Genomic DNA, 104,069 nt, shown 5'->3' with positions numbered 1-104,069 from the left:
AAAGAAGATGGACCTCTCTCTGTGTCTACATTTTCAAATGAATGGTTGAGTGATGATATAAGTAATCTTCCCACTTGTTTTCTTATGATATGATATTGGTTGCACCTGTCCTGCCTAATTTGATGCCTGTATGCTTAATTATGTCGTTTTTTTTTTTTTCAATTCCTAATTATCTGTCTGATTGTTTGTTTATCTTGGAAAATGGTGAATAATAAATTAAAAAATAAATTTAATTAATAAATTTATTATGTTGGAAATAATGACTAATAAAATTAAAATTAAAATTTAATTAATAAATTTATTATTATCAGATTAAATCGTTAAATATGTGATTGGTTATGATTTGCGATATAAAATAAGTTTGTGGCACACGAATGATTGATGGGGCCCAATTACCATTAAATCATGTCTAATCAACCGAATATGTATATATCATTGGAGTGATGTGTCATTTGGGTGAAATGATGTGTCTATTATGATAGAAGTTGTATGTCATTTTGGTGGAACGGTGCGTGTATTTGGATAAAATGATTTGTCTATTAGGATGAAAGTCATAACCTTTAGTAAGTATCTTTTCTGATTGGACATGTCCGTTCAACCTCAACTTCTATAAATAGGCCTTGGCCTATGTTGTTTCATTTCAATCAATCGGTCAAAAAAGTATTTAAGAGCATTTCAAAGTATTTTTGCAAAAGTCTTTTATTAAGAGTGTTTCAAAATATATTTTGATTCGTTTTTTTTTTTAAACTTTTTGGAAACTTAGAGCTCATATCGTTTAAGTGAAAGGAAAGGGAACGTGAAAAGGCAATGGAGAGGGAAAGAATAATAATTTTCTTTCAAGTTATTGGAGTAAATCTCAAATACTCCACTTTATTTACTACGAAAAAAATAAATTGAGAAGAAAAGACTAATTTTTGTAAATTTACACTTAACCCTATTCTTTTATTTTATATTAAAAATAAGAAAATTAATATTATACTAAAATAATTTTATTATATAAAAAGTTTAAAAATCTTATTAGTAGAAATATTTGTCAAATAATTTTTTTAAATTAAAATAGTCATCAAAATGAGTATTGTGCATTTAATTCTAAATTATTCAGTTTAATAAAATAAAAGTTATTGCAAATGATCGACGATGTAGTAGTTCTTTTGTTATTTGGTTCCCGCGAATATATAAAAAATTATAATGTGACATGAAGTAAAAATAAAATTATAAAAAGACACAAAAAGTAGTAAGTTGATAAAAAGAAAGAAGTATGTGAGAAAAAAATGTGGGGATAGTAAGAAAGAAAAAAAATTATAATTATGGCTTTATAGAAAATATGAAAGTTTGTAAGAAAAAATAAATACGGAGAATGTGAGAGAGAAAAATTAATTGATTTATTAAAATTACAGAAGTTTGTGAGGGCAAAAATATTGGGAACATGAGATAGGGAAATGAAATAATGGGTTGAGTGTAAAAAAATTATAATTATAAAATAATTAAAAATTATTAAAATTACTATTATGGGCAATTTTATTTGAAAGAGTAAAATGAATGAAAAGGTAAAATGAGATAATCAAATATTGGTGCGATCAATATATTTCTTTTTATAATAGTATAATTTATATATCAGTATTATTTAGTAAGAAGATAAAAATAATTGGAGGAAAATTATATATATGGACGATAGAGTAAATAAAAATAAAATATATTAATTTTTGTCTTTTTAGACTTATACTTTCACTTTTTTATCCAATGTTGAGTGAAAATGAAATCGGACTTTAGAGATGTTTTTTATACATTGAGTTATACTTCCCCTCCAACTATTTTACTAACCAAACACCAATTTTTTTTTATACATCTATTTTTCACCCAACCTTTGGTGGGGGGGGCGGGGGGGGGGGGGGCGGTGGGGACTTCGTAGGAGAAAAATGAATAAAAACATATACTTTAAAGAAAATGAGATAAAGGGGATATTTGCAATAGCTTATTTTATCAACTTAGTGTTCCCAACCAACTGCTATAACTTATTGTTAAAATTAGTGTAAATTATATTTTGTTATTCGAACTATGTCTATGTTTACAGTTAAGCATCTAAACGTTTTTTTTGTTAACTTATCATCTCAACTTTGTGAAATTTGCAGTTTACCATACATGTCCTTTTTTTGCTGATTTTTTTGTTTGCAAGACATTACTTGCTCTGCATATGTGAAAAATATCACATCACATAACTATTAAATATCCCATGTGCATTGATTGTAATGTATTTTTGACAAAAAAACACTTGGTAGAAAAATAGTTATAAACGACAAAGCATAAAATTTCATAAAGTTGAGATGGTAAATTGGCACAAAATAAAATTTAGATGCCAAAGTATAAAAACAGTTATAGTTCGAATGGAAAAATATAATTAACTTTTAAAATTATATTGTATTTCTAAGGAATAATTTTTCCGCCCTCTCCTGATATTTAATTTTATTACATATTGCCCCCTAGTTTGAAAAATTACATCTGTACCCTTAATGTTTTTTTCGTCCAATAAATAGATCCATCCTTAATCAAATTTTATAGAATTTGCTGATACTAGCAAAAAAAATTGATTAAAAATCCATATTTATTACTGATTGATTTACTACTAACTTATTGTAAGTCAAACAAATTTTTAATAACCAAACTACCCTTGTGCATCTTCGCACATGCTAATGCATGTAAAAAGGTACTTCCTCACATTTATAAAGATAGTTTGATTATTAAAAAATTTATTTGGCCTACAATAAGTCAATAGTAAGTCAATCTGCTGTAAATATAGGTTTTCATTCTATTTTTGCTAATATCATTAAATTCTGTAAATTTTGACTAGGGATGATTTATTTGTTGGACGAAAATAAATATTAGGGGTATTAGAGGTAATTTTTCAAACAATAGAGGGTAAATATTAAGTTGTTTTTCCTAACTGGTTCAAACTTATATTTTTTTTTTCAACATCTTACTTTTATTTTCAAACTCTTTCAATTTTTTTTACGGAAACGAAACATTTCATTAAGAAATAACATCAGAAGACAATAGAGAGGCAGATGCTGGGGGAATAAAAGAGATACCCTCAACAAAGCCACAAGTTGATTGTGCAAAAATGTGAGCAACAAAATTCCCAAACCTCTTAACAAGGCTAAACAGACGAGACTCAAAACTAGAAGCACAACTGATAATGTCCTAACTATCAGCCTGATTGGTGAGAGATCCCTACTAGGAGCTTGTAGCTTATGGATAAGAGTGGCGCTATCACCTTCAAGCAGGACAGAGGGCCAGCCATGGGGGAGTGCAAACTGGACATCGTCCCTAGTGGCCAACGTCTTAGCCAATTCATCGTCCCTTGGCCTAGCCAACCACCATGAAAACCATGCCAAACATTTGCCGTGACCATCGCAACCCCTCTAACACCTAACTCCTTACAACGATCAAAAGTAGCGCCGTCAAAGTTCACTTTGATAACCTGTAGAGGGGGAACCTGCCAAACTAAGGAGATTCTGGGGACGGACTGGATTGCTACATCAGAATTCTAGGTAACGAAAGACTCCAAATAATGAGAAGCAAATCAGGGTACTTTGATGGGGGCTAAGCATTCACCCGACATTCAATTTTTGTTCTTGCACCACCAGATGGACCATTATAAGCAAAGAAATAGCCCAAGCACCTTGTCATCTAGCTGAGAGGAAGCAACTTGAAGCTACTGTAAAACGTCCAAGGATTTACTGGAGATGAGACTTGATTTAAGGGGGGAAGTCCCCACACCTGGCAAGCAAATGGGCAGTGAACAAAAGTGTGCAAAGTATTCTCATTTTCAACTTGGCAAAACGGACAACCGGCACGAAAGCTCGGGATGCGTTTAATAAGATTCACACTTGTTCGAAGAGTGTTGAGACACATACGCCAAGCGAAAACTTTAACCTTATTGGGAAACTTTGACTACCAAACTCTCCTCCACCAAGGCTGCCCCTGCTCTTCTTATGAACTATAGCTGGGACGATCAACAAGTGAGCAAGTGAGGTGGTAGGCACTTCAAACCGAAAAGATACTGTTTCTTGAGTAGTGCCAGACAAGGAGGTCTTGCTCACCACTCCGACTAAGGGGAATGCTGACAATGAGTGTCCAGAGGCCAAAACAACTCATGCACCTTCCTAGAAATCTAATCCCCGCCAACTGGATCGATCAACTCAAAAACTCGAAGATTGGATAAAGGGGATGGAACAGGCCAAAATAAACAAGGTCTAGGGAGCCAGGGATCAGATTGAATTCTGATTTGAGTGCCAGAGCCTACTCGCTACCTGCAGCCTACACAAAACAAGTAGTGAGCTGCCATCACACTGCGCTAAGTAAAAGAAGGTCGCTTTGTGAAGATTGTAGTTTAATATGATGAACCAGAAAAACAATTGCACAAAGAAAATGAGAGCAGCTGAGACTGTTTCCATTGCTTCAGAAAAATGTTACAGAGGAAATGAAGAATTACAGAGTTTATATAAGAGGGAGGAAGAAATCATTAAAAAATAACAAACCCGCCTAACATAACCAATCTGCAACTGCCTCCAATAAATAAAACGTGAAATGTAAAACACACTTTCTCTAAGATGCGACTATCCTTGGTCCAAGAGGTCTGATGCTACGCCAGCACCTTCAAAGTTCTCATCAACCATGGTAGCAGCAGCAGCAGAACTCATAGCAGTGGATGGAGAAGTTCCAATTCCAACAGCCCCCCCACAAGCGGGATTGGGGGCAAACGACACAAGTCCCAGCATGGACAGAAAAGAACCAAACAGTTTCAACGGGAGAGCCTTAGTAAATGTGTCGGCAAGCTGGGCAAAGCTACGAATCAGAACAGGGGCGATGAAGCCATCTTTGTACGCGTCACGAACGAGATGACAATCGATCTCAATGTGTTTGGTACGCTCGTGAAATACAGGATTTGCAAGAATGTGAAGAGCGGCTTTATTGTCACAGAAAAGGGAAATAGGCAAAGTCACTGATATACCAAAATCAGCCAGCAAATATGAGATCCAACGTAGCTCACATACGGTGGCAGCTAAGCTGCGATATTCGGCCTCCGCACTCGACCGTGACACAGTCGACTGCTTCTTCGTTTTCCACGAAACAAGAGCTGGACCAAGGAAGATGCAAAACCCCGTTAAAGATCGTCTAGAATCAGAGCAAGATGCCCAATCGACAACACAATATCCCTGCACATCCAATGAGTTTATAGCAGGTAGGAACAACCCAAGAGAAGGGCATCCTTTGAGATATTTCACAACGTGAAGAGCTGCATTCCAATGAATATCACAAGGGTGGTTCAGGTACTGACTTAGTTGCTGCACTGAGTGAGATATGTCGGGTCTGGTGAAGCTAAGGTAGAGCAATCTCCCCACTAAGCGCCTATAAGAATCAGGAGCTTGAAGACGAGCCCCTGTGTCCGAACACAACTTTAGACCTGCTGGAAAGGGGGTGGTAACAGATTTTGCATCCAACATATCTGTGTCAAAAATGATGTCTAAAACATATTTTGTTTGTGCCAAATAGATACCATCAGAACTTCTTGCAATCTCTAAACCCAAAAAATACCGGGCATCGCCCATATCTTTGATAGTGAATAATTCATGGAGGTAGTTCTTCACCCTCTGTAATTCATCAATGCACGCGCCGGCAAGAAAAATATCGTCCACGTATACCAACAGTGATATCAAACCGCGATCAGAGTTGAGGAGAAACAGACAATGATCGTGAGCACATTGAGTAAAGTCAAATTCTTGCAATTTCACCGTTAATTCAACGTTCCACTGACGGGAAGCTCGCTTCAATCCATACAAGGAGTGTTCTAATTTGCAAACAAGCCCTGAGCCTACCTCATAACCAGCTTGAGGAAGCATATATATGTCCTCTTCCAAATATCCATGGAGGAACGCGTTATTGACGTGCAATTGTTGGAGAGCCCAACCCTTTGCAGCAGCAAGAGCAAGGAAAAGGCGAACCCTGACTGCCTTCGCTACTGGAGAGAAACTTTTAGTGTAGTCGACGCCCTCAACTTGATTGTACCCTTTTGCGATGAGGGGAGCCTTGTAGCGTTCTATGCTACCATCAGCCCGTAACTTCAACTTGTAAACCCACTTGCTACCAATGGCTCGTTTCCCAGGCGGAAGTGGTGTTAATCTCCATGTGTGATTGTTTTCTAGCGCCTGAATCTCTGCGTTCATTGCTGCCCTCCACTCTGGGCACCGAGATGCCTCTGCAAACGAACGGGGCTCCTGCAAAATTGACAGAGAAGCTACAAAAGTGGTGTATGCAGTGGAGTTAGAATGCAAAACAGTGGAGTTATGTTGGCATACAAAATCATTGAGCCAAAGAGGATGTTGACGCATTCTAGTAGACCTACGAGGAGGAGTGACTGTAATAGAGGTAGAATCAGCAGACACAGTAGTGGGAGTGTGTTATGTGGCTATAGGCTGAACTATAGTGGATGTAGAAGGTGAAGACTGAGAGGTAACACAAGGAGTATTAGTAACACCAACACTGACAGTAGGTAGAGGACAAGAAGGTATGTCTGCGGAATTATTTTGTGCATAAGGAAACACATGTTCATGGAAGATCACATCTCTAGAGGTGAAGAGGGTGTGATATTCCAAGTCAAAAACTTTATACCCTTTCTGAGTCATTGAATAACCGAGAAATACACATTTGTGAGCACGTTTGTGAAACTTTGTTTTATGAGGATCTAAGTTTGTAGCGAAACAAAGGCATCCGAAAGTCTTGAAATGTGAATAGGAAGGTGGATGACCAAACAACATTTGAAAAGGAGTATTCCAGTTGAGAAGTTGTGTCGGTGTCCTATTTATGATGTAAGTAGCAACCAAAATACAATCCCCCTAGAATTTTAGTGGAAGAGAAGCTTGAAATAGAAGTGCACGAGCAACATTAAGAAGGTGTCTATGCTTCCTTTCTATTTTGTTGAGGGGTGTACACACATGAAGTTTGGTGAATTATCCCAAGCTTTTGACATAATGCTTGACAATTGGCATTGATGAATTCCGACCCATTATCCGAACGTAACACTTTAATTTTGGTTTCAAATTGGGTGACAACCATGGCTGTGAATTTGAGTAAAGTGGAATGAACTTGATCTTTGTGTTTAATGAGGTATGTCCATAGAGTTCTATTATAGTCATCCAAAATGGTTAGGACATAATTACACCCGGACAAACTAGATGTTTTATACGGTCCCCAAACATCCAAATGAACTAAAGCAAAAGGTGCAACGGACTGAGAATCACTTGGTTTAAACATGACTCGAGATTGCTTAGCTTTCGGGCAAATATCACATTTCATTTCTAATGAGTTGGTTGAAATATTGTATTCTCGAATGTGTTTAATCGCTGTCATAGAAGCATGCCCTAACCTCTTATGCCATAAGGAGTCATTACATTCATCAATGGCTGAACAAGAATTAGGAACAGATACACTGGAACCAAGTAAGGGACTAAAAACAGAGGACCGTACTACATAAAGCTTTCTGTTCATGACTCCTTTTGCCACCACTTCTTTACTGACCTAGTCCTGCAAGATGCAGCTAAACTGATTGAAAAGAAAGGAGTATATATTGCTGCTACAAAGCTGACTCACTGAGAGGAGATTTACAGAAAATTCTGGAACAAAAAATACTGAGGTAAGGGTCAGTTTGTTTGATATTCTCACAGTGCCGACATAAGTCACGGTTTTCTTAGTTCCATCAGGCAAATGGATGAGATGAGTATGAGAAGAAACAGAATAAGTATCGAAACATGACAAATGTGCGCACACGTGATTTGTAGCTCCAGTGTCAATAATCCAGTCACTCGCATTCGGGGCAAAAGGTTCAAGAATGTTACCTGCAAACTCCTCATCATAGTGTACATAGTTCGCGTAATTTGAGATAGGGTCTGTAGGTGTTTCCTTCTGCTTCATCATTTTGAGTATCTCAGCCATCAAATCTGCTACCTCAGACTTTGCTTCACCACTTGAGCTTTTAACTTTTTTAGCCACTCTGCCTTCTACATTTCCAGAAAAATTATGATTCACTCCCATCCTCTTCTTGTCATTCAGCGTTTTGAACCAATCTGGCATCCCGTGCAATTGGAAGCATGTATCTCTTAGGTGTCTTATCTTATTGCAATGTGTGCAAACCATGGAGCGCTTGTCAATGAATGATCTACGTTTCTGTGTTTGTTTATATCCTCCTTTGTCTTTGTTCTCACTCAAAGTTACTTGGTACGCCGCATTGTTCGTGCTGTCTGTAAGTTGAATTTGTACATTTCTTTGCTGCTCCACAGCAAAGATAATCGAGAAAGCTCTCTCTAGATCGGGTAAGGGATCCATCATTAAAAGCTGGGTTTTCTCCTTGTCGAAATTCTCATGGAGTCCCATGAGGAACTGCATTAGTTGCATCGAAGAATACATCTCCCCAATAGCTGCATTGATTCCACAGGAGCATCCTCCACATGTACACTTGGGCGAAGGAGCTAAACAAAATAGCTCATTCCACAACTTCTTCACTTTCGTTAGGTAGGAAGTCAGTGTCATATCTCCTTGTGAGATTGAAGAAATCTCACGTTGTATTTGATAGATCATAGGCCCGCTGCTGCGTCCATATCTAGACTGAATCTCCAGCCACAACTCCCTCGACGAACTCACATACATGAAGGCCTCTACGATGTCCTTCGAGATCGAATTCCACAACCACGAGGTTACCATAAGATCTGCTCTCCTCCATTACTCAAACAGAGCAGAACCAGCTGGTGGCCGTGGGAATGTTCCGTCAATGAAGGCTAGCTTCATTTTACAGCCTAGAGCGACGTACACCGCTCTACTCCAAGTCAAATAGTTAGATCCAATCAGTGCTGTAGATGTCAGCACAAACCTGGAATTGTTCGAAGGATGTAAGTAAAGCACATCCCTCTCGTATTGTTCCTTTGCCGTTGGTGACGCATCCGTCATGATCACAGCTTGTTACCGTGCCCTTAACAGGTGAATATAAGCACACACGGAGTATCAAGAGACCTTCAATATGAAGGCTCTGATACCATGAGAAGATTGTAGTTTAATATGATGAACCAGAAAAACAATTGCACAAAGAAAATGAGAGCAGTTGAGACCGTTTCCATTGCTTCAGAAAAATGTTACAGAGGAAATGAAGAATTACAGAGTTTATATAAGAGGGAGGAAGAAATCGTTAAAAAATAACAAACCCGCCTAACATAACCAATCTGCAACTGCCTCCAATAAATAAAACGTGAAATGTAAAACACACTTTCTCTAAAATGCGACTATCCTTGGTCCAAGAGGTCTGATGCTACGCCAGCACCTTCAAAGTTCTCATCAACCATGGTAGCAGCAGCAGCAGAACTCATAGCAGTGGATGGAGAAGTTCCAATTCCAACACGCTTCCCCACGGTTGCTGTAAGAACATCGCCTTTTGGGGAAGTACCTTGCATGCAGAACCCGACTAAGGAGTCTCTCTAGATAACATAAAATACACCAAAATTGTTTTGCCAACATTTCCAGGTTGAATAAGTGGAGTTGCCTAAAACCTGAGCACCCCAGTAACTTACTATCACAGAGCCGTTGCCAGGAGACTCAATGAATTTTCTTATAATCCTGGTTGTTCCACCCAAAGTTGGAGATCATGCTTTGGATTTCTTTTAATAGGGAGAGTGGTAGCTTAAAACAAGTCATAGCATAAGATGGGATAGCCTGAAGCACGGACTAGATCAATACCTCTTTATCGTCTTGGGGTAGTAGCTTCTCATTCCATCCTGAGATGTTTCTCCAAATCTTTGTTAGAATAGGTGATTAGAAAGCTAATTAGATTGGGCTTTTGTAAATATTTTCTGACAATTTTGATGTAATATAATATTTACGTTTTGAATAAAAGTAATGTTCAATCTATGGCATGATGCTTTATTGTGTTATTGTGTTAATATTTTCGTACATGCACAACATAGGTATTTCTAGGTGGCTTCCCTTGAGAAGTGATGACTCCATTTGACCTTCACCATAGGTATTTCTTTATTTCTCAATTTCTTTATACTCCGGTCCAGAATTTCAATTGGCTCTTCCACATATGTTTCACGTATCTATGATAATTCTGTTGGTAATGCTAACCGAGAGGCTAGTGGTCCAACTCGCTCCAGAATTTCATATGGCCCAATATATCTCGGATTCAACTTTCCTTGCTTTCCGAATCTCAAGATTCCTCTTCATGGTGATACTTTTAGAAAAACTTTTCTCCCACCTCATATTCCATTTCTCTGCGATGCTTATCTACATAACTCTTCTGCCGATCCTGTGTTGCCTTCAAACACTTTTTAACTGTTTGTATCTTGTCCACTGTTTCTTGAACTAATTTCGGCCCTTCAAGCTGTCTCAATCCCTCAATATTCCAACAGATCGGACTTCGGCATTTTCTTCCGTACAAAGCTTCATATGGAGCCATACCAATACTAGAATGAAAACTGTTGTTATAAGCAAATTCTATCAGTGGTAGATTATCATCCCAATTTTCTCTGAATTCAATTACGCATGCTCTCATATATCCTCTAATGTCTGAATCGTTCTTTCTGACTATCCATCAGTCTGAGGATGAAATGCTGTATTGAAATGTAATTTTGTATCCTAGAGTCGTTTGCCAGCTTCCCTAGAAATGAGAAGTAAATCGAGGATCTCTATTAGAAACTATAGACGTAAGAATGCCATGTAATCTCACAATTTCTGAAACATATAATTCGGCTAGCTTATCCAAAGAATTATTTTGACAGATTGGCAAGAAATGTGCAAATTTAGTCAATCTATCAACAATCACCCAAATAACATCATGCCTTCTGAATGTAGGTGGTAAACCAATGACAAAATCCATAATAATTTTTTCCCACTTCCATTCAGGTAAAAAGGTCTAAACTTACCAGCTGGTGCTTGGTGTTCTGCTTTTACTTGCTGGTGATTTAAACATTTTTCCACAAACTCTGCCACATTTTCTTCATTATTGACCACCAGTAATAGGGTCTTAAATCCCAATACATCTTGGTATTACCAGGATGCATAGCATATGGTGCATAGTGCGCCTCGTCCATAATTTCCATTCTCAACTCTTCTACATTCGGTACGCATATACATTTTTCATTGAACAATATACCATCTTCTTAGATTATAAACTGATCGTTCTTTCTTTTTTGTACCTTAGTCTTTGTTGGATTTTGATCGAGGAAAGAAGGGAGGAAAGGGGAGAAATAAGTATCTGTTAATAATACTATCTTCCTTGTTGTTTCAGTCATCCACTGGCAGCAAAAGGATCTCACTAAGAGAATAGAGAATTCATCGGATTTTGATCCGAGAAAGATGGGAGAAAAGGGGAGGAATAAGCGTCCGTTGTGGGGAGAAGAAAGAGAAAATGGGTGAAAGAGGGGAGAGAGTGGAGATGAGGAGAGAGAGGAGAGAGTCCAAGGGTAAATTAGGCAAAAAAATTAATATTAAGTTGTAGGATTATTTATACCAATTAAATAGGCTTGATTCATAATACCATACATTGTGATTAATAAGATTAGGCCTGATAGTAATACCAAACTCTAATAATACTAACCAAACGTGTGATTAGTCATGATAAATAATTTTATCATGTTTAATCACACGAACCAAACGAGACCTATGATATTGAATTTATCGACCACAAATTTCATACCCAATTCATTATTATTTTTTAACCTTACATTTATATATAATAAAACACAAATATAAAGGTTGTTCAAATAAGTGTTATCTAAATGCATATTTGGACAACTTTTTTATTTTATTTAAATTATATATATATATGATTATTTATTTTTATTTAAAAAATCATCTAGATTTTTTCGATTAGATTTATCAGTAATGCAATTTAAATTTTATATTTTTATATCAAACAATACTTCCAATTTTTCATTTTGCCACTTCAAAAATATATTTTTTATTTTCCATTTAAATTTAGATGAGTGTTGCCGTTGATTATCTTTATCCAAAAGATTCACTCATTTTTCTATACAAATTTTAATTAGTGAAATAATTTAAATTTATTTTTATCTTCATTACACATTTGTAATCTTATACTTATAATTACTTCAATTTGAAATTTTAGATTAGTTATCATTTATTTATTTTTCTATCATAAATTTTAAATAATTTTTAATTTTATTTAGGATAAATTATTATGGACTCCCATGTAATTTGTCATAATTAAAAACATCCTCTCGTAACAATTCATTGTAGGAATTACATACAAAATTAATAAAATTAAAATATTAATTAATTATTAGTATTGATTAATATAAAATAGTAAATAAAAAACAAAAAAAAAATATAAAGTTAGTCGTTTGTCCAGCAAACGACTAGAATAAAAAAAAAAGAAAAAGCAAAAAAAAAAGCTAACGATTTACGCTATTTTTATGACTACACCTCAATTTGCAGCACATGACACATTCAATTCTGTTCAACCAATCAATCAAAAAGGTACGAATTTGACCTATCTATTTCATAAATGCAAATATTTACGGAAATAAGTACCAAATAAAGTTCCAGTGATTTATGAGTACTCTCCTAACCAATAATTTACACAACGGCCAGTTGTAGCAATTCTGAGTTGGATTTGATGTTAAGATTTTTTGAAGTGGGATATCACTACGTCTAGAAGGGTTGTGTTTGGCTACATATATTTAAAAGATCTTATACGTTCAAAAAAATACAAGCAATTTTCTGTAATATTATTGTTAAAAATAGTAATTTGTAATTCCAAAGTGATAATACATGCACATGGCTCCTCAAAATTATCAAGTCAAAATATTTATCCATAGGGAATCGTTATTTTTTCCCTAAGAAATTATCAGTCAAATTCCTATCCCATAGGAAAGTGTTGTTAATTTAATGATTGCTCTCTTATATAAAGGGTTGTAATTTTGAGGTTGAAGTGTGAAAAAAATGAATGAAAAATATTTGTTGTGCAAGAATCCCTCCATTATTTCTATAATTTTTCCTTCTCAAAATCTTTCTCCAAATTCCCAACAATTATAAATGAGCAAATTATCCTCCTACAAAAAATAGTAATTTATCTACCTGTATTTTTTAAAATATAACAATTTACCTCCCTATATTTTTTAAAATGAAGCAATTTACCTTTCTAAAAATGCGCAGGCACGGGGGGAGGAGGGGTTTAAATCGCTATTTTTTTTATATAATATAGAGGAGTAATTTGTTGATTTGCAATATCATAGGGTGTTAACTACATTCACCCTTTTATAAGATGTTTTAGAGCATATAAGATATTACATTCGTAATTAATTTGAAAAAAATTGTTAAAATATTATAAATAAGTTAGCAGCTCATTATTTATTTATTTATTTTTAAAGAGCTTATGTTAGGAGTTTGGAAGTTCTTTTTCTAAAAAGATTACCAGACTTTGCAACATCTAAACTCCAAAACATCTTATAAAATACTTTAAAAAGCATATAAACTTACCCAAACATCCTCTGAATTTAGATCCCACCCAGAAAGAAAAATAAAGTCTAATCATCCATTTTTTAAAATAAAAATTCATATTTTTCGTTCATTTTAGTAAAATTCTGTAGACACCTCTGATATTTGTCAAATATCAGAAAGGATTGAAATATAAATAAGCATGAAGTAATTATTAAATAAAATATAAAATACAATAATGCCGATAGATTTTTAAGATAACACACATATATATATATATACATAAATTACTTTTTTTGAGTTAAAATACAATAATTCTAAACACGTAAGTACTTAGTCTGAAAGATGTCTACATAATTATCATTACTTTTTAAATTAAATATTTTGCTAAGTATAGTTAATGAAATCATTTTTTAAGGTTAATTGTATTTTCCACCCTTGAAGTATGCATATGATCGTATTCATTTCCTAAAATATAAAAGGTAACAAAAACTCCCTCATAACATAGATTAAAAGTTTTAGAACGTAAATGTCCTTATCATCCATACATCCTAAGATAAGTTTATTACAATCATTTCTCTAAAACATATATAATTTGAATTTTTAATAAGATTTTTATTAGTTTAAAGTACCCAAAATTATTATTTTTAATAAAATTAGTGAATACAAATTTATATAAATTTTATAAATTTACAATCCTTATATTATATATATATATATAACTGTACAACAAATACATAATTTTTTCTCTATGTTATTATATATATGTAGTGAACTTTTTTTTTAATACTAGCAATTGTGCATCGCATGTCATTCCTGTATGCATATAATAAACTATCTTTCATATTTTAAAATATATTATAATTGAGAGTAAAGTATATAAACGAAACAATTACATTAAAAAGAGAAACAAATAAAAGAAAATTTATCTGTCAGTTAATATAAAATTTGGAAGGTTGAATAACTATCATACTAATTGAAGGGTATTTTAGGCTTCCTATTTATATAAGTACTAGCTGTTGTGGCACACTATTCATGCATGCATATAATAAATAATTTTTTACGCTTTTAAAATCTATGATAAATAAGAGTACTAAAGTATATAAACCCATGCATTACATTGAAAAAACAAAGAAAGAAAACAAAAGAAAACTATTTATCAATTATTGTAAAATTTACAAAGTTGAATAAATTAGTTGTTTTATTAGTTGAAGGGCATTTTTGACTTTATAAAAAATTGGTGCAATGATGTTATTAATCGTCATTTGTGAGTATGGATGCCCTTTTCTTTTATATTAGATAAATTATCAAAATTTTTAAATATTATATTGAACACACATATATATATATATTAATTGTTAAATATGCAAATCTATACATATAATTAATCTATAATATTCTATAAGTTTGTGAATAATGAAATGATATACCACTACAAAAAAAGACGAGATTTGTAATGATTTTTTTGAAACGGCCAAATATCCGTTCTAATACACATGGCCCTTGTAACGACTTTGTAACGGAATGGACTTGCTGATGTCATTGAGAGGATAATGAAATGGATATTTTTGTAACGGCAAAAAACCGTTACAAATTTTGTGTGTGCTAAAAGTCATTACAATTTGTAGGCCGTTACTATTTTGCTATGATTTTCATAACGATTACCTATTTTTGTAATGAATATTTGGTCAAATGATCAGTTGGTACAACGACAATGGCAAAAATCATTGCAAAGTGTACGATAAGATTGTGTTACAAGAACCGTCATATTAGGAACGATATTTTTTATAAGAGCTGTTACAAAATAACGTCTACATTTTCTAACTGGCTAGTTTTCAACAGCTATCTTGGGCGTTCCAAAGGCCGTTACAAAAGCTGTTAGAAAACAACTTATATATATATATATATATATATGCATTTCATTTCATTTCATTTGTTGTAAAAATTCTTAGATTAACTACAAACACTTTCAACACTGTGATTTTCGTGCATATACATTTGATTAACTTGTAGATTATTACTCGAATTTTGAACCACAACTAGTATTGATCATCACTTAAGTTGGTTGGCCAGGTAACAAAAACTAATTTAATACGTTATTATATTTAATTAAATTAATTGTAGTTTACTTATTTTAGTTTTATAATTTTTTTATTAATCTTATATCATGTTGATTATATATATTCTCCTAAATAATGTATGTAGTGCTGTGATATTTTCAAATATATAGGTCGTCAAATTAGAAAATTAATTACATATATATATATATTTATGTGTGAATATAATGAAATATATCATCATGTTACGAGAATTGAGGAGATGGATGTATAATAAAAACCTCCCAGGGAGGGCAGGTCTGACACTGAAATTTGAGGATGGGCTTAAGTCTTTCGTAAAATGGGCAAAGGGTCAACATAGACATATGGATGGAGATAAAATTAGGTGTCCTTGCTGAAAAGCAAAAACACAAAGTTCAGAAAACCCGACGATGTCAATTATCACATGTATATGCGAGGCTTATGCCAGAATATTATAATTGGACTTCTCATGGCGATGATATGATGCAAGAGTACTTCGACGGTGTGATTGTCCCTTCAGTGCTTGAGGAGCAAACCTCAACTATCCATGTCGAGGGTAATTATGGATTGGGCGCAGGGGATTATTTTTTTATGCAGCCAGATCGAGTTATTTTTCTTCTTATCACGAAGTTGTGCCTGATGATGGTACGAGGTCCTGCCCTGTTGATGCCGGTCCTTCTTCATATTATTATGGACCCCTATGATTATGAGTTAGGGTTGGCAAACTGTTTTGACAATGTAGTGCATGCTGCCGACCAGCCATTGTGGAACGGTTGCACCTATTATCAATTGGCAACTGTTGTTGAGTTGGTGGATATCAAGATGGTCGGCCATATTTCTGAGCGGTCATATGATCGAATATCCTAGAGGGCTAATAAAATATTACCCCCGGGGTCACACCCTGTCGAGAGATTACAACAGCACGACCTGGTTGAGAAGATCTATGCGCTTAAGAATGGTTGCATGTTGTATTAGAAGGACGACTTCAATTTGGAGTACTGCAAGTTTTGAGGGGACACTAGGTATAAGCCGACCCGAGGGGCAGACTACGGTGCAAGAAGTCCCAATATGCCATCCTTAACTACCTGCAGTTTACTCCCCCATCTACAGAGGTTGTATTTTTTGAGGGCAACTACCAAGTACATGACGTGGCATGCCACACATCAGATGGAGGAGGGGCCAATGTGTCATCCATCCGATGCTAAGGCTTAGAAGCATTTTGATCGGACGTATCCTGATTTTGTAGAAGAGGTGTAATATTCGACTGGGCCTTTGCACAGACGGTTTTGCCCCTCATAGTCAGTGTGATCGTACTTATACATATTGGCCCATAATCTTTACACCATACAATCTCCCCCTAGTAGGTGCATGAGTTCTGAGTACATGTTTCTAATGATGGTGATCCCTGACCCTTCTAATCCAAAGCTTCTAATCGATGTGTACTTGGAACCGTTGATCGAAGAACTGCTGCAGTTGTGGCATGTGGGTGTTCGAACGTACGACAATGCCACGGACAACGCATTCATCACGTGGGCGGTGTTTAATTATAAGTAATGTTTATAATTTTAAAATTATATATTTATATAATTGTTTGTCAATTTTTCAAATGTCGTACTGGTGGGACTGTGACAACGAATTGATGTTCAAACTCATCAACTTGCAGGCGGGGAAGTTCCTACGACCACTGTGGTTGGCCGAGGAGATCTGGTGCCAGCTCGTAGAATTCTGGTCGAGCCCAGAATTCCAAGCACAATAGGCCAAGAATAAGGTTAGTCGGGCTGCAAATCCGAAATCAGCTACGACCGTCTACAATGGGGGGTTGTCATCCGTTGGGGCACACAAGCGGAAGATGGTAAGTATTTCAACTCATATTAGTAATTTCATTTAAATTTTTTTATTCCTAACCATTTTTTAAATTGATTTTTGAATAGGAGACACAACTCGAATATCCCGTCACTCAAATGGAGGTGTTCGAAAAGGTCTACAGAAACAAGGAGGACGGCTAGTGGAGCGGCCCGAGGGAAGAGGAGATCGCGGTAAGTACTTCAAAATTTATACGTCATTCATTCTTTTAATTATATATATTAATCTAATTATTTAACATGTTCGCACGAGATGTCTCTAAGGATAATGGATGAAATAAGACAACAGAACAACAATGAAGAGTCTCCATTGTCCTCTTAAGGCTCCATAGCCTCGGACGAGCAGCGGGTCTGGATGTCAGCAACGGATGGCCGAAAGAGTGGCCGTGTATTCGGTCTCGGCTATGAGGAATACTCGGTCCACCACTCGATTGCTGGATCGGTCTCGGCTCTTAGGAATACTCGGTCCACCACTCGATTACTGGACCATCATAGGCAACCAGACAACTACTCCTTGGACCTCGCCACCACAGCTGCAACGCCCCGACATAGATGATCAGGTGTTGGCACTCGAGCGTTACATCGGAAGCGTTGATCCCAACTGGCCTGATTATCTAGCGCCCGAGCCTTCAGCTGGTTCCCAGGCACTTGACGGTGAAGACAATAAACACGCGGTCGCTAGGGATAATAATTTAGATTAGGATTTTTTTTTGTATTTTGTAAAAATAAAATTTTGTAATAATATTTTAGTTTTTGTAATTAAATTATTTTTTTTATATTATATGTATTTTGTATAAATTCATTTACTTAATTTTACAAAAAATTTATAATATATTAAATAAAATAAATATTAAATTATATTAAAGAAAATGAATATTAAAATATATTAAAAATAATAATTTTTGTAACTGCATTTATAACGGCTTTTGTAGTACACCAATAAAAGATCAAATTGTTAGGTCGTTACAAAGAATGTGACAAAAATAATTATTAATTAAAAAACTATTACAAAAGCTATTACAAAAGCAGTGAAAAAAGCAGTTACAAATGCAGTGCCAAAAAGAAATACAAATAAAATATAAAATAGTTACAAAGAGTATTACAAAAGCTATCTTAAATATCTAGCAAAATCATACCTAAATGGCCGATATAATAACAATTATATCAAATCCAACCTAGTCGTACAAAAGCGGTTCTAAATTAACTTTTTTTTTCTATATCACTAGGTTTGTAACGCCTAAAATCAGCAATTATAAAAACTGTTACAAGTTATAAAGGCTTTTTATCAAACCATTACAAATACTTTGTAACACATCGTTTAACGTCTGGTTCGCTCAACTGATAAGGATGTGTCACTTCAACCATTAAATAATTCTGAAATTGATTTCCTCTACCGATATACAGACTGCACCTATAATTAATCTATTAAGTACTCGTACAAACAGTTTGTAGTCCAAAAAAATATATCCTAATTCATGGTAGTGACTGTGATCGAAACAATCTAAAGAAAAAAACTCGATGGAGACTGAGTTCAAGTCCGAATTTGATGAAACTCGCCTGGAAATCCATGAGATGGAAGTCCGAACTTGATAGAATGCCATGCTTCAGTTTAAATAGATACAGAGTGTGAAAAACTGAAGGAGGAAAAATATCCAAAACTAACTAAACTACTCTAACTTCCAGCTAAACTAATCTAACTACCATTGTACACATCAACAGCTGCGTAAGTAAAGAATGCGATATGAAAGAAGTGTAAAACAGAGAAGTACGACTATGACTGCAGTATTGTGTTCTGTTCTGTTTCTTCTTTGTGGCCTATGTCAACAATTTTAGCTCCATTATTGCAGCTGTAACTCTTCATCCCCCCCTCAAGATGGACCTGGGGAAGAGACACCAGACCCATCTTGGACAGAAGAGTCGAGAACTGAGCACCAGAAAGGGACTTGGTGAAAATGTCTGCCAGCTGAAGAGAGCTTGGAATATGGAGAGGAAGAACAAAACCAACCTTGAATTTCTCCCGAACCAGATGGCAATCAATCTCGAGGTGTTTCGTGCGTTCGTGAAACACGGGATTGGCGACAATGTGAAGAGCGGCCTGATTATCACAATACAAGGAGATAGGAGTAGGGACTGAAATGTTGAAATCAGAAAGCAAGTAAGAGATCGATTGTAACTTGCAGACATGGTTCCTAAGCTTCTGTACTCAGCCTCCACCGTGGAACAAGCAACGGTTGTCTGCTTCTTAGTCTTCCAAGAAATCAAAGCCTCACCCAAAAAGACGCAATAACCTGTGAGAGAACAACGAGAATCGACGCAGCTCGCCCAATCTGCATCACATACCCTGTTAGTGACAAATGATTAGAAGTAGGGAAGAATAACCCACGTTCAGGGCAACCCTTTATGTACCGAACCAAATGAAGAGCGGCATCCATATGAACCGAGCAAGGACTATGGACAAATTGGCTCAACTGTTGGGTGCTAAAAGAAATATCTGGACCTGTGAACGATAAGTAAAAGAGCCGCCCAACCAATCGTCTGTAAGGCTCCGAATCGGACAAAGTAGTGGTATCGTGTCCAGATAACTTGAGACCAAGTGGAAATGGCGAAGAAGCAGGTCTAGCTGTTGTGAGACTTGCATCAGCGATGATGTCCCGGATGAACTTATGCTCAGTGATAGAGGTTCCTATAGTGGAGTGAGCAATCTCGACGCCAAGAAAGTATTTGGCAAATCCAAGATCTTTGATAGTAAAAGCATCATGGAGGAATCGTTTGACAACAATTATCCTTAGAGGGACAACTGATTAAAACGTCATCAACATACACTATCAAAGCAATAACCCATCATCCTTGTGTTGTGTAAATAAACAGTGATCATGCGATGACTGAACAAAACTAAAAGATATTAACTTGGCAGTGAACTCCAAATTCCATTGTCGAGACGCTTGTTTTAACCCATAAAGCGAGCGTTTTAATTTGCAAATTTGTTATGTGGGATACCCATCAGGAGCACGCATGTATATATCCTTGTCAAGAAATCCATGGAGAAATGCGTTGTTAATATCAATTTGGTGAATAGGCCAATTATAACTAGAAGCAATAGCTAGAAAAATTCTTACAGTCACTGCCTTCGCCACGGGAGAAAGTCTGTCAATGTAATTGACACCCTCCACCTGATTGTATCCCTTTGCGACCAGTCGTGCTTTGTACCGATCGACGCTCCCATCAGCCTTGAGCTTCACCTTATATACCCATTTTCAGCCTATGGGTCTCTTACCTTTGGGCAAGTCCACCACCTCCCAAGTGTTGTTTTCTTCAAGAGCCTGCAATTCCTTCGCCATAGCATCTTCCCATTCTTTACAACCTTTGGCTTGTGAATAGCGGCTAGGTTCCTTCAAAATAGAAAAAATAGCCAAGAAATCTATGTGTGAAGATGCTAAAGCAGAAGAGGGAATGGTGGAGGTGACTGAGGAGTGACACTGAAAATCTTGAAGCCAAGCAGGTGGTTTGATTGCTCTTTGTGACCTGCAAAGGGGCGGATCAGGTGAGGATACAATCTGATTATCTGGTGGGGAAGTGGAAGTAGATAGATGAGGGTCTGAAGTAGAACTAGGAACAGAATCAGACCAAGGCTGATTAAGGAGATCAGTGTCTACAAGAACATGGCCTGAATTAGCAATAGGAACAGAATTGTGAAAAAGAAAAACATATTCGTGAAATGTAACATCCCTTGATACTAGAGTGGTGTTATTGTCTAAATCATAGAGTTTGAATCCCTTTTGTCCCTGAACATATCCAATAAACACACATTTGAAAGCTCTATGGGAAAATTTCGTTTTGTGAGGAAGGGTGTTGGAGGCAAAACACAAGCACCCAAAAACCTTTAAAGAATCATAGGATGGACTCTTTTTGTAGAGGAGTTCGAATGGAGATTTCCAGCCAAGGATTGCTGAGGGTAGTTTGTTTAGGATGTGTGGTTGTGAGAATAGACTCAGCCCAGAAATGATTAGGCATGTGAGACTCAAACATGAGGGCTCTAGCAATTTCTAAAAGATGTCGATGTTTTCTTTCAACGACACCATTTTGTTGCGGTGTATAAATGCAACTTCTTTCATGGTTTATTCCTAGTTTATGTAACAATTCTTGACAAGAGGCACTAACAAATTCAGAAGCATTATCAGTGCGAATAGATTTGGTTTAGGTTTGGAATTGAGTAAGAATATTGGAAAAAAAATGTAGCTAAGATACTGACAGTTTGTGACTTGTGATGCATTAGATATGTCCAGGTGACCCTTGAAAAATCATCCACAATCGTAAGAACGTAATGACATCCAGAAATCGAAGGTTGTTTATAGGGTCCCCATATGTCTATATGAACTAAATTAAATGGTTTAACACTATGTGTTGTGCTTAATGGAAAAGGTTTCCTTGTTTGTTTGGCTTTGGGACAAATGGAATATGTGTGATTTTTATTGGAATCTGATATATTGTGTGTGTGAATGTGAGATAGTACAAGAGAATTGGCATGCCCCAATCGCTTATGCCAAGTTACATATGGATTAGAAATAGGAGAGTCATTAGCAATAGAATGCAAAGAGTACGAGTGAGTGACAACTGAAATGAATGAATTCTTGTCCAGAAGATATAATTTTCCTACTTATTTTCCTATAGCCAAGAACTCTTTAGTTCTCTGGTCCTGCAAAAGACATGAAGCTGTGAGGAACACAAAGCTAATAGGCATAAATTTACATAGTTGTGAGACTGAGAGAAGGTTGTGCTAAAATTGAGGTATAAGGAGAATATTAACAGTGCCTTGATGTGTAGCTATAGATATTCTTTTGTCAGGAAGATGAATGTTAATAGGCTGTTGGAGTTTTGAAAGGGAATGGAAAAGGGATGCATCTCCACTCATATGATTTGTAGCTCCACTGTCTACAATCCAGTAACTAGCACTATTAACCTTCAAAGTATTGCTTTGTGACAGCGTACCTGCCATCTCACTATCCTGAGCAAACTGAGCAGTGATAGGATTCTGACGAGTTTTGCTCTAAATCAGTTGCAGAGCTTCCGAAAGATCAAATATCAGCTCATCCTTCTGTGCACCTTTATCCACTGCTTCGGAGTTTCAGTTGCAGCATACACTCTGTTACCGGATATTGCTCGTTTTCGTTGATCGTGCAAATCCTTGTACCAATCTGGGAAGCCGTGTAACTTGAAGCAAGCATCTTTGCTATGGCCTGACTTATTACAGTAATCACACGTTATATTTCTTTTGTCAACGGGCCCTTTCTTCTTTACAAAGTTTCTGTGTCCGTTGTTGAATTTATGATCCGTTCCTCGCACATACATGGCTGAATTCTCACCCATATCTGCGTATTCCATATTCACTATTCGATGCCTTTCTACACGCAATACCATAGAGTAGGCTTTGTTGACGCTCAAGAAAGGATCCAACACAAAAATCTGACTTCGAATGTTATCATATGGCTCACCCAATCCCATAAAAAACTGCATTAGCTGATTAGCTTCAATTTGTTCTACCTTTACTCTATTACACCTACAGGTACAATTTCTACACATACACATGGCCGGAGGCATTAAGCATACCAACTCATCCCACAACTGTCTGAGTTTGGTGTAGTATGCTGTAACACTCAGATTTCCTTGTGTTACATAACTTATTTCCCTATGAATTTTGTACAATAGAGGACCATCACATTCGTTGTACTGTGTTTCTAGTTCTATCCATAGTGCTCTCGTTGATGATGCATATAGGAATGCATTCACTATATCCTTTGTCATAGTGCTTAGTATCCAAGTTCTTACTATGGAGTCTGTCATCCGCCATCTCTTCAATTCTACAGATCCTTCATCAGGTTTTATAGAGGATCCATCAATAAAACCTAACCTGTCTTTACCCTCGAAAGCTATTCGAATTGATCTGCTCCACGTTAGCCAATTCGTACCATTGAAAGGAGCAGACACCATTACCAGATTTGAATTTTCCCAGGATTGATTACATGTATTTGGTGGATCATCTCCATATCTTTCTCCACTGATCGGATTATCAAGGACAACATTTGATGTATTCTCCATCAATGTTGCGTTGCGGTCTGTATATGAATCAATGCTTCCAGGAATGAAATAGTATTAATCTGTCTGCGTTCTATAAACATAGACCATTATCTCGATGGCTCTGATACCATGATGAAACTCGCCTGGAAATCCATGAGATTAAACAGAGATGAAAAAATATGTAACTCACAAATCTGAGAAATAATTTCTTCCCATAGATGAGAACAAAAAATCAATCCAAAACAGAATGCCATGCTTCTGCTTAAATAGATACAGAGTGTGAAAAACTGAAGGAGGGAAAATATCCACAACTAACTAAACTACTCTAACTTCCAACTAAACTAATCTAACTACCATTGTACACATCAGCAGCTGCGTAAGTAAAGAATGTGATATGAAAGAAGTGTAAAACAGAGAAGTGCGACTATGACTGCAGTATTGTGTTCTATTCTGTTTCTTCTTCGTGGCCTATGTCTGCAATTTTAGCTCCATTATTGTAGCTGCAACTCTTCAGAACTCATAATTTGGACTCTTTTCAGACAGCACCCAAATTTGACCGGACGACCATTTGCCTCATGATACCAAGTCCACATGCACATGTAGGAAGTTTGTGAACAGAAATCACTTGAAATCACGTACCAACATTGGTGAGAAGCTAAGTAGAAATTGTAGGGAAAAAAGGTCATAAATGTGGGCAGGGGAGTAGTTGTCTGATTTGAAGCATCACTGCTGGCTGTATTGTTGGGAGAATTCAAATGCATTAATTAGTATTACTCACACACAAGATCCATTTCTACAACATGCCATGTGAGGGCCTGTACTGTAAGTTTGATGATAGTTGAGAACAGACTGATGATACAAATAATATATATAATATTAGTATTACGCGTCAAGTTCATATATTTATACGATAAAATGAAATTTAGTGCCGTTGAAACAACGATCACGTTCAAAAAATAAAAAGGATCTTCAAATTGAAATGTGATATCACGCTCTTTTAGAGAATTTCAAGCTCATTGCAGCGAGATATTCTCTATGGTTTATCAGTATTATTCTTGATTTGTTGTATGACTCTAACTTACTCTGAACATGTTGTAGAATCCAAAACCATTAAAAAAGAACACATTCCTTCACTAAAGTAACCGAGGGAGTGATTTTATACATATAGAGGGAAATTATATATCTGTCATTTGTTTACAATTAATGTACTTGTAAGATTCGAATTAATTAATTTCAAATATATGTATATAGAGGTCGTTGGGGTTATATTTGAGTTTCATATTTAAGAAGTGGGAGTCGACACTTTTTTATTTATGCATGTCGTTCTAGATAGGGCCATATTAGTTAATCTTTTATGCATCGTTCCAATTTTATCGGATGTCCGAAGGGACAATAAATGAGAGACTTGACTACGAATGTATGCCTTCACAACTTTCAAGCTAGCTGTAGCTATGTATCATTTGTAGAATAAAAATTTCAATTTTTGCCCAAAAGGAGTTCCAATCCACATTTGTTTATCTTATTTTAAAAAAAAATAAAATAAAATTGACCATCAATGATTCGGGTAATTACATTGGAATCCCCTAATATTTCAAAATATTACAAAGACTTATTCCAAGTCCCTGTGGCCTAGTTACACTCTGTTGCCAACCCATCCCCAGCCCTCATTGTACAATTAGTAACATTAAATAGAGCTGCCCCCCCTCCCCCCCCCATGAGATGCACACACATCACACAAAATTTATTGGGGTGGTGTGTGAAAAGTTTCGTATTCTGCCTCATTGTTGACGATGATCGTAAATATTGATAAATACAAATTAAAGGGCGCCTCTAAATCGAGTAAGTTGGTAGTTGTCTTCCATCCATATATATAGGAGCATGGATATGAGAACAAAATACCCCAATATTCATCCTTCCATGACAACACTCGACACGAAGAAAAAAGTGTAGCCATTTAAGAAAATCCATCGCTAGTTTCAGCTAGAAATCACACTATTTCTTTGCGCTCAATCAAATTTCTGATTTCTTTGCAAGGTAGGAAGTTCATCGACGACCGTCTACACCATGGCTGCGCCTTTGTATGCTTGGCCATGGGAAATCTTGGGGAGTTGCAAGGTACATTCCGTCACTTAATTATGATCATGTTTATATGCTTCTTTTGCGACGGATGAGGTTCAAACTCACGTGGTGTTTTTCCTGTTTTCGCGACAGATTGCTATTTATGGGTTTTTTCTGGCAAAAGCTTTGTACTCAAGATATCAAGAAGAGTCCATGAAAGATGCTTGGTCTCTTCATATCTTCATCGTATGTATGCTCAGACTATTAATGTACCAGGCATGGACCTCGTACAGCAACATGCTCTTTTTTACCCGGAACCGTCAGATTGTCAAGAAAGGAGTTGATTTCAGACAGATTGACAAGGAATGGGACTGGTAAGTAAACCTCTCTCTTGGATTGAACATCATGCAAACCTTATGATCATGATTAGATGACAAGTTAAGCTTGCTGCTGTCTTACATTTGAAAAATAATTGAACCGTGAAGCAAATATGTCGTAGACCATGTCTGGAATTCGTCTGAGATTCTGATTTTGTCCCAATATTCTTGTAATGGGTTAAAAGCAAAAGACATTTGGAAAACAATAATGAAATGAAAACCCTGGGGATGAAAAAAAAGAACACCAGTACAACCTCTTAACCTTTAAAAAACGGGGCAATAAGACACGACACAGGAGTTGTGAGCTTCTTTTTTACAAGTTCGACGTTAAGTTGCTACTCTTTTCTTTTTCGGGAACATTTTGTGTCACATCAGTACTTTTACATGCCGTAAAATACATCTATATCTTATTATAACATAAATATATTTTTTTTCTTACCATTGAAATATTTATATTGACAACAAATTAAATCTTTGCACTAACTAGAAAAAGGGTTTTATCCAAACAATATATATATATATATATATATTGGCGGGAGTTTTTGATGATTGATTGGTGTTGTCCAATATTCAGGGATAATTTTATCTTACTTCAAGCTATTGTGGCTGGTCTGGCGCTGTACATTTTTCCAACGTCTGCAACACTTGCTGTCTGGAACCAAACTGGCATCACAACAGCAATAGCACTTCATGTCGCAATTTCTGAGCCTCTTTTCTACACTATACATAAATCCTTCCATGGCGACTATCTTTTTACCAATTACCATTCACTCCACCATTCATCGCCAGTGCCTCAACCCTATACAGGTAATAATCATTACAGAGTATTAATTATTACTATCTACAAATCTGAAATTCAGGACATAATTTTGGTTCCTGTTTGGTCTTAATTTCGTGTTAGATAGATTTATTACTCAACTGCCTGTTCGTGTTTGATTGTTTGCAGCTGGACATGCTACATTTCTGGAACATCTTTTTTTGACGGTCGTGATTGGAGTACCCATAATCGGTTCATTCGCCGTTGGCCATGGATCAATAATTCTGATCTACGGATACGTTTTGGTATTCGATTTATTGAGATGCTTAGGCCATTCCAACGTCGAAATCGTTCCTCATCAGTTGTTTGATCTCGTCCCGTTTCTCAAATATATAATCTATACTCCGACGTAAGTGGATTTCGTCCCAAAATGTTGTAAATTTTGCATGGAGACCTGGAGGTGTCTTAATTATTTTCACATTAATGTTCATCAATTATAGAGGCAACATTTGATTTAGACAAGTTCATTATGAATAATGTTGGTACATAGTCCTTTGCTATACTTAGACAAACCATAGGAGGAGGCCTATGCTTCACATCTATCAATTTTGCTCTAATTAATGTTTAAGCCGTGTAAGAATCTTGAATCATTTAACATTAATCATTTTCATATATATATATATATATATATACATATATGTACCTAAAATTGTAATCTCTTAGTATTTACAGAAAATTAAATTTTAGGATAAATTACAACGACCTCCCCTGAAGTTTGACATAACTATAAATATTCCTTCGTTGTTTGAAAAATTACTAAAATACTTCCTTAACTTTGACGGTCGGCTAACAATTAGCCGATTCCATTAGTCCCCTTATGTTTTCATCTAATTTTTGTGGGAACTGATCAAAATGCCTTTGTGGATTAAAAATGATAATCTTATGTTTTCTTTTTAAATTTTTTTATTGATCATGTGGATAACTTTTTTTTTATAATTTTTCAAATTTTTTTATTCACTTTTTCAGATTTTTGTTTTACAATTTTTGAACTTTTTTTAAAAAGAATAAATACAGCAAGGGCATAGTTGATTATTTCATACTTCAATCCAAAAATTACATAATTAAAAAATACACGGCATTTAATTAATTTATATCAAATTTCAGAAAAGGAGTTGAATGTAATTTCTATTCAATGGCATAAACTTGAAGAAGATGTAATTTTATGACAATGAATGCATTAGAGGTCCTAATTAATAATATAAATGTTATAGTTATAGGGTGGTACGTCCTTATCCTTACAACTTTATGTAATAATAATGGCAGTAGTTGGCAGTTTCAATTCTATTACATAACCCTAACTGCCCCTTTTAATATTTCTGAATCATTTTTGCTATTGTCTGCAGGTACCACAGCCTGCATCATGCTGAGATGGAGACCAATTATTGCCTGTTCATGCCTCTTTTTGATGCCCTAGGGAACACATTGAACACAAAATCATGGGATATGCACAAAAAAAACAGCTTAGATTCAGGTTTATTACCTATATTCACTGGTCATGTAATTGATAATCATATATAATTCAACTCGTATGAATAATATCTTAAAATTCAAAACGTTCACGTTCTTGACTATGCAGGTAAAAACGGAAGAGTTCCAGATTTCGTGTTCCTAGCCCACGTAGTGGACTTGTCGTCTGCTATGCACGCTCCTTTTGTGATCAGATCAATAGCATCACATCCCTACTACACGAGAATTTACTTGCAGCCGTTTTTGCCTGTATCCTTCGCCATGATGTTGTTGATGTGGGCTAAGTCCAAGACGTTCTTGGTCTCGTCCTACAACCTTAGGGATCGGCTGCACCAGACGTGGACCGTTCCCCGATTCGGTTTCCAGGTTTGGAATTGCTATACTTACAAGTTCTTGTCTGAATGTGAAACTTTGGTCATTGTTCAACATTCCTGATATTGTGCGGGCATTTTGCAGTATTTCTTGCCTTTTGCTGCAGAAGGCATCAACAAGCAGATAGAAGAGGCTATTCTTAGAGCTGACAGATTGGGAGTTAAAGTCATTAGTCTTGCTGCCTTAAACAAGGTTACTTCCCAACCCTCATTGTTTCTGTGTCTGTCCCATTTCTTACAGAAAATGAGAGTTAGTTTTCAATAGTTATTACAATAATTCTTAGTTCACTAAGACTGGCTTGTCCAAGTGATCATATCATGTATGGTATGGGCCCATATTGGGTCCCACACTGTAACTTATGTGTGAGGAGGTTCAGACATAACATTATATGGGCCCACAATAGGGCCCCGCATCATAAATTTTATGGATCACCAAGACCAGTTAGTTCCAGTTGATTGTCTATACACATTATCTGTTGTTATGTGCAGGTGAGGATTATAAAAATATAGCTTTAAAATTATACCACTAGTTCGTTTTTTATTTTTAATCAATTAGTGGTATAATTTGAGCACTATAAATATAATGCTCCCTTATATATGTATATAGTGTACATACTTTTTGTAAACAGACCTTTGATGTTTCTTACAAGCACACAGACACGTTAGTGGTTAGACAAATACTAAAGATTTGATTATGCCAATGTAGAATGAGGCCCTGAATGGAGGTGGGACACTGTTCGTGCAAAAACATCCCAACCTTAAAGTTCGCGTGGTACATGGCAACACCCTAACAGCAGCCGTGATTCTTAATGAGATCAAGGATGTAACCGAAGTATTTTTGACTGGAGCCACTTCCAAACTTGGACGAGCTATTGCTCTTTATCTTTGCAAAAAAGGGGTTCGAGTTCTGGTACGTACACTATATAAATACTTGTCCCGAGTGTCTCCAATAAAAACGTGCATGGTATGGAAATTCTAGTTTCAAATTGCATTCAGTCGGACTCGAACAAATTATACCTTGATACACTTTTCTTGGATGACCAATATACCATTCATGAAAAATGATCAACTACATGTCAAGTGTATCAGACTTGTTCTGTGATTAATTTGATTCGACCAAACCTGATTTCTGTAAAAATAATCCCTAGAATTAACTACTTAGAGCTGAAAAAGTGTGCATGTGATGTTTTATCCATGCAGATGCTAACTCTATCAACCGAAAGATTTAGGATGATTCAGAAAGAAGCACCGGCTGATTGTCAGAAGAATCTCATCCACGTGACAAAGTACCAAGCAGCCCAAAATTGCAAGGTATGGTATTAAAATCTAATCCATATATGTATGTTCTTCTTTTCGAAACGGGGATCAAAACTGGTTTTGCGATTCTATTGGATTCAAACCCGTGACCTATCTTTCGACTAGAATTTATGGAATTCTGATCAAATTGTGGTTGGTGTACATATTGTAGACATGGATAGTAGGCAAGTGGATCACACCAAGAGAGCAAAGTTTTGCTCCGTCTGGAACTCAGTTTCATCAGTTCGTGGTTCCACCGGTGTCGCCGTCCAGAAGAGACTGTACTTATGGTAATCTTGCAGCGATGAAGTTACCTGACGACGCGGAAGGGCTAGGATGTTGCGAGGTAACCACATCTTTGTTGTACTTTCTCTCAACCCTTCAACATCCCATGAGTCTAAACCAGAGAAGTACATATATACCTAATCTTGATAACTTAAATATTATAGCAAACAAATCTTTTGTTACGCCATATTATATAGGTTTAAATGCATTTTTGGTCCGGTAATTAAGTTATTTGATGATTTCGGATTTTAACTTTATAAAATAGCATTTTGATTCCATATCTTTTAAATTTTGCAATTTCAGTTATTTTTTTTGTCGGAGTTCGCACTTCTAGCTTGAGAAATGCATTTGCATTTCATGTGGCCTTTTAAAATTGAGGATATTGTTCCTACTAGCTAATGCTTGTCCTTCAACTTTCTAAAAATAACATTTTGATCTTACATTTTTTTAATTTTCGTTATTTTATCCCTTTTTCCCCATAATTCACCGTTATTGTTGATAGAGATGAACTCCGACGAAAAAAATAACTAAAATTTGAAAAATTAAAAAAATACTGATCAGAATGCTTTCATAGAAAGTTAAAGGATGAAAATTCAAATACCCTAAGTTAGGTAGCAAAAAATACATTTAACCCCACCGTATTATACCATTGTCTTACATGGTAAGAATAAACAAGTACATAGATAGAGAGCCCATAGAAAAGCTTAGGCAAATTACATAAAATTCCTTCAAATATATATGAAAAACACCAATAGAAAGGGTAAGTCATAGATACAAAGTTGTTTTAACGCTATTGCTCCAATTTTTTTGAATCCTATAAATCCCTTCAGCTAATTTCAATTACCTTTGAATTAATATTTTTTAATTTTATTTATAATATATTTGAAAGTATAAAAAATTATTTATTATATACATACAAAAACGACTTAGCACGAAGGCTAGTCCTCTTTGACAACAATTATAACATAGATTTTGTTTTAATCGTTGCAGTACACAATGGAAAGAGGAGTCGTCCATGCTTGTCATGCAGGTGGAATGGTTCACTCCTTGGAAGGATGGACTCACCATGAGGTTGGGGCTATAGAGGTCGACCGAATTGATTTGGTGTGGGAAGCTGCACTAAGACATGGGCTGAAACCAGTCTCAACTATTATTAATTATTAGATAATTAATTCTTGGATAAGACAGAATTAATTAATTAATTTGTATTATTATATATATATACTTTCTTTGTTGACATATTAATTCAATCCATAGATAGTCGTCGGTTCTAACAGTTGAGCAACGACAGAGATTTGGCTATTGCAATATCATGATTTGATGAGTTCAATTAAGTGATATGAGTATTTCTTGCCTCAGAGGTTGCACTAGTTATAATTATTATATGATGTATTCAATATAATTAATTTGTATATTGGTATCTGAAAATATATTGCAAAGATGACAAATTAAAAGAGAAAAATGGTATTCCCATTCTCAACAACAATATGAAGAAATCTAGCATTCATTCATCATCAAGAGAATGATACAATGAGAAGCAAGTATATAAATACAACAAAAAGGAATCTAGCTAACTAACCGAATATAAGAATAATCGAAAAATGTAACAAATAGTATATATGTACATAAAAAAGACAAAAGTGTACAGAAAAAGACAAAAAAGGAGGTCGCTGGTGACCCAGCGATGCAACCTGGATGTACAAGCGATCTCACGACCTGCGATCTTATGGACTTACTTTGTTCAAGCCCACCCTCAAGATGGATTCGAGGAAGAGAGGCCCAGCTTGGGAAGGAAGCGAGCAAAGTTTGCAGCAGTGAGGGATTTAGTGAAGAGATTTGCGACCTAAGCAGAACCCGATATGTGAGAGGGAGCAATGAAGCTAAGTTTGTATTGATCGCGAATGAGATGGCAGTCGATCTCAGATGTTTTGTGCGCTCGTGGAACACAGGGTTAGCGGTGATATGAAGAGCAGCCTTGTTGTCACACCAAAAAGGGATCGGGAGCAAAGCAGGAACATGGAGGTCGCGATGCAAGAAGGAGATCCAACGGAGCTCGCTAACTGCTGATGCCATGCTACGATACTTTGCCTCGGCAGAGGACCTAGAGACCGTGGCTTGCTTCTTAGTCTTCCAAGAGATAAGAGAGGACCCAAGAAAAATGCAAAAATCAGTGATGGAGCTACGAGAGTCGAGGCAGGACGCCCAAGATGCGTCAGACTAGGCACAAAGCTGACCAGACCCGGAGGAAGGGAAGAAGAGCCCGATGGAGGACATACCCTTAAGATACCGGAGAACATGAAGTGCAACTGACCAGTGAGAAGTGCGAGGTGCTTGGAGGAACTGATTGAGCTGCTGAACAGCAAAAGAGATATCAAGGCGAGTGAAGCCCAAATACAAGAGGCGACCTATAAGTCGCCTGTAAGTCCCAGGGTCAGAAAGCAGCAATCCATCTTCAACGACCAGCTTCACCCCAGAAGGTAGAGGAGTGGGAGAGGGCTTGGCATCAAGCATTGAGGAATCAACCAAGATATTGTGAAGATATTTATATTGCGTCACATGAATACCATGGGAGGAGCGAGCTAGTTCAAGGCCGTGGAAGTATTTAGCGTGACCAAGATCGTTAATGGTGAACTGCTGATCTAAATAGGCCTTGACAGATCGAAGAGCAACCTTAGAGGACCCAGTGAGCAGGATGTCGTCAACGTAGACAAAAGGGCAGTGAACTCAGATTTCATGCGTCTGACGAAAAGGCAATGCTCATGGCTGGACTGAGTAAAACCAAAACTTAGTAGTTTGCTGGTGAGCTCAAAGTTCCATTGCCATGAAGCCTGTTTGAGCCTATATAAAGACCTCTGCAATTTGCAGACATAGTAGGGGGGCACATCAAGTAAAGGTGGCACCATGTACACGTCCTCATCCAGGAATCCATGAAGGAATGCATTATTTATATCCAATTGGAACAAGGACCAGGAGCGGGCAGCTGCCAAAGACAAGAAAATCCAAACCGTGACAGATTTAGCAACAGGTGAAAAAGAGTCAAGATAGTCAGCTTCCTCTATCTTATTGTAACCTTTAGCGACAAGGCGCGCCTTGTATAGGTCTATCGACCCATCTGGGTTAAGCTTCAATTTGTACACCCAACGTGACCCGATAGGTCGCTTCCCAGGAAGCAATGGGGTAAGAGTCCATGTGTCATTAGCTACAAGGGCTCCGAGCTCCTGATTAATGGCGTCCACCCAATTTGCATCCTTGCAAGCCTGGTTGTAGAATTTTAGCTCCTGCAAAACAGCTAAGTAGGCAACAAAACGTATAAGTGCAGCACTGAAGGATGCGGGAGTGCAAGTAGTATGAGAGGAAGAACAGTTACACAAATAGTCATTGAGCCAAGAGGGCTTAGAGGTAGTTCTTTGTGACCTACGAAGAGGGATAGGAGGAACAATAGGTGCCGACATAGGTGAATGGGAATGAGAGGAGCCAGATGAGGAAGGATGACCTGGGGTGCGAACCGATGTAGGAGAAGAGGGAGAGTCTGAGTCGGAGAGAGGGAGAGGTAGAGAGATACTAGGCGGGTCGGGTGGAATTGCTTGGAACGGGAATGAGTGCTCATGAAAGACCACGTTTCTGGAAGTGTAAAGTGTTTGTTTAGCGATGTCAAAAACTTTGTATGCCTTTTTCGAATGACAATACCCAAGAAAAACACACTTGGTGTCTCGTTCATCGAATTTATGTTTGTGTGGTCGAATGTTAGTGGCAGCACAGTCACCCGAAAACCTTTAGCCGGGAAAGATCAAGAGGTTTATTATAGAGGACCTCAAATGGGAATTTCCAACGAAGGACTGGTGTAGGTAATCTGTTTATGAGATAGGTCGCTGTGAGGATAGATTCTCCCCAGAAGAGTTTAGGGTGATTTAACTGGAAGAGCAAGACCCGAGCTACTGTGAGGACATGTTTGTGCTTATGTTCTACCACCCCATTTTGTTGTGGTGTGTATGGACAAGAAGTTTGGTGGATTATGCCCGATGACTGAAAAAGGGATTGACACTGAGAGTTCACAAACTCAGTTTTATTGTCCGAACGGATGAACCGAACTGGTTTTTGGAACTGGGCTCGCACCATTGTAAAATTGCATAAGATTTGGGTCGTTTGTGATTTATATTTGAGGAGGAATGTCCATGTTGCTCGACTATAGTCATCCACTAAGATGAGGAAGTAATCACAACCAGTGAGGGAACTAATGTGGTAGGGTCTCCACAGGTCAATGTACAATAGTTCGAAGGTGGATAACGACCTGGTTTTACTATGAGAGAAAGGCAACCTTTGCTGCATGGCTAGAGGACAGACATTGCAATTTTGTCCAAGATAACTAGAATTATGCTTTATTTCTGGAATACAAATATGCTTAATAACAATAGATGAGGGATGACCCAATCTCTTGTGCCATAAATCATTGTCATTGATGCAAAATACAAAGCAAATAGATGTTGATGAACAAATTTGCGAATAACATTTGGATCGAATGAGGTCGCATCTAAGCAGTACAAATTCCTAACTTGCTTGCCAACTGCTATGATGGTTTTATTCTTCTGGTCCTGAAAAAGGCAATGAGAAGGGTGAAAAATAACTTCGACCAACAAGGAAGAGCAGATTTTATGCACTGGTAAAAGATTAAATTTGAATGAATGGACAAATAACACATCAGTGAGAGGAAGATTTTTGTGAAGGTAATCACTCCCTGTATGTGTTACGGATTGTGAGATCCCATCTGCCAGGTGAACAAGGGTCGGATGTGTAAGTGGTGTGATATTGGTAAGAGTGTTAGCGCTGTCATATATATGGTTAGTTGCCCCGATATCTATAATCCAAGAGGACAAAACACTACCCCACAAATAGTGAAAACTCTGTTCATACTTGCAAAATCGTCAACATGAGCTTGGTTGCTTTATGTAGGTGGTTGTATGGTATTTCGTATTAGCGCAATCAGCTCCTGAATCAGTTATTCCTTTACACCAGTTTGCCCTAGGTCGTCCCTCTCAGTTGCGACCTATGCCGCGAACCCCCTGCTGCAACCCCTCTCAATTGCGACCTGTGCCGCGAACCCCTTGCTACTTCCACCATCCTTTTTCCTTTTGTCAGCGAGCTCTTTGTACCAGTCAGGTGGCCCGTGGAGCTTGAAACACATGTTCTGACTGTGCCCAATTTGCTGACAGTGCATGCAATATAAGGATTGCTTATCAATACTGGTTTTCTTCCTCTCAGGTCGCTGTCCACCTTGCACATGTAGGGTTGTGTTATAAGCCTCATTCATCTCCAACTGAACTTTCTTCTGCTTCTCCACCCTCTGTATGATTGAATATGCCTTGTTGATGGAGGGAACTGGCTCCATGACCAGTAATTGATGTCGCACATTCTCAAAGACATTGTTGAGCCCCATTAGAAATTGCATCAGCTGCTTGAACGCGACTGAATCTTCTACTGCTTTCCAGGCTCCACAAGTGCACCCATTGCACGTGCGCTGGGGTGTTGGCTTTAGCTCCGCCATCTCATCCCACAGCCTCTTCATATTTATAAAATAGGATGATAGAGGAAGACTACCTTGTGTCATAGAACAGATTTCTCTTTGGATCTGATACAGCTGGCCCATTGCACTCTCCATATCATTGTTCAAGGTCGACCCAGAGATTTCGTGAGAACTTTGTGAACATGAAGGCCTCCATAATGTCTTTAGATATAGAGTTCAAAATTCAGGTTGTCACCATGCTATCAACCCGAATCTACTGTTCAAAGAAGGGATCTGCTGGGGCTGGTTTCTCTGAGGTTCCGTCAATGAACACTAGTTTCATTTTGGCACGGAGTGCGCGTTTAATTCCAAAACTCCAGTTCAAATAGTTATTTTCAGTGAGTGGTGCACTTACCAATATCATTCCCGGGTGATCGGACCCATGAAGGTGTAGCTTCTTGGGCAAAGGCTTCATTTCGATATTGAGTACTCAGTAATCGCCGGCTATCGCCGTCGCCGTAATGTATAGGTATCGCATACAAAGACCTTCAAGAGAAGGCTCTAATACCATGCAAAGATGACAAATTAAAAGAGAAAAATAGTACTCCCATTCTCAAGAACAATATGGAACCTAATAAAAAAGAGGTTTTGGTAATCGGTACATGTTTTCTTAAACCACCCATAAGACCATATTCTGACTTTTATCCGGAGAATAGCCAACAATAGTTTCCATTAAATGAATAACGGATCCGGACCCTAAAAATAATAATGCTTTGGGAAATCTAGTATTCATTCATCATCAAGAGAATGATACAATGAGAAGCAAGTATATAAATACAACAAAAGGGAATCTAGCTAACAAACTACTAACTAACTGAATATACGAATAACCGAAAAATGTAACAAACAATATATATGTACAGAAAAGACAAAAGAGCAAAACTATACAGAAAAAGAACTGGTGACCCAGCGACGCGACCTGGATGTACAAGCGATCTCACAACCTACGATTTCGCGGACTTACTTTGTTCACATATATACATATATATATATATATTACTATTTCATCTGGATGTTCTTTGACATTCAGCTCTCACAAGAGCAAATATGATTTTTTGCTAAGTACTTATTTCAGTTAAAAGAAAAAATTTGTAGCGCGTTCAGATGAATCACAGCTATACAACGGTCGTTAATTAATTAGCCGTTATTTTTATAAGCGAGACTAAAATATTAGTTATAATTAAAACCACGATAAATGTTTTGGTTATAGCTAAAAATCATGACAAATATTGATTGACCATGGTAAAAATTTAAGTTTTTGTATTGGTTTTGTTTGATTGTGGTTAATAGTATTATTTTCCCATCGTTTCTAAGTCGTAGTCATTTATAGTGTAGCAAAAAACCAAGTCATTATAAGTGCAAAAGTGAAGAAATTATTGGCATGTAATTACCTTCTTTTTTTTTGTATTTCTAGCAGTTGTGGCATGGCGTTCCTGCACGTATATAATAAATAATCTTTCACACTTTAAATATAAGATTTTGAAAGTTAAATGAATTACTTATCTTATCAGTTGAAGGAAAATATATTGGCTCCAAAAAAATTGATACTGTGTTGTCATTAACCACCGCTTTTAAATATAAATGATCTTTTTTTTTTATATTAATATAGATATACATGTATAGACAGATAAGTTTCATTAGTATATACATGTATAAATTTATTTTTAATTTAATTTGTCAAATAAGTAAAAATAAGATAAAATAAGCACCAAGTACTTTAAAATTTTGATAATAAAAATAGTTGGATTAATAAGTGAAACTAGAATTAGAAAAAATTTTGACAAAAAATAATTTTTGCATCTTAGAAATATCTTTAATTTTTTTTTCAAAAAGCTATTTTTGTAAAACAAAACGAACATTTTAAATTTAAAAATCGAAGATTGTTTTTTATTTTAAATTAATACTTTATAAAATAATTGATATGAGTAAATACTTGAGGATCATTAAGATATTTAACCTTATATAAAATTATAAAATAAATTTACAGAAAACACCGCCCGGATCCCTAACAAAATTCTTATGCATCTACCCGAGTGCCTAAGTACGTAGAGTACGAATCTTGCATCTTCATGCTGGACCGCCACTTGTCTTCCCAACAGCACACGTTGCGCCGTCTGCAGCTTCGCACGTACCCACAACCTGTCCACCAACCGCCCAAACCTATCTCGGTTCCTCCCACTGCCGCTGCTCCTCTCACTTTTCCTGCGTCGGTTTGCTCAATCCATCGATCGTTTCGTCCACCAATGGGGAGACCAAAAGCCGTCTCCGACGCACTCCACATCAAGAACAAGCCCATACTCAAACGTCGCAGCAGAAGGAAACAACTGACGACAGCGTTCAAGAAAGTCTTCAACTACATGAAATCAGACACCTACATGTTTGCGCCTCTCGCTTATCCTCAACCTCGTCACACCTCTTCATCTGTTTCTTTTGGTAAGAACCATGTTTTGTTTTTGTTCTGATTTTCGTTGTTGATGAGTGGGATTGTTGATTGGAATCGGGTGTTTTGTGGTAGATGGTGAAGTGGTATCATTTGAACCCATCAAGGGGAAGGAGAAGGAATTGGTGAAGGATGTTGAGGAATATTTGAGATGTGATTGCTACATGTATTCTCCATTGTTTCTGGATTCTGATTCTCGTATTGTCGGTACGAACTTTCATTTGTTTTTTTAGATTTTTTTTTAATTTAGCTTACTCGTTAAATCTTCTAATTTTGTCATATTTGATTGTGACTTTTGTAAGAATTGTATTTTTAAACTATACAATAATGTTAGCAACAAATATTAAGTGTACTAATATTAATTATAATTAATAAGGGAAAATTGTATTTTTCTTATTACCTTGATTTAGATTTCGTACATTTACAGTTACGTACCATTGCTAATAATGGGATTTTCGAAAATAGTTCTATAACTTCGAAAGGTTTCATTTTCAGTTGTCTTTCCAACTTCTACTAGAAAATTGACGGAAAAATCAGGTATAGGTCAGGCATATATATGCTTCATCTTTCTAGAATGGAGGGAAATGTCGGGGTTTTTTCCCTTAATTGTGTAACTGAATTTGAGAGGAGTATTGATAATTTTTTTTTTAAATTATGGGACTATTTTTTATAATCACATACGCAATGGGACTAAAAATGCGTGTGTATATATGAAACCTAAGTTACTGGACAAAAAATCTAATTTCTATTTGTAATGATTTTAATTTTGTTTTAATGTATTTTTCGAGAATTTTATTAGTGATACAAGAAATTTGTTTAAAAATTGTAATGACTAGCTATATATCTATAATCGCAACTTTACAAAAATACAATTGTAGTAGCATATATTAGTTGTCACTAGATTGTCAAGATACATACATCTGTAACTATGCAATTTTATTGTTACAACATAGTAAAATTGTAAAGTTATTACAGCAGTAAAATAATAACTCTTGTCCAAGTTAGATTTTCATGTTCTTAGGGCTTATAAATATTTTTGAACTTATTGTAGGGGTTGGCGGTAGAAGAAAGGGAGACATTGGAACTACTGTCTGTGATGAAATTGAACCGGCAGTGGAGGAAAGAAGAAGACAAGATCAAGACAGCACGAACAGCTTGGGAGAGACTGACGATACCTATAATCCTGTGAGGCGAATTGCTGTTAGACACATCATGCTTCGAAAGGAAAATTTGAAGCATGTGGTTAAACGTAACTGTCGCCCTTCGTCTTCGGCAGGTTATTTTTCTGTTGCTTCTGATTTATCTTCCTTTTGGAAGTTGATGTGTTGTATGTGCATGTTTTTTTATTCAGCATTCAGTGTGTAATTTGACATATTAATAGATAAGAATCGGAGAAATTTATCTGCGGGCGTGTGTGTATATAAAGAAATGATTTCATGATTTCAACTAAGTAAATGTCGTTGGGCGGGCCTAGGTTATGATAATAGACATGTACGATGACATCACATGTTGATATACGCTGCTCAGACGGAATTTCTTGATTGTTGTTGCTGCGATTCACGTATTTGGGTGTATGGGTTTAAGACCATATTGCTTAATGCATTGTGTGGTTGATAATGCAGGAAAGGTGCCATCACAGAAAGACTCCCGTAAAATCACGGTGGAGTAAACTTGCTGATAGCGCGTTGCACAACTAACTTAGGTAATTTACCACTGATCTTATGCTACGATTTAATTTTCGTTGTGTTCAGATTTATGTTTGTGTTGTTTGTTAGGGCGTAGATGTCGATGCTGTAAATAACCGCTGTTTACAATTAGATGCAACTGTAATTGCCACAATCTTGCCATTTATCCTTTCAATCGTTACTAGTTGGGTGCAACTTTTTCGACAATTTAATCAATCATTATTCAATGGTTGAACGAGTTATAAAATAAGAAAGGTCACATGAATGTCGGGTGAGTTCTATTACAGAACTGCATCTCCCTATGGTAGGGTGGTAAATCTTGCCGGTTAATTATATCCATGTCGATACATGAGTATCAACCGGCTGTGATACGCCGGCTTGAATTGCTTGAATCACCAGATGGTCAAGTGTCCTGGTTTGATTTGCTTGTATCGCTATTCGGTTTATGAGTAGTAAATGGCGGGTTTGATTTAGTTGAATCACCATTTGATTGGCAAGATGGTCCTGTCTCGTCGAGAAAATGCATTTGCATTCCTATTCGTGCCATATGGTGACACTTTTGGCCATTTGGATTTCAATTCTGTAATTGATGACAATAATTTAAATATGATCAATGTTTCGGCTTACTTGTATAAATAACGGTTAATGGTTGCTTTACTGCTGTGGTTAATTTGTATTGCTACAACATTTTTTCTTTTAATCATAGTACAATAGAAAATTATAATACATGGAGATGGGATTTGTTTTGACAATCAGATGGAGGTGGTTGGAGAACCTTCGAACTCGTCATCTTCGGGAACTCTTGACGATGGGTTTGTTGTTACCAACGTTCTGTACTTCGTTTGAACTAAGGAATCATAGTCTTGATTCCTTTTCAACCATGGTTGCTTCATGTATTCGATCGGATATTCCATGACACACGGAGTAATCTTTGTTTATATGCACGGTGCTCTTGTGTACGTATAATCGGGCTCATTTATTGATTTTTCTTTTTGTTAATATTGATAATAAGTCAATTGAGGATCAATATAATCTTTTTTAATTGTTTTGTTAATATTAGTAAATTTTGACTATCGAAAAACTTATTTATTAGATGAAAGTAGAGTTCAGTGGATATAATTTTTCAAACTACGAAGGGTCAATATATAATTACACCAAACTTTAGAAAAAAATTATTCCTAAAACTGGCCAAAAAGGAAGTGTACTATGGATGCCACTTGTAAATATACTGGGCAGCATATATGGCGGAAAATTTCGATTCTCCACCATATTAACCTTCTTTTTTGCCTTGACATCTGACAAAGAAACTGCTGTTTTATTCTTACTCATTTTCATCATTTTTTGTGCTTTGTCATAAGTTCAAAACACTACTAGTAAACATAAGATAAAATAATTCTATTTTCTGACAATAAATATGTGACCTAATATACGAAAAACATTAAAATAAATACGTTTTAATCTGTTCTGCACATTGTCATTTATTAATCTATCACACCATAACCCCCCACATTTGGTAAACGAGCGTTTGATGAACTGCTAATGTGGGCGGATCAAGTGTAAAAGTACAATTTTGTTCGCTGTTCGGTATTATGTAAGACAATCTAAGGAAAACAAAAAATTGTCGTAAATTTTATCCCAACTGATTTTAGGAAGTAAACGCGAGATATTAGCGCTAATCCCTTTAAGTTCTCATTCCAGTGAACATGCCATTGAATGTCATAAATTAGTCCACTCTCCATCTTATTTATTTTTATCTCAATTCTTAAAAAGCAAAAGGTGATGACTTGAAGTATTAATAATATGATCAATTATATTTAGATTTCCCTTTAAAAATGGGAAATTATAGTTTTGAAATTACACTTATGATGATCGAAAAGTTATCAGTTTACATCTGCCCGTATTTCGTTAGAATTTGGATAAAAAAATTGTTGATGCTAGCAAAAGAATTGCTGATGAAGTTGTAATTCTGATTAATGGATGAGACGAGAATTTTACCCTTAGCACAACACCACACAAAACACCAGGTGTAATTAAATCTGCATAGAGAATTTTTTAGAGGGGCGTGTTGTTAAATGAATGAATAGTCACTTGGTGTAAAAAGTTAATGTTTTGAGTATTTATAGTGGTGTTATGAGTTTATGTAGTACGGTAGGGTAGTGTATGTATCTATTGTATGACTTATAAATACAAAAATTACTTTTTTAACCCTTATAAATAAATGTGAATTACAAAAATATACATTAATTAAATATATTTCAATCTTTTTTTATTTAATATAATCATGTATATTTATAAAGGGACAAATATAATATGTATATATATATGGAGTAGGGTTAATATCGTTACATTTTTTTCCTTTCAAGTATAAAATTATTACATTGGAATGTCAAATTAGGGGTATGATTGGGAATTTATGTAATTATTCTTATTAGCTTCAATATTTTTTATCCAAATTCTAACAAATGAGAGTCAGGTGTAAATATGAATTTTCAGATGGGGTATAATCGTAATTTTGTTTTTTTAAGAGAAAATTGTAATTTAGGGGGTCTAAGTGTAACTAGTCCTTAATAATAGGAAAAAAGAAATGCAATTTTGGTCCTATAATTTATGGGGATAATATTTTCGGTCCTACACAAATTGATTTTCGCAATTTAGTCCTATAATACCTTCTGTCAATTTCGTCAGAAAATCATATGTGACTTGCAGATAGTTAACTAAATTTTTTGTAATTTTAATTCTGTAACTTACGGGATTGGCATTTTTAGTCCTATAGCTTAGGAGAGTCGACACTCTTTGTCCTATGTGAATTTATTTACAGGACTAGAATTGCAAGTAAATTACAATTTTGACGTAAAATTATCAAAATTATAAAATTTTTTACAAGATTAAATTATACAAATGAATTCGAACAAAATTAAAACTACAACTCCTTTTAAATTATAAAACTAAAATTATATTTTTTTTCTAATAACAATATATAGTTATATATGATAATATGAGGGATGGGAGTGAAGCAATGGAGCTACAAATGAGAAGTAACGTGAGGTGGTAGTATGTAGTTGGGATTGGATGGAAGTAGCTCAATCGGGCAAACGTTCATGTCTGGATAGTGAAAGCGTCCTCTCTGTGGTTTAGATGAGGCACACGTGCACTGCTGCCTCATGCATCAATGTCATTCTTACAACATTATCATCGTATATCTGTCACCTAATTTTCTACTTTTTTTTTATCAATAATTATATAAAAAATATGTAATTTTGGCCTTATAAGTATAAGAGAATGGTAGTTTTGATCTTCTTTGATTTTAAATTTATAATTAAGGATGATAATTTTTTTTTTAAAAAAAAATAGCACATCCAATTCAAATGTCATTAAGAAATGTGAAATTCATAGGAAATTACTGGAACATATTTGGCAAATGACCCTTTAATTTTAAGGATTTTTAATTTTTTCGATCGATTTTGGTGATGTCATAGTTTTGCACAATGTGTTACCAGTCTATATGCCATGTCAGTAAAAGTGGTCAGAAATTAAAAAAGCACCACATATTAACTAAGTCATGCCGGTGGCATGCGTATGATAATTAATTTCAGGCTAATTTAGATTTTCTTTTACCAAGATTTGAACTAAGTATATCATATTATTTCGGAAAAAATACAATTTACCCCCTTGTGATATGAGAAATGAACAAAAAACAAATTATATAAAAAAATGCAACAAATTACCAATTTAAACCATTAATCGGGACGCTACTTGCATCATTTTCGAAGTACAGAGGAGTAATTTGCTAATATTTTTTTAATATAGTTTTTTTTTTTTTCTTATCTCACATGTCACAAAACTCTATGTTTTAGTTGCCGTCATCAATATTTTCAAATAATTAAAAGAAACACTAAAAGTTTCATGCTGTAATTAGTGGATAAAATTTACGTTTTTTGCCAAATTATATCTAAGGGATAGTTACTTAGTTTGAAACTATATTTAGCACTTTTGATATTTGCTTTCATCTAATAAATAAGTCTTTCTATTAGTCAAAATTCACTATATAAATTTGCTGATATTAACAAATATGAATAAACATTGATATTTATATTCGATTGACTTATTAATGACTTATTGCAGGTTAAATAATTTCTTTTTCAAACTAAACTACCTTTGTAACAGTGAAGATATACATCCTCACATGCATTAATACGTGAAAAAGTATGAGGATAATTGGGTCATAAAAAAATTTACTTGACCTATTATAGATTAGTAATAAGTCAATTGGAGGTAAATATAATTTTTTTTTATTTTTTTTCTTAATATCAACAAATTCGGTGAATTTCGATTAATATAGAAATTTATTTGTTAAATTGAAGCAAAACTTAGAAATATCAGATATAATATCCAAATCATGAAGGGTTTACGTTTATAATTAGACCAAATTTTATGAGAAGGGAGTCATGTAATTATCCATATATCTAATTAATGGCAACACTAATCGTGGGTAAACGGCATTTTTGTTTCCTGGCGCTGTACTTCTGTCAAAGTTGAAACCTCCCATTGGCTGAATCTCTAACCAGATTAACTTTCATTCATATGATCAAATTATGTAATTAATATATACGTTGTCTGAGATCAATAATTGTATAAACATTAAAGGTAGTAAATTAATTAATTAAATACTCACACAAATTCCAACACACGATTCATATATATACAATCTAATTAAAATCACAACTCATAAAACGTATTTAAGAATATCCAAAAAGATTTGTTCATTGTATCAATCCATTGCAGCTCTAATGATTGGAGAATATTGAACATTGCTTAGCTTTCTTAGGACAATCCCATGTGTGCACATGTATCTATCTCTGCTCCTATATATATATATTTCTCAATCATATAATTATATTATTTATTTATATAATATATGTTGGTAGATTTTTTGGCAAACATGTACTGAAATGCATGCCTACGTGCGTCCATGTTTCCTTGAAACCAATTCAACGAAGTGCGTATATAACAAATACAATATTTATTTATGATTAATTATTAAGATTTGTGAAGAATATGTAAGTCCTCGAGGTTGCTAGTTCGAACTCGAGGTCGCGTTGCTGCTCCTCATATCGTAGAAAGTCCACCAGATCGCAGGCTGGATCGAGGTCTCATCGTTATCTCACCAGGTTATTGCTATCTCACCAGGTTATCGCTATCTCACCAAGTCATCACCACCTCACCAGATCATCGCTTGTGACCTATGATCTGTTTTTGTCCTTTTCTGTACAGTTTAGCTATTTGTCCTTTTTAATAATTTGTTACGATTTTTGATTATTTCATAGATTTGGTTAGTTAGCAATCGGTTAACTAGATTCCTTCTTGTTGTATTTATACAAGTTTCTCATTGTATTTTCTTCATGATAAATGAATACTAGTTTTTCTCCATATTGATTTGAGAATGGAGGCACTACTCTTCTTCTTCATTTGAGAAGTTTGCATGGTATCAGAGCCTTCTCTTAAAGGACTCTGCATACGGTGTCCATAGATTACGACGATAGCCGGTGATTCGCTGAGAAGTCATACAGAAATGGAGCCTTTGCCCGAGAAGCTATAGCTTCATGGGTCTAATCACCCAGGAATGATATTGGTGAGTACACCACTCACTGGGAACAATTACTTGAACTGGAGTTTTGAAATCAAATGCGCGCTTCGTGCCAAAATGAAATTGGGGTTCATTGATGGAATCTTCGAAAAACCACCGCAAATGACCCCTTCTTTGAACAGTGGATTCAGGTTGACAGTATGGTGACAACTTGGATCTTGAACTCTATATCCAAGGACATCGTGGAGGCCTTCATGTATATGAAGTCCTCCGAAACCTCTGGATCGACCTTGAGCAAGGCTATGGAGAATGCAACGGGCCTCAGTTATACCAAATTCAGAGACAAATCTATTCAATGACACAGGGTCATCTTCCTCTGTCATCCTATTTTACGAATATGAAGAGATTGTGGGACAAAATGGCAGAACTAAAGCCAACACCCCAGTGCACGTGCAGCGGGTGTACCTGTGGGGCATGGAAGGCAGTGAAGGACTTAGCTGCTTTCACGCAACTGATGCAATTTCTGATGGGGCTCAATGATGTTTTTGAGATTGTACTCCATCAATTGCTGGTCATGGAGCCGGTTCCTTCCATTAACAAGGCCTACTCTATCATATAGAGTGTGGAGAAGCAGAAAAAGGTCTAGACGGAGATCGTTGAGATTGAAAGCACAGCCTTACATATAAGGCAAGAAGCGCGACCTGAGAGGAGTGGAGCGCGACCTGAGAGGAGTGGAATACGACCTGAGAGGAAGAGAATTAGTACTGACAAGCGATCACTATACTACACGCATTTTCATTGAACCGGGCACAAGCAGAGCACCTATTTTAAGCTGCATGGGACACCTGACTGGTACAAAGAGCTCGCAAAGAAAAGGAAGGAGGGAAGCGGCAGCAGAGGTTTTGCTGCCTAGGTCGCAAATGAGAAGAGCGATCTGGCACAGACGAGCACGAAAGAATAGCTACTTCAGGAGCTGTTTGCATTGATGCGAAATACCATGCAACTTACTGTACAAGGCAACCTGACACACATTGATGACTTTGCAGGTATAAATCAATAATGTTTCTGCGGATACTTCTTTGTCTTCTTGGATTATAGATACGGGACAACTAATCATATATGTGGCAATACTTGCACTCTTGATAATCTCTCTCCTCTCACTCATCCGACCTTTGTCCACTTACCCGATGGGACTTCTTGATCTATCACTCATACAGGGAGTATTATGTTTCACAAAAATCTACCTCTTACAGATGTTTTCTTGGTGTTATCTTTCCAGTTCAATCTCATGTCCGTTCACAAAATTTGTTCATCTTTACTGATCGAAGTTGTTCTTCACCCATTTTATTTCCTCTTTCAGGACCGGAAGACTAAGCAGGTTAAAGCGGTGGGCAAGCAAGTTAGGAATCTATATCGCTTAGATGCGACCTCCTTCGATCCTAATGTCATTCGTCGTTTTATTCACACCACTTGCTCTGTATTTCACAATAGTGATAGTGTTTTGTGGCACAATAGGTTGGGTCATCCATCACCCATTGTAATCAAACATATCCATTTTCCTGAAATAAAACATAGTTCGGTTCTTTTAATCATGATTGTGGTATTTGTCCTTTGGTAAAGCAACAAAGACTGCGATTTCTGGTTAGCACTACCAGTTCGTCTTCCCCTTTTGAACTATTACACATTGACTTGTAATATAATCTATTACTTAATGTTTATAGCTTATTATATTCGCAGGTTATTACTTAAGACAATATAAACATAAAGGAACAAATGCATTACTAAAGGAACAGAAACATAAAAATCAAATTCATAATCCTTACTAATCTCAACCTTACATAGCAAAACACCATCAATTACATAAACTGAGAAATCCATTTACTCTATTTTTGCACCACTTCCTAGCATCCAAATTAAAATTTTAAAAAAAAACCATGAAAAAGCAAGCAACTTGAAGTAAAATTTTATCTTCTTTTCCATCTTTGTCTTCTCCATTTCTAGTTGATTCATCTTCCTCACTAAGCTAGGAATTACAGACCTTGTTCTTGAGCACATTGGAGGATCTTCGCACTGGAAGAATCTACACCCATTATTACAGTTTTCAGTAAAAAAAAAAAAATTAGAGAGTACGAAAAATGAAAAAACAGAAAGGAAAAACGAACGTTGTCTACATATCTTGTAGTCATGGCATGAATGGAATCGTCTACCTGGGTTTTGGTCAGTCTAAGATGTGCGAATGTAAGCTGGCTTACCACAATAACAATGTGTCCAACTGGGCATGGAAGACATCATGCAATCTGGTTCAATCTTCGCACAGTCGGGCTCGGAGCAAGGGAAAATGGTGGCGAGTTGGGGTCATTCTTCTTCTTCAGGGATGGGGAGTGTTGGGGGTTAGGAATTTTTGTCTGAGAAGGCTTCGGTCGATTTGAGAGGAAAGAGATTTCTTCTTCTTCTTTTTTGGTTTTCATTTTTCTTTTGTGTTTTTTTGGCTTAGTTGGAAATTATTTCCTACACCACAGCCACATCAGCGAAACCCCCAAATTGGAACCTAATTTGTGTCCAGGTAGGAAGATTTCGACGCTTTTGAAAACTCCGGTTGCCGGAGTCCTTAAATAACCAAAAAAAAATTAATTTTGGGATGTCATTTGCTACCCCCCTTAACTAGAGTCCCTGATTTGCTACCCCGTTAACATACGGGGCAGTAAATACAATTTAACCCTTATTTTTAATAGATATTGAAATACCATTTTGTATGATGATATAAAATTTAAATATAAGGTATTGCTTGAGTATAGTTCTAATATATTATTAAATATTTTCTATATTAACTTAGTATACTATTGTATGTGTAGTTAACGGAATAAAAATCCTTTAAAATAAATAAAATTAAAAAAACTCGAATGCCGATCAAATAAGAATATATTTGACTCCAGCTTCAAAATATATATTCAACCTCAAGTTGAGCTTTAGTCAAACTCTCTAGTCAAGCTCGCAAGCAGACTCGGCTCATTTTGCCACTTTTAAATCACTCCACGTCGAACAAGAATATATTGGCTCGGGCTTGTAAAGAGACTCGGCTCATCTGCCACCGCTAGAATCACTCCACGCCTGGGTGGCAATGCATCATAATCGCCTACATCTCACAGCTGTAGAGTTGTAAAAGAACACATGTGGAGAGCATGTGGGCATTTGCTTTCTTCCAAAATCACTGCTGTAAATCAATCCTACTGGGAGTGGGATGGGACCCTTCTCTTCTTTCCCATATCTACTTTTTTTGCATGATTGCTGCTTTGGTTTATTATCCTCATCCATCATCATCACTACCAAAACCCTCACAAATTGGATCATATCACACTATATATTTTTAATAATTTAAGAATCAAAATTGATAAATCATTAATTGCATAATTATTACCTTATTTCAGTCTTAGGATTAGAACAAAAGATTTGACTTAATTATGGATTAGATATGATCTTGTTATGATGTCCAAATGAGACACGTACGTAATGGAAGTGTGTGATTTTTTGTATAGCACATAACTCCATCACAAGATGCACGGTTTAACTTTGTTGTCTAATATATGTATCTCAAGTTCTAGAACAAAAATTTTTTCTATATTATTTGAAAATAACTATATAGGAGAGAGAATTTTCGTTTTATAATTTGTAAATAGTGCATTTGGTCCATTCCGATTTTAGTTTTGCAATTGAGAAAAATAAATTTAAAAAGATAGTATATCTCGTTCAGTTTATGCCAAAAAATGTCAATTTCACCAGAATAGAGGTCTTGTCGTAACATGCCTATAATGTGCCTTTTTCCCAGTAAACTAGGCATTTTTCGACAGAAATTGGACCAAGTATGTTATTGTTTAAAATTGGTGTCATCAACTGTAATATTAAAATTGAAGTGGACAAAAATTGCCATCTCATCATAGTTACAAAACAAAAAATACATTTTCCCTAATTTTCAATGAGTCACACATGTCTTCAGTGTAGATTATCAGCCATCGATGAACTTAATTAATGGAAACGAGAAGAAAGACGTATGAAAGAAAGGAAAAATCTATATCGACTTACTGTTTATCGTCTCTTTCCCTATTCTTTGGTAGACTAATTATATCATCTTGTATTCCACTTTCGTGTTACATAATGAAGTCAAATCAGCACATTTATTTCGTTTTTAAATTAATTTACATAATTGTATATATATATTGAATCTAATTTTCAAGAAGTATATATCAATTATATATTAGTATAACATCAAAATGTGATATAAAATTTTCAGCGGCTTAGGACGATGGGACAAGGTAACTCTCCAGCCTCTTAATTTACTTAATTCCCTGTATTTTCAGTTTTATTACATGTAAACTAAGTAGAATTTTAAGAAATTGTCCTAATTTCTTATCTCTCAATCCTAAAAGTTCTTGCTCTAAATGTGCCTCTTTACTAGCAATATCTACTCCATCCCCAGATCAAGAAAAGTGGGAAAGACATTGATAGTCGATTGAAATATGGTCAACTTTTGGCGACTTTATATAGTTTTATTTCTCGTACATATCTTGGTTGTCAAACTAGCTATAAATGTGGGGAAATTATTGTCTCATAAGTTAGCTTTTTTCAATTTTGCTCCGATTATTTTTAGCTCACGGCATTGAATTTCATTATTTTAAAAATTTGAAATTTTAGTATGAAGATTTAGTCGAGCTCATGTAATGCATGGATGTACTGTTCGAAATTTAACAAAATTAAGGTTTGAGACTAAAATTACAAATTTTTTTGAAATTATGAGATGTAATGTGATGAGTTCAAAAATAATATGGTCAAAATCGCAAAGGGACAAATCTGTGGAACGTAAAGCGCAATTTTCCTCCGAAAAAATTACACTTTTAACCTTTTAGGGTAGGAGGTTCAACACTTGTAGTCTCTGCTTTGCGATATTTTCAAAATAGTCACAGAAAGACTCAACACATTTACTCCTAATATACTTTACCGGATTTTGATCAAAATGATTTTAAAATTGATAAAATTCGTCATATTTAATTCTCTATTTTATGAAATTTGCGGGATTAATATGTCAAATTTTTTTAATCTTTGAATCATTTTGAAAACATTATAAAGTATAAAACTAAATATGCTGAATATTTTTTTTTAATTTTGATATCATTTTAAAAATCTGCGTAAAACAAAAAACTAAAAATATCAAATTTCACCAATTTCCCGCTATAAATGCGGTGAACTTACATTGCATGAAGGGCATAGACTCATAAATGGTAGTCTAAATAACTACACACATATGCAAATATATAAATTGAAATTAATAGTGTGTTTAATTAGGGTTTGGACATGCGGGCCGTCAACTTCCATGTGCCCGCATGTGCTCTGTCTTTATCTTGTTGCCCCACCACTACCCCTTCTTTCTTTCACAAAATAAATATATAATCTTCTTCATCCCCTTTCTTCTCCTTCTCTCTCTCTCTCTCTCTTTTCTGTCTGTCTGAATTTCAAATTGGCTTCTGTCTTACTTTGTCGGATTCCAAGAAACTTTTACATTGTTCTGCAGTGTTCACACCAGGGATTCCGCTGTCAGTTCGATGAAATCAAGGTACTTATTTTCGTTCTTTTTCAGTTCATATTTGATCGTTGAAATCTTCATGCATCATCGTTATTACATAGCATTAAAATCTTATTTTTCTCAAACTTATCATCATCCAGTACAATGTGCAATTCATCAGTAGTCTTGCTCAAACAAGAATTCCTCAAGAAATGGATAAAGGGTCTCCACACCTACAGCAATTTCAACAAGAACATGAGCATCATGGACAGAAAAACAGCCATAAAATTATCAGCAGATGTAGCCATTGCTTCAACCAGAAAGCCCGCAACTCGGTGGAGTCGGGCCCTAATGGCCGACATCCTCGGTACTAACAGAATCCTCGTCGAACAAGTACTAGGCCGCAAACAAGACATGAGAGCCGCATCCGGGTTGATGAAATGCAGCAAGAAGATCTTGAGAAGATCAAGCCTTATTGCAAGAAGAAGGGTTGTACCTCGACGGGTCACGGAACCAAGCTCCATTGCCAGGAAACTGGTGAAGAACAGGACGAGTGTGCTTAAGAGTCTTCTACCCGGAGGAGAAGGAATGGATGAAGTGTCTTTGATTCAAGAAACCCTAGATTATATCGTCTCCCTTCGAGTTCAGGTGGATGTAATGCGACGTCTTGCTGCTGGCAGCTTGGAAGAAAGTCTGTGTGATCATCATCAATTTTAATTATAAATTTCTTCTTCTTCTTCTTTTCTCTTTGTTTGTGTTGATTTTTCTTTTTTCTCCCTGGAAAATTAATTAGTAGGTTATGGAAGATCGAGGAGAGGTAATTAATGCCATAGCAGATCAATGTAGCTATATATATATATATATATATATATATATATGTACATACGGAGTCGTGAGAAGTTTATTACACTTGTCATATAATTGATTTTAATTTATAAAATTGAATCGGAATTCGGGTTTCCATTTGTCCACAATTACTATATTATTAGACCTTAATATCTTATTGCTCTCATTAATCGCTGCAACATATATATTATGTTCATTACTTCAAGAATTTTGGATAGATGAATTTTAAATTTATAGTACTAAATTCATTGAACTTGGTTTGGTTAATTCAATGCTGCAAAGAACTTTAAATTCTTGAATTTGTTTGTAACATAATGATAGACTTTAAATTCATTTAATATGAATCGGCTGAAAATCTTCCTTCAAATTCAATTCTGTGATCCAAATTGTTCTCTATTTCAGTCTTTTCACGGTATGTTTATAGAGAATGGCGGGTGCACTGACTACAAGAAATACGATATTTTACCATGATCTATTATTATATATGATTAAAAATAAAAAATTACGATGAATTTTACATAGTTAACCATGCATGACTTTACAACTAGCTAGCAGACATGCGAAGCCACATTAACTATATCTAAAATTCATAGTAATAAATATTTTGATCATAACTAAAAAGCTATAAATAGTTTAGTCGTAACGTGTGTGCAAAAAATGTCAAGAATTGAAGACACATATACAAAGTCAATCGATTGATGTTCATTTGTTGAGCCGGACGTAGGGGCTGTGTGCAGTTGTTTAAAATAAGTATTTATCAAGTTACTATTGAAAATAAGTTTAAAAGAGTATTTTATGTTACAATTTTCACTTTTGAATAGCTTAACTTAAATTGATTTACGCAAAAAAGCTGTAAACAACTCGATACCAACTTTTACTACTTATTGATAAAATTGAAATATTAAGTCGTTTTTCAAAAACACCGAACTTTAATCCTTTTTTATATTTGACTTTTATTTTCGAACACTCTCAATTTAAAACTACTGCTTAACTTTTATTACAATTTATTTCCACCACCAAAATAGTCTTTATTCTAGAAACCCAAGCCACTAATAAAAAAGATTGTCGACAAAAGAAATTCAATAGTGTGAAAAATTGTAGCTAATTGTTGTTGCATTTCTGCATAAGTTTTCCAACAAATTGGATGTGCCATACATTGGACTTGGCCCAACTACGTGAGCCCAGAAAACTACCATAGACAGTAGCATCTGGGCTTAGAAATCTGGCCCAGAAGCCAGATATCCCTTTCTTGAATTTTGCTTTTTGAGAATAAATTACAATAAGACTCTTTTGAAATTTATCATAAATTATAAATATCTTTTTATAATTAATAATAGTTTAAAAAATACTTCTTTGGACAACCCACGCGTATTTGTTGAACAATTGTTAATCCCGATGATGTATTTGTAACTTTTTTTAACAGTAAGAGAATATTTGTAATTATAACAAATATCAAAGAATTCATTGTAAATTATCCTTTTTTTTTTTTTAATTACAACGGTGAGGGTAACAGCTAGTGGCAACGGTAGTGTCAATTTAAAAATAATAAATAAACAAAAAAACAAGTCAGTAAAATAGACTGATTTTGTACCAATTTTTCTATATTTTTTTATCGATTAGAACGTACCACGTGCGTTGCACGTGTAGAAATATATAGATAGGGGTGACTATATCTTATTAGCTACAAAAGAGATTAAAGTTCATAATTTTATTTATATTTCTATCGTCGAAACTTTAGTATATACAATTATATTTTAAAATAATAATAATTATTTAAAGATTATTTAATTGTATTATTTATAATTCTCTTCTAAAAAATTTGCTCGATACTATTAAAAAAGAAAAATTAATCCTAAAAACTTAAATTTTTTATTTTTTATTTATTAATTATTATATTTGATTATCTTGGGTGAAATAAATTAGTGTGAAAGTAAAATATAATATATAAAAATAATCTAATATTAAAATAAAATCAAGGAAAAATTACATATTATCATTCAAACTACACACGTTTTTACACTTTGACATCTAAATTTTTTTATTTATGTAATAACTTACCCTCTCAACCTTACGAAATTTACTCTTTGCCATATATAAGAGGGTTTTTGTTTATTTTTTTGTCGAAAAAACATCACAAGCTGTGTATATGTGAAAAAATCAAATCATATAACCCTTAAATATCACACGTGCACTGCATGTGACCTTTTTTGACAAAAAAATTGATTGAAAAAACAGTTATTAATGACAAAATACAAAATTTTATAAACTTGAGATGGCAAGTTGATACAAAAAATAACTTAAAAAATCTTATGAAAAGGGTTTCGGATTACTTTTTTTTTAAAGAGCTTATGAGAATATGAATAACTTTTTTTGAGATCTTATAAGCTTTATAAAAAAAATTATGAAATAGTTTTATAGAATTTTTAAACTTTAAAAATATCTTATAAGATGTTTTAAAGAACTAATAAGCTCATCAGTCAGACACCCACTTAATCATTTATGTGCATATGCGATTATCTAATATTGAAAAAAACAAATAGAGATTCTCTAAATAATTAAATTTTCAGACATAATTTTAAATTTAATAAAAAGTGGTACTTGTATTTCCCGATAATTGTTTTTATTCTTAAATACTTATTAACTTCTGTTAACCAAAACTATTTTTCTATAAATATATTCTAAAGAAAAATATATTTATCTTTTGTCAGCATACAATTGAAATTTAGTCTACAACTAATTTGTTAGTATCTAATTATTTCTAAAATTTACTTTTAATTGTTATCAATATTTTTGTTTGGTATTCTTTTATTGATATCTTTTTATTTGTAAAATATTTTCAAATTTATTAATATACTAATTGTTCATTTTTTTTATGACTATGATTTATTATTAAAAAAAATTACTTAAGTAAGGGTATAAGTATATTTTTATAATGAGAAACAAACATCTGAAACATTCACACTTTTATATATAGTATAGATACTGATTAAAATTAGAGAAAAGTATTATTTTAGTCCGCTAAGTATGCCTAATTTTAATGTTAGTCCGATAACTATGTCCATTTTTGTTTAGTCCGATATAGTTATCGGAGTAAAATTAAAATTAGGCATACTTAGCGGACTAAAGTAATACTTTTTCCTTAAAATTATATCATAAATTTTGATCAATTCAAAGTAAAATAAATTCTCAAATTAATTTTTTTTCTTTAGTATAATGTATTCATATCTCGAGAATGATGGGGTGTACACACCACCTATTTAAGTTTGTACTATATGGGTAATTTGTAAGAAAACTATTTTGACAAATCGTAAATGTATGCAGAAAATATAAGAAAAAATAAATAAATAAACATAAAACATAAGAATCTTCATCATCTACGTCCACAATTACTCAACATAAATTTCTAATAAAATACTTTTATATGTATTATGATTAAAACATAATTATCAACTAACTATTTATATCCGAACATCTTTAAACACGATAAATTTATAATTTGACCCTTGATAAATATATATATTTATATATATATATATATGTAGAATGAACAAATACTTCCTTTGAAAAAAGAATTAGTAAATTTCTCTCTTATTTTTTAAAAAATGAAGCAAATTACCTCCCTATCGATGATTTAGATAAGGGGGGCAATTTGCTTCTTTTTTCAAAATACAGGAATAATTTGCTATTTTATTTTTTATCGAAAATTTTTTGCTCATTTTTTATATCACAAAGAAATAAATTGCATTTTTTTCCTAAATAAAGAATGAATTAATAGAAGGAGATGCAATGATAATGTAAAGTTTACAATTGAATTGAATGGAAATTACCATGAACACCTTAGCACTTTGATTCTTGATTTTTGTTGGGCAAGCAATGAAAGTGGTGTGTGAAGTTGCTTGGAAACTTGGGGGTAATGATTATGACCAGAATTTTCTCCTGCTTTACGCTACTTATGAATCTTAGTACCAAATTACTTTTGACTAAGCACTCCCAATTCTATAATACTTTACTTTTTGTTGAATTATGATTGCTCGTGATTTCATCTCATCTCATTAAATTAAAAAAAAAAAAAAAGGTAATGGTTATAATTGATGTAATAAATTTTCCTTTAAAGTAGTTAGATGTGTTTGAAATATATATATATATTCAGATAAGAAAATATTTTTACAATCAAACACCATAAAAAATTTGAGGGTGTTTGGCTAAACTTATTTAAAAGATCTTATAAGCTCGTACATTTTATAAAATATTTTTAGAGTTTATAAGATGTTAGGTCTTATTTTGAGATATAAGTTCATGAAATATTTGGATAAAATAAAATTATAAAGCTTGTAACATGTTACTAATGAAAAATATTTAATTTGAAGAAATTTGTTAAAATTTTAAAAATAATTTAGCAACTCTTACTTTTCTTTTAAATAAAAAAAAAGAGCTTATAAGCTCCTAATCTTATTTTTAGAACTTATAAGCTCTTTTTTTTAAAAAAAAAAAAAAATACCAAACACACTTTATAACAGTTTATAAGCTCTTAAATATCTTATAAAATAGGAAAAAGTATTATTTTAGTCCGCTAAGTATGCCTAATTTTAATTTTAGTCCGATAACTATATCCATTTTTATTTAGGTCCATTAACTTACGAAATTACTTACTTTTAGTCCTCTGGCAGATTTTCGGACAATTTTATCTCTATGAATGCATATGGACTAAAACTGCCTTTCAAAAGTTGCATAGAGATAAAATTGTCCGAAAATCTACTAAAGGACTAAAACTAAGCAATTTCGTGAGTTACTAGACCTAAACAAAAATGGACATAGTTATCGAATTAAAATTAAAATTAGATATACTTAACGGACTAAAATAATATTTTTCTCTATAAAATATTTTAAAAAACTTATGAATTCACCCCCAACACACTCAGAATAGATAATGATAAATAATCAAGCAAAAAAGCTATTGATGTCTCATCGCTAATTAAAGAGCCCATCAAATCAAGATTTCGATTTTCTATTTTAAATCTTTTTGAGTCTTCTACTCTATTTAATATATATGTTACGTATATAATTTTTTTAAATAAAATAAATAATGAAATCTTCATACGCATGATATGTATATATTAATTGAAATAAAAGATACAACCATACTCAAAGTAGCAAATCAAGCATCATAAAAGCTATCCCAGAACTTTTATTGACAACTTGAAACAATTACACCTTGTGATACAAAGCACTTTGCTCAATCATTACTCTCAAAAAAGCTAATCGTCACTTAAATTTGTTTATCAAGAAGGTAATCAAGAATAACTTTGTTTTAATATATTATAATCCAACTTTAATTATAGACATCTACTTTCTTTTTTTCTTAATGCAATTCCAAAAGGGCTTATTTGTGTTTGTGATGGTACATAATAGAACACCTCATTGATTAAGCTTTTCTAGATTTTATAAGTGCATGTCTGCAAACACAAAGTTGTGATCACTTTTAAGCAGCTTTTAACTTGCACGGTGTGTTTGGATTGATGGATCTGAACTTAAAAATTTCAAAGCTATAATAGAAAATCGACAATGTTAATTTGGATATGATCTTAAGTCCTTCGATTCTGGTTTTGAATTATAATTAGTGGGATTATGATGAATTTCAAATTCATTTAGTTTGAAATTGTTTGAATTATTTTCTTCAAATAATTCACATAAGTCCAAATTCATCCATCCAAATGGAGCCTTAGTTGTTTCATTTCTGACATATGTGTTGCTATATTTTATGGTCATTTTCAGTTCAACCCGTGTTCAGCTATTAACAGTTAAAGCAGCTCCTCATATATCCATCCAAACTCCTAGATTACCCTCCAGTCATCTGAACAAAATAAATGAGTGCAAGGGCAATTTCGACTTCTCATATCCAACTTTCAGCACACATATTTTCAGTTTATTTCCTGATTTTCATCAGTTCTGCTAATATTCATCATATTCACTTTCCCAGTACTTGTCAGAAAGTTGAAAGCATCTCTTAAGAGAACACAAGCGATTTACAACAAGTGGGACACGCCCGAATATCTCCTCGGCCTGGTGCGAATTTCATACCCTGATCATGATCTAGATGCAGCAAACTCACCAACTTAAGTAAATCTTCAAGCAGTTATTGATCACCCGACATTTTACAGCCGTTTGAGGTAAATACCCACTTAGGTAGCACGACACAAGCCATTAACGTAATGCAGTCATCTCAATGTAAACACAGGAGGTGAATTTACTAGGTCTTAAGTCTATCAATGTACCTTCCCTACAACGACGATCATTCATCATCGTCGAGACTTTTTGGTGTTGCACACACCAATCTGTATCTGTGATGAGGAAGAAGCAAAGACATGGCCCCGGACAGCTCTAGATAGTCTTTCTGTCACTTATTTGTCTCAAAAAATTTCATGCTTGCTAGAGTTTCTGGTACCTATTTAAAGATATAAAGAGAAGTTGGTATAAAATACACTTCTTTATCTTTTCAATGTAGTCATTTAAGTATATATGCTTCATGAGTGGCTAGCATGTGTTGTTTCCAATTCAAAGTATATATGGGCTCTACTCCAGCTAGCTGCAAACACAATCTACTTATCTACATAAGCATATTTGGGTCCTCTTACTTCCATTGCCAACAAATTAATATTTCAAAATTCAAGTTTGGTAGCTTCGATGTTTTTTCCAGCCGTAGATGGAGTTAGTGGGGAACCACGACGTAACCGGACGTCTATAATCTCGAATTTAATATATAAATTAGGAATAATTACACTCTGCTTCCTTGAGATTCGATATAATTATACGTAGCATTCCTGAAGTTTGTTTCCATCTAACAAATAAGTCCCCCCGTTAGTCGAAATTCATTGAATTTGATGGTATTAATAAAAAAGTAAAAAAAAAATCTATATTTACCCCCGATTGACTTATTACTGATTTATTGCAAATTTTAATAAATCTTCTTGTAACCAAATTACCCTTATACGTCTTCACGCGTTAATGCATGTAAGGAAACATATCATCACCGTTATATGGATAGTTTAGTCGAAGAAAAATTTGTTCGACCTTTAATAAGTTAATCGAGGGTAAATATCAATTTTCATTCAGTTTTTTGTTAATATCAGCAAATTCAATGAATTTTAACTAATGGAATGATTTATTTGTTAGAAGGAAGTAAACCTCCGAGCTGTTAAATGTGATTTTCCAAACTATAGGGGCTTTAGCTAGGTAAATTAAATCAAACCTCAGGAAAGGAGAGTGTAATTCTCCCTATAAAAATTATATGGGATCCAAAGTTTTAATATTACTGTTCCTTGTGAACTAAAATATTTCGTTCTCAACAACTAAAAATTCTGGCTCCATCCCTATTTTCCAATTGTAATCTAATCACGTATTCATTTTAATTAAAAAGAAAAGAATTGGGGGTGGGGGGGGGGTTGACATAAAAGAAGCTGCACTCATTTGCCATGGATTTCATATTCTCATTCACACATGCGTAGATGCTTATACAATTCAAAGTTATGCATTAGATGGGGTAATCCAACTAGTTGTAATGATGTGAGTAGGCTTCTCTTGTTCCCCAGTTTTCCCCGAAATTTTCCTTTACCATACAGCTCCAAAACAACAACTTTATAGATGCTTATGGACCATATATGCTGGTAACTAAAGCTCAATATAATAAGGGCAGCAGAGTGAAGAAAAATGGTACCTATATTAAGGAACATTTGCAGTTGAATCCAAGCATCAGACTCCATGGCGTTAGCGAAGATCGATCCTGACTACAGGTCAACGCTTTCTCAAGCTCATCCAGAGACGATGGATTTTCTTTCAAATGCTTGGTGCAACTTCGCGGTTCAGGCTTTCCAACCTGAGGCACAAGAGCAGTCACTTGTTCTTCAGGACAACTCAATAAAAGTATTCGACCATGATATGAAATATCCGTCTATGGTAAGTTGATTATGGAGCTCTATCTTCTTATGGAACTTGGATGCATGCATATATACGTATAAACTATGCAGTTTTACATGACAGAATATGAATGTATACTTGCAGAAGATGGATAAGAGTGCAAAGATGGATGCCGATGACAAGTTTGTGCCTCATTGGAAAGCCAACGATGTAAAGGTAACTAGTAGAATTAGCAGAAAAAGTTGTCAGTATCTACAAATTCATCAGGATATGAGAATTGAAGTGATCATAGCATGAAAATGAGTAGTTTATCACAGAATCAGTAGAACAAGTCACAAGGAAAAGAGAAGAAAGAACGATGATCTAAGACATGATTATGTAATATTAACATTAAATATAACTAACTGATAAAGTCCTCACCGTCTTTCCTCAGTCATGGATATGGATGCAACAAGCAATGCACCCAGAAGTGAATTATAACAGCTACTTCAGACGGAAATGGGTAAGCTCCCATCTATAATAGCGCATTTCTTTTTTTGCAAGTAGCTTTGATTTATAATAATGCAAATGCAGATGCCATGGAAACTTGCACCATTTAAACACGTGTCGATCAAAAAATGGCTGAAAGAAATAAAACAGAGGCGGAAAGAAGAGCAGAGATTACAGAAGGCAGAAGTTCATGCAGCAATATCCGTGGCCGGTGTTGCAGCTGCCCTAGCTGCAATAGCAGCGGAAAATTCGCAACATAATGACAGAAACACGACCCAGGAATCTGCTGTTGCTTCTGCAGCTGCCTTAGTGGCTGCACAATGTGCAAAGGTGGCAGAGGCAATGGGGGCAAAGAGAGAGCAGCTCAGCAGCGTAATAAGTTCAGCCATCAGCGGCACAAGTGCTGATGAGATAGTAACACTAACAGCCGCAGCTGCAACATGTAACGAACTATCCTCTAATGTTAGCAGTAATCATTTAAAATTATGAGTTGACCTGTCCAATAAGAGAAGTTGATATTTCAGTCAATTTTTTGTTGCAGCAATAAGAGGAGCTGATACTCTAAAAGCCAGATCAGGATACAAAAACAGATTAAATGGTAGTTCTCCAGTGCTGCCACTTGAGGATAACAACGAACTTGATTTCAACTTTGAGCAATGCAGATCAATTCTGGCCAAGGGTGCAGAGCTCAATATTGAGACAACAGATGGTATGAAAGATTTCATAATCAATTCGCAATGAGAACCAAATATTAAAAGCAAAAACAAAACAAGAATAACTTCTTCTAAACATCAGAAATTTCACCTTTCCTCTATTTTCCCTTAGTTTTTCTTGACTACATCTTCTGGCTGCTAAAGTAGCTTCCCTCATTTCAAAAGCCAGAATCATTCAAAGATGTAGCATTTATATTGTTATGTTTCTAATCTAAAAAATGTTCACTCCCCAATGTTTATTTTCTTAACAATTATTTCTTTTCACAAGTTATCTTTTCTTTCTGATAATATTGAAACAGGAAGGTATTTGCTGAGGTCAGTGGCAGTCATCCTTAATAATGAAGGAAAGGTATTGATACATTGCCCATTTTCTCTTCACACCGGTATTGTTTATCAACTATGATCTCCTGATTCTTTTACAAAGAAAGAAAGAGCAACTGACCATTGTACCAGAATTGTTAATCCAAGTAGAATCAAACTAAATTTAGCTCGAATACACCAACATAGTTGTCCTGCAGTCTGAACAAAGCTCTTAATCTTGAATTATTCAGGTTGTTCTCAAAATGAAGAAACTCAACATGCTGAATGCTCTTGCAAGACAAAAGGAAAGTATGTTCATTTTCATATCAAATGCTTACTTCTTCCAGTATAACATTGTTAGAGATGATAAGCTCACTGCAATAATAGAACCAAGACAAATTGAAGAGCATGATACAAATGAGTTCATTTTTGTCTAGGTATTGTCCTTGACATGCACGTTGAGCTATATAAAGATTCAGAAGCTGGAGAAATGGAAACGGCATACCTTATTGTACTAACAACAGACAAGGGGATGATCAAGCTGGACATGGTGAATGACTATCAGCGTCACAGGACATGGTCAATGACTATAAATCACATGCTAATGCTCTCAACTACATTTACAAAGTATGAGCTACAATTCTACAAAGGTTGAAGCCTCTAAAAGTTTCCTCCAGCGGAGGATCATTGTTTATGCCCAAAAGCCTTACCCCTGTTGTTGCCTGATAAATATTGTAATTTTCTTCCGGAGCATCATCTGTTGATTTGCTTATTGATGATTTGTATTATAGGATGTAAACTTCAATAATATATTCATTAGTTAATTAAGTTTTATATACTGCTGTTGCTTGGCTACTTAGAGTCGGCATTTCCTCATTTGGAACACATTCCAGAACCATCTATTGAAGCTCCTACGGAGTAAGATGGATGTTAATATTTGTCTCCAGAATAATTCACGACTCAAACCTTCTAGGGTGGTCAACATTTCATGGTGAAAATGAAAGTACAGTGAAGATTATGTCATCAGCATTGCAGAATAGTTTGGGAAAGTCATAAATAATGATGCAAAGACACTTAACATAGAGATTTTCGGAAAGCCTGAAAAGGAAACTTTGTCCAACCAAGCAATATGATTCAGAATATTCATGAGAAAGGATTACCACAGCAAGTTTTTATATATAAAATCTTTCATCTGCAGAAACTGAATTACATCTTAAATTTAACTTAAGAAAATGACAGTGAAGCCGACACTTGCCCAAGTAGATTATCACCAGAAACATTTTGACTGTAAAGAGCTAGTAACCATTGATGTCTCATATGAGTTATGGCACCATAAAATTATTAATAGCACATAAGATGTTTAACCCAAGTAGGACCTTTGTGTTTATGACATATTTAAACACTTATGTGTATTTATATTCACATTTAATTCGAGATATCTTATATGAATTAAACTACGTTGTTGGCATGCTCAATCAACAAAATGGAATGAATAAGAAATGCATCAAACACATACAACCAACAATTTACAATTGAAGAAACCAAAACTGGCCAGCCAAAGAAGTTTTACACAAGAAATCCCGAAAACAAACTGCAGAAGCCCTTGTGCAATTTGATTGATCAAAAGTTGGAATATGATCAGCTATGGTGAAAATGGTAACAAGTCAGTTCACTTCTCCAATACCTCAAAGCAGAGAAGGCTCTTTTGCAGCTCATGAACATCTGAGTATGGGACGTATTATAAATCACTCCCCAGGAAGGATTACCAGCAACAACAGCCAGCACCAACTGCAGGAACACTGGTTACTGGAGGGCTAACTGCAAATCCGCCAACGGCATATGGGTTCATTCCCTCCACCGCTGCCCCACCATCCATATAAAATGAGGTCCACCAAAATTGCAGCATAGCCACCAGTTGAACGGGAGGCGGATATAAATTATCTGCGTTCATGTAGGGGCCGGTCTATAGGATCGGAACTGAATAGATATTGAAGCATCATAAGTACATAAGAAGGGGAAGGAAGAGGAGTCATAGATGGGATGTCAAAGTATGAACACAAAAGAATTACCACTAGCCTCTTCTCAGCATTTTACACCTCGGCAAGTAGCCTATCTACTTCTTCAGCCATGCCAGTCAGATCTTTCTCCAAAAGCTTCATTTCCTCCACTTTCTCTATATTTAAACCTTTTTCATATTCAAAAGTCTTGCATTTTTTTTTCCATAATAAAGGATACAAATCGATAGAAATAAGAACAAGAGTAGAAAAGCCAACTTACTGAAGGTTTATCACAAGAAGAGAAATAATGTGACGTCAAGCACAACGATTGGTTGCACATATGGATCAAAAGATTTCAGTCTTGAGGGAGCCACGATGCAATTTCTAATTGAAACAAAACTACGTACTATATCAGAAAATTACATCTAATTTTCTTCTGACACATAAGTAGAATACCAAGTACTCTAACGAAAATTAACTTTAAGAACTACGATGATTTTAAGACATTGAGACAGTTCAATACAGAGATTTATCAGTGTGATGCACAATTTTGTTTATAATAAAATGTTATCTATACTTCATTATGTTCTTATGGCTTAAATAAAGCCATCAACTAGATAAATCATTGAATGTCCATATATCAGATTGTTGTCTCCCAAGACAAACAGAAGATACTAATGAACACCATACAGATGCTTCTGGGATTTTAGCTTGGCTGATCATCTCCTCCAGCCAAATAACAGCTTTATACGGCTTCCCTATTAAGCACAGGCCATGGATAAGTTTATTGTATATTTCATCCCCGGGCCAGTAAGAGTTGATAAGCATTTTTTCCAACATTCGACTAGCTTGCATGTATTTACCATCATGACATAATCCATCAACTAGGTACTCATACGTCTTCTTGTCAGGAACACAAGAGACTTGCCTCGATATTTTCTGAAAGTACCTTATAGCCCAAGTAGATTCTTTTAGGTCACAGAGTCCTTTTATTACAATATTATGCAGCTTAATTGTCGGGACACAGTTGTTCGCTATCATTTCCCTTTCAACCACATCCACTGCTTCATCGACCTTGCCTGCTGCAAACAGTGCTGCCACCTTGGCTTCATATATTCGCTCAGATGATTTGAACCCTTTCTTGTGCATTTCCTCGAGCACCTTGTTGCCTTCAGCTATCCTTCCTTCTGAGTAGAGATCAATTGCTATTGCTCTGTAACCATCCGAACTAGGAAATCCACCTTGCATCAAAGCCTCATTAATCAAAACCTTTGCTTGACTGATACCTGCTTCATCTTTAAGGTGGAATTGGCCAAAATCTAGTTGCTTGTAGTATTTTCTTGGAGCCTTAAGACCTTTCCTCAAGACGTGTTCAAGTACTTCCACAGCCTCCTCTACCTCTCCATTGTCACATAGAGCCTCTAACAGTGTTCTATATACAGAAACATCAGCCCCACAACCCTTCTGAGAAACCCTCCAGAACATTGAGTGCAACAGATGGGTGGCCTCAGTAAGTCTTCCATCTTCACACAAACCCCTCATCAGAGTCCTATATGTTTCCCTTTCAGGATAGCACCACTGATAACCCATTTCTTGAAAAATGTGCAATGCAAGATCAGAACGGTGTATCTGACAAAGAGCATGCATAAGTAAATTCAAGGAACGTGTCCGCGACTTGATTTCCCACCCTCGACAATTCTCCACAAAGAAGTGATAACAAGTTTCTAGCTTGGACTCTTTCACCATTATCTCCAAAAGAGTAATAAAAGATTCTGTGTAGTTTACGCAATTGAATTCAGGAAGACTCTTGAACAAAGAGATGGCTTCGTCCCACAAACCAGCATTGGCATAAGTTCTGATTACACCAGCAAGGACTGAATCTTGGCATTCACAAGAGTCCTCTTTCATCCGCTTAACTATTTCTTTCATCTCAGCCAATCGCCCTGAGCTTCCTAGGACCCTAATCATGGCAGCATAGACCGGACCATTGTGGCGGTAACTGGGGTATCTAGTTTTAGCTTCATTGAAAATATCCAAAGCCTTTAACGGGTTTTTCTGGCTGCGTATCAGCTGTGAGAGATAAGTGGGAGTCAAAAGCCTTGGCCATCTCACACTCATGATTTCCAACACTCTTTTCAAGAACACATCAAAAAAGAAAGAATATCAACAACCTCATTAACATTATAGCAAAAGAAAATACACAGAATGCACCAAAAAGACCAACAAATTACGGGCAGAACCAGACAATGAGAGAGCAAAGTGCCACTTGATAATAAGAAAGCACAAATCCAAAACAAAAACCATCCAATTCTCACGGACAAATTTCCAAATAGCTTTGTTGCAAGACCAAAATACACAAACAAGAACAATCCCGTCACTCGAATGACACGAATTGGAGCTAACTTGGTTTCCGTTTTTCTCAACTGAAACGCTTAACAGAGGTATTCCAGCATCGAAACAATTTAAACTCATCCTCAAGAAATGTAAAAGAACATTACAAGAGGAGAAACACCATACCTTAACTTTTCTTGTGATGCAACAAAAACTTGTGTCAGAGCAGAAATGAAAAATGTAATCTACCTGTTTTATTTGTTTTAAACACTTCTGACAGAACATAAAATAGGTATTCAGATTCTTTGAAAAACCATGTTCAAGTGGTATTTAACCAGTTGTGATTTGTGAATACTGCTAAGATCATAGGAAATTCTAGTTTGAGATGAGTTCTCAGCGTATTATTCCTGTCCCATGTAATTGATCTATAATTCACTAACTATAATTAATTAAAAATTAATACAATATTATATATAATATGTGTATATGAATGCATACACCTCTTGATATTCATTTTTAATATCCATTAAGTTATACCTTTTTGTATCTCTCCATTATGATTTGTAATTATAATAGTTAAGGTATATTTTGTAACTACAATTTTGGTGGTCTATAAATACGACCATGTATTTTATTTGTAAAAAAGGCTTTTGAAGAGAATAAGAAAGTGATTTGAGGAAAGCCATACATTGTTTTCTTTATATTCTATTAGGAATGATAGGGCAATAAACTTAGAATTTCTCTAAATTTATAACATACAATTATATTTACCGTATGATTTGTATAAGAATTGCATTAGTCCTGTTATATTTTTTATGGCCCAAGTCTTTAAAGGCCCACTTACCTGATTCACCCGGACGGTCCACTGCTGACCCACAACCCGTTCGACCTGATCCAGACTGCTCCACTATTTAATTAGTAACCTTAGCATTTGTCCTCATTCTCCTTCTTCTTAATTCTTGCGCCGACTGCTCTATCTCTCTCTCAAATCTTCTCTGATCCTCCTCCTCCAATGTCTTCGGCTTCCAAAGGAGTTTTCCTTAGCCAATACAATGGTCCCTTCTCGGCCTAAAGATATTGAGACGAACAGTTATCACTTACCTTCTACCCTAAGCTCTTTGTGAATCTGTTGTGATTAAGGTCTCTGTGACCAAGAAAGAGAGATATCTTTGTGATCGAGAGATAAAACCTGTTGTGGTGTTTCTAGTAGTAGTGCAACCGTGAATTGGGTTATGGGTGCGGGACTTTTGTGACCGTGTACCCTTTTGTGTTTGTGGATCTGGCTTGAATTTGAGCCTATTTTATACTGCAGTATTTTATTTCGTTTGATTCTTTCATTTCTTATTATTTCTCTAACTATTATAATTTTTGTAATTATTTTAGTCTGTAATCTATTAAAAAGTTTTGTACTCCATATTCGTTTGTAATAGTTGGATAGGTATCTCTGATATCCACTCTACAAGTCCTCAAACAATTTGGCATGGAGTTTTGGTCTTTATATGCTAATTTTTTGGTAATTTTGATCTCTCATCAGTAAAACGGTTAAATGACGTAACATTCATTTGGAGGGGAAAAAACAAATTATTTTCTATCTATTTTGTGGTATTTTCAAGCATTGATCCGATATACTCATTTTTTCTATTTTTCTTTAAGTTTCAAGAGACAAAAAACAAAAAACTAAATTTAAATAATTTTTTTATATAATTTTAATAAAATATTGTCAATAATTCTGTTCTTTAATGTAATATTTGCAATATAATTATTTTTCATTTAATGGGATATTTTGTACCTTTACAAACAACAAAATGTACTTATAATTATGTCAAAAATCTTATAAAAGGTGGTTTGGTCTTCCTTTTATTTTCAAAGTTCTTTTGTGTTTTTTTATTAATTAATTAATAATTGTATGGTGTTTAGATAATGCAAACTTTGATTTCTGCTCAAAGGATGAGGCACTAGAGAGTTGAAATATACGCTAAAAGACAAAGTACGGAGAAATTAATCATTTAAATTGCAGGAATATTTTATATTCATGGTGAAAGTTTGAACAATTATATTTGCAATATATATACACCCACCCAGACATACATATGTGTGTGCGTGAGTTCATAAATCGTTTTACAGCTGGAAAGAATCGCGTGCAGAGAGAACCATTTTACAATTTTATGGGAGTAACGTTTTTATTGTTCGGTTCATAAATTATAACATTAAAATTAACCTTGCAATAAAAGAACAAGGGCCTTATTCAGATCGTTTGGGCAGAACCTGCCCGATTTGAAAATATTATCAATTTATTAAAAAAAAATTATTCAATATATAAACAGTATTTTATTAAATATCTGTAGATAATAAATTTATATTTTTAAATAATAATACCAATTAATTGAAAAAAAAAATAATAATTGATCTTACAGGTTAGACAAATCGGGTCTGAAGAAGGAGGCGATTTTTGAGACAGGATTGATCGAATTTTGGGTCCCATCGAGACCAAAACAAGGTGGGGCATGACCATTTCGGTCGAAAAGATAGATCTGATGAAAAGGGTGAGTTTTGATACGAGCCGGTCGAATCTCAAGTCTATATAGAGTGGAGTGAAGCATAATAGAATTGATCGGTTGGACTCCAAATCCTATTGAGACCAAAGCAATGTATGTAGGGATCAATTAAAATAGAAACTTTTAAAATAGGATAATTACTCCATACATTGATTGAATTCGAATTCATATCCTTGCAGTCATGGAGCCTGAAGATTTGGTGTAATCAAGTATAAACCTCTCATGGTTTGAAAAATTACATTTGATACTACTAATCGTTTATTTTTTCTGATAAATAAATCTATCCATTAGTCAAATTTCATAAAATTTACTAATAGTAGCAAAAGAAAGGAATAAAAATCTATATTTATCCCTAATTGACTTACTACTGTAAAATGAATATTTTTTTTGACTAAATTACCTTTATACATCTTCAACATTAATACATATAATAAGATATATCTTCATTCTTATAAAAGTAGTTTGGTCAATTGAGAGTAAATATAAATTTTGATTAACTTTTTTGTTAATATCAACAAATTCAGTGAATTTTAATTAATTGAGAGATCTATTTGTTATACGAAAACAAATGTTAATGGTTCTAGGTATAATTTCCTAAATTATAAGAGGTTTACGTATAATTGCACAAAATATTAGGAGAGTACGGTTTAATTATCCCTAATTTCTATTGTGATGCTAATCAAATTCAACTTGTATTAAGACAATTTGCAAAACTTCAGTAGCACCCAAGTTCTACCGACAGCAGGTGCATTATTTCTTTCACCACATATACCATGCTGGGTTTAAATATCTGAAGACAGGGATGCTAAGCTAAATACATAAAAACAAGACCTAAACTACGTTGTCAGCATGCTCGCTCGATGGATGAAATGGAACCAAATGGGGTATCATCAAACACATCAACCAATAATTTACAACTGAAGAAACCAAACTGGGCTGCCAAAAGAAATTTTATACAAGAAATCTTAAAAGAAAGCTGCAGAAGCCCTTAGATCGATCAAAGTTCAAATATGATCAGCTACTGTGAAAATGTATTACCAGGTTAGTTCACTTCTCCGATACCCCAAAAGGAGAAGGCTCATTGCAGCTCATGAACATCTACGTCTGAGTATGGGATATATTATACATCACTCCCCAGGAAGGATTACCAGCAGCAACACCACTGGCACCGGCTGCAGGACCAGTGATTACTGGAGGGCCGACTGCAAATCCGCCAACGGCATATGGGTTCATTCCTGCCACTGCTGTCCCACCAACGGTGTGAAGATAAGGTCCAGCAAAACTGCCAGCATAGCCACCGGTTCCGTGTACAGGAGGTGGATATAAATTATCTGTGTTTATGTAGGGGTTGGTATATGGGATTGGAGCTGCGTAGGAATAAGAGCATTATTAGTACATCGGAAGGAAGAAGAAATGTAGATGGGATGTCAAAGTATGAAGACAAAGAATTACCACTAGCCCTCTTCTCAGCATTTAACACCTCGGCACGTAGCCTCTCTACTTCTTCAGCCATACCAATCAGATCTTTCTCCAAAAGCTTCATTTGTTCCACTTTTTCTATGTTTAAACCTTTTTCATATTCAAATGTCTTGCTTTTTTCCCGTAATAAAGAAAACAAATCGGTAGAAATAATAAGAACAAGATTAGTACAGCCAAACCACTCGTCACAATTAAAGGTTTATCACAAAAAGAAAAGTAATATAATGTCAAGCACAATGACTGGCTGCACAGACGGCTCAAAAAGTATCAGCCTTGAGGGAGCCAGATGCAATTAATAATTGAAATTTCAAAACTATGTACTATTTTAGAAATTAAATCTATTTTTCTTCCAACACATAAGTAGAATCCAAAGTACTCTAATGAAAATCAACTTTACAATTAGTACAACCAAACCACTCGCTATAATTAAAGGTTTATCACAAAAAGAAAAATAATTTGATGTCAAGCACGACTGGCTGCAGACGGCTCAAAAAGTATCAGCCTTGAGGGAGCCATGATGCAATTAATAATTGAAATTTCAAAACTATGTACTATTTTAGAAATTAAATCTATTTTTCTTCCAACACATAAGTAGGATACAGAGTACTCTAATGAAAATCAACTTTAAGAAGAACTATAACGATTTAAAGACATTCAGAGAGTTCAGTACAAAGATTTAGCAGTGTCATGCACAATTTTCTTTATCATAAAATGCTATCTATACTTCATTATGTTCTTATGGATAATAAAGCCATCAACTAGATAAAGCATTAAATTGAACTGAGAGTAATTGGAATATTATCTTATTCACATGATTTAGGGATATACTTATAATTTTAAGTGTTGCACTGGCCACCTTTGCCGCTGTCCATGCTGGTGGTAATTCAGCTTAGTCTAGATGTAATTTGAAAAAAAAAAATTCTTTTGCATCCAATAGTATGAAAATCATTCTACAAAATTTAGGGAACCATGAAGGCTAAAGCCACCTAATTGCCAATGTTTTAAGAATTTAAAAGTGAAGCATAGACAGTCCATAAAGAAAAGCACTACACAGGAAGAAAATCAGTTTAATATAAGATTAAATGCAGGTCATAGGGGGATGAGCAACCGTTGAAGAAATTAATGGACGTGAAGAGCTTATTTCACTCACCGTAATCTTTGATGCTCTTGCCTCAAGCTATCAAGGTCGGCATGCACTTCCGGTATCTTTTTAACAGTCGAACGGTAGTTCTCCAATTCATTGGTAGCCTGCTGGATTTTAGCAGTCAACTCTTGCCTAGCTTTCACTAAACTCCGTGCTTCTGTATGGGCCTCTTGAAGCTCTTTCTTTACATTGTCCCCTGCTCTAATTTCAGCTTCCAATTTCGGAATCTTTTCCAACAAAATGCGAATCTGAATGTCGGCTTCAGTTTGGGTACTTCTGATATGTTCCCTAAGTTTCTCTGCTTCCCGTTGTGCAGCTTCAAGATCCTGCCTCAAGGCCAAATGAGTAGATGCCAATTTATGATTGTCCCTCGCAAGTTGATCAATTTCTGCTTCCTGGGAAACCAATTTATTCTCTAAAAGTACAGGAGGAGGAAGTGGTTCCATAGGATGGAAAGCAGGAGGCAAAGGACCACGATGTATCATTTCTGAAGCTTGGATAAATCGTTCATCATATGGTGGTGGTATATTTCGTCTAGAAGCCATGAATAAGACAATTTCCTAAAGCTGAATGGACCAAGATCAGAACAATTTCTTGCTACTTCTCTGACAAAACACGAAAAGTAACAGATAAAGCTCAATAGAAGCACATGGTTCCATGAAATAGTACTTCTGATTATGTGCAACTCAGCAAACAAAACAACATATATACAATTGTAGGATAAGCCAAACTAAATATTTTCTGTAATGTATATGGCACCAGAGCTGAAAATCCTTAATTCAAGGAGACACATGACCTTAGCTATAGGACAATTTTCAGTTCACTTCAAGGGAAGACATAGCCCTGTATATTACAATATATTTTCTTGTGTCAAGCGCAGTCAAGAAACTACACCTATGTCTAGGGCTGTCAACGAGTCGAGCTCGACCATTTTTGTCGAACTCGAGCTCGAGCTCGACTCTGTGATTTAGAGCTCGAGCTCGAGCTCGACGAGCTCGCCCAGGTAGAGCTCGAGCTCGAGCTCGATGCAGTATATTTGAGCTCGAGCTCGATGCAGTATATTTGAGCTCGAGCTCGAGCTCGAACTCGAGCTCGATTTGTCGAGCTCGAGCTTGAGCTGTCGAGCTCGAGTTCCAGCTCGAGCTCGAGCACTTGTTCCAGAAAATTGTAGCAGAAAAATTTAACATTGCAGCAGAATGGAGGTGGGAAGGAGAGAAGAAAGAGACGATAGGAAATTCAGAAATGTTACCAATTGATAATGGTCTTTCTTACAACATTACAACTCTTTTACAAATAACTCTCAAAGCAAACAAAAGTGTAAGGAACTAAGGCTGGAAAGGAATCTAACAACAAGAATTAAACAAATCCCCTAAAAACACAACCTAACCCAAGAAAAAAAATTAAAGAAGATGCTAAGAACACACCCAAATCCAAGAAAAAAAATCCCCCTAAAAACCCAAGAAAAACAAGAATTAAACAAATCCCCTAAAAACACAACCAAACCCAAGAAAAAAAATTAAAGAAGATGCTAAAAAGACACCCAAACCCAAGAAAAAGAAGAACGAGCAAAATGCAACAGAGAAGGATTACCTTAAAGCAGTACTCGTCGCCGTCCTCGTTGCCGACTGACCGTCCTTGTTGCCGTGAGTTTGGGACTAGGGTTCTAAGAGATGGGTTTGGGGAAGAATTGAGAATTTGAGAGGAGAGAATGGGGAAGAAGCAGAAAGAGAGAAAGAAAAGAGGAAGAAGAAACGAGAACAAGAGAGAGAAAGTGATGGGTTTTGATTTTGACTTTTTGTATTACTATTATTATTATTATTATTATTACTACAATTATTATTATTATTATTACAACTATTATTATTATTATTATTATTATTATTATTATTATTATTACAACTATTATTGTTATTATTATTATTACTACTACAACTATTATTATTATTATTATGATTATTACCACTATTATTATTATTTATTATCATTACAACTATTATTATTATTATTATTATTATTATTATTATTATTAGTATTACTACAACTATTGTTATTATTATTATTTTAAATCATGAGATCAAATCATAAAATTTTTAGATAGATATAATTGAAATTAATATATGTTCACAATTTGCAAAATGTATATATTTATAAATGTTAGTATAACATTGATTTAACCATCATCTTACATTGTTGAGCAACATGGGTTAATCGGGCCATCAAAATTTAGATCCGACCGTTAGATATGGTAAAACTTACAAAAAAATACATTTCGTAAAGTTTTAAACTTATTGGATATACGGATGTCGAGATATCATACTCGAAACATAAGAGTGATCATTCAAGACGGTGTATAGTTGGATCGGGCCATGTGATTTTAAATCATACCGTCTGATATGATCTAATGAACACAGTCTTGTATATATTTAAATTTCGTATGAATCAGGAGTCCGAATTTTAAAATATCGTAATTATTGATTAAATTTTTTAATCTCATTATATATATAATAAAATAATAATTAGAAGTTCAACCATCATCATTATTATTAATATTGTTGTTGATATTATTATTATTATTATTATTATTATTATTATAATTTTTAGCTTAATTCATAGGAATTACTAAATTTTGACATAAATTTATAAATAATAAAAAATCATAAGTGAATTACTTGTCAATTTAAAAAATGTATAACATAATACAAATATATATTAAAATATAACATAAAGATATTATAATAATTTTAATTATAAAAAAAATTATAATTTACTAAGTTGTTGATTAAATTTATTTTTATATAAAGATTAAATGTATAAATAAAAGTACCATAGTTTATTATTATTCAAAATAAAATATATGATATTAATTAATAATTATAATATATGGTCAATTTAAATTATAAAACTGATCAAATATTAAATATAAAATTAAATATATAAAAAATTTAAAAATAAAAATATAAAATATATATATATATATATCATCAGGGGACAACCAAGAAAATTCGAATATAATTACCACAGGAGAGACACTGTGGGAAGACAGAGATCTATTCGATTGGAAACCTCCCAAAATCAATACTAAAGAAATTTATAAAAAATCGTTTATTGATTTTAAGTCAGCTTATACTATAAAAACAGAAGAACAAGTTTTACCCCTGGTATCTGACCAACAAACATTACATTTATTTTCAAAAGCTTCTATTATTAAACATATTAAAAATGGATATAAATTTCTGCATATTGGTCTTGTTCAAATTGCTATAAAACCTTTAACAAGAGAAGGATTAGACACCAGTGTGTTTCTAGCCTTAAGAGACTGTCGACACTTAGATTTTTATGATTCCTTACTCGGTCTAGTAGAAACTAGTCTTTGTAATGGCCCAATTTATTTCAATTCTTTTCCAAATTTCACTATTTCTCTTAATGATCCTCATATTTTGGATATTTTAACTTTAAATGTAAAAAACTATAATTACAAAATGAAATCTGGATCTCATATTTATGAAATATTCTATAGGCTACACTACAAAATTACTAATACTGGCCTAGATATTCAAGCCATATCACACACTAAATCACCAGGTCAAACGGTATTTTGGGAAATCAATAGAGCCAAATCTACTCTTTTAGTTCCAAAAACTATAGAATGGAAAAATGTTACTTTACCAGAAACATGGAATTTACCACCAGGATCAATTCCCCCAACTCAACCCATAGAAAATTCAGAAATTGATCAAATTACCCAACATCAAGATGGATCCGTAGGAATAAAATTTTGTAGATATATATATATATATATATTCACCAGCTCGGGAGCCATCTCGCGAGCTGGTGAACAACAAAAACCAAGCTCGAGCTCGAGCTCGATAGGAGCTCGAGCTTGAGCTGGCTCGACTCGAGCTCGAATTTTTCGAGCTCGAGTCGAGCTCAAAGTCGAGCCGGCTCGCTGAGCTCGCGAGCCGGCTCGACTCACCTGCCACCCCTACCTATGTCTCTCTTAGAATGTGAAAGTTTATAAATATTGTTGTAATTATAACTTTTTACCTTTGGTTCACCTACCCATGATGTCATCGATGAAGCGCAATGCAATGTGCCTAATTCATAGTGAGAACCTTGGGTCAACTATATAGAGAAAATGTTAAGTTTATAACTTCAAACCTTGTTTTAGCCGTAAGATAGTGGAATAAGGAGCAATAAAAATAGACTCAAAGATCTAAATCAAGTCATTTGGAAAATTCATACATATAAGAAAATCGACAATTAGAAACTTTTAATATTAAGAATGAATACCAGCACTTCTACATAGTCAGAGTAGTCGATAAAAATGCAGATATTTGATTGTCTTAGGACACATCAAAGCATCAGCGCCAAAGCAGGTTTTTTACATAAACTACTGAAAAAATTCTTGAGTATAAAAATGTAAAAGTACATGCAAATATGTATATGTGGAGATAGAAATTTTTATAGTTAGCATCATTTGTTGAATTTGGTGAATTATACTCAAATCTAGTATTGAAATCTATCTTCTTTTGCTTGTGTTTCGTGTGAATGTGCGAACACGGGGTTAAGTTGGCTTGGGCCCATTAATTCTGGCAACTCGAGTTCAATTTCAAATGAAAGTTGCACCAATTTTTTCGGCTAGGGATGTCTAATCACTTAAAGACGCATTTCTAGCATTCAGCATCATTGTCCATGGAGAATGCTCACCTTTTAGTGAACTGAATGCAGGGAACTCTAACCATTTCTCTTAATTGCAAGTAGGTTATCTAACTAAAGAAAAAAGCATCAGAAATGAAGGTTTTAGTCTTTTTCACTTTATGCTTCTTCCATTCCCTACTCACTCATGCTGCTTGGTGACATTTTTCTTGATCCCTCCCCCCTAATAGAACTACTTTTCTTATAAGAGGAATCATGGATTTGCACGCTGGGAAACCCCAGTGTCCTCCACCTTATTCCATCAAGAGTAGTGGTTGATACCTCAGGGGGAAGTTAAATTTGTTGCAAGCCTTATATGTATTCGTCACAGCCCTCTTAACGAAAGCTATCATTTCTTAAGTCGCGGCTCTCAATAACAGGCCCAAAATCTAACACACGAAGATTAAAAGCTCGCCATATATTAAAACTACCTTATCTTCTCACTTGCTTCATAAGAAACTCCCTCAATCATTCAGCAGATCAAATGCTAACAGAATCTTTATCATAAAACTTTTTCTTGATACACCACTTCCCTGATGCTATACCAAATGCCAGAAATTGCTTTTCCCCGAACAAATAAACCCACTCCAACCAACCCGATAGACCTATGAAAACCCATATCAATACGCAAATTCACACAGGGAAATAAAAGGAACAAGAAATTTCCCAAAAGGAGAAGCAGCACTAGCCAAGTGAGCCAAAGAACTGGAGCGCCCCCACCATTCAGCACTCAAGTTCAAACAATTCTTAGTAATTCTCTATCAGTAGAATAATCAGATAACTCAATTCCAGAAAAAACAAAAAGAAAAAAGAAAATCACAATTAACAGAATAAAACACACAATCAATCTGACGGAAGTATGGTAAACGAACATATTAAAACGGAAGAAAAAAAGAATTCAATTTTATTGAATGATTATTGAATTTCTGAAGAAATTCAACATGATGCCCAGGAGCAAAGGTGGAAACATCTAACCTGAACCCTTTACTGCGATTTTCGCTCCACAGATAATATCTACAATTCCCACATGCAGCCAACGGAAATAGAGAATGAGGAGAAAAGCAGAAAATTAGGAGTGGCAATTGTGAAACACATCCTATTTCAATGATACTGGTTGTGTTAAGGTGTGATGCACATACCGAGTCATACCCTGTGGCGCCAATCGTTGGCTGCCACGCGTCTGACCAATTAATTGCTGATATTTGGATAGATTTAAATTACAAATAAAATTTAAATTTAAAAAAATTGTAATTTTGATACCATTATATAGTGCCAAATGCAATTTTAGAACCAACGTTTTGAAAAATACCTTAAATAGGTACCACAGTTTAGTCCCTACTTACAAATATGATACTTCCATTTAAGTGGGTAACGGACAACGTTTAGTTGTTTTGGATGAAAATTGAGGGTTCTAACGTTTTTTTTTAAGTTCATTCCAACTTATTTTTACCATTCTTTATGTATTTTTTTTTGGTTGGTTTATGTTATTTTTAAGTGATTTTTTTTCAATTTAATGTTCGGTTTTATGTAATTATTTTTTTCAATTTATGATGTATTTTTCTTGTTTAATGCTTTATTAAACCTGTATTAAATGACTGAACTTGTAAGCAAGGAGCAAGAAACACTAAATAAATAGTAGTGAAGTTAAGAGGTTCTCTCTCTAGAAAGAATGTTTTGCCTCTCTAGAGTGTCTCAACATGGATTCACTCTCTAACGATTTTCCTTCAAGTTTCTGCAAGTTTTGGTTCAATTAATCAAGTCTCCTAGTGCTGCACTATAATTCTATCGATTGTTTTGTGGTTTTGAGGGTGCCTGGCCCTTTGTTGAACCTCTCTCGCCGTTGGGTAACTCATTTTGGTTCTATCTGCCGGATTTTCCTCTTTCAGTCTATTACTTTCATTTCCTTGCTGTTGTGGAGGTTTTTGCTGCTACTAGGAGTCCCGTTCGCGGCCTGAAGCTTGCCAGACGTTCATGTTGCTGGTGGTGTGTTTATTCCATTTTTTCCGGCCATCTCCAGCAGCCTGGAGGTAGGTGGGAACTTTTCCACTATGTTTGGATTAATGTTTTGGATGTTTTTGTTTTGGTGTTTTGGAGATAGAGAGAGAAAAATAGAGATAAGTAAGTATGTGTTTTGAGATAGATGGTATGTTTGAATTTGTGTTTTGATATAATATAAAATAACATAATAAGTGGTGTATGTTTGATGTTGAAATTTGGGAGACAGGAGTTACTGTTCATTGTCAAATCATATCTTTTAATATATATATTTAGTAATATATATGTATATATAGTATTTTGTTTGTTAGTGAAATATAATATATATATTTATGTTAAGAGAAGAATAAAAAATAATAAAAAAAAGTAATAAAAAAAATTAAATTACAATTGCACACCTAGTGAAGGTGTGCAAAATACAAAACCAAACATTGTGTTTGTTTTTAGGTTTAGCAAAAGACTACCTACTGCTGCACAGACTGTCCCTTATTGCATCCAGCACTGCCTGCCTGCTGCCTTGTTTCACCTATTGCAACAGCCTTGTTTGACCTGTTGCACAGTCGCTTTCAAGCAGCCTGCCAGCCTTTTTGTCGTTTCCTCTTTGGTGTAGCAATAAGCTGTTACAGCTGCTGCAATTATTGAACTTCCCCTTTTGCTTAGCAACCCTGCCATGGAAAAATCAAAGAAAAATAAGCAACCTGCTGACCCTATTAGCTGCCCCACAAAACCCTTCGGCCAACAACTTGCCACACAAGTTTTTCGCGAGGTAATAGTGACAGCCGGCCAACTGGCCACCCAACCCGTTTCCGCCAAGGAAGCCGTCGAAACCTGCCGTCAGAGCCAAGGTTGGTTCGCCTGACTTCATGAATTTATTTCTTATTTGGAGGCTTCCCCCTCCTTTATTACTAAGAATGATGCAACCACCAGTACCGGCCCCCAGCCGGATGAAACGCTGCTGGGCAAGGAAGCTAAAACTGAAACTGCTGACATGAAAAAGATCTCCTTTGTGGGTTTATTTAGCAACAACTGCAATCTCAAGGATGACAACAAGCTCATGAAATTTGCGGTTGATGATGGACATCTCAAGTTGGGGTCAAGCGAATTGATCGACGTTCGAACTAAACTTGAAAACTGCCTCCTTGGCTACATTGCCAACAAGTTTTAGGGGCTTAAAGCACTACGTGCACTATCCCAATCAGGGGGCCCAGCTTTCAACAACATGAAAGTGGGTGGCTCATTTTCAGATTTAAATGGGATGAAGATAGACAGCAAATTTTGACTGGTGGATCGTACTTTATCTATGGACATCTGCTCCTACTAAAAAACATGCCGGATTGTTTTAAGTTCAAGAAGTATGACATCAGCCTTACTCTGATTTGGGCCACCCTTCCAGTGCTTCCACTTGAATATTGGCATCTGAATGCTCTAGGCAAGATCGGCTTGAGACTGGGCACTCCCATTGCTATGGACTCATTGACGATGAAGATGAAGAGGGTTTCGTATCCCCGAATTTTGGTTGAAGTTGATGCTTCTACGAAGCTTGTGGACCAAGTGGAGTTTGTTATGCCAAATGATGTAACTAGAAAATAGCCGGCACTAACTCAATTCTTGTGCCTCGTTGATATCTAACTTCGTCGAATATAGAATCTGGAATAAAATGCTAACCTCTGTCAAAACACTCCAGACATACTCAGGAAACATTTTACGAGGAAAGCAAAATGGATCAACTTTTGCATGAATACGTGACAATTACGGCTCTTCATGCTGTGCATCCTCAACTCCTTCATGTCGACGCAATGGGCCAAATTAGATGCGTAACCATCAGGAAATTTAAGATGACTAATCTATTCATATATCCTCCTCTTCTGCTCCTTCGTCAGTGTATAACGGCTTTAGGCATCACATTCGATCTTCTTTTGTCCATCTCAAGCTCTGATCGACTATATATGATCTTCACGTCCTTTCGTGCAATACGATTGTTCTTCATTTTTTCCTATATGCCCATCACGTATTGTTATATTTGTCAAACACATTCTTTTCAATATGCATGACATCATTGTGTAGTATCAGATGCGTCCCCTGGTATTCGAGCTCCTAGAAGATGCTTTTCTTTGTCTACTTATGCTCTCTACAGTAGTCCAGTGGGAGTGCCAATGGTACTTCAACTGCAGGACTAAACTCTACAACCCAATCGCGGATCTCTTCTCCCATCAATCTTGGACGTGCAACCTTCCTTTCGATTTGATTCTTAGTGAATGCTTTTTTGTTCCTACGGTACGGATGGTCTTTGGAGAGGAACAGTCTGTGGTAGTCAAAGTAGCACGCCTTCCTACCGTTCTGCAAATCGAATGCACGTGTGTCATCCATACAAACTGGACATTCCATAACACTAGCGATACTCCATCCAAACGCCATCTCATAAGGGGGTAGGTCGTTCATGGTCCACATCTACATAGCTTGGATCATGAATATCTCGTTCTTTACACTGTTGTGCGTTAATACACCACATGCCACAAATTCTGAGACTCCTCGATCAGCAGCTCCAGGTAAATATCGATGAGATGGTTCGGATTGGAAGGGCCAGGGATCACCATCGTCAGGAACATATACTCAAAACTCATGCACATTTTCAATGGAAGATTGTACGGTGTAAGTATAACGGGCTAACATGAATACATATGTCCGTACTGCCGATGCGGTGAGAACCCATCTGTGCACAAACCCAGTCTAACATTACAAGGCTTTGCTGCAAAATCGGGATATATTCGGTTAAAATACCTCCATGCCTTAACATCAGATAGATAGCACATAGATCCCTCCTCCATCTGATGGTGGGCATGCCACGTTGTTTGCTCGACAGTCGCTTCTGAAGCATACAACGTTTGCAGGCGAGGAGTAAATGGCAAGTACTAAAGAATGGCATACGGGGTTTTTTTTGTGGTTAGGATTTCGCTCCCTGGTCAGCTTGTACCTAGCTTCTCCAGAAAACTTACAGTAATCTAAATCAATGTCCTCCTTCCAGTACAACATGCAATCATTCTTACACACATCAATCTTCTCAACAGGTAAACTAAGTCTCTTATCAACTTCTTCGTACTATAGTAATCAAGGGGTAGGGTGTGATCTCGGGGCAATATATTATTAGCCTATTGAGATATTTGGTCGTATGTTCGCTCAGATGGGCCTCGATCTTGATATTCACCAACTCAACAACCAATGCCAACTGAAGTTGAGTGTAACTATTCCATAACGCCTGATCGGCAATATGCGCTACATTATAAAATCGATTTGCCAGCCCAAACATATAATCATAGGGGTCCGCACCGTAATATGAACTAAGCCCGGCATCAGTAGGATAGTACCTTGTATCATCATTAATGGCACCATCCTGGTTATAATTAGACCAAAAAGCCTGCCCGGCGGCATTAAAAATCATCTTTTACGCTCAATTCATCTACGTCGTATCACCATAGTGCGTACTTGTACCCTCCTGCTCATGAGCAGCGAGAGTTTGCTCCTCCTGCAAAGGGGGCATGGTCACGGCCTTAAAGTACTCTTGCACCCTCTCCTCGTCATATGAAGTCCAATTATAATACTCCAGTATAAAACCTTTAATATACAAGTCAAAATTTGCATCGTCCACGGTTTTAAAAACTTCATTTTGGCATTTCCGGCATGAACACTTAATTTTCTCACCGTCCATATAGATGCAGTAACGTCATCCTCAAACTTCAGCATAAGACTCGCCCTTCCCGGCAAGTTCTTCTCATACATCTATCTCCTCAACTATCTTAACATGAGAATTCTACAAACACATATATATTATTATAACATGAAATTTAATTAATAAAAGTACAACAAATATAACCAAATGATAAAAAAGGATTAAAGTTATTACCTGATCAAAATAACTTCAAATATCAACTAAAATTCGAGGGAGATTGACGAACAAGAGTATAAAATATTAGTGCAATAGTGAGAGATCAAGAAAGTTCGAGAGGGATTGAGAAAATAGAGAGAATATAAGAAGAATGGAAGAAGTTAGTGAAATTAAATGAAAATAGAGGAACATATATAGAAAAATTTGGAACTTTCTCTGGCACACCAAAATAGTCGTTAAGAGATAATCGTTGATGCACTATCTGTAACTGTCTTAGGAACACATAGAGGAATAGTTACATATCCGTTAAAATATAGCCGTTGTATAATTGTTGGAACGGTTTCCGTAATACAATATTATTAATATATGAAAATCATTCCAAATTGTAACAACGTTCGACACGGTACTTATAACACATTCAGTTTCAAAGAAAACTCATACTTAAGAACGATCTTTATAATATTCGTCCTCCCATGTACTAGAAGTGTCTCAAATTGTACCTGATTTTGGAATGGATTTACCATCATATTTTCATCACGTTTTGTCTCATATATAGGAACGGTCTTTTCTTGTCCGTCCCTACTTTTAACACTGTGTTCCCAAATGAGTTTCAATTATTTACCATACAAGTTTGAACCGATTTTATGAACACAACTTGTAACACTTGTTTTGGGACACATTTAGTAACAGTTGAGCCGTTCTAAAATCACAAAACATAAAAAAGAAGGATCGTGATGTCAACAACCTATTTTCGTTACTCAAGAGTGCCAAGGACCGTTCCATAATAGTCGTTCTATCCCTTCCAAATCCAATCTTTTTTATAGTGAAACCGCCAAATCACCCAAAATCGCACAAAACTACACCTTTGATTTTGAATTTAAAAATAGCGACTTTAAAAATTATTTTATAAAATCATCAGTGACAAATCAATTTAAAATTAGGTTTAAAAAAATTGAGGTCGCACTTTGAGCACCCCTAGTAATATCCACACACAATTCTTTTTATAGTACTCAAACATGTGTACTTTATTAATGGCACGCAGCAAAATAAGTTGCTTTAGAAACCAAAAGTTCAATGTGAAACAGAGAAGCTAATCATGTCCATCAACATCTTTCTCCACAATACTAGTGCACACCTAATTCTAGACACTTGTCATAATATTTTAGCAAGAATTCTTGGGAAAAAGAATCCAACCATATCAGCCACAAATGCTGCCACTAGTTTATATTAGAAAAATGATTGACTTATATGTGCTCCAAATCCTTCCTAAAAGTGATTGGGTTGAACTTTTTATTGTAATATTTATTATTTTGTGTTATATTCATAAATATATATTAGGTGTACAAAAATTATTTCATGTGTTTATTTTAAAAAAAACAACTTATACATATATATATATATATGATACATGTGTATATGTATTAAAGGGGTAACTATGCTTAAATCCTTTCTAAAAATATAAAATTATACTTTTCTTCAAAAAAAATTTTAATATTACACTTATACCGCTTCAAAAATTCTTCCGTTACAGTTGACGCTCTTCCGTTAGAGTTTGGATTGAAAATGTTAATGCTAAGAATTACATAAATTTTCGATTTTGGCTCGCATTCAATATTTTCATATATAATATTTTGTACTAATAAAGGGATAATTAATGTAATATATATTTGGAGTGAGGTTAATAATATTATAATTTTTTTTATAATACGTATAAATTATTATATGAGAATATTAAAAAGGGTAAAATAAAAAATTTATATAATTTTTTGCTAATGTTGGGATTTTTTCATCCAAACTCGAACGAAAGCAAGTCGGATGTAAACAATGATTTTTTGAAGAGGAGTGTAAGTGTAATTATTTTGACAATTATTTAAAAAAAGAAGTACAATTTTATATTTTTACAGAAAATTTAAGAATTAATTAACCCTATAAATGCAGTAGAAGATGCATTACAAAACTTTTAGAAACTTTCAATCCGATGTGCGACTATATATATGTAATGAATAAATGTAAATCAAAATATACAGGTTTAGAAAAGAAATATATTTGTTAGTTATGTATATTTAACATTGATATATACATATATAATTTACGTATATATAAATTATTGATAATTAAAATTCACGCTATGATTGTAATTTTAATTTTTCAAAAAATAAAAATAAATATAAAAAAGGAAGTAATTCGATTAGAGTAGCTGGTTGGTACGATCGATAATACGTGTGCACCATGAAAAATTACACCACCCAATAATTTAGGTGGTACGATCGATAATACGTATTAAAACAATAATTTAGGATGCCCAGAACCCCAATCCAAGCACAAATTAAACTAACAAAGATTGCTCAATCATAATTTTAGAATTTACTATTTACTACAAATTTATTTACTATGAACCAAAATTTTGGTAAATAATTTTTGTCAACTATAGTTAAATAAAAAATTGATACAAAATTTAGATTATTTGAAACTATTTTTTCCATGACTATGATTTATGACAAATATTTTGTTATGACTTTTAGACATGACAATATTTTAATTATACTCACAAAACCACGGCCAACAACTATTACTTAAGCATAAACAATAATTATTATTAAAATAGAATATTTTTTATCCTCATAATTAATAATGATTAAATATTAAATTTCTGTTTACTGTCTCCATTATGGGTGGCACAAAGTCGAGCTCAACCTTTTTGAGCTCGAGCTCGATTTGCAGGAATACGGCTCGAGCTCGACTTTTACATGATGAGCTCGAACTCGAACTCGAACTCGAGCTCAATATGACGAGTTCGAGCTCGAGCTTGGTAAATTTTTTTATTATTTATTTATTATTATTAGATTAAATCATGAGATCGAATCATCAAATTTTTTATATAAATTTATAAGTAATAAAATAGATTGCATAATACATACTATGTTATAAATATACCAAAATATAGTATGAAATTTTAATTTATTGTTATAAATATAAACTACTAATTAGTTTAGTAGTAATATAATTAGTAAAATATACCAAAAAAAAATTCATACTGAACAATTTAAAAATTGTAGAAAAGTATCCATTATCTGAAATAATGCAATCGAAATACATAAAAATATTTTATAGTTGATATTAATATATGTTCACAATATATTTATAAATGTTAGTATTACATTGATGTAACTATCATCTATATTATTGAACAACATGGGTTAATCGGACCATCAAAATTTAGATCAAATCGTTAAATATGATAAAGCTTACAGAATAATACATTTGATAAAATTTTATACTTATTGGATAAACGGATGTTGAGATATCGTACTCGAAACATAAAAGAAATAATTCAAGACAGTGTATAGTTGAATCAGACCATGTGATTTTAAATCATACCTTCAGATATAATCTAATGGACACAATCTTATATATATTTAAATTTGGTGTGAATCGAGTGTCCGTGTAAGATATCATAATTGTTGTTTAAATTTTTTTATCTCATTATATATATAATAAAATAATAATAAAAATAATTAAAATTATTCAACCATCATTATTATTATTATTATCATCATTTTTATATTAATTCATAGGGATCACTAAGCTTCCACATAAATTTATGAGTAATAAAATAGATTGCATAGTGCATAGTATGTATCTTGATATAAATATAAAACCCAAAAATTGATAAAAAAATCATAAGTGAATTACCTGTCAACTAAAAAAAGTATAACACAATACAAATATATATTAAAAGATGACATAAAATTTATATGTGTCATATTAAATAATAATTTTAATTATAAAAATATTATAATTTACTAAGTTGTTGATTAAATTTATTTTTGTATAAAGATTAAATGTTTAAATAAAAGTATCATAATTTATTATTATCTAATATAAAATGTATGAAATTGATTAATAATTATAATATATGGTCAATTTTGAGTATAAAATTAATAAAATATTGAATATGAAATTAAATATATAAAAATTTTAAAAATAAAAAATATATTAAAAAAATAAATAAATAAAAGAAACTCTTGAACCGATGAACAGAGATAATTGAGTTCGAGTCAGCTCGAGCTCAACTCGTTGGACTCATGTGACACCCCTAGTCTCCACCCTACTAATGAACTCCTTGGTGAAAAACCCAAGTGTCGAGCATCATTCTCATATCCAGAAGCTTCCAAGCAATCATGTCCTATTCTCAACTCAATCCAATTCAAGAAACCGCGTCACCACATTTCTGCTAAAAAATACATATGATCATTAACATATAAAGATATATATCAAAGTCAATTTCAATCATAGTTCCACTTCGTTAGTGGAATTCTTGGGCCAGCACCATTCATCTCAATCAAGCAACGTGTTACTCCATCCCCAGCACTTCTCTATTCATATTTACGTACCAACCTTAGCATCCACAACTATAAATAGCTAGGATGTCTGCATTCTGACATTCACCACAAAAACCCTAAACACTAGCACCCAAGAAAACAGTGTTACATCACTTGCTTCTTGCTCTGCTAATTAGGAATCTTACGAGGATAGTCAGCCGGGAACAATGGCGAAATTCGTGAAGTCGTTTGTTCTCCTTGCTATGCTCATGTTATCAGTTCTTGCAATGGTTTCTGAAAGCCGAGTTGCAAGAAAGGACCTGGGCGTGGACTTAGGGGGTGGGGTTGGAGTTGGTGTCGGAGCGGGGGTCGGCATTGGTTTAGGAGGTGGTGGCGGCGGCGGCGGATCCGGAGCTGGGGCGGGTTCTGGGTCTGGCTCTGGTGGCGGTGCGAGTTCTAGTTCTAGTTCGAGCTCGAGTTCAAGTTCAAGTTCTGGTTCATCAGGTGGTGGCCATGCTGGCTCAGAAGCGGGGTCGTCTGCAGGGTCGTATGCTGGATCACGGGCAGGATCGGGTTCAGGTGGTGCAGGGTCAGAAGCGGGCTCGTCTGCTGGCTCACGGGCCGGGTCTCGAGCTGGATCAGGAGGCTACCATGGGTGAAGGAATTGTCAGTGATTGGATAAGGAATTAATACATGTGTGTGTACGTTAATTAATATGTTTGATGAAAAATAAGATTGAGATGGAGTATGTATTTTAGGTCTATATGTGTAATATATTATTAGATCATGAAATGAGAAAGAATAAGTGCGTTGTGTGTGTTATTTAAAGGTGAAAGAAAGCAGTATTAGTATAGTGGTCTGTGTGATGTACTATTTATTAGGGTCTTATGATAATAATATATACTATATATCATGTCTGATTTTCTTCAACATTAATTAATTTCTTGCAGTTAATTGATTTTTTTTCTTTTTATTGCGGCCACTAAGAAAGTATAATATTGTTGATATAATTTAAAAATTGTCAACAGCTTAAAATATATATTAAATAACAATAAAAAATTGTATTTTTATTCATGTAAGCATGAGGTGAAAATTTTAAAGGATTAAATGTAATTTTGTTCCTTTAACTATACTTAAATCCTATTTTAGTCCTTTAACTTGTTAGAGTTTAGATTTGGTCCTCTTATTTTCGCCCTAGTTTCACCGCCACCTACTTTCTAAAAATCTGCCGCCGTCACTCAAGATTGCCGAAAGCCACATATACTGTTCGACTCCCCAGCTCAAGACGAACAAAACCCCTCAATCAATTTCAAGTTTCGATCACCACAAAGACTGGGCTTTCCCCTTCACCGTCGCAGCCTCTTCGCGTCAATTCGCCGCGGTCCGTACGAACGGCGGTCGTGGACCACTACAGTTCGACTCGCCTCTTCCTTGCGAGTCTAACAAGATAAGTCCCAGCCATTTTCATCAACTTGGTGTGGAGATCCAAGGATTTGAAGTTCACAGCCACCGTCACGATTCTTGATACGCACCCCTCTTTTTCCGCCACCTTCTTTTTAAAAATCTACCAGCGTCACTCAAAATTGCCGAGAGCCACATATACCGTTCGACTCCCCAACTCAAGACGAACAAAATTCCTCAATCAATTTCAGGTTTCGATCACCATACAAATTGGGCTTTCACCTTCACCGCTGCAACCTCTTTCGTCGATTCGCCGCGATTCGTACGAACGGCAGTAGCGGGCCACCACAGTTCGACTCGCCTCTTCCTTCCGACTCTAACGAGACAAGACCCAGCCATTTTCATCAACATGGTGCGGAGATCCAAGGATTTGAAGTTCAAGGCCATCGTCCGGCGGACTGAATATTTTTTCGGTGAAAAAAGTCTCAAAATTGAGCAATTAAAATACATAGAGGACCAAATCCAAGTCCTAATAAGTTAAAGGACTAAAACAGGATTTGGCTATAGTTAGAGGACCAAAATTGCATTTAATTCAATTTTAAATTTAATATATTGAAGACAAAAGTTGTGGGATCTTGATAAAATGACCAAAAAAGTTCACGTGACCAGCTTATTTGGGTGTACTTTTTCTTGCCAGTTTAGCAAATTCTGCATATTTTTATCCTTACTATGCGAAATTTTTGAAATGAATAATTTGTAAACTGGATTCATATAGGATTAAAAATATCACGCCTATAACTACAAAAATAATTTTATCCATTAGAATATATAAACTGAAAATTATTATGCCATTCAAAGATTTAATTAATTTCTCTAAGGTACTTCTAGCTGGTGACTTATCAATTAATTATAAATATAATATAACATATATATTATTTATATTATAAACTTGTCGGGGTACCAAATAATTTAAAACCCTAATTCACAATTTGTTGGCGCTAAAAAATCTTGCAATCAGCTCTTTAAGCGATACTTTTCAGAGTGATGCAATGAGCCTCATTTACTTTAAAATAATCCAATGCATGTCTTTTTTGTTGACGTCATATTTGCAAGATCTTCTTAATATTATAAGAACAAAAATATTCAAATCTGATCACCTTATCCCATATATATACTTGTCAATCTTTTAAGAATTTCTAGTTACTATATCTCATCTAAAAATGAAAATTTTGTAAGTTTGATCCCATAATTCTAGGAAATGACAATTTTAGCTTCTACTTGAATTCAATTTGTCAATAATTAAGTGTTGTAATATTAAAAAATTTGACACATTAAGGACAAAATAAACCAAAAATTTGCAATGTGATCAGAACTTGGGGAATTATGTGAGGTATATGCCAAATTCCATCCAAGTTTGTAATTTTCAGCGAATTTTATTCTTAATGTGCTATTATTTAAAAAAAAAATACAAAACTTGCCAAATTGAATTCAAACTAGACTAAAAATGTCATTTCCTATAGTTACCGTCACAATTTTATTCATAACACAACCAAAAGTTTCTTTTATTTGTTTTCGTGAAAATTATTTCATACATACATATAAATATGTTGGTCTCATTCATAGAGAGATATATTAATTGTAAATTCAGTTCCGTATATAACTTATTCACCATGAAAATAATTCTAGTCATGTTCACTAAAAAAACATTACTATTTTATTAGTTATGGATTAAAGTCATAGTAAATAATTATTATTGATCATTGTCAAATAAAAATTGATGCAAAAATTTAACTTATTAACAATAAACAACATTCATATTAATAATTAACATAAAAATAGCCCAACCAATTTCTCCAACAAATAAACCCAACAGATTATACCATCCTCATCATCATCTTCCTCCTCTTGAATAAAACTAAATAAAAATAACAGAGGGATTTGGTGGTCGTGGCAAGAGGTGGTGGCGGCGAGCGGTGGGGGTGAGAGAGAGGCGTTTGGGTGGGGACACTGTAATGATTGGATCGGTCTCCGACAGATTACAATACAAAAATAATTACAGAGACTTAAATATAATTACAGGCCTTCCTATAATAAATTACAAAAATTCAAAGGAACAGAAAAATGGTTACAAGAAATAATCCTGGAAACAGTAGTATGAGAGAAACAAAAGACATAAACCAATATGAAGGCTCAGGAGCCAAAAACCCAAGGCCTACACAAGGCTAAAGGCCACAATCTTTTACCAGTTGCTCAAGAACACTCAAGCGACAAAGGGATTTCGAACCACAAAGGTTTCTCTACAAATCCACACAGGATAGTGCCACAAAGGCTTTAATCTGAACCACAAAGGTTTGGCACTAAGGCTATTTTCAGAGAGTTTCAAAGAGTGGTAAGAAGATGAGAGAAAGGATGTCAGCTTGTTAACCAAGAGCCACAACAAACCAGCAATTTAAAGAGGATGTTCATAAATGGCTCAATAACGACCATTATTGGAGAATGGAAGAACACAAAACCCCGAGGGTTAATGGGAGAACCCTAAGGGTCGATTTTCTGGGGAAGGTGAAGAGCAAACGAAAAAGAGAAGAAGGGGGAAAAATGGATTAGGGTTATCAGATGAAAGGGTATAAGTATTAAAGCAACTGGGTCAAACCTTAGTGGGCCGGTATAGTGGATAAGGTGGGCCAATGGGTTACAAAAATAACAGTTCATAGATTAAGAATGTCAAGAAAAGTTTTAAATTTTTCTATAGATAAACATTTTGCAACCAGAGTCAATCAACCATTCATACATATTCATAGAGTGCACAGAATTCACATCGTAGACAACAAACATTTCACCAGAATCATCAGAAACATTGTTCACTCTTTGTTTTTCATCAGTATGATTATCTCTGTTATCCTTCTTTGGTTTTCTACAATTCTTAATATAATGTCCTTTTAAACCACAGTTATAACACCTTTTTTCTCTAGTTTTATCATCTCTAAATGAGTTATCCCTGGTTCTAGACTTACTCCTATTGTTGTTTCTGTTTTTGCTTCTACTTCTACTGTTATGCCTAAAACTGAAATTTCTAAATCTAGATCTTCCTCTCACAGAGTTTACCTCGTGTTGATTATTACTAGACCTATTTGCTTTTAGATCTATCTCTTTTCTTTTTAACCCATTCACAACAGTATCTAGATTCACACTATCTCTACCATATTTTATAGCAGCTTTCACGTCAGAATATGTCTCAGGTATGGCATTTAACAACACAATAGGGGAATATTCATCAATATTTTTGCCACTAGTCAATTTTATGTCTTGTATCAGTTTAGTGAAATCATCCAATTTTTCATCAATGTTTTTTGACAAATTAAGTTTGTATCTGAAAAATTTTTCTAATAAAAACAATTTACTGGGCACAGAAGTTTCAGTATAAAGCTCTTTCAATTTTTTCCATAATTCTTTCGAAGAATTTTGTTTTCCAAATTTTCTTAACATAGTGTCAGACAGATTAAGGATAATAGAAGAGTAGGCATATTCATCATTTTTCAAACGTTTTTCTTCAAAAATGGTGTGAGTGTATCTACCATCTATTGCTTTAAAAAAATTTTGCTGAATCAAAAATGCCTTTCATTTTTTGTTGCCAAATTGAAAAGTCAGTTTTTCCATCAAAAGGCTGTAAATTGTAACCAGTCATTTAAAAAAAAAAATTCTTTAATGGGTTTTTAAGAAAATTAACAGATTTTAGAAGAGAACTTTTGCAGCGGAGTTTAGGCAAGAAAATTATCACAGATCACAAGAGTAAATTCGAGATAGCAAAAAGAATTAAGATCACAGATAAATCCCCACAGGTCACAGTGATAAATCACAAAATCACAGCAAATTAGAAGACGGATTTAAGGGAAATAATCACAGTTTCAGTTCACTAAGATCCAGAGAGTGTTATAGATATATGAACCAAAAGTATCCCGGATCACACAAGAAAAATATGACAGCAGTTAAATACGAGGAACCAATAGATCAATAACCACAAGATCGAGGCCTCTCTGGCCTAACACCCACTCCAAATACTCGACGACCTTAAGAGTTTGGCCAGGAGGGTAATCAGGGGGATAAGCACCTCAGAAATAGATCGACAGATAATATAACAAAAAAGTAAGTGCAGAAAATAAAAGGAGGGTTTTGAAGAGTTACCACCATCTGAGCGTCGAGGATCAAAGATGAGGCTTTGATACCATTGTAAAGTGGATATCACGAAGATATCCTATTCAACTATTACAAAAGATGGAGTACGAAACTCCTTAATAATTACAAACTGAATATTACAAATGAATATTGACAATAAGATGAATCAGGAATGAGAAATAAACATCAAATCAACAGTATAGAGATGACAGCCTCAGAACTCAACCAAATCCAACAGTGTAGGGTATATGGTCACAAAAGTTCCGCACCCAAGAGTACCGACCCACGGTAACACCAAGTAGAACTCACAAAACCGACTACAAACTCCGATCACTCATATCTCTTTATCACTCGGTCACAAAGACCCCCAAATTTCACTATTTCACGAAGAAAATGCAAAAAGATTTAGGGATAATCACTAATCTTTATTTGAGAAGGAGAAGGGATCTTCTATTTAAAGGACCGAGCAAAGACGCGAAGAAGAAAGGTCTTGGTCACCTTCCATAAACCATTAAGTTGGTTTTGGAAGGAAGCCATGGATTCCGGTGAGAAGAAGGGAAAGAAAATCACAGAGAAAATATGAAGAGAAGAAGCAGTCAGACGGCGCAAGGAGAGTGAGAGAGATGAGAGTGAGAATAGGTTTAGAAGTGGATATGAGTAGGTAGGAGGATAGGTCGGGTTTATCGGGTCGGGTTCTTGGGCTGCCGAGTGCGCCAGGTGATGGGCTACCGAGCGGGCATACTTAAGGTCATTGGGCTACAATATTAACACTTACTACAATTTAAATAGCGTACAACACCAAATATTTTAATATTTTATAATTGGCTAGTTTTAACATCTTATTTATCCAAATACTTTAAAATTTATTATTTTAAACATAAAAATTTAACATCTTATAAATTAAATATAAAAACTTATAAGATATTTCGAACAAATTTAGCCAAACACCTTTCAATTCCAACTTAATTCAATCTATAAAAGAAACAAGAATGATAGTATGTTGTCGTATATAATTTGCCACTAAACAACATATTATTACTAATCTTGGTGGGTTTGGCAGCACCATCAACTTGGTGATAGTGGCCAACATATGTATGAGGAATCCAACAGGATTTCCACTGCATGCCTATGCCTTCGCTCTTTTCCATCCACAAATCTCCATCTCCGCTGTTCCAAATTCGGTGCCCAAATCAAACAGTTTTATCTTCTAATAAAATAAATTATCCATCAAATCGATTTAAATATAAATTTATTTTCTTTTACAAAAATAGAAAAAAGGTCCTACCCCACAAATTCGTCTATCGCTTAGGCTATATATATGCGCAGGCCAAGAGCCCTACAGCTGCCCTACTGTCCTAAAAGATAAACTCTAGCCATTTGGAGATTTATACACAAGTCATATGACGTCTAGCGCAACAAAATGTCTTTCGAAGAATTCAAACGTTCAATCTTAACTATTAGACCGTAGTTATTAGTGATTTTAAAAGAAGTGCGACAGAAAAACTTGTCAAGGGGCGACAGAAAAACTTGTCAAGAGGCGACTATTCAGTAGTATTCTTGCTCAAACGCGCTTCACTTATAGTAATAAATTTGTAATTTGACTATGAGAAGTGTGGTTTTACTACAAGAAATATTATATATAATTTTAATTTATAATCATGGTTAAAAATAAATAATTGTAACAAATAGTTATTGATTATGATCAGTAAAAATTGTTGGTCATCACTTTTGCAAGAGTGACTAAAATTTTGCCATGGCTTTTATTTTGTCATGTTTCTTATCCATGGCAAACACTTTATTTTTTATGATGAAAAACTAAGTTTTTATATTGATTTTATTTAACTATAATTAATAATAATTCTTGATCATGATTTTTAGTCCATAGCCATTAAAATTGTAGCCATAGAAGATTTTTTCCTAATGTTTGGTCCACTTTATATTTTGATGGGATTGTAATTGCAGGCTTGTTATTTAATGTGGCTCAAATTGAACATTCACTATAATATAATGAAAAACTCTTATTATCTATACTATATTATAAAAGAAAACTCTTTGGTCGTATCCACTTTTAAATGCTCATATTTATTTATTAATTTATTTCCTCCTTTAAAAAAAATGGTCAAAACAATAATTTTAATACAATTATAATTTATTTATTTTTCTCTCAGTTCACTATTCTACATTTCTCGATTACCTTATTTCTCCATATTACTTTCTCTTAAAATTTTATGTTTTTAATAAATTTATAATTATGATTTGTTTCCCCTCTCTTATCTCACTATGTTTCTTTCTTTCTACGGAGGTTTTATTTATCTTACATCAAGATTCTTTTTTATATAATCGTAAAGTCAGCGTAAGCATAATTAACTAAGTATATACATAAATAAATTATTACGTTGGTCATCCCTCTTATATTTTATCTAATAAAAAGAGAATTAATGAATTAAGATGCCAACCCACTTCTAAATTCTTTATTTTCCGGCACCATTCACATGCCATTTTCCAACCATAGCATTAACTAATATAAATACCTCTACATTTCCATGTTATGAGTGCACAAAACCTTCCATTCAAGAAATTTGTGCTACAATGGCAAAGTTGAAGTCATATACTCTTTTGGCTATGCTTATTTTATCAACTTTAGCCGTTGTTTCTGAAAGTCGGGTTGCCAGAAAGGACCTGGGCCTGGACTTGGGTGGCTTAGGGATCGGAGTTGGCGCCGGGATTGGCATTGGCTTAGGAGGTGGTGGCAGCGGCTCAGGGGCTGGTGCGGGCTCCGGTTCAGGCTCTAGGGCTAGCTCGAGTTCTAGTTCAACCTCTAGCTCAAGCTCTAGTGCAGGTTCAGGTGGTGGTGCGGGTTCAGAAGCGGGCTCAACTGTTGGATCCCGAGCAGGGTCGGGGTCAGGCGGCCGCAGTGGGGGAGGGTCCGGTGGTGGGTCAGGTGGTGGTGGTGGAGGTGGAGGGTCCGGTGAGGGTTCTGGTAGCGGAAGTGGGTACGGTCAAGGAGAGGGACACGGGTCGGGTTACGGTGAAGGAAGTGGAAATTAATGATCAGCCCATCAGCCATGCATGTTATATATGTACTCCAAAGTCCAATATGGTAAAAAAAAATTGCTATACTAATATGTAATTTATAAATGAATAAATGGGAGTACAAAAAGGCCCAAATTACTGATTTTAATCTTCCTCTTTTTTGTTTAAATATATCTGTTATTTCAGAAAAATTCTAACACAGATGTGATTGGGTAGCCTTAAACTAATGTGACAAATATAATATATTTGTCGTCACTATAAGAAAATTGAATTTTCGCTACACCATAAACAGTCACGGCTTAAAAACATGGTAAATCAATACTATTAATCATGATTAAACTAAACCAAAGAAATAAAATATTACAACGATAATCAACGTTCGTCAATCATCATGATTTGTAGCTATTGTCAAAATATTTCACATGGTTTTGGCCATGGCTCATGTCTTGGTAACACTTGCAAAAACAACGGCTAATGACCATTGCGAAATCGTAGTTGATTTGTATTTACCACAATTTTCTTCTTTTGAATATAGTAATTAACCGTAGCAGAAATCATAGTTTTTCTAGCGCATGTGATTGGTGTACAGTTCAAAAAGAATATCAATTACATAACAAGTATATCAAATTTGCTTTGTGGTTGATTTAGTTCGGCTAAATCTGGATTGAATAAAAATATTTCGCTATTTGAAGTCGATGTCAAGATGTTACAATAATGGTAATTTTGTATTTTTCTCAAGGAATTTGTCAAAAATTTAGATATAAATTGAATATTTCTATTTTTTAAAACAGCTTTAATATCTTATTTTTGAATTTTCTAAGTTCATATTTTAAAAGTTTTGCCAAAAAACTTTCAATATTTGTAAGTTCATAAATATTTTATAAGATATTCTAAAAAAAACTTATAAATTAACCTCAAACGCCCTCTAAAACACGGAATATGGTGCATCTCTAGAATCAACATCAAGATCTCTCTTCTCAACACAATTACACACAAGGGCTAGGTTCTTTGTGTAGCCAAAGTCCTCTGACGCTCAAGTTTGAAATTAATATGGTTGAAAAATAAATCAAATAACACACGGAATGTGGAGTATTTTGGTCTTGATTAAATTTGGATGATTAATCATAAAATGTTTCATTTTTAGAGGCAAATATACACAAATATCCCTTCAAAAAATAATACACTAACACCCATCTTGAGATGTAGTTATAATTTTATAAAATGAATGGAATATTTGTATATTTTGGCTTAATTAACTTTAAAATGTATCGATATAATTTATCCTAAATTGTATGTCAATTATATGATAAACATAACGCATTTATCAAATTTGAATTTAGCCATGGACGGATCTAAAAGCGAAAGCTTGAGGGGCTGAAAACTTAGTAAAAAAAAAAAATTGAATTAATAATTTAACAAATAAATAAAGATAATAATTGGCACTCTTAATTGTAAAATAAAATTTTCATATACTCAGCTAGAGATGGAAAAGGGAAGAGTTTGCCCGAATGTGAGACCCACCTCAAATGAAAAAGACCACACCCCGTCAATCCCCCGGCTCTGCCCCGTCTCTTAAACCAACACCCCACACCCTGAGTTTCCTTGTCCCTTCAAACCACGTAAATGCATTTTAGTTTTACCGCAATATTGTAGCTAGCTTAATTGTGAAGGATGTTACACAATGTATACGTAGCGTTACCTTAGCTAGTACTATTAGTACACATGCACTTTATAAATTGTGGCGTATCCCTTGACCTATCAAGGAAAACACTACCTGATTCATGATTGTTGTACTATATTTTTTCCTATTTATGAAAATTACATTTACTAAAAAAAAAAATGCATTTTAGATTTAATTTATTTTCATTTGTATGTCGTGCTTTTATATCCCTCAATCGAACTTCTAAAATCAAAATGATTAAAACACTAGGGACTAATGATACTTTACCTGAGTGGTGAATTTGATTTCGCATAATCGAAAAATTGTGAGTTCGAATCTTATGAATATAGGTGTTTAATCTACTTTTTAATAGTAATATAGTGTTTTTTTATTTATTTTGAATTCATTGATTAAATTTATAAATATTTATGTATTGCGTATTGAATGTTGTAATAATAAAATAGGCGTAATTGCAAAAATAGTCCTGTAAGTAAGGGGAGTGGCGTTCTTGGTTCCGTAACTATAGGACTGGCAATTTTAGTCTCGTAAGTTTCAAAAAGTTCGCAATTCCAGTCCTCCGCACAAATCTGGCCAAATTTTGGATAATTTTACCCTTTTCCAGCTTTAAAATGTGCAGTTTAGTCCAGTTTCAATCATTTTGCATTCTAATGCATATTTTCCACTCATGCTCGCGTAGAATGGTATCAGAGTTTAGGTTTATTGAAGAAATATATGATTATATTACATTTTGATATTATTCCACTAATGGAGGAGACTTTCCAAGAGAGAATAGAACCGAATGAAAGTTTGACTTATTCTGAAAATAGGGAATATTTCCAGATTCTGGAAATACAAAGAAGAGAATTTTTCATGGAAATTCTTGACAAATGTGACAACGGTCCCAAGAGGATTGACCCAAAACTTCTCACGCTAGAAGAAAGACAAGAGTGACTGAGAAATTTTGAAGTCCGACAAGTACTACCAGAAAATGCAGTAAGACGTATACATTCCACGGAAGTCCATGGTAGAATCCCAACCAGGAGAAGCGGAATGGGTAAATTCCTACATAATTTCAGTTCTAAGAATTATGACTAATTAGAAAGAACTCGAGCCGGATACATCAAAGATCTTCCAAGATTTGAGAGAGATACAAAAGACGGTTCAAGACTATGGATATAGGTTAATACATATACCTATGAAAATAAAATCCTTGAGCCAAAAGGTGGACGAGGTCCTTAAGATCCTTCTAGATCTACACAAGGGTCTTACAGATCTGAAGACAGAAATTACAGATCTGAAGAGAAATCAACAAGAGAACCCTAAGACATCTAGATCCAGACAGGAGCGAATCCCGACTCCGAGTCGGGATTTTGAATCCCGACTCGGGGAGTTTTGCTTCTTTTGTTTTTCGTTTAAATTATTATTATATAATTTAATTTATATATAATTAATTTTAACAACATACTAAAATCCAAAATTAATAAAATTAACATTGCATTAACTTAAAAAATTACAATTAAGGGTACAAATGTAATAGTTATTTATTTTGTACAATTGTAAAAAAATACATTAAATGTATACAATTACAAATATAAAAAATGTCCACCCATTCCACAATGTCGTCTGTGGGGTTGACGTCGAGGTCTTCTTATTTCCTCGCCCACATTTTGAACTGACTCATTTTGCGCCTCATTTTCTTCACCACCAAACCGACTTGATGTTTCAGAACTTGACTCCACATTGTCACGATATGCACCAAATGATGGAAATGGAATTGGTGAAATATTATATCCTTGTGTATATGGTTGATTAAAACCAAGACCAAGGTCAAGAGAAAAATCTTGTGTTTGGTTTGACATATATGGAGTCGATTGAAACCAATCACCTTGAGACGGTTGAGGCATATAATAATCTTGAGGCGGTTGAGGTACGTAATAATCTTGAGGTGGATGTACTGTAGAAGGACCAGCTATATCCACCCCAATATTATGACGTTCAACTGAACCAGTTGACATTCGGCTAGAACTTCTTCTTTGCCTGTGGGATGTTGTGGGAGCATCATCGGATGGAGAAGCAATTTGTTATGGCTGTTGGGTTATAGCTTCCTTGATAATATGTAACCCATGTTCAAATCTATCCACCAATTGACTATATCCTTCGATATTTGGTGGTCTAGATCGACATAAAGTTTCAAGGGCATTCACCTCATTTGCCTGAAAAGTGTAGAAAAATAATAAGCCTTGTGTTGTTAAAATATATATATAATAAAACATGTAATATTATACAACAACGTACCACAACTTGCAACATAGGTGCTTCTCCAGGTTTGTAACCGCTTTCCGCACATCTATGAGTAGATGACGACACAAAATTTCTTGTTATATTGTAGTACCACTCCCAATAACCTCGTTCTGTTTCCCTTCTATTGGAAATGAGTGGCCTATGTACAACCGTGTCATATCGTCTTTGCCATCTAGTGATATATTGTATGTATTGCAGGGACCAATCTGTGCCCGCGTGATTTTTACAAAAAATCTGATGGAGGCTCATATCACGGGTATCCATCGATTCTGGTACATTCTGCCTCATCCCGAATTGGCGAACAACTCGTTCGGGACGATGCATTTCAACTATTGCGTAGAATATCAACGGAACGGATGACCTCCACAACTGGGGTTCAATTCATCGGCGTAAGCCATAATGACATCCGAGTCCATGTCATACGACTGCCATATGAACTGTAATAAATACAAAGATGTAAACTAATACGAATTTAATTCATGGTATAAATATACGAATAATATTAAAATTAAGTTACCTGATCCGCCTGCATCTCGTCCAAAATTTCTCGTATGACTTGTACAGTTCCCCGAACTGTAGTGGTGAAAGTGTGCTGACAATTCCAAGTAGCACCATATGGTGCTGCTGGGAGCCAGCGATTGTTTGCACTTGGCCCATAAATAGCCGTTGGGCACCAAGTCCAGGACAAAGTGGCGTAATCCGTGACCATACCCAAATCTACACGAACAATACAAATATGTGTTATTAATGAATATCAATAGCAAAAAAAAAAAATGTGTAAGACTTTTTAAGTCAATTTTACCTGTAGCAATTGCAGCGCTCCACCAATTGCCGCTTTGCCTTTTGTGCTGACATTGCACAATTCGCGATATAAAAATGCCAGCACAGCACTCCCCCAACTATAGTTCCTCGCGGTTTCTATATCTTCTAATTTTGAAAGATATAGTAATGAGTCATAGTTACCTGAGGAATCTGGGCACATCAATCCCCCAAATAAAAGTAATGCAATGGCACGTGCGTACCGGACGACGACAGCCTGAGGAGTATTATAAGTGATTTCGACCGCCGCCAAATGAGATGTAATTGCCGATATTTGTAATCTCGAGCCCTTCAACGCATTTGCATCCGGGCTGAAGCCTATGTAAGTAAGCCTATATATTATTATTTTATATTATTATATTATATTATATTATATATGTATTTACAACCAGGATCATCAGGCAGGGATAGGATAATTTTACAAGATAATGAATAACCAGCAACCTTTCATAAAATTTATATCCAAATATAATACTCCAAACTGCCCCTAAAAACGCCTTTAACACGGCTATGACCGGGGTCTTACCAGGAGCCATATATTTAGAACATAATTTTTATGTCAAGGCCAGTTATTATTATCCAACCTATAAATTTGATGAGTCCTAACTATTCATGATGCCAAATTCATGCTAGTGTAATTAACAGTTAGGGATCAACACATGAATCGGTTAGCCTATAAGGCTTTCCATGAACAATAAGATAATAACTAAAATACAGAAATTAAAATAAAGCGAGTAAAACTTACAGTAGTCCTTATGTAGTTGCAAACTTCTTTTATTTCAATATATAGATTTACAATGAGAAGGGATTGCTCAACACATGAGCAAGAGAGAAAGAGAGAAAACAAAAGAGAGGTTTCTTCTAAGGTTCTGCCCTTAACGTTTCCAAACATCTGCATTTATAGGATGCAGAGGATACTATTCTATAGGGGCGTAACCCTACAAACTACAGTAGAAATCGTGTATTACACAGTATAAAATCGATATTTCGGGAAAAAGTGCTACAGTTACAATAATAATTGAACTAAAAGTCAAAATTGAATAGTAGAAAAGCCAAAATTCCCGGCCTTCTGTCTGCTTTGACGTCATTGATTACGTCATCTTATTAATTGCTTATTAATGCGTCATTTAACACTGATAATCATGCATTGATACCTTCTTTAATCAGATTTTCTCCCAGTTCTTGCCGGCTTTGAGGAAGATTCTTCCATATCCTTCTTGTGAATTTTTTCTACCAAGGTTTCCTTGATAGCTTCAAAAATATCCTCAAATTCCACATCATTTGGATCTTGAGCATCTTGCATGAATTCAGATGCCATAGTTGGGTCTGATTTGGTGGATTTATTATCCTCTCCAAAATGTGCCATCAGGTCCTTTTTCATTTCTTCCACATATGCAGCAACCATATGCTCTTTAGTCAGAAATTCTGACTTCATTTTGAATTTCCTTGAGATATGATCGAAAGGAGATGGGGTAGCAATATCTTCCTTCTGATTTTTGTAGACACTTATTTTCATCTGAAGGAGATCCATTGTCTCTTTTCCAAATATTTCCTTTGTATTAGGATCAGTCTTCATCATTTTATCCCAAAATTTAATATGGGATATTCTGTATAAGCAAAGAATTCCAGCATCTGTCTGACCAATTTCTGGTGTCCATTTCCAGATCCAGGGTATTGAAAATTCAATGAAAAAGAAATATGAGGCTATTCCCTCTATGAATAGTTTAGCTTCTTGTTTCTTTATCAATTGTGGTGAAATATCCACCCATTTATCAAAAAAGAATTTTATTTTCTCAGGTAAAATATTTGGAGTAGGACCAAAATAGTAAAACCAGTGTGGGATATTAGTGTTATAAACATTGGCACAAACCTTTATAAACCAGGAATGTTTGTGCTTATCATTTTCATAATCTAATACCTTCATAAAGGCATCGCAATAATCCCAGTAATTATATTTTACTGCTGATTTATTAATCAAAATTTCTTTATCTTTCATAGGAGAAATTCCCCAATCTTCCAAAGGTATAACCTTTTTGATAATCATTTTACTGAAATTATAAATTTCTTTATTTGTGCTCGTAAAATGTGATATTTCACATGAGCCATTTTGAACAAGTATTTGTTCATAAAAATATTTGGACTTATAAGTCCTTGCTGGTAAGGATGAATTATCCAAATACCTTTGCATTAAAACCCATGGATCATTTTTCCATTTCAAATCTTTTTCTTCCAAAAGAAATATAATTTCTTTATGTTGGGTTTTTGAAAATCCAATATTATTGGATTCAGATTCTTCATCACCAATTATTTTGGCATATGAGGGACTATCATTCCCTTCAGTTCGGGATTGCTGACCTTTTTTATATTCCAAGAATGCGTGATATTCAGGATCTTGTGATAAATCCATAGCTATGAGCTTTTGTTTTCCATTCTGAGATATAATCTCAGGTACTTTGCCTCGACCACCTCTTCCTCTATAAGAGGAAGATCCCCGACCTCGGGAGTTCATGCCTGTCATTTGTTAAAATATTCCCGAGTTAAGAAATCTGGAAGACTATTATCTTCTCCCTTTTTATAGAATATTTCAAAATCAAATGGGGCTAATTGAGCCTGCCATCTTGCAAACATTTGTTTAGAAACATCATGTTTAAAATCCTTTTGAAACATAAATTTGGCTGCTTTGCAGTCTGTCATAATCACAAATTTTTTATTATATAAATCATCTTGAAATTTCAAAACACATTTGACTATAGCTAGAATCTCTTTTGCTATAGTTGCATAATTTTTCTGAGAATCATTCCATTTTCCTGAGCGGAATCTAACAAGATATACTTGTTTTGTTTCAGGATTTATCTGGGTTAATATTCCTCCAAACCCTATATCAGATGCATCAGTTTCTATAATCTTTTTCCAATCTGGATTACTTAACATCAAACAAGGAAGTGTTTTAACTTTAGATTTTATTCTTTTAACAGCTTCTGTATGACCAATTGTCCATGGCTTAGGATTCTTTTTCAGTCTATCATATAAGATAGCCGTATCTTCTATTAAATTTTTATAATAAGGAGCAATATAATTTAGACTTCCTAAAAATCTTTGTAATTGAGTTTTATCAGTTATTTCATTTGGAAATTTATCTGCAAAGTCAATACTTCTATTAATAGGGATGATATTTCCTTTTTCAATGATATGACCTAGAAATCTTATTCTTGTCTGAATAATTCCATCTTTGACTTAGAGATTGCTAAACCATTTTGTATAATTAGACGTTTAAATATATTTAAATGTTTAAAATGCATTTCAATAGTTTTTGAATAGACTAATATGTCATCAATGTAAACTATTATAAAAGTACTATAAGGAGTAAAAATATCATTCATAATCTTCTGGAATTCAGAAGGAGCATTTTTCAAACCAAATGGCATAACATTCCATTCATAATGTCCAATAGGAACATTAGATGCAGTTTTATATCTATCAAATTTATTAATTTGTATTTGCCAATATCCTGATTTTAAGTCAAATTTAGAAAATACTAAACTATCATAAAGTCCATCAAGTAGATCTTTTTTATTAGGAATAGGATGCCTAATCCATTTTAATGCCTTATTAAGTGGTTTATAATTTATAACTAATCTTGGAATACCTCTTTCAATTTCAGAATGTTTATTAACATAAAAAGCAGTACATGACCATGAAGATTGAGAAGGACTTATTAAACCTTTTTGTAAAAGGGATTCAATTTCTTTTTTGCATAATTCTAAGTATTCAGAATTCATTTGACAAGGCCTCGCCTTAGTAGGTATATTCTTTTCATCAAAAGAATCTTCATAAGGTAAAGAAACTATATGTTTCTTTCTATCCCAAAAAGCATTAGGATGATCATTACAAATTTCTAAAGAAAATTGATTTTTTAATAGACTAATTTTATCCTGTAATTTAGGATTTTTCAATTGCTCTTCAATTGTTATAATAAATTTCTTGTTTTAAGAAATTAATTTGATTCTGTTTTGCTTTAATATTATCATAAATATTATGCATCATTTTACTAAATGGTTCAATAATAAATTCAAGAAATATATCATCATTCTGAAAAGTTCCTATAATTCCTTTATTATCAATCTTTTTTATTGGATAAATATTATGTAAGAATGGAGTCCCAAGTATTACTTGGTTAGTTATATTCTTAGCAAGAATAAAACTTTGAGAAATACATTTATTATCAATGCAGACAAAAGCTTTAGGAATTTTATACTGTATTTGGAGTTTATCATCTCCAGCATGCCATAAAGTATGACTAGTTTTATGAAAATATCTAGTTGGTATTAATCCTTCCTGAATAACATTCAAATCAGCACCACTATCAACAAGAGCTGTAAATGATTTTGTATAATGATTATCAATCAAAAGAGATATTTTTATATACCATTTTTGGGATATAACCATTTCTATGGTTGATAAAAAGTTTTCAGAGAAAATACTATGCTCATCTATTTTTAGTTTATTATCATTTTGAGATCTATTTTCTAATCTAGAAATATTTTCTAAGTCAGAAATTCTAGATTCCTGAATAGTATTTTTATCTTTCAATATTTTAATTTCTTCTTTTAGATTGTTTATTTCTTTATATAAATTTTGAAGAGATATATTATCCTCTTTATATTGATATTTACTTCTAAGTTGGTTCATTACCTCATTCATATTGTATGATTTTTTTGGGTTTATAATTGTTCCATTTAAGTCTTCTTCTGTATTATAAGAAGTAGAAGTACTGGATTCAGTATTAATCTCATCAATAATTTGCATTCTTAATTTTGGATCTTTAATTGCTTTTAATAATTCAAAAGCATGATTTGAAGTAAGAACATTAATATTCATTTCTGAAAATTGGGAGAGTATTTTATACAATTCAGATTTTTCAATATCATTTCTACTATTAATATTATTTAGTTCTTTGGGACAGGCTAGTCCTAGGCTACAAGGTTCACATTCTGAACTTGATTCTGAAATATTTTTATTTTCTAACACATTTAA

General features: G+C 34.5%; 11 protein-coding genes across 22 annotated transcripts; 7 read left to right on the top strand and 4 right to left on the bottom strand.

The window, feature by feature from the left end:
• Positions 1–7,572: 7,572 nt before the first annotated feature.
• LOC105155873 (uncharacterized) lies at positions 7,573–8,751 on the bottom strand. The gene has a single exon (XM_011071857.1). The coding sequence runs from the start codon at positions 8,749–8,751 to the stop codon at positions 7,573–7,575; it is 1,179 nt and encodes a 392-aa protein (XP_011070159.1).
• A 16,543-nt stretch (positions 8,752–25,294) lies between these two features.
• Positions 25,295–31,535, top strand: LOC105155872 (very-long-chain aldehyde decarbonylase CER3). The gene is made up of 11 exons (XM_011071856.3): positions 25,295–25,621; positions 25,718–25,938; positions 26,516–26,748; positions 26,888–27,107; positions 28,102–28,229; positions 28,335–28,591; positions 28,682–28,789; positions 29,303–29,506; positions 29,797–29,907; positions 30,065–30,238; positions 31,168–31,535. Exons 1-11 carry the CDS (start codon positions 25,571–25,573, stop codon positions 31,339–31,341), a joined length of 1,881 nt encoding a protein of 626 aa, XP_011070158.1. The 5' UTR covers positions 25,295–25,570; the 3' UTR covers positions 31,342–31,535.
• Positions 31,536–35,218: 3,683 nt separating this feature from the next.
• LOC148789192 (uncharacterized) lies at positions 35,219–36,149 on the bottom strand. The gene is made up of 2 exons (XM_088877906.1): positions 35,953–36,149; positions 35,219–35,867 (listed from the first exon to the last, which is right to left on the bottom strand). Exons 1-2 carry the CDS (start codon positions 36,147–36,149, stop codon positions 35,219–35,221), a joined length of 846 nt encoding a protein of 281 aa, XP_088734032.1.
• Positions 36,150–37,794: 1,645 nt separating this feature from the next.
• On the top strand, positions 37,795–40,858 carry LOC105155636 (uncharacterized). Of its 2 annotated transcripts, XM_011071537.3 has the most exons (5): positions 37,796–38,167; positions 38,250–38,381; positions 39,226–39,450; positions 39,797–39,876; positions 40,616–40,858. In XM_011071537.3, the coding sequence occupies exons 1-4, from the start codon at positions 37,804–37,806 to the stop codon at positions 39,841–39,843; spliced, it is 768 nt and encodes a 255-aa protein (XP_011069839.1). In that variant the 5' UTR covers positions 37,796–37,803; the 3' UTR covers positions 39,844–39,876; positions 40,616–40,858. The 2 variants fall into 2 exon arrangements, with proteins under 2 accessions (XP_011069840.1, XP_011069839.1); XM_011071538.3 differs by lacking the exon at positions 40,616–40,858 and having other exon boundaries at positions 37,795–38,167; positions 39,797–40,043.
• Positions 40,859–45,479: 4,621 nt separating this feature from the next.
• LOC110011582 (uncharacterized) lies at positions 45,480–46,062 on the top strand. Its single transcript, XM_020691939.1, has 2 exons — positions 45,480–45,488; positions 45,643–46,062. The coding sequence occupies exons 1-2, from the start codon at positions 45,480–45,482 to the stop codon at positions 46,060–46,062; spliced, it is 429 nt and encodes a 142-aa protein (XP_020547598.1).
• Positions 46,063–50,886: 4,824 nt separating this feature from the next.
• Positions 50,887–51,955, top strand: LOC105155635 (transcription factor IBH1-like 1). Its single transcript, XM_011071536.3, has 2 exons — positions 50,887–51,045; positions 51,156–51,955. Exons 1-2 carry the CDS (start codon positions 51,035–51,037, stop codon positions 51,709–51,711), a joined length of 567 nt encoding a protein of 188 aa, XP_011069838.2. The 5' UTR covers positions 50,887–51,034; the 3' UTR covers positions 51,712–51,955.
• A 7,590-nt stretch (positions 51,956–59,545) lies between these two features.
• Positions 59,546–61,923, top strand: LOC105155633 (auxin canalization protein (DUF828)). Of its 2 annotated transcripts, none has more exons than XM_020692158.2 (8): positions 59,546–59,790; positions 59,896–59,967; positions 60,185–60,253; positions 60,325–60,682; positions 60,782–60,949; positions 61,253–61,302; positions 61,505–61,562; positions 61,691–61,923. In XM_020692158.2, exons 1-8 carry the CDS (start codon positions 59,596–59,598, stop codon positions 61,906–61,908), a joined length of 1,188 nt encoding a protein of 395 aa, XP_020547817.2. In that variant the 5' UTR covers positions 59,546–59,595; the 3' UTR covers positions 61,909–61,923. The 2 variants fall into 2 exon arrangements, with proteins under 2 accessions (XP_020547817.2, XP_020547816.2); XM_020692157.2 differs by having other exon boundaries at positions 59,875–59,967.
• Positions 61,924–62,759: 836 nt separating this feature from the next.
• EMB3101 (Tetratricopeptide repeat (TPR)-like superfamily protein) lies at positions 62,760–66,013 on the bottom strand. 7 transcript variants are annotated; one of them, XM_088877805.1, is made up of 4 exons: positions 65,768–66,013; positions 63,531–65,320; positions 63,323–63,438; positions 62,760–63,230 (listed from the first exon to the last, which is right to left on the bottom strand). In XM_088877805.1, the coding sequence occupies exons 1-2, from the start codon at positions 65,864–65,866 to the stop codon at positions 63,860–63,862; spliced, it is 1,560 nt and encodes a 519-aa protein (XP_088733931.1). In that variant the 5' UTR covers positions 65,867–66,013; the 3' UTR covers positions 62,760–63,230; positions 63,323–63,438; positions 63,531–63,859. The 7 variants fall into 7 exon arrangements, with proteins under 7 accessions (XP_088733931.1, XP_020547814.2, XP_088733933.1 ...); XM_020692155.2 differs by having other exon boundaries at positions 63,323–63,426; XM_088877807.1 differs by having other exon boundaries at positions 62,760–63,194; positions 63,323–63,426.
• Positions 66,014–69,006: 2,993 nt separating this feature from the next.
• LOC105155630 (protein FLX-like 4) lies at positions 69,007–76,560 on the bottom strand. 4 transcript variants are annotated; one of them, XM_011071529.3, is made up of 4 exons: positions 76,430–76,560; positions 70,766–71,364; positions 69,589–69,728; positions 69,007–69,503 (listed from the first exon to the last, which is right to left on the bottom strand). In XM_011071529.3, exons 2-4 carry the CDS (start codon positions 71,302–71,304, stop codon positions 69,235–69,237), a joined length of 948 nt encoding a protein of 315 aa, XP_011069831.2. In that variant the 5' UTR covers positions 71,305–71,364; positions 76,430–76,560; the 3' UTR covers positions 69,007–69,234. The 4 variants fall into 4 exon arrangements, with proteins under 4 accessions (XP_011069831.2, XP_020547645.2, XP_088734071.1 ...); XM_020691986.2 differs by having other exon boundaries at positions 70,766–71,325; positions 76,430–76,509; XM_088877945.1 differs by lacking the exon at positions 76,430–76,560 and adding an exon at positions 72,350–72,559 and having other exon boundaries at positions 70,766–71,325.
• A 9,210-nt stretch (positions 76,561–85,770) lies between these two features.
• On the top strand, positions 85,771–86,564 carry LOC105155629 (uncharacterized). Its single transcript, XM_011071527.3, has one exon. The coding sequence runs from the start codon at positions 85,879–85,881 to the stop codon at positions 86,308–86,310; it is 432 nt and encodes a 143-aa protein (XP_011069829.2). The 5' UTR covers positions 85,771–85,878; the 3' UTR covers positions 86,311–86,564.
• Positions 86,565–93,758: 7,194 nt separating this feature from the next.
• Positions 93,759–94,403, top strand: LOC105155628 (uncharacterized). The gene has a single exon (XM_011071525.3). It carries the CDS (start codon positions 93,812–93,814, stop codon positions 94,268–94,270), a length of 459 nt encoding a protein of 152 aa, XP_011069827.2. The 5' UTR covers positions 93,759–93,811; the 3' UTR covers positions 94,271–94,403.
• The last annotated feature ends 9,666 nt before the right edge of the window (positions 94,404–104,069 follow it).

The sequence above is a fragment of the Sesamum indicum genome, linkage group LG2 (assembly GCF_026168435.1).
Source record: "Sesamum indicum cultivar Baizhima isolate 11 linkage group LG2, ASM2616843v1, whole genome shotgun sequence".
In the NCBI taxonomy this organism is placed as follows: Eukaryota; Viridiplantae; Streptophyta; class Magnoliopsida; order Lamiales; family Pedaliaceae; genus Sesamum; species Sesamum indicum.
This window is presented reverse-complemented; position numbering and strand designations above follow the sequence as displayed.

Bases quoted from the DNA above. Each gene is read 5' to 3' on its own strand.
- LOC105155873 (XM_011071857.1), bottom strand. From the start codon at position 8,751: ATGGTAACCTCGTGGTTGTGGAATTCGATCTCGAAGGACATCGTAGAG.
- LOC105155872 (XM_011071856.3), top strand. From the start codon at position 25,571: ATGGCTGCGCCTTTGTATGCTTGGCCATGGGAAATCTTGGGGAGTTGC. The intron at 27,108-28,101 runs GTAAGTGGATTT...TATTGTCTGCAG, and splicing joins TATATAATCTATACTCCGAC to GTACCACAGCCTGCATCATG. The intron at 30,239-31,167 runs GTAACCACATCT...TAATCGTTGCAG, and splicing joins AAGGGCTAGGATGTTGCGAG to TACACAATGGAAAGAGGAGT.
- LOC148789192 (XM_088877906.1), bottom strand. From the start codon at position 36,149: ATGAAGCCTTTGCCCAAGAAGCTACACCTTCATGGGTCCGATCACCCG. The intron at 35,868-35,952 runs GTAGATTCGGGT...ATGTTCACAAAG, and splicing joins GCAGATCCCTTCTTTGAACA to TTCTCACGAAATCTCTGGGT.
- LOC105155636 (XM_011071537.3), top strand. From the start codon at position 37,804: ATGCTGGACCGCCACTTGTCTTCCCAACAGCACACGTTGCGCCGTCTG. The intron at 38,168-38,249 runs GTAAGAACCATG...GTTTTGTGGTAG, and splicing joins CTCTTCATCTGTTTCTTTTG to ATGGTGAAGTGGTATCATTT. The intron at 38,382-39,225 runs GTACGAACTTTC...AACTTATTGTAG, and splicing joins TTCTGATTCTCGTATTGTCG to GGGTTGGCGGTAGAAGAAAG.
- LOC105155633 (XM_020692157.2), top strand. From the start codon at position 59,596: ATGGCGTTAGCGAAGATCGATCCTGACTACAGGTCAACGCTTTCTCAA. The intron at 60,950-61,252 runs GTATGAAAGATT...ATATTGAAACAG, and splicing joins CAATATTGAGACAACAGATG to GAAGGTATTTGCTGAGGTCA. The intron at 61,303-61,504 runs GTATTGATACAT...TGAATTATTCAG, and splicing joins TCCTTAATAATGAAGGAAAG to GTTGTTCTCAAAATGAAGAA.
- EMB3101 (XM_088877804.1), bottom strand. From the start codon at position 65,866: ATGTTCTGTCAGAAGTGTTTAAAACAAATAAAACAGGTAGATTACATT. The intron at 65,321-65,767 runs GTATGGTGTTTC...TATCTCTCACAG, and splicing joins GCATCACAAGAAAAGTTAAG to CTGATACGCAGCCAGAAAAA.
- LOC105155630 (XM_011071529.3), bottom strand. From the start codon at position 71,304: ATGGCTTCTAGACGAAATATACCACCACCATATGATGAACGATTTATC. The intron at 69,729-70,765 runs GTGAGTGAAATA...ACGGGAAAAAAG, and splicing joins CAAGAGCATCAAAGATTACG to CAAGACATTTGAATATGAAA. The intron at 69,504-69,588 runs GTAATTCTTTGT...ATTCCTACGCAG, and splicing joins TGCTGAGAAGAGGGCTAGTG to CTCCAATCCCATATACCAAC.
- LOC105155629 (XM_011071527.3), top strand. From the start codon at position 85,879: ATGGCGAAATTCGTGAAGTCGTTTGTTCTCCTTGCTATGCTCATGTTA.
- LOC105155628 (XM_011071525.3), top strand. From the start codon at position 93,812: ATGGCAAAGTTGAAGTCATATACTCTTTTGGCTATGCTTATTTTATCA.